The sequence below is a fragment of the Arachis stenosperma genome, chromosome 5, assembly GCF_014773155.1.
Source record: "Arachis stenosperma cultivar V10309 chromosome 5, arast.V10309.gnm1.PFL2, whole genome shotgun sequence".
NCBI lineage: Eukaryota > Viridiplantae > Streptophyta > Magnoliopsida > Fabales > Fabaceae > Arachis > Arachis stenosperma.
The window spans coordinates 4,754,618-4,879,176 of NC_080381.1; the positions used below are offsets into that span (position 1 = coordinate 4,754,618).

The window sequence follows — 124,559 nt, forward strand, 5'->3', positions numbered from 1 at the left end:
AGACCTGCTAACACCCTTGCTAACTTAGGCATCGGAGTGTCTTTGCAGGTACCACCCCCCATTCACTCACGTACACAAGTCGGAAGGAAGCGCCAGCGAGCGAACCTACTCGAAAGCCACCCTCCGCAGACGATTGGGCCACCCAACGCCATCTATTTTATTAATCTCCGGTTACCTACCGTAACATTGGCGCCGTTGCCGGGGACCCGAGAGACCATCCATCGATGGCGGACAGATCCCACGAAGAAGGCCATGTGGAGACAGATTCTGAACAAGAGAATCTGGACACAGGCAATAACGACGTGGACTTCACCCTCCACCAGGAAATTGATAATCAACACAGGGAAGGCACCTCCGAAGTAAAAAACCCGAAGGTAAACTCCTCAGAAGGACGCGAGTCAGAAAAAGAAGGACCACCCCATGTAACTGAACTCATGGGGTTAGTCCACAACCGCCTGGAGCAGTTAGAGCAGGAGCGAGAGCGGCAAAAGGAAACTGAAAAGAGCCTAAAAGAGGAGATGGAACGACGAAAAGAGTTAGAAAGAAAAATCTTAAAGTTGGAATCCTCCCTCAAAAGTCGCAACTCCCGTGACGAACAAGAAGAGTCGCCCTTAGGTGGGGAGGATCCTTTCAGCGAGGATATAATGAGGGCAAAAGTTCTGAGGAACTTCAAAAGCCCTGATATAGACCTCTACGACGGAACCACGGATCCAAAGCATCATCTGAGCAACTTCAAAAGTCGGATGTACCTAGCTGATGCTTCCGACGCTACGCGATGCAAAGCCTTCCCGACCACTCTATCGAAAGCAGCGATGAAGTGGTTCGATAGCCTCCCCCCGAGGTCGGTTACTAGCTTTGAAGACCTCTCAAGGAAGTTTTTGATGAGGTTCTCGATCCAGAAGGACAAAGTGAAACATGCACCGAGCCTCCTGGGAATAAAACAGGAGGTCGGAGAATCTTTACGAGCCTATATGAAAAGGTTCAACAAAGCATGTTTGGAGATTCAAGACCTGCCCACCGAGGCAGTAATAATGGGGTTAGTCAATGGGTTTAGGGAAGGTCCCTTCTCGCAGTCCATATCCAAAAGACACCCCATCTCCTTGAGTGATGTACCATAAAATATATGGTCACTTCACAAACTACTGCTACGACCTTAAAAATGTGATAGAAAAGCTGGCTAGAGAAGGTCGGCTTGATAGATATCTCATAGAAAGGTCGGACGGTCATGGAAAGAGAAAGCGAGATGATATGGATAGAAGAGACCCACCGCCGCAGACTCCAGAGAGACATATCCATATGATCTCGGGAGGGTTCGCGGGAGGGGGACTTACCAAATCCTCTCGCAAAAGACATCTCAAAAGAGTCTATCAGGTCGGGGAAGAGTCATCCGACCTCCCTACCATTTCATTCACAAAAGAAGATGGGCAAGGAATAATCCCTGGACATGATGATCCAGTAGTAATAACCATGATCCTAGCAAATGCCCATCTCCACAGAACCCTAGTAGACCAAGGAAGCTCGGCGGACATTCTTTTTAAGTCCGCTTTCGACAAGCTAGGGTTAGATGAGAAAGAATTAAGAGCCTACCCCGACACCCTATATGGATTAGGGGACACGCCAATAAGACCACTAGGATTTTTGCCTCTTCACACCACCTTTGGAAAAGGGAAAAAATCAAAGACTCTGAGTATAGACTTCATAGTCATTGATGTAAGGTCAGCATATAATGCCTTAATCGGCAGAGCTACCCTTAATCGGCTCGGAGCAGTGGTATCCACTCCACACCTTTGCATGAAATTCCCGACCTCAGCGGGAATAGCGACGGTAAGGGGAGACCAAAAATTGGCGAGGAAATGCTACAATGAAAGCCTAAATCTGAGAGGAAAGGGCAGAGAAGTTAACACAATAGAGTTCGGTGGCGCAAGGGCCAGAGAAGAGCTGCGACCACAACCGGGAGGAAAAATCGAGGAGATACAGGTCGATAAAGAGGAAGGGAAAAACACTCATATAGGAGCCAACCTAGGGGAAACTCTAAAACAAGGGTTGGCTAAGCTCCTAAGAGATAATTCTGACCTCTTCGCCTGGAAGGCCTCTGACATGCCTGGGATTGACCCCGAACTCATGTCCCACAAGCTCTCGGTTTATCCAGGGTCCCGACCTGTACAACAAAGAAGACGCAAGCTCGGCCCAGAACGAGCCCTAATAGTAGAAGAACAAGTGCAGGCGCTTCTGGAAGCTGGCTTCATCAGAGAAGTCAAGTACCCAACATGGATAGCTAACGTAGTGCTAGTCAAAAAACAGAATGGCAAATGGAGAATGTGTGTCGACTATACCGACTTAAATAAGGCATGTCCCAAGGACCTTATCCCCTGTCAAGTATTGATACCCTAGTGGACTCTAGCTCGGGGTACCAATACTTATCATTTATGGACGCTTACTCGGGATATAATCAAATCCCGATGTATGAGCCAGACCAGGAGAAAACATCATTCATCACACCTAGAGCTAACTTCTGCTACGTGGTCATGCCATTCGGATTGAAGAATGCAGGAGCCACATACCAAACGTTGATGAATAAAGTGTTTTCCCCTCACCTGGGGACCCTAATGGAAGTATATGTCGACGACATGCTAGTAAAAACCAAGAAAGAAGTCGACCTCTTGTCAGACCTCTCGCAAGTCTTTGACACCATAAGGCTGCACGGGATGAGACTAAATCCCGCAAAGTGCGCCTTCGCGGTAGAGGCAGGGAAGTTTCTAGGATTTATGCTAACACAAAGAGGGATTGAAGCCAATCCCGATAAGTGTAGAGCCATCCTAGAGATGAAAAGCCCGACTTGTTTGAGAGAAGTCCAGCAACTGAATGGCCGACTTGCAGCCCTCTCCAGATTTTTGGCAGGATCGGCACTGAAATCCCTTCCCCTATTTTCCTTATTAAGAAAGGGATGCCAGTTCGAATGGACTCCTGAATGCGAGGAGGCGTTCCAGGAGTTCAAAAAGTTTTTAAGCCAACCTCCTATTCTAACCCGACCAGTACCTGGGAAAGACCTCGTCCTGTACTTATCCGTAGCGAACAAGGCTGTCTCATCAGCCCTGATAAAAGAAGACGAGGTCGGACAACACCCAGTCTACTTCATCAGTAAAGTTCTACAAGGCCCTGAACTAAGGTACCACAAACTAGAAAAGTTTGCCTACTCCTTAGTAGTAGCCTCACGAAGGCTACGACCTTACTTTCAAGCTCACACAATAAGAGTCCGTACGAACCAACCCATGAAGCAAATCCTCCAAAAGACGGATGTTGCAGGGAGAATGGTTCAATGGGCAATAGAGCTCTCCGAGTTTGATTTAAGATATGAAACTCGGACAGCGATCAAAGCTCAATGCCTCGCCGACTTCGTTGCAGAATACGCAGGAGATCAGGAGGAAAAACCAACTACATGGGAACTCTATGTAGATGGATCCTCCAACAAAACGGGAAGCGGCGCAGGCATAATATTGGTAGATGAAAGAGGAACCCAGATAGAGGTTTTCTTAAAATTTGAATTTCCAGCTTCAAATAATCAAGCAGAATATGAAGCCTTGATTGCTGGATTAAAACTAGTAGAAGAAGTCGGTGCTACAAAAGTGATGATATACAGCGACTCACAAGTGGTGACCTCCCAGATAAGTGGAGAGTATCAGGCAAAGGACCCAAATATGAGGAGGTACTTGGAAAAAACTTTGGAGCACCTCGGGCGCTTTGCAGAAATCGAGGTCAAACATATAACTCGGGATCTAAATAGCAGAGCGGACGCCCTATCCAAGTTAGCAAGTACCAAACCAGGAGGAAGCAACAGAAGCCTGATCCAAGAAACCCTCCAGGAACCCTCAGTAATAAAAATAGAAGACAAACAAGAAGTACTTGAGGTAGTCGGTTTAAACCTCGAATGGATGAACCCTTAGTTGAATACATGAAATTCGACATCCTCCCTAAAGAGGAGAAAGAAGCTAAAAAGATCCGAAGGGAAGCACAACACTACACCTTGGTGAGAAATATCCTCTACAGAAGGGGGATATCAACACCATTGTTAAAGTGCGTACCGACCTCAAGAACCGCCGAGGTACTGGAGGAAGTACATAGTGGGATCTGCGGAAATCATCTCGGAGCAAGGTCGCTAGCCAGAAAAGTAATCCGAGCTGGATTCTATTGGCCGACCTTGCAGAAAGATGCCACAGAATTTGTGAGAAAGTGCCAACCATGTCAGATGCATGCAAATTTCCACATGGCTCCCCCAGAAGAGCTCATCAATATCACTTCTCCATGGCCTTTTGCAAAATGGGGAATGGATTTGTTAGGTCCTTTTCCCCAAGCGCCAGGACAAGTCAAATACCTGATCGTGGGAATAGATTACTTCACAAAGTGGATAGAAGCAGAACCATTGGCCACCATCACCGCTCAAAGAAGTCGCAGGTTCCTCTACAAAAATATCATCACAAGATATGGGATACCTTATTCCATTACTACAGATAATGGGACCCAATTCACCGACACTACCTTCAGAAGCCTAGTAGCCAGTATAAAAATCAAACATCAGTTCACCTCGGTGGAGCACCCACAAGCCAATGGGCAAGCTGAGGCAGCCAACAAAGTCATACTGGCAGGGCTAAAGAAGAGATTGCAGGAAGCAAAAGGGGCTTGGGCTGAAGAGCTCCCTCAAGTGCTATGGGCTTACGGGATAACCCCCCAATTCGCCACGGGAGAAACACCTTTCCGACTAGTTTATGGCATAGAAGCCATGATACCAATAGAAATCAATGAGCAAAGCCCAAGGGTAATTCTCCATGACGAGGTCGGAAACATACGGGGACACAAAGAGGAGCTCGACTTGCTCCCCGAAGTCCGAGAAGATGCCCAGATAAGAGAAGCAGTATTAAAACAAAGGATGACTACAAGGTACAACAAAAAAGTCATTCGAAGAACATTTTCCCCGGATGACTTGGTCTTAATCAGAAACGACATTGGAGTCAACAAATCAGGAGAAGGAAAGCTCGCCGCAAATTGGAAGGGACCATACAAAGTCAATGAAGTTTTAGGAAAAGGTTATTATAAAGTAACCGACCTGAACGGCACTGAGTTCCCGAGGTCGTGGCATGCTTGTAATATGAAAAGGTACTATAGCTAAAAGCGAACTCTACTCCCTGATGTACTCTTTTCCCAACTTCATGATTTTTTTCTAGAATCAAAGGGTTTTTTCTGGAGAAGGGTTTTTAACGAGGCATCATAGTAGAGGCTAAGGGAAAATAGGCTATTAAAACCCTTAGTAGCAAGAAGGTACTTCCCCAATTAATAAAGATCTTTTTTCATCTACAATATCTCTTATAAATTCTTTTCTATTTTTCTAAGTCTTTTCTACGAAACGCGCCGACTTAAGCTCGACAAAACGTGAAAATCCCATGAACCGACCTAGATGGTCGTCAGGATAAAACGACGAGGTACAAGTCGGTGTAAAGAGGTTATATAAGCCGATCGTAAACAACTCGGAAACAACTCGACTCATAAAGTCGAAACAAAACTCCGAGTAGAGAAGCTCGAAAACACTTTGGCTCAAAAGTCGGAGTGAAGAACCGAGCAGAAGAAGAACGCATCGTAAAAATAACCTAAGTCATAAGAACTCAATAAAACATAGTTGAGCATGAGGAATAACAAAAAGAGATTGAAAAACCTAGGAAAAAGTTTAAAGACTGTCCAAAAGTCCTTAAACAAAAAGGCTTAGAAAAACAGACAAGCCAATGGGAAAGGTTTTTCGAAAAAAGATCAAGGGGACTTCGAAAAATTAAAACCAGAAAAGCATATACGCATAAGGTAACTTAAACCCTTATCCAAAAAAGGGCATTTATTTTGCTAAGTTAACCCTTGTTAAAAAAGGGTACTTATAAAATATTTTGTTTACGGCCTTAAAAGGCCAAAAGAAATCGTTCAACCTACCAACAACATATAAAGAGTTTAGAAAAGGGGGGACTCATAGGCCGAGCCCCCATATAGCCATAAAAAGTTATTTTTGCAGAGGAGTAGACGGATCACCACCGCCAGAGTCAGCAAGAGCGCCATCAGGACCAGGAAGAGAGGCATCCACAGGAGATGAAGAGGAAGTCGGAGGAACAACTGAAGAACTCGGAGCGTCCTTAGAACGAGGAGGAGACTCAATGATCCTCTGCCCCCGAGTCTTCAATTCTGACTCGGAAACGATTATGGGGACAGGAGGATCCACGATAGCACCATCAATAACAACTTTATCAGGATGTAAAGGAGAAAGATCCAAGTCAGGAGCAATAACTCTGACTTGCTCCAGGAAAATCCTCCAAGACTCCTCGGCACCATCAGCGATAGAGTCCTCTAACTCGGCGTACGCATTCCAAGAATTCAGCAAATCCTTCTTCACGGACACAAGATCTTGAAATAAACTCTGATAACTCTCCTGTGCTGTCTTCCTCAAGCTCGCCTCCATGTTGTATTGGGCCCGCAGCTTGCTCTCCTTCTCCCGAAGGCTATCTCCCTCCGCCCTCAGCTTAGCTACCTCCTCCTTCAACTCCCTCTCATGGTCCTGGTAAGAAAGAAGCCTCCCCTCCAGCTCTTCAACCTTCGAGGTTACCCCCAAAGAGCTGAGAGGAGTCTTCTCAAAAATGTCCAAAAGCTTGCCACAAACACCCGCCGCCCTAAAACTCTCCCCAGCCAGAGCGGTGAGGTGGTTTCGAATAGAAACATCATCCATACTTATATGAGGATAGATGTTCTTTCGGACGAATGCAAGAGCATCCGCCTTAACCCCACCATCAAAAGAAGAGCCAGACTCTAAAGTCTTGTGCTTCTTCTTCTCTGGCTCAGGAAGAAGTCGGGCGGAAGGGAGTGGCCGAGACAAGGTTGAAGAAGAAATCACAATGGGCTGAGAGGGAGTCCCCACGTTCTGAGGAGGAGGAGGAGGAGGAGGAGGAGAGATGATCGCCCTGGCACCGCCAGCCCTGGCCCGAGATTTTGCTTTAGCCTCCTGAACTCTCTGTCGGCAGATGCAAGCCGGAAATAAGAAATACATATACTACCTAGTTGCGACTGAACAAAGGTCGGCGATCCCTGGAGGAATTTCCTAGTGTCCAAGTATGGGGCCCTCCCCCACACTTCTCGGAAAAACCCCACAATGGCCGCCTCCACCTCGTCCAGGTCGTCTAGACCGTACTTTTCACAAGGAGAAGCCTCCAGCCAGTATAAAGGAAAGCGAGGAGAGGAATTATCGTCCAGAAAAAAGGGGTGGTGACCCCCTACAGCTTGCACTTTGAAAAAGTAATTTTTAAAGTCATGAAAGGACTCGTCAAAAAGGGTAAAAAGTTTCCGACCTTGTATGGCTCGGAAGGAAACCCATTGCTGCTTATTATTTAGCCCACTAAAGGGCTTAGTCATGTGAAAAAGAAAGAAGAAAATCCTCAAAGAGGTCGGAAAGTTCAAGGCGTGACTAATAAATTGATAAATTTTCAGAAAACCCCAAGAATTGGGGTGAAGTTGGGTAGGGGCAACTCGACAGTGGTGCAAAACAGATATTTCAAAATCTGAAAAAGGAAGAAAAACACCCAAACGGGTGATCATACATTCATACATAAAGAAAAAATGAGGGGCCGCCTCATTGGCCCTCCCAAAACAAACCCGGTCTTCCGGACCCGGGATTACCAACTCATATTTTGGCTCGTCCTCCTCCGAAGTACAAATCCTGTGGTGAGTACGAAGATGAGTGATAAACTCAGCGTCGACCAAGGGTTCCTCCCCTAAGACTGTAACGTCAACCCACTGAGAAAGAACATCTACGGAAGCCATTTTCTTTTTTCTTATAAAAGGTGACAGAAACCTACAAAAAGAAAAAAGAAAAGAAAAATAAAAAAACACGGTCTCTAAAGGAAGGAGATACGAAGCCAAAATCTACAAACCAACCTATCTACCCACAAAAGAAAAGCATGCAAACACAAGGCATATCATGAAAAAAAAGCTAACCTTTATCTGAAAAGTGAAGGTTGGAAGAAGCAGAAGTCCCCAAACGCAAGAATGCAGCACGAACGAAGAAATTCGAAAGATTGCAGAAACGGAAAAATGAAAGAGAGGGAAAGTACTTATAAACATGCTAAGGGGCATAATGGTAAAAACGGATCAGTCATTAATGAGAGTGCACCGTTACCAAAGCCATCAATCCCTAAGTGCATCCCTAACGGACACGACGCTTGAATAGACGTAACTGTCAGAAACAAAAGGTCGCGAAAATCACGTCGGTTTAAAAATCCGTGTTTCCTCCAAGAAAGTCGGCTACGAACCCGAGTTAAATACTTGAACCCAAGCCTTAAAGAGATCTTGGGCTCAAGTAGGGGCACTGTTCATACCCTGACCCAATAATAAAGGCACAGGTCCAAAAGAAAGGCTTAGTCCAGAAGATTGAGCCTCACTACGCACCGACTTGGTGTCAAGAAGTCGGTGTTGACTACGATTTGTCTTAAAGAAGTCGGGCACGAGATTAGCTGGCAGGTAAACACTCATTTAAATGAGTAACCGCCCCTAAAATCTCTCTAACCACTTCATCGAGCCATATCTTAACCTCCCTAAGATAAAGGGACGGTTAACACCCTAAAAATATGGCACTACTCCAACGGTGGTTATTGGCTCACCACTATAAATACATTGACACCCCTCAGGTATCTCTAAGCCCAATACTCTCTAGACCTGCTAACACCCTTGCTAACTTAGGCATCGGAGTGTCTTTGCAGGTACCACCCCCCATTCACTCACGTACACAAGTCGGAAGGAGGCGCCAGCGAGCGAACCTACTCGAAAGCCACCCTCCGCAGATGATTGGGCCACCCAACGCCATCTATTTTATTAATCTCCGGTTACCTACCGTAACAGATGGTATGTCTGTTAGCATACGGTCGACTGACGTTGTTAGTGTGCGAGTCCGTTGGACTCTTGTCCTACCTCTCAAAATTCTTTTTGCATCAATATATAAAAGGATTTTTTTTCATTTGATATAAAAATAGAGATAAAAAGGATAAAAAAAATTCTTTTAGAGAAAAAAATGTTTAAATTTTTTTAAAGCAGTGTCATATGACACATTTTGATTATAAAATGTAATATATAATGAATTTGATTAGATCATCATCCCAAAATAAATAAATAAATAAGATTGACTGGATGTTAAGTTCTGCATGAAATTAAGATGGTTCATAATACAAGAAATTGAGGGAGAGGTATTCTTATATACTCAAGAATTTAGTTTATGATTTTGTCCATTAAATTTCAAAAGGAAGAGAGAGAGAGAGAGGGAGAAAAAGAGAAGAATAAAGGTAGATGAATGTTGTAAAAGAATAACTTCATTCTATAAAGTAAATAAAATTTCTCAATTGAGGAACATAATAATGCAATCGAAGATGTATGATGAAATTGTAGGTTAAGACAATAAAAGGAAGGCGATTAGTTTAGCAGTCGACCATTATATGTTTGGTTCCAATGTTCCATGATGGTAATCAAGCCTCTAATAATACGAAAGATACCTCTACACAATACAACAAATGAGTTTGTAATTTGCTCAGTGCACTGCACGTTACGTACTCTTTTTGGTAACATGTCAAGGGCTAGAGGCCCAAGAAGAAAAATATAGGGTAAAGAAACCCCAGCTGCATCACCAATCAAGGTAGGTGTGGTTGCTATTTGGTGCAATTTTCGTTGAACTATTGTCTATTGAACATTGAACATTTGGGCATGGTTTGGATATGATAAGGGTGTTGAGTGCTTTTTATTATCGAAAAAGAAAGGGTGAAATTTCTCATGCAATGCATTGGGTGGAGTTTCAACAACTCCCAAAAGAAGAAAAAAGAAAGAGCTCCATAAGTCTAAGTCTTCCTCGGATGGCAACTGAATTATAGAGGTGGAAATACAAATAATTTAAATATTAATATATATCCAAGCAAACAAGGCGTTATCCTTAGTGGGATATTCCAGTCTTTGAATACATAAAATCAAAAGGTGGGAATCATAAAATGCAAATTTGACTATTAGAGTTGACAATAATTCCAAGAAAGCAAAGCAAGTTATACTCAAGGAGATGTAGAGTATTTGTCGGACGAACACCCACATACTCTTCTTCAACAACAAAAGAAATGATTGATGAAAATGAAGAGGGGCAGGACAATGCAGGTTGGTTGAACATAGGGCTGTTAAATCTTTAAACCTAGCCAATCACAATATCGAACACGCCTTTTGTCCTTTACCCTTCTTTTTCTTCTGCTTTGGTGGTTGAAGCACAACTCTTATGGCTGCATCAAACACTGCTTTCACATTCTGCAAAACACAAGTCAATTTCAAACTCAATTAGCATATTAACCTTAGGAGTGGGAAATAAATGTCAGAAAAAGATTCAAATTATGTACCTCCTGTGTTTTAGAACTGCATTCAATGTAAGCTGGTGCATTGATCAGCTTCCTAAGCTCCTCGCCCTTTAGGGGAATCCACATGTCAGATTCGATTTGTTGTAAAACTAAACAAGATTCAAAAGCACCAAAAGCAATATTTACCTGAGCATTGGTAATGGGCACGGCACCAGGATGGTCTATGCAAAACTGCTTATCATCCCGAAGATCTGCATCATTGCAAAATCACAAAATGAAACTCTCACTTTTTTTGAATTTGTTTGGAGAAAGGGCCAACCTGTCTCTATTTACGCTGTACTAATGAAAGTTATGAAACTAACAACCAACCGGAAACATCAAAGCATTGACCATAACTGGGTTCATTCAGATAATCGAAAGTTCCAAAGAAGTCAACATCTATTGCGTATGCATTATGAGAGGTTTAAGTTCTCATCCGATTTCATCATGTTCATAGCACAAACTGTATACATTTAAAAAGAAATAAACAAATCCTAAACGCTCTGTGATTCATAACATACAAAAACATGCTTGAAGGCAGCATCTAACAAAATCACAACATCATGATAGCAATATCACATTAGATGGTAATAAACTAACCGAGCTTCGTGCCAACCAGAATTATGGGAACACCAGGTGCATAATGCTTCAACTCTGGAATCCACTGGAAATGAAACAAGAACATATTTATCAACAAATATTCATAAACACAACAAACCACAAGGAACACAATATCAGTGCAAGATAAGTACCTTCTTGGAGACGTTCTCATAACTAGCCTTGCTTATGAGAGAGAAAGCCAATATGAACACATCGGCACCACGATAACTCAAAGGTCTCAATCTGTTGTAATCTTCTTGTCCTGTTCCCCAAATAACACAATAAATCTGGAAAGAACTTCCCAAATCACAGATTTCACACATTAAAATAACTTAATTATGCAACATTACCAGCAGTATCCCACAAGCCCAGGTTAACAATGCTTCCGTTGACAACCACATTTGCACTGAAATTGTCGAACACAGTTGGCACATAATCCTGTTCCAAAGCAAATTGCAGTGTAAATAACATTCAAACAAAATATCACCAATCCAAACACTTGAAAGGAATATTTAAACTCATTCAAAAAAATCATCATTTTTTATATATAAAAAAGTAGGCAAGTTCCATGGCTAAATTTCATAATTTCAAAATTTCATCACCACCCTAATACACCCAAAAACTAAATTTTCAACAAACAAAGAAAAATGCTGAAGACATGGAAGAAGAAATCACCGTTGGGAAGGTGTTGCTGGTGTAGGAAATTAGCAAGCATGTTTTTCCCACAGCTCCATCCCCAACAGTTACGCACTTAATGAACTTGGAAGCACTCATCTTTTCACCTTCTCTCTCACCAGAACCCCTCCAAGAAACAAAAAAACGATAGCCTCAGATCTTTCACCTGAGGAACCAATGAATCACACAACCACACACTCTCTCTCCCTCCAATTTCACCTTCTCCTCCTCCACGTACTTTATCTTCTGCTTCAATTACGCATCTGTGCAGAGCAAAACCAAAATGCACTCACAAAAAGACGAAGAGGAAGCAGCTTCCATGAATGAACCGAAAAAACGAAAATTTCAAAAAACAAAGAAAATGCCGAACCCTAATCGTTAGGTAAAATGGGTAAAAAAAAGAAAGGAAAATAGGAGAAATGTGGAAACCCTAACCCTTTTGGAGGAGAAGGAATTAAAAACGGTAATGGGTGTGGTGGAGACAGTGAAGAAAGAGAAAAAGACGAAACCTTTTTTTGGCCGATAAATTTTGCAGTTGAAGCGTTCGTTCGTTCACCCAATTCACCAACAAACTCGTAGCACTTGTGAGTTGTATTATTTATTTATTTATTTACTATTTTTTGGTAATAAAAATTATTTATTTAGTTATTTTGATAATAATATAAAATTTGTCATCTTTTTTACAACTTTAACATGACGTTTTAATCGGAATAAATTTCGGATCCGGCCGGACTCAAATGAATTTGTGGCCAGGGATAGTTCATATTTTTGTTTGTTTTTAATTTTTATTAATTATTACATTTTGAAACTTATTTTATTTCAAATGAAAATGGAGGGAAAAGAATAAGATCGAATTGAAAAAGGGTGATGTGTGTAGGTGGATGATAATAAAGGCCAAACTAAAGAGATCCGTTAACTTCAAATTGTGCTATGCTTTTAGGCTATTAGCTTTATTTTGAATACAAACTTTTTGGTCAACAGAAAAGAATCTTCAACAATATTAGGTCAAAATTTGATGGAGGGAGCTAGGGAGTTGAAAGTTAGGTTCAATCAGTTTAACAAGCATAGTATTGAGCTTCTTCACAATTTTGCTTTATTTACTTTCAACAAATCAAAATTTAAAAAGAGTGAGATATGCAATTTTTATTCATCTTTTTTATTTTTAAGCCTATACTACAATATATTTAACTTAGTGCGAATCTCGAATAAGTTATAGATTATAACATCATTGATTTACTAAAGATGTCATATGAATAAAAAATATTAATCGACAAAATTTTATCTCTACTATATTATCGTAAATTAAGATAAGTGATCATGAAAATTTGTAATTCTAAATATTTATGTATTTTTTTTATATAAGATTTAGATATTATATTTTATATTAAGAAATATTAAAGGGAGTTAATTTGAGGTTTTAGTGTTAAAAAACAAAAGATAGAGAATTGACTTGTGTTAATTCAAATATAACTTAACATTTTTTATATTGACATTTTATCACTTTTAAATTTTTATGTATGATGTATTTTTACACTTTTAATTTTTATTATTAAATATTGCTAAATATTTTATAAATATTTATTTTTAAATGTTTAAATAACATGATTGCAATTTCATGCTTCCTATGCTGCCTTCAAATACAAATAAAATGAAACGAAATGGAACAAAAAGCAATCAAACTGCTTGACTAAAAACTTAATCCAGAAACAACAATATTTCAGGTGGGGATTTAAATTCCACGTGTGATGCAGAGAAGCCTCAACCATTCCAAAATTGTATGTTTTGACCAAGTCAGATTGTCAACAATAGCTAAATGTGAATTGGACAAACAAACTGAAATAATTGTCACACACACACACATTAGAAACACCGAAATATTCTCCTAAGTCACATAATTGAAGGGCTAATCCGTGAGTTTTGATTACAACATAGTAGTGTTAATGGATGATCCTTCACATATACTCAAAAAACATAACATATCCTCTCCTGTTATGCACAAATTCTCTATATTAGAATCTGAATTAAATGAGTTGTGTTTGAAGTTTTGACCATTTTTTTTGGGAGAGCTTTTTTGTTATGATATGATGTTGACTATTACAAGTAGAGGTTTGTTTCTCACAGCACTTGTTACACAGCTTTTTGTCTCAGTTGTTTCAAATGGTCCAGCCAAGGGTGTTACTTATGATGGGAAGTCATTGTTCATCAATGGCAGAAGAATGCTTCTCTTCTCTGGTTCAATTCATTATCCTCGTTGCCCCCCTGAGGTACACATGCATATTTGCCATATTGTCTATGTATATATAATAATGTCACTCCTATTTTTGATTAATAAACGAAAGAAAAAGCATAAGGAGCCAATGAAATATTTGTACAATGTGTACAATTGAGGTTTAGGGAGTATTAGAGATATAACCATTAGTATTACCTTTTCCCATCAGCTGAAGCTTTTGGGATGAGTGGTATTATGACATGGTATTAGAACTCTAGATCCGAAAGGTTAAAAGTTTGATCTTTGGTGAACCCTAAAATCAGTTTAAGCTTTTTGGGATGAGTGGTTTCGTGACCTGAGATGTTTATTATCCCCATTACTCGGATGGTTATTCTGGATAGTATGGGTAATGTTCATTTTATAACTCAATAGCCCATTGTACACATTGTACACTTAGACCATTGTCTCCATAGCAGTACTCTAAACGAAAAGTTGTTATACATATATATTACATAAATTCAAGAAATGCAAGTATAATTTACTTTTTAATTTTGACAAGGACATGGAGACTTACTATATGTTTCATTTGCTATACTTTCATCTATTTTGGTTAGATGTGGCCAAACATTTTCAAGAAAGCCAAAGAAGGAGGGCTAAATGTGATTCAGACTTATGTCTTTTGGAATATTCATGAACCAGTACAAGGCCAAGTAATCATGTCTAAAGTGTTTTAGTACCAAGTTTGTGTAAGATTATTTTGTTAATTATTCTTTTAAGTAGGCTAATTAATGCTAATAGATTAGTGTTTCTTATCCTATTGCAGTTCAATTTTGAAGGAGACTATGATTTAGTGAAATATATAAAGACAATTGGGGAGAATGGTATGTATGCAACACTTAGAGTTGGGCCATTCATAGAGGCTGAATGGAATTATGGGTATGGAATGAAAGTTTAGTTTCTTAATTCTAACTTAATGATTGAAATTACTATATAATACCATTGATGCTCTTCTCAATTTGCATTGTTGGCAACATTTCAGAGGATTGCCAGTATGGTTAAAACATGTTCCCAACATTACATTCAGATCAGACAATGAACCTTTCATGGTAGTTGCTCTAACTTGTTGCTTTAAGTCACAGAATTTCTTCCTGAAATGGCATAAATGAACTTGATTGTATTTGTATATGCAGTATCACATGGAAAAGTTCACCAAAATGATCATAAAAAAGATGATGGATGAGAAGCTTTTTGCCTCTCAAGGAGGTCCAATTATTTTGTCACAGGTTAACAATTGAAGTGAGAATTAAATTGAAATTCAAAAATAATAAGTATGTACCTTTGATCAGAACACAAGCTTTACATTTTCACTGCTGTTTTTTTTTTTCTTTTTCAGATTGAAAATGAATATAACACAGTTCAAAAGGCATACAAAGAACACGGAACGGCGTATGTCCATTGGGCGGGAGACATGGCAGTTGGCCTAAACACTGGAGTTCCATGGATTATGTGCAAGCAATCAGATGCACCAGGTTCAGTGGTAGGTCATGCAGTTCCTCTATGATGGCTTCTTTTTTATCTTCTGAAAGAAAAATTGATTGGAAGAAATCAACAACGATTGCGCAGATAAATACTTGCAATGGAAGAAACTGTGGAGATACTTTTGTTGGCCCCAACAGTCCTAATAAACCAATATTATGGACTGAGAATTGGACAGCACAGTAAGTGTAACACTCAAGTGATGACATTAAAATGGTGCTAGGTACTTTATTCATTTGGAATCACTATCTCATTACAGGTATAGAGCATTTGGAGATCCTCCATCACAAAGAACTGCTGAAGACATTGCATTCTCCATTGCTAGATTCTTCTCTAAGAATGGAACTCTTGCTAACTATTATATGGTGAATAGCTTTTCAGTAATGGATGTAGCAAAGTTTAGCTGTGAAACTTAGAATCCAAAAAGATTTCCATTTCCAATAACACTTTTGTTTATCTTTTGCTTGACAGTATTATGGTGGAACGAATTTTGGACGAACAACGTCGTCTTTCATAACAACTCGGTACTATGATGAAGCTCCTCTTGATGAATATGGTTAGGCATGTTGGACTTGGACCCTCATAAAAATTTTATTTTGGTTGCTTTAGATTGCAGAATGAACCTTTATTTGACACTCCATAATTCAGCTTTCTTCATGTCTGAGGTGCATCTGTTTGTGAATTTAGGACTGCAGAGGGAACCAAAATGGGGGCATCTGCGAAACTTGCACGACGCTTTGAAACTAAGCCAGAAAGCTTTATTGTGGGGAACTCCATCACTGCAAGAGTTCAGTGATGATACAGAGGTAGGCCTGTGAACTATGGAGTAGTTTACATCAGTGTCTTAGGCTGCATTGTTGCTTATTATGGGAATTCTTTGTTTGTAGGCCAGAGTTTATGAGGGGAAAGGAAACACATGCACTGCTTTCTTGTCCAACAACAACACTTTATTGGATGCAACTGTGGAATTTAGAGGAGTCAAATATTACCTGCCGCCGCGTTCTATAAGCATACTCCCCGACTGCAAAATAGTTGTCTACAACTCAAGAATGGTAGTATACACGTTCATGTTCTCATCTTTCTAAGTTGTGAGCTTGATGCCAAGCTAAGCTTTAGTTCAATCTGATTCAATTTTACTTAGATTGTTTCCCAACACAATGAAAGAAGATACAAGGATTCAAATATTGCCAATAATCTCCAATGGACAATGTTCAAAGAGACCATTCCTACCCCAGATACTTCTCCTCTTAAATTTGTAGAGCCTTTGGAGCACTTCAGCACAACCAAGGATGATTCTGATTATCTATGGTTTACAACAAGGTAAGTGGAAATCCTTACCAGAATATCAAGAAATGGTTCTGAACTTCTCACTGGATTGACTTGCCTTTCCTTTCCTTTCAATGAATCTGTTGGTGTTCTTTCTCCATGGCGCAGTTTAAAGTTGGACGCTACTCAGTTAAACTCGGCAACTGGTCGCCTGGTGCTTGAAATAACATCCCTTGGTCACCTTTTGCATGCATTTGTGAATGGTGAATACATAGGTAATATTCTTTCTAAAGAGACTGTCCTCTACTCCAGGGCCTCATCTTCAATGTGGCCTTGACATCTCTCAATTTGCACTGTTATCATAGGATCTGGGCATGGGACCCTTATACGAAAGAATTTCGTCTTCAAAAAACCGATATCCTTGAAGCCAGGAGTAAATTACATATCAATCTTGGGTGCAACTGTTGGGTTCCCTGTAATACTTTCATAACTTCTTGTTGCCTCATTTATTATTCATTCTTGCCTTGAGTGGTCTAGGAACTCAAAATACGTCTTTCTTAATCACTCTAGGATAGCGGATCCTATTTGGAGCACAGGGTCGCTGGTGTGCGCGCTATAACCCTGCTTGGCCTTAAAACTAGTCCTCTTGATCTGTCGAGAAAAGGATGGTCACATAAGGTGTGACAATAAGTACTTCACATGCACACAATTATTCCCTAGTGGATAGTTTTGAGACATAAAGTTACAATTGTGTTGCAGATCAGCTTAGATGGCGAAAAAAACAACATTTTCACAGAGCAGGGTTCTCAGAAGGTTAAGTGGACTAAAGCCGACAAGGGGGCGGCTCTTACATGGTACAAGGTATTCTTGTTTGGTAAAACATGATCATGTAACAAAGGAGAACATGAATTTGAAATCAAAATGATAGGTAAAGAACCAATTTATCTAATGCTTGAAATGTATGTTCCATCAATAACAGGCTAACTTTGATGCTCCTGAGGGAAATGACCCTGTTGCTATTCAAATGGAAACCATGTCCAAAGGCATGGTTTGGGTTAATGGAAAAAGCATTGGGCGTTATTGGCCATCATACCTCTCTCCTCTAGGAAATCCTTCGCAGGGCATGTCAGTAATGTGCTATATAATATTACTTCCGCCCACTTTTAAGTGTCATTTTTTGGATGTATTTGGAAACTGTTTCCAAATGTAGCCGAGAAATGACACTTGAAAGTGGACAGATAGAACATGCAATCCGCAAGATATACAATAACATGAAACTTAAACTCTTATTTCAATATTTTTTGTTCCCAGATATCATATCCCAAGAGCTTTCTTGAAGCCAAAGGAAAATCTAATAGTTGTATTAGAGGAAATGGGAGGGAAAGTAGAGGGTATCAAGATCCAAACCATCAATAGAGATACAATTTGCAGCATAGTAAGGGAAGATTATCCACCAAATGCGAAGACATGGAGGAGAGAGATGGGTGTGGTAAGCACCAAAATGAAGAATCCAAAACCAGCAGCAAACTTGGCGTGTCCTGAGAACAAAATAATTACTCATGTCGAATTTGCAAGTTATGGTGATCCAGTAGGCGAGTGTGGACATTTGTTCCCAGGAAACTGCACTTCACCAAATAGCCAGAAGGTGGTTGAACAGGTAAAACAACTTAACCAACCTTTATTTATTTATTTATTTATTTTTTAACAACTGGCATGCAGGAATGCATTATATTCAGATGAAACATTCTTCATGTCATTGTGCAGTATTGCTTGGGAAAGGCAAAGTGTGCTGTGCCCCTGGACAAGAATATATTTGACAAGCAAGGAAAATTATGTCCAAATAACTTAAAGACTCTTGCTGTTCAAGCACACTGTGGCCACCAGACCTGATGCAGCAAAGTGGATGTGGATCCTCAAAAGTAAGATTCTCATTTTAAAGGGTAAATGAGGAATTTCATCATTGGATCAATAAAGAGAAGATGAGTCTTGCTTCTAAATTCATTGATCCAAAGGTAAGATTTGCTTACTTTATCCTCTAAAATGATATCTTCACTTCAAAAGATCCTTGTCTACAGTGAATAGTCTATGTAAGGTAGGCACCAGGAGGATCAGAAAACAATGTCCAACACTGGTCTGACATTTTTACATGCAATCTTTTTGCAGATTTAGGTAGTCTATATGAATCCTTTTAGCCGTTGTTATGAGGCTATAATGTGATTTGGTTCATCACAGACTAGGTAGAAAGTTGGAAATTTTGGTCATGGCAAACCAGCAAATGTAACCATATTTCTCAAGAATGATAACCAATTATAATATTTATTTACTTGTGTACATCACAGTTCTTTTTCTATATTATCCACTTGAAATGAACACTGCCTATTTCCAAACACCACAAAGAATATGCAGCTGTAAAAGTTAGCTTCTATTAGAAACTTTGCCGAATCTTCATGACATTAGAATTAAAGTAACCATCTTTAGTCTTCAAGTCACCGTGTTCTGGAGCACATTTCAGCAAAGTTGTTAGCAACGAAAAATATGGGAATAATATGAGCTCTGCCCAGATAATAATTATTGACCAAGCCTCGATTTTTTAATGTAATACACTCTTGCTTGTATAATGGTAGTACAAAGTGTGACATAGCGAGAACACAGGAAAAAATACACGAGACTATCATGAGATACAAGCATCATTAAAAAGAATTGCAAATATATCATAACCCAAAATCAGGATTTACAGAATGCATGAAGAGTATCATCTAGTGCCTTTCTATCATAGTCCCCAGTGAAGACACAATTGCCCAGAGGACCCTTCAGAAGGATAAGTCTTAGCAACCCATCTGCTACCTTCTTATCAACCTGTCAAACCAAAACGAATCAACCATTGAACAAAACAAAAGAAAATCAAGCATGGAAAGAGTGGTAAAGTGTCGAGACCCTTACCGCCATCACAGATTTGAACATGTCCACCGTCATGATTTCAGGAGGTGTAGTAGGTAACTTAGCCTGTTTTAAAATGTCTCCAACTCGTTTCACAATCGAATCATCAATCCAACCTAAGCGATATGACATGTCAACAGCCATTACCTGTATACATAGACATACAATTTCCATTCACTATGAGAAAAAGTGGGCAAGAATAAAAACGCAAATGTTCCTATTAAGGGTTCTATTTGAACTTTGAAAAATAAAGAATAAAATACCGTGCCAGCTGCAACAGCCTCTCCATGAAGCCACTGCCCATAGCCAACTCCAGTTTCTATTGCCTTTAGTGCCGCAAGAAAGAGAAAAAAAAGTTAGGAAATTACAGAAGAATATTCTTGACAACCTTCAGTACTAATTTTTTTTCAAACAATCCACGTTTTCCATATTTCTATTTACTCAATTTCAATTCTGATTACATTATCAGTTTTATACTTGCTCGAGAAGAAATATGCATTTATATCCTCAGTTATACAATTTTTCAGGATATCACATAGAATAATACAATACAATACAATAACCAGTAAAAAGAAAATCACTCACATGACCAAATGTATGACCCAGGTTTAATGTTGCTCTCATTCCACTTTCCTTCTCATCTAAGGAGACAACCTCAGCCTTGTTTTCACATGATCGCTTTATAGCATATGCCAGTGCCGCAGGATCTCTGTAAATGCAAGCACTAAATTGTTAGGAATGGAAGAATAGAAAACCACTACAGAAGAAACTGCACAACGTTGTGATGAAAAGTAAAAAGAAGACAAAGCGAAAAGCATGTGAAATGCAATAAGCAATGAGAAATCGTAAAATACAAACTCGAGAGTTGTGACACATTTTTTCCCTTCCCGCAAACAGCACATTTTCATATCACTTCCATGGTTCCACCAATAATATTATGACCCATGAGATGCTTCACCTCTTCTTACAAACTTCATATGCAGGATAGTTAAAGTACAGTACAGTACTTAAAAGTTTACCTTGCCATTAATGCCTGCATATTTTTCTCTTGCCACTCAAAAAATTCTGCATCCCTAATAAGCCCATACTTTATAACCTCTGCAAAACCTGATGCTAGCTCCCTATCTGGCAACGTATTCAATGTGTCTGTGTCAATAAGCACACATTGGGGTTGGTAAAAAGCACCAATTAGATTCTTTCCAAGACGATGATTTATCCCAGTTTTACCACCAACTGATGAATCAACCTGAGAAAAAAAAATACACAATCTAATGAATAGTGAAGAACAGTAACTTAGGAATTGGAAATCAGAACTATTACCATTAGATGGAGCAGCAGCAAAATCAATAGAGAATTAGAGAAAATCAAGAAAGGTGTGAGGGGGACAGAGAGAAGCAAAAGACCTGAGCCATAACAGTGGTAGGAATCTGAATAAAATTAACACCCCGTAGAAAGGAAGCAGCAGCATAGCCACACATGTCTCCAATCACACCTCCTCCAAGGGCAACAAATGTACTGCGTCGGTCCAACCGTGACTCGATGGCCTTGTCAAAGACTTTCATAAGCGTATCCTATCAGTTGAATATGCAATCACCATTTACACAATTTCCCACGGGAGCCAATAAACACAAAAGTCAACTTTAACGAGAAAGACCTACCATGTCCTTGTACTGCTCGCCATCCGGCAAAATTACACTCTCGACTGAAACGTTTGGGTTTCCCTTTGTTAAAGCATCAATGACCTTGTCTAGATACAATGGTGCAACCGTGTTATTAGTGACCACAAGAACCCTCTTTCCATGGACATGCCTATCACACAACAACAAACTAGTAAGAACAGAGCACTTCAGAATAATATAAAATGAAATATAATCCCCCATCTGAATGGCAAGTTTGAGTTCTCAATCATATTTGTAGGTATGGGATAACACACTACACAATTAATTGAGAACGGAGAAACCGGATATCAAATAATAATTAAATATACACTACAACAGTACATCAATCACAGGCATCCAAGTGTCCTATTGTAACACTAGCACAACCCTGATCAATAGAATTATATGATTACACTGAAGCACGGTTGACTGATATAAACTAATAATATGAATATCTTCCTTTTGTGCACAATTTTGGTCCATTGCAGTGGCTTGGAACTTCCAACCAATACCGTCATTTACATCATTTGAGCGATCAAGATTCAAAAACACAAATTTGGCAATAATTAAAGACAAGAAAAAAACTGGGGATGCCATAAATGAAAGAAAAGTTTTAATTTGAGAAATTCACCTCTGGAGAAGCTCGGGTTTGTGGAGCAAGGCGGATCCAATATAAATGGGGTAGCTGCGGTTGCCCAAATCGACGTCAACGATGGTGGGTTCATTCTTTGAAGTGACGGGATCCATAACTTGAGCTGAGCTAGCGCAAATCCTTGATTTCGAAAGAGGGACACTTTGAGTGTGAGAACATCGTAATCCGAAGTGGGCTGGCACCAAGTTGGGTTTTTGAAGCGAGGAGACACGAGTGGGTAGCTTGGAGGGTGTTGTTGGGGCTGCGTGTTTGGCGGAGAGTGAAAGGGAGAATTGGGTGGCGGTGGAAGAAGCCATTGAAGGTCCTCAGGAGGAGTATGAGGTTGTTGATGATTGTGGGTTGGTGGGTGAAGAAGGTGCGAACATGATGAGTGTATGAGATTGAAATAACAGAGCCTTTCTGTTTAAGAGAAGACGAAGATGGGAAGGGTGTGTGGGACTGTATGGGTAGGTGAGGGACCTGAGTTGGTGAGTGCTTCAATTTCCTCACGTGTCACCTTAATTATCAAAGACTGTTTTTTCTTTTATTATTTCTTGCGATAAATAATAAACACCTTATATTCTTCTATCAATTCATTACGAAAAATTTAAGGATGGTAGTTATATGCACAGATAAATATTATAGCATGTCTATTTATAAAAAATTATTACATAGAAAATAATTTTTGGAATAAAATATCACCTATTTTAATAGAATTAATGATAAATAAAAGTTATATAAAAACTCATGTTCATGTGATAATAAATAAGGCTATATTTTTTTTCTAAGAATAAGACAAGAAGGAATAAGACATAAAGGACAAAGATATAAAATTTTATATATTTATATTTTATTTAGTGATAAACTAGAATAAATTGTGAAAATTTAATTTATTTTTATTTTTTATTAAAAAATTTGATATGAAAAATATAATAATAAAAATATAATTATAAAAATCAACAAAAATAAAAATAAAAAATAAGTTGTATCATTTGTTAGTGTTTTTTCTGTCAAACACGATTTTGTGTCTTTGTATCTCTATTTCAGTGTCGTATCTCAGTAAACAAACGCAGTCTAAAGAACACTCATACATGGACAACTCTATTTTATTTCGCACTATCTATTGACAGAATGACATATATGTCCACTATTTACTATCGGAGATAACTTAATTAGTTTTTGACTTTTTTCTTTAATACTAATTAGTTCGAAGTCAAAATTCTTAAGGACACAATTGTCACTTTACTCTAAAAACTAACCCGTCACAAATTTGGGTTTTATTTAAGAGTTTATTATTGACTAATAAGTTACTGTTTGAACAATATGAGATTCGAATTCTAGACAAAAGAGTAACTATTCATGCTATAATAATTTCCTTGTAAAAATAGTTAGACAATTTAACAAAGGTGATTATTTATACAAAAGATATGATTACATGAAAATGATAACCGAAAACTATAGACCAATCGACATATTTGATTAAACTACTTAAATATCGTATTAATATTTTAACGGTTGTTTTAAAAAAAAATTCTAGGAGACTTGTTTTTAGCTATTATTTAACTATCAACTCAATTTTTTTAATATAGTTCTTTTAGTCTAATAATTTAATATATTTTATCTTATACTTTTAATTACTAATGACTAAATAATAATAAAAAATAATAAATTTTGATGACCTCCAACATTCTTCATCTTCAAATACTAACAATTTCATATGAGTAGTACCTTTTAATATACTTGGTTTTTAAGTTTTTACCTTTCACGGTGAAAAAACTAGTAATCAACTTAAACTTGTTTATACTTTTATGTACATAACTCTAAAATCTAAATCATAGAATGTATACATGTATTTCTGCATCAAATTCAAGTCTTCTACATATAGATTAGATAATTCTTGAATGATGAAGTTCTACAATTCTTAATACAAACTAGCAATGCTAGTGGATCAAATTCAATCAAGGTGAGCGACTGTGACTGCGTCGACGGAGATTATATCTCATATCTGAAGATGTGATTGAATACTCTCCAATTTGTTCTGGAATTGTATAGCTAGGATCATCAAGACAATCATCATCATCTGATAAATCAGTGTTTATCCACTGAAGCCAATTTATATCACTGTCTTCATCCAACAACTCTTTTTGCATTTGCATGCCGTTAACCTTTTCAACCAGAGTTAGTAGCAACTCATGGTTCAATTTTTCATAATCCCTACAAAATTTAATCTTCATAGGGTTATTGGATCAAGATTAGTCTTGTATAAATACCCAACATTGTTCTTTGTAAATATTAATCACCTGTATGTGAAAACTGCATATAGAAGTTGTATTACAGCAACTGCCATGAAGAATGATCTAACCATATTCACAATCAAGGTTTGTTGCTCAATGTTATCATAAGCAAATCGAAAAATGGATACTTCAATGAAGAATGTGCCACAAAGTCCTGAAATTAACCAATCACATTCACATTTAGACAAGAACTTAGAATCAATCAATTAAATTTCTAGACTAGAAAAACACATAACTAAGGCTTGATCACTTACCTATGTATAACCGTGGCCTAACATTGTATGTTTGTTTTGTACTAGTTAACATATAGATGACGAAGCTCGACATGGAATAGACGAAGAAAGCCTTGATTCCTCGCGATTCGAGCAACATTGCATTGTGCAGAGCAAAAAGCTTGTCTAAAGCCAGAAACATGCTTGCTTGCTTTGATTCAAAAGATTCCTGCAGAATAAAAATTGAGAATTTTAGATGAAAAAGTAAATATGAACATTGATATAAGGAATGGGAATAAACTACATGGTTTCTGTATTCTAACTCTAAGAATTTTCCAACCTGAGCAGCCAATATTGTTTTAGAATTCTCCATTAAATGATCATGAAGTCCTTGAATCTGCTTCTGCCTCTGAATCAACTCTTCATGTTGCCTATGTCCATATTCAGCAAAGTGCTCTAAGGATTTTCTGCAGTATGATAAACAAAGTAAGTATAGTTTCCAAAAATTTCCTTGAATTCACATTTGAAAACTGATCTACCTGCTCTCTTCCATTGCTTTCAATTGAAACTCTGATAGAGAATTTATACTCTTCAATGCCATGGATTGTCCATCTAGAACTAATTGTTGTTTATCTAAGGATTTTCCAGCCATATTCCCAATATCTTCAGCTTTTTCTTGTAAGATTGTCATCTTTGTTGACATAGCATCTCCAAGTTTTATAACCTCTCTCTCAATTTCAATGGCATCATCCCTTAACTTGTTTATTTCTTGCCCCAAATGAATGTAAGAGTCCTTGATCATTGCCACCCCATCTTCCAAATTCCTCTTCATACCTTCTTGTCCCTCCTTCAATTGTAATTGTGATGCTGAAATTTTCTTGGTTTGCTCATAAACACTTTCTGAATGCCTCAATACAGTATCTACATGATTCTCCAAACTTTTAGCAGTGTGAGCAACTTGTTGAGTATAAACATCAATTGAATTTAGGGAATCATGAATTTGGTTTGAACTTTGTAAAAGACGTTCTGATTTTTCATCCATGCTATCTAACTTATCCTCCACATACTGTGCTGAACTTTTCAGTTCTGTCACGAGCCTTTCAGTTTCATGCTTAAATGCATAAGCCCTAAAGAAACAAGGGGGGTACAAAACATTGGTTAACTATCACTCAATATTTTTCATCAATTCAAAAACTAGAGATATTAGATACAATGATAAAGTCTCAAGCTTTCTATCTTATCACTATTTTATTATATTTGGATTAAGATCACGAGACACTAACAAAAACACTAAAAAGAATATAGGACAAATTGATAATGTAACCAAGATATTGTATGAGAAATTGCACTCAACTGTAACTGATGACAAATGGAATTTGTTTCCAAGTAAAATTCAAGGTAAACCTTATGAGCAAGATCATCCAAGTTTCTTAGACAATTAGCCATTGGAGATTTTGGATGACATTTCTCAAAGGGTGTTCTACCAGAGTCCCTTTGAAAGCAGTCACTAAGATGCCATGCAAGTCTTGACCTTTTCTCATTGTCAGCAAGAATCTCAGAACACCCTGCAAAGAGATGCTGATAAGCATTTAGCCAACATGAGTTAGAGTCAACCATTTTGTTCTTTGCATTCTCTACCAACTTCACTCCTTTGCTGTCATGGAAGCCTTCCATGGAGAACTCAGCAACAGAACCTATAGTAGTGCTGCCTTTGTTGGGAAAAGTTTCTTCTTTACTGAATGATGATGATGATGATGAAAACCAACCCCATGACTCACATCCTAATGAGAAAGAGAGCAAACTAAAGAGTAGAAGATGGTAGCAATTATCCATTAAAGAATTTTATTGGTGTGATCATCATCATCATCATGGTTGATCGTGATATATTATGAATGGAGAGTCACGTTGGTTTGCAAAACAGTGCAAAGGTTTGTGCCTTTTCATGAATCCATGTAACTGGAAAATGGAGGGGAAAAGAAATCACCGCAATATATCAACAAATTAAATTCTCATGAATAAATATATGAATTTCTCGTGAATATTTTCATAGAAAATGTTATTTGCACGCCAAACTGTAATTTAAATTTCATGTTATAAATGTATATATTGTTTAACTCATTTTAATGTATATTTTATATTTTAATATATATTTTATATAAGTAGTTGATTTTGATTTAAATTTTTTTATTAATTATTTTACTTTTTATATTTACAGTAAATATTGAATGTAAAAAAGAAAAAAATAATATTAAATGTTATCTATTTTATTTATTTAGAGTTATAATTAAATTTGATATAATTATAGTAAGTATCTAGAATTAATAATAATATAATAGTATAATTTTAAGTTATATAATATAATAAAAAAATATAACAATTTATGTATGCTTCTTATATAGCAATAATATTATATATATATTTATATATCTCCTCTTTTAGCTCTTTCCTAAAAATATTGACATATAATTAATGTCGATAACATATATATTGAGTAAGTATCTCTATTGAATCAATCATAAAGGTTAATAAAATATAATGGCATAAATTTCACCTAATTATAACAAGTATCTCCATTGAAAATATTTACTAATTATTACCCTGTATAATTATATATATATATATATATATAAGGATTAATAGTGAATTATTACAATTATTTATCATCTAGAAAATTCGTACTCCAGACATAGAACTTCTTCTATTTATTATTTTTCATACCTAAGGGATACAAACTACGATTCTATCAACAGTATTACCTATGGTAGATTATGTAATGAAATAATTTAAAAAATAAAAGCAAGAATTATAAGGTTATGGAAAGTCACATCCAAATTTGACAAAAACAAGACGACTTACATAAAAATGGTTCTCATAGATGATAAGGTAAGTTGATTATTTTCCATGATTTTTTCAAGTGATGCTAGGTCCATTTTATAAATATTTTTTGTTCATATTTTAAGTTTATTTGATAAGTAAACCTTGCACGAATCAAAGACAGTGCGATTTTATAGATTTATAAGTGTGTGCTAATAGTCTTTATATTTAATTTGTTTTATAGTGTGATAATAGCCAATATATTTGTTGGTAGATTTAACTATTACTATATTATTTATGATCACATTCAATATATATGTCGGATTTATTGAAAAAAAGTAAATTATTAAAACCGATTAATAACTATTGTAGAGTTAATCTAATTAACACTAGATTAAAAAAAACAAACAATACATAACATATTACTTTTTTTATTAATCAAATTATTATAATTCAAATTAATTTTAAAAAAATAATTTAAAATTATAATTTCAATCTTATCACGTGTATGGCATGGGTAATTACACTTGTTTAGATGATTTATGAGTTTCAAAATTAATATAAAAATTAAACAAAAATAATTTATGAACATGAAAGATAAATTATTATTATTATATATGGAAGGATATATCTAAATTTTATGAATGAAATACAGATATGGAAATATAATATAGATGAAGTTGTCTATTACCACTTTTCAATTATGGTTTTGATTTTGATATATTGGTTGTTGCATTCATTTTTAGAATTCAGAAATATTATCACTTATTTTAGTTTTAATGTAAAAATTTACGTATAATTCTTTTTAATATGAAGTTAATAATAAAAAATTATTAGATGATTTAATAAATTTAATTAAATTATTATTTAACGATTTTTAATTATAAATTTGATATGAGAATAATTGTAAGTGAATTTTTATCTAATCTTAATTGTATCATCCAAATTTAATTTTAATTAAATTATTTTAATATGATAATTTAATTTCATTTATATGTTTTAAGAAATCATCATTAAAGAAATTTACTTTGCCCAAGTGGCTTGTTTGGAGTTTCCCTTCTTCGCAAACGGGTTTTGTTTTTGTTTTCCATGATTCTCAGCGCGTCCTCCATTGTTGTAATCTCATCGTAATGGGAAGATCGCGGGTTTCTCTCTAAGGTAATTTTACTTTCTTCCCTCTGCTTTAGGGTTTTCAATAGGAAAAAAAGAAACATTTTTTCTTAAATTATTTTATTTGAAATCATGATTCTATCAGAATATAATGCGTGACTCGATATGCATTTGCTACCCTTGCTTCTGAATGGTGTAAAGTTTCTGGCTTTTCCCCCTTTCATGTTGTCTGCTATGCTTGCCTAGTGAATTGGCATGTTTGAATTGTTTGCAACTTTTGGCTGATCAATCACTTTTATGTATTGGAGACTGGAGAGTTCTTGTCTTCATATACAGGAATTATCATCAGTTATAACTAGGTTACTTAAAAAAAAGTGGAGCATTTGGCCTTTTTCATTGATTTCAAGGTGTCAATTAATTATGGCAATGGAATTTAGGTTTTGAAATATTTGTTATTGTCTTGCATTATTTCAGTTAGTAATATACATAGACTTGCATTCTTTCAGTTATTGATAAACATAGATAGTCTTGTTATTGACATTCTCATGCATGTGTGTGACTGTAGATGGCAGGTCATGTTACCAGATCAAGAAGACTGGAGGCTCAGCAGCAGGAACAGTCGAGGGCGAGGTGGACGACGCCACTCACCAAGATACTTGCAGAGCTGATGGTTGATCAAGTACAAAAAGGGAACAAACACAACAACTTATTCAACAAGAAAGCATGGAAATATATTTGTGATGGATTTTACAACAAAACAGGCTTGAAATGGGACAAGGAACAACTCAAGAACAGATATTCAGTGTTGAGGAGGCAGTATTCTACTGTAAAATCCATTCTTGATCAAAGTGATTTTAGTTGGGATGAAGCCACAGGGTCTATAACTGCCAGTGATGAAACTTGGGCTGAATATATCAAGGTGAGTTCCTTACTTATGTTTTCTGTTCTTGATGAAAATATTTGATTCACTGTTTTTGGAATTACAGAAACATGCTGATGCTGAGACACTAAGAACCAGTGGCTGCCCAATCTTCAAAGAACTATGCACAATATTCTCTGAGCCAGCAACTAATGGCAAGCATGAGCTTTTAACTGTATCCGAGGTTGATCATACTCCTAGACCTCTTTGTCCACAGCCCTTGAGGATGCATCAAGAAGAGTCTTCGTCGGGATCACAGGATGAGGATGATGCTAATGATCCTGAAACACCTCAACCTAGCACACCTGCTGCTGCAGCAACTTCCAACCGCAAAAGAGGGCGAAAAGGAATGAACGATGCCATCACAGAAGCGATATTGGAGATGGCTGCAGCTTCAAAGATGAGGGCAACTGCCATAGAGCAATATAATGCTAGATATAGTATGGCTGACTGTATTAAGGACTTGGATTTGATGCAAGGTGTTGATCAACAACTATATTTTGCCGCTTTAGATCTCTTCAGCAAACCTATTTTAAGGGAGATCTTTTTGTCTCTCAAAGACGATAAAAGATTAACATGGTTGCGTAGCAAATGTGCTAATGCATCCAATAGGAAATGACTACTTTGATCACAGCTTAATCCTAGGTGTTACAAAATTATAAACAGTTTGATCACAATATTGCTGATCTTTTAGTGTTAATATATTAAAGTTTGCATGACCAAAATATAGGCAGCCATAGTAAAATTGGAGTTGATAATTTGGTCGTCTAATGCATTAATGACAATGCAAGTGAATTTTTTAACTTTTTCTGATTCCAATTAATGCCTCAGCTTAAGAAGCATGTTACATTCACTCAACATAAGCATATCCTAAAAGGAAAGCAAAACCATGGTTACAAACTTTTCCTCCTAATTTCAACATTTATCAAGTATGTGTTATATAAACAGCACAATGTAAACAAACCAAGTGAAATTCTAAGCCGAAGTTCATTCAGCTCCTTTGCCCAGCAAACTTTGCAGCTTCTGCTTCCACTGCTATGAGGATTCAGCACTAAAATGAGTCATACAAAAATACTGAGTGAAATTACATTGCACTCTTTCATTTGCCTTCCCGATAATATTACTAGGTGTAAGTACAATTTATAGATATGTTTTGCAAGGGGATCATCTATACATCCATGTCAATTCTCCTATGGCAATATTCTTTTCAATTCATGTTCCTGTCCAACAGCTTTGGCCTTGTTGTATACAGACTCAAAAACCTCAGTGCACAAATTTGAAAATCCCACAATTCCCTGAAAAACATGGGGGAATGACATCTGCAAGTTGTTCAATGTCATCGCCCGTGTTACGCTCACTGCCTTTTCATGTTTAGTCTTCTCTTCTTCGGCCTTCGCTCTCAAAGATTCCACCTTAGCACGCTTCTGGCTGACGGGGTCCTTGGTCCGCATGGTACCAGAGGACTCTGGCATGGAGTATGGACCATATTTGCACTCAAGAGATCGAAGCTGAACAACCTTCTTCTCGAGCTCTTTGAATGCAGAATCTGACCTCTTCTTTTGTTTATGCTCCTCTGTCTGTTGAACTACAATTGCATGAATAACAGTCAACAAGCTTTTAATTCCTTCAGATGCAACCTTGTCCGGTATACGATCAACAGCGAGGTTCCATTCTTCACAGAGGGCATATATCTTTGACTCCTCGGTAGTCCTGCTCAGTGGGGTTCGGCCAAACTGGAAAAGGCTAAGCCTTAGCCAGCCTGTGACGGATTGGATATAATCTCTGTGAGCCTTGAAGAGGTTGCAGAAGGATTGGTGCCATTGCTGTACTTCAACCTCAAGCTGAAGAGTTGACTGCCGATGAATCTCGGAAGTTGGGGTAGTCGATGGTATGGTATTGATGTATTCCAGCTGCTGAACTATGTGCTTTTGAACTTGATGGCATTCATACATGCTCCGCCACATGCACATTAATCTGCCAATGTAGGACACACCAGATTCTGAGTGAGAGTAATAACTCCATAATAATCAAAGGAAAAGAGTAAGATCAAGTTTCTTATATCTATATCTATTTTCTCTGATTCTCAAATCAGATAACAACATGCGAGCATTTTTTTTAACATGGGTAACAATCATCTCAAGAGATCTTATTATCTCATTTGAGAACTAGGTGAAATGGATATTAGAAATTCTATTTAAAATTTTTCCTTAATCAAAATGTTCCACTCTGTAATATAATTTACGTCATTGTGAAATGAATCATCAACCTAATAGGAACAGTGGTACAACATTCTTAATCCTCCAACACACAGTTATTGGCATGGTACTTCTTGTCAAAGTAAAACTAATCAAATAAAATACAAAAATAAATAACATCCCATCTTATTCATATACTACATAATGATAAGGGATTTAGAAGCAATATATGCGATGATTTTAAGTTTGATTAAAAAAGAGACAACGGTACACGCAGTACTTATCATGGTCAAGGATGTTGGGAGAAGCACAAAATAAGACTATGTATTATTACTGATACTGATCCTAGCAGTTGACTTTTCAACCCTCTCCCCTGACTCCATGAGAATTGAGATAAAGAATTTCAATGGCAACAACATGCAATCTCTTCTCAGTGCTTGATAGTTCTACAAGGCCACGCTAGACTCTACAGACTCAAAATCTAGGGATAAAATTGAAATGGACTCTCAAATATACTAAATCAGAAAAAATGAGAAGACTAACCCTTTGACAAGATCAATGAGTTGAGGGCAGAGCTCTATTTCTCTTAATTTGATGATTTCGGAGGAGGTGGTTTCAATGGCCTGCGAGGCAACTATCATCTGTGATTCTAATTTCTCGACCTCTTTCTTCGTCTTTTCCGTCTTCACATAGTCAGCCCTCTTCAACTCAAACTTCCTTAGCTGTGCTGCCTTCTTCTCATGCTCCATCTTTATTATCTTAGCATTCTGCACACAACAATGTGAAGTTAAATCAACAACAACAAAGTCTTGTCCCACTTTTTGGGATCGGATACATGAATCAATCCACACCGTTGCGTCCCCCCCCCCCCCCCCCCCCCCGGGATATTAGGCCGAAATCATCACATAATCAATCAATCTAATATGAAATCAGGACTTCCTCTTCAACTGATTTTAGATCTTATTAGAGAGGTTTTTCTGTTATCAATGTTGCCTTTGACACCAAAAAGGGAAATGCACAAAATAGACTAAAGAGAAGTCCTATTGGATGGGCAGACCCACATCAAGTTTATGCTCCAAAAAAGAGAAATCTTCATCATTTTCATCTACTTTTCTTTTTTCCTTTAATTATTTAAACATCTAAAGAAGCTGACTGAAAATCTATTTTCATACCTTAACCTCTTGGTACAATTTCTTCTCCCATGCATATAACCTCTCCACAGTTGAGCAGTGACCACCACTGCCGCCGCCGCCAACAGTATTACCCCCAAAACCACCCACAGAAAGAGGATTTTCCTCAGCCAACTTGCCAAATCCATTCAGCTTCGGACTCGAACTCCATGTCAACAGCGACGGCCATCCATAACCATACACTTTACCTAGGATCAAATAAACAAACAGCAAGCACAACAAAATACACCCTTCAAAATTCAGAAAAGTTCATTTTTTTTTGTTTTAAGAAAAAGATCAACTTGAACAATCAATGCGAATAATAAATAAGAATAAAAGAAGCCCAATTTTTGTTAAATGCTTGTGATTCTTACTTCCTTTGCTCTGATGAGAAAAACCAGAACTTGGAACTTGAAGCAGCGACGAAACTTGTGAACCAGAATCAGCGGCTCTGAGAAAATACTCATCAAGCTCCTTTATAACTTCAACCAGATCTTTCGTGTTTCTTGAAACCACCATTGCAAGCTCGCTCTGTGTTCCCTTCGAGAACCCACTCACCATCGACGGCGGAGCCGTCACGCTTGCCGCCGCACCACCGCCTCCCCCCGCCATAACCACCACCTCCGACCCCGTCGTGGTGGTTGCCGCCTCCCACTCCTCCTCCGTCGCCGACCTCGAAGACGGCGGCGGAGGCGCCTGTTGCTGCTGATGCATGAACGGCTCCCAGAAATCCCAACCGGAAGTCGGCGGCGGCGGCGGAGGAGGCGGCGGCGGAAGAGGGGATGCAGTCATTGACGTCGTCCAAGTGTCGGAGCTCGGACTCATGGGAGGCGGAGGAGGCGGCATCGGAGCCGGAGCCCGCGGCGGAGGAGAGGGGAGAATAGGCTGAGGGTCCGGCGGAAGGTGGTGGTGGAGATGGTGAAAAACAACGGTTTCAGTTTCGGCGTTTGCGAACTGAAGCAAAGCAGAACCAGTGGCACGAAGCGAACGAATGTACATAACATGCGCAGCGGAAAAAGCGTGTCTTGCTTGAACAAATTGTTTCATGTAACGCTTCCTTGATTTGCAACGTGACACTGTCTCTTCTCTTTCTATCCTCGAATGGCAGCACCCCATCTTCTTCTTCCTCTTCCTTCTTCCCTCAAGAGATCAACTTGCTTCCGCACAAGACTAAAGCTCCTTGCTTTTTCTTTTTTTGCTGTTTAATATAAAAAATGGTATGCAGAAAAGTGTGTCTCAGTGAAGGGTGGTTCTCGTTCTGGAAAAAGCAGCCTCGAAGTGTGGCTCAAAGGCACTTTCTTTTTGGGGTCTAAGCCATTCTTCTTTCACAGTTCAGAGGTAGATATTTTTTTTACTCTGGTTGAAACCAGTTGAATCTAAACTAGCATAGTGTGTTTAATGGAGCAGAGACAAGAAGAGAAAGGGGAAGGGGGAAGAGGTAAAAGGAGTGGTTGGGAATGGTACTTTTGTTTTTGAGGAGGAGGAAGGAGTAGTAAGTACTAAGCAGTAATAGTAGCAGACAGGGACAATGGAGCTTTGGGCAGAGAGCCTGCTCCATAAAGAGTTAAAGACACTAATTTTATTTTCACTAAAGCATCAAAATTAATCCTTAAAAAATTTTAAATTGGATATTTTATTTTTTTTTAAATTTACTATTAACTAGTTTTTGTGATAGATTAACTCACTTTTTAAACAAAAATAATTTATTTTATAATAATATTTATTAAAAATTAAGTTGATTTATATTTTAAAAATATAATAATATAAATTCTTTAAAACTTTTGATGTATTAAAAATATAAAAATTGTATTTTAATAATTTTTAATAAAATATTTTTTTATTATATTTTTAATTTATATTTTTAAAACACAAATTAGTAAAATTTAAAATTAAATTATTTTACAATAAAATTTATTATAAATTTATTTGTCTAATATGTATATCAAACATTTTATTATAAGGGATAAAAAATTAAATTATCTCATAAAAGTAATTCTCAATTATTTTTAAAAAAATATATAATTTATTAACGATAAAATTTTCTTATACAAAATTTATTAGAGATTAATTTAGATATATACTGTTTTATTTTGGTTTTAGAGGATAATGTTAACCAAAGTGTTTAGTACTTTAGTGAGAGACGAGTATGGAAAAAAATGGATATATCAGCCATAAATATTTTTGTTGTATTAAATAACAAGAAATATAGTAAATTGAAATATATTGGAGACTAAATATTTAAATTTAGTTTTAAAAATTTTAAATTGGATAAATATTTATTGTTTAGAAGCTTTTGAGATAAGTTAATTTTTTATAAAAGGAAATTATTTATTTTATAATAATATCTTTTAAAAAATTTAATTATTTTGAAATAAAATTTATTGAGAATTTTATTTAATATATTTATTAAAAATAAAAACTATTTTATTTGACAAAAATAATTTTCAAAATAATAAAAAAAATTATTAAAAAGTCTAGTAAAAAAATGCAAGAAATATATATATTTTTCTCCCACTTTGCTATTATAAATGTTAAAATTCAGTGTACATAACATGAAAGAACATGCATGGTGAGTATAATTTCTTAAGTTTTAATTTTTAGGAGCGTCATATATATGCAGTAATAACCATCAAAAAGTGAATTTAAATAGAATTAAGAATTATTCATCAAAAATAGAATCAGAATTAGGTGTTAATTTGCAACAAACGAATACTCGAAGGTTTATGATCATTGATCTAGATAATTTTTCAATATTTTAAAAAATATCCTTTTAAATATTAAATAAAATTAAATGAGCTTAATTATTGTTTTAAGAACAACATCCTCCCTCATAAGTCATAAGGTAGACCATTTTCTTTCCTATTATAATTGATAGCTAGATATTTGACAAGAAGTATTAGAGTAATATATATTTTAATAAATTTAACCTTTCATAATTCATACGATGATTATTAAATTTTTGTACATCTCTCGGTAGTGTCTTTACTGCTATATTTAAAGGAGAGATTAAGATGGAGAGATAAAAACAAAATACAGAAATAAAAAATTAAAATTAAATTAAATTTTATATTATATTTAATATAAATTATATAGAATTAAGTTATATCTTAATATTATATTTGATTTAAAATAAATATAAATATAAAATAAAAATATTTATTAAAATATTTTTAATTATTAAAAAAATATTGTTAAAATTTTAATTTTTATTTTTGGAATTTTCAATTTTTTATATTTTTATATTTTGAAAATATTAAAAAAATTAAAATTTTATATTTAATAATTAAAATTTTATTTTCAATCTCAAATTACTAAATACAATATTAAATTTTAATATCTTCTAATTTTTAAAACAAACATTACCTCCATGCCTCTCATAAATTTAATAACAAGAAGAGTTAAAAACTCATGAAAAGCATCGTGGTCGGATTGAGTCTGGACAGTGAGTCAGTGATACACTTCAATCTAATTGATCTACGGAAGACAGATTTAGTTTAGCTAATTACTTCGGAGTAATATGTGAAGTTTCAATAAAATTTCATTTTCATCTTTCTTAAAATTCAGCCTTTTCGGTCTTTGTAGAGGAAGGAATATATGTATGTATTAATAAAATAATACAAGAAAAACGTCGAGAATCATCGAATTTAATGTCAACGATTACCAGCGAATTTTGTATTGGATACAAAATAGATTACATTTCTTAAAAATGTTTACCGTCAAATTTTATATTCTGATGCTAAATCCAACGGTAATTAATGACGCGAAATATGATATTATTGGCGCCATAATTACCGGTGAAATTTATCGTCGGATTCTGCTGACAGTAAATCGATTTAATAAAACGCTGTGTTTCACCAATTTACTGTCGGATTAAACTAGTTTAAAATTCAAATGCGAACCCTCTCTCTCTCTCTCTCTCTCTCTCTCTCTCTCTCTCTCCTCGTGCTCCGCCATCGGAGGAGGTGCTGCTAGCGTTACCGTCACCTGCCAGAGCCTCTGGTGTTATCGTTGGGGAGGTTGGGAACGCTGCCGCTGTTTTTGGTAGCCACTGTCATCTGTGTCGCCGTCACTACTGGAAACACCATTGCTCCAGCATTCCGCAGCCACCATCAAAGATAAATTTGGCATAGATTTTTAATTTTATTAAGATTTTTATGTGAGTTTAGGGTTTTTGTTAAATAGTTTATGAAATTATTGATTAAATTAGTGTAATGAAATTTGTGATTAAGGTTTAGTATAGTTTTTTTTTTTTACTATTTTTCTTTTTTTTTGTGACTTTAGGGTTAGGTATTATTTCAAATTGTTGACTAAATAATGGTAATAGAGTTTGTGGTTAGGGTTTGGTTTGTGGTGTTTAGTTTTCTCTTTTTTTTAGTATAGGATTTTGTTATGTATTTTATTATCAAATTATTGATTAAAATAGGGTAATATAATTTTTTATTAGAATTTTTTTATCTTAATTTAACGTAAATATAAATTATAATTAAGTTAATGTAGGTTAAGTAGGGTGAGATTAATAGTGTTTGACTTTGTGTAGTTTGTTTAATTAATTAGTTTCACCTTATAAGTTTAATAAGTTTTTTTTTATTAGGACAATGCTATTTCTCTGAAATTAATTGGATTTCGCTTCTTCTGTATTCTGTGCATCCGTGTTTCAAGTAGATTTTCTATCTCTAACTATAATTAATTGTTTAAACTTTATGTTCGACTTACTTTTCCTATGATAGCGTTCTAGGACGAAAGTAGGAGAAGGTCGCGTAGAGGCGCCTTTTCGAAATCCTTGTTTGTTAGAAAATTGTGGAGTTATAAGGGATTGCGCACTAGAACGGTTAGGATTTGATATGTTATTGAATTTGTGTTTGTTCTAATATATGCTTGCAGTTATTTTCTTTGTAAAAATTGTTATATTTATTTGATGGATGTCTCTGAGTTAAGGGAAAGTTCTACTAAAATTTCGTGCGATTTGTTTTAAAACTTGTTTGGTTTGCAGAAGATTTTAATTATAGGGTATGCTCTGCCGGAAGTTGTAAAAACGTTAATAATTTTGTTTTGTTTGTCGAATTCTAGGGTATGTGATTCAAAATGATTCCAAGTTATCGTCTATGAATGTATGATAGAGATAACAATGGACGGGGCGATTAAAACTTGAATATTTTGAGAGGGTTGAGGCATTTGTTGGGCATGTATTCAACATGGAACCGTTTAGGTCTGAAGGGGTATCTAGGTATTCGTGTGAAAAGTGTTGGCTGACTAAGTGGTTAGGACCTATAGATATAACGCTTTACCTTTATCGTAACGGGTTCAAGGATGGGTATTGGATGTGGATGGAACACGGAGAATTGGACGAACAGGGAATTAACAGGTCTGGCTTGAATTTCAATAAGTCTGACTGTCAACTAATGAGGGTTCGGGTGGAAAGAGAACTAAACATGGAAGACATGATTTGGGAGGCTAACCAAGAGAGATATAACAAGATGGTGTTTGATGCAACAATTGTTACAGAGCAGGAAGAGGCTAAACAAGAGCCTAACTCAGAGATAAAGATATTTTATTATCTGTTAGAATTTGCTACGAGATCGTTGTTTAAAGGAAACGTTCATTCAGAGTTGCCTGCATGTGTTAGAATTATGACTATTAAGTTGAAGTCAAATCATACGCAAGAGTTTTTTATAAGTAGGCCACCCTTTGCAACGAACTAGTACCTATCGGAACCTCTGGTATCCCCCGAAACCACTACGAAGCAAAGAAGCTAGTTTCGAAATTGGGTCTTAATTCGTTGAAAATTGATTGTTGTTTGAATAGGTGTACACTATATTACAAGGGGGATGTAGACCTAACTGAATGCAAAATCTGTAAATCATCGAGGTTATAAGTCAATTGAGAACAGATTGGTAAATGCCGGTTAAAGAGAGTTCCAATGAAATAGATGCACTACTTACTCTTAATCTCTAGGCTAAAACGATTGTATATATGCATTGATGAGTTCGGCCCCTCACATGACCTCGCATAGTAACAACAAGAGAGATGATGGAATCATGATACACTCGTCACATGAAGAAGCCTATAAGCATTTCGATCGGGTCCATCCTACATTTGCGAGCGAGTCGAGAAATGTTAGACTAGTTTTATGCTCTGACGGGTTCACACCGAATTTCAATTTCGGTAACACGTACTCTTGTTGGCCTGTAGTCGTAACACCATATAACATGAGTCCCAAAATATGCATGAAGGACCCGTACATGTTCTTAACTTGCATCATACCTGATCTAAGCAATCCAAATGCCAAAATAGATATCTTTTTGCATCCCTTAGTGGATGAGTTAAAGGACTTGTAGATCTAAGGTGTTGAAACATATGATATTTCGACGAAGACAAACTTCCAACTGCATGCTGCGTACGAGATATTGTCAGGTTGGTCCATTTAAGGTCGTTTGGCATGTCCTATTTGTATAGAAGATACAAAGGCATTTTGGTTGACCGGTAGTGGTAAAAATTTACGGTTTGATTGCTATCGAAGATTACTCGACATGGATCATCCTTTTCGATGTAATAAAGATTCGTTCAAAATAAATGCAATTGAACACCAAGAGACATCCGCGTAGATGAGTGATAGACAAGTTTGGCATCGTATCAGTAGAATCCCAAAAAACATTGAAAATAGGACAGGTTTGAGACCTCCGGAATATGGCAGGGAGCATAATTAGACTAAATAGAGTATATTTTGGGAGTCGACTTATTGGAGAAACAACTTGGTTCGACATTGTCTTGATGTGATGCACATTGAGAAAAACATGTTTGATAATATCATGCACACAGTAATGAATGATGAACGAACAAAGAATAACGATAAGACGCGGTTAGACTTGATGGACATTTGCAGGCAACCAGATCTGAACTTAAGGAGACTTGATAACGGGCGATGGGATAAACCAAATGCGATGTTTGCTATAACAAAAGAATAGAGGCAAAATGTTTGTAGGTGGATTAGAGGATTGAGGTTTTCTAATGGTTATGCCTCTAACCTGAGTAGGTATGCAAACGTGTGATAAGGTAGGCTTGCTGGGTTGAAGAGCCATGATTGTTACGTTTTCATGGAGTCTTTGCTTCTAGTCACGTTCAAAGAACTTCCAACTAACGTCTGGAAATCCCTCACAGCAACAAGACGAGTTCGATGATAATTAGAAAATTACATCGGAAGAAGAGGATGACGAACTAGAGGAAGAAGATGATGAATCTGATTAGGGTTAATGTAAACATAGTTCTGTGGTATGTATTTCTTTAAGAAACTTTGCATATTTGTAATATATATTTCATTGAATGTAAACATAGTTTTGTGAATGTAATATAGTTAGCATTGTTTTAAATATTTCAATTACCATCATTCGGTATTTATATTTTAAATTTTTCGTACTTCACATAAGGTTTGAAATACTATTTTAATCGTTAATTATCAAGACACACAAGAAATAGACAGAAAAAGATAATTTAAAAAAAATAAAAACACAACAGTTGAGATTACCGTCGGAATATTTCGATGGTAACATTAATTATTTTTTAATTTTAAATAATATTTCCCGTCGGTTTTACCATTGTATGAATCCAGTGATAATATGGCAGGAAAATGAATGAAGTGGCGCCAAATGTTACCGTCGGAAGACAGTAGCGTCCACCAAGATCTGCTTTTGTATTCACCATATTCCGTCACTAAATTCAATGGTAATTACCGTCGGACGAAAAAAATCTAACGATAATCATTTACCGACGAGTTTATACCGGTTGATGATTTTCGATAGCAAATTGATTACCATTGAATTTATTTGATGAATTCGACGATAAATTTGAGGATACTCAACGTTTTTCTTATATTGAAAAATTAAAAAATTTCCAAAAAAATTAACACAAAAATAATAAATACAACGCAATATAATCTATAACATAATTTAACTTAGATATAAAGATTTGTAATTTATTGATTAAAAAATCACATAAAGCTAAAATATAATATATAAGATTATTCATATATTATCAATAATCATACTTTTATGTTGATATTGTTAAAATCTCATATTAACAAAAGTATAAAACTAATAATTGCTAGAATTCGAATTTGGATCTTTATTGAAATAGAATAAAGAGTTATATTATAATTTTATATGTCATAGAATTTAGTAAGTCTCTATGATAGGTGATACATGTTTTAAATATTTGTGATACGAAGAGATCAAATATTATTAAAAGTTATTAGTTTATTTTAATGTATTTTGATTTATGTTTATTTAGTTACTAGATTGGACTTTATGTTTATGGGCTTCAGGATTTTCTTTGTTTTAACCCAATAAGAGGTTATAAAGACCTCCTTAACTATTATAATCGTAGATTCAGTAATTAAAGGTTTGAAAACTTCTTTTTGGTTTCGTGAAAAAATCATGGTGTGGACAAGTGGGGTTGAGTGAGTCTTCCCTCTCTTGTTGTATCGGAGAATTCGATAGAAGGTTGTGGAGTCTAATTCGATCTAATTCTCAAACTATGATGTGGACAAGTTAGGTTGAGGAATCTATTTCTTGTTGCGTCAAGGAATTGCGTAAAAAATAGAGTGATTCTCTTTGTATTCAATTTCAATTTATCTTTTATTTTCTATTTTAATTTCAATGTATTTTTCGTATTCAGTTTAAATCCTTATCTTTTTGTTTATATTCTTTCTTCTGTATCAATAGGGATGTAAAAATTGATTCAATCCTTGGGGTTAATTTGTTAAATAGACCAATTTTTTTTAAATGAACATGTAAAAATGAGACATTTAACAGATTCAGCAAAAATATATTACATAAATTAAAACAGAATGACTCATGAAATAAATAAATTGATCTGTTTAACATGTTTAAAATTGTTCTCATAATTTTTTCCTTTCTTTTATATCGTCTTTTGTTTGTTAACAATTTTTTTATTAATTCGACTCAAATATCTCAAATTCTAATTCAATAACTTCATAAATTATTTTATTTATGGAAGTTAAAAACGTGATGTGCAACAATATTGTATCATGGTGAGTAATCCACAAATGTAGAACCGGTGAATTTAGTAACCTGCAAAACGCAAGTTACGTTTTGACTGAGGTGATTTTAAAAAGGCTGCATGCACCACAAAACGCAGCTTCGAAATGTGTCTCTGTGTCCCCTGCATGCCAACACCTCGAAGCTCCAAAACGTAAGATGCGTTTGGCAGGTGCACAGTAAAATGCAACCTGCGTTTGACAGTCTCCCCACCTGCATGTGTGACACGTGGAAAAGAGAGTGGTGGAGCTTGGCTATAAAACCAAAACGCAGGCCATCAGAGTTTCAGTTTCCCTTTCATATTACATACTGTGAGTGAGATTTGAGAGTGAAAGGGTTGGGGTTAAGGGTGAAAGGGAGTAAGTTTGTGACGAGGAAGAATCAGTGAAGATTTGGGGCTTTATTTAGTGAAGAAGGAAAAATGATTCGTAATTTTACTTTACTTAAGGAACACATTATTGAATATTTGAATCATCCTCAATTGGTGAGTAATTTTTTTTAAGTTTACGATAAATAAATATATTTATTTTTAAGTTTTTTATTGATATATTTTGACTAATAAATTTATTATTATTATTGTTGTTGTCGTGCCTATGATATGAATAATAGTTGTATTTTATCATACCGGTAGTCATAAATTATTATTATTATTATTATTATTATTATTATTATTATTATTATTATTATGTTGTTACTGTTATTATAATAATAATTTCTTAAGATAATAATAGTAACAATATTGTTTAGTTATCGTAGTAGTAGTATTATTATTATTATTATTATTATTATTATTATTATTATTATATGATGATGATGATGATGATGATGATGATGATGATGATGATGATGATGATGATGATGATGATGATAGAATATTGTATAATAATTATTATTATTTTCTAATAGTAAATAAATATTTATTATTTTTTAATAATTTATTATCATTTTTTAATAATTTATTATTATTATTTAGAATTTAATAATTATCTTTTTACTTATTGCAGGCTATCAGGAATTTGTTTCCCAGAAAACTCGATACGCTAGATACCTTTAACGAGGTAGCGACAGAGGCACTAGCATTGACTGGGTTTGAACATGTTTCGCGAGTAGGTGAAATGAGAGGTCATGCTGCACTACTAAGTGCCTTGGTGGAACGCTGGAGGCCGGAGACGCACACATTTTATCTTCCGGTCGGTGAAGTGACAGTAACGTTGGAAGATGTGAACTATATTCTTGGTCTCCCGATTAACGGGGAGGCTGTTACCGGTAGATTAGACAGTAGTCACCAGTTTTTGGTAGAGAACTACATTGTCTGTTTTGGTCGGGAGTCCGGTCCATAAGATCACGTGTTGAGGAAGGTTAATATTGCATGGGTTGGGAGGTGCAGAGACACTGAGCCTTGTGACACTTAGGAATCTGTTGAGCGGTATGTTCGGGCGCACATTTTCTGCATGCTCAGAATAGTAGTGTTTCCGGATAAGTCAACCACTTTATTGAACTCGAAGTTTTTACTGCTACTTCGAGATTTCCACCGAATTTCAGGATATAGTTGGGGGGCAGCCAGTTTGGCACACTTATACATATCGTTGTGTTGTGCTTCACGATACAACTGTAAAGAGATGGACGGCCCACTGATACTGCTTTTTGTTTGGACATGGGAGCGTATGCCACTCTTGGCACCTATACCCGCGATCAGCTCAGCAACGTCGGTATTCCACTTGCGCGAAGTATTGTTTTTATTGTTGTTGTTGTTGTTGTTGTTGTTATTAATTTGTTATTCTTATTAATATTATTATTCTATTTTTTGTTAGGTGGAGTCATTGGCATCGACATACACGATATATACGGAGGCCTATTGCGCATTTTAGGCGAGGACTCGACGACATGGGAGTTGACGATGTAAGTTATAACCATTAATGTCCAATGTTTTTATTCAGAAGAATAATTTTTCTAATAGGCCTCTTGGTAACTAATGTGCAGTTTATATGGCGGCCGTATATGGGAGTGTGGGTTTCGGATGTCCTCGCTGGCCAGTTGGTTATGCGCTCCACCCAGTCACGGCTAGTGTCCTTCGAGTGCATAGAATGGCACCCAACAGACCGAGTTAGGCGACAGTTCGGGATGCAATAGCTTCCACCATGTCCGGCGTTCGACCTTGGTCGTGATCATTGCACGTGGTTGACAGGAGCACAGAACCATAACTGGAGAGAGATTTACAGTCAATAGGTTAAGTGGTGGAGATCTGACCGCTATAACACATTGCAGTTAGGCGAGGAGATTATTGACTTTCATCCTCTACCAGTGTACTACGAGTGGTACACACAACAGTATGGGATTCACCTGTGACTATCAGATAGAGTTGCAGGTGAAGAGGCTGGCGCCGATGAACCACAGAATGACAGAAGTAGTCTGTTGCAGTTGATCTTGTATTCAGTGTTGTATTCAAATTTGTATTCAGTGTCATATCTTATATTTAGAAACTTCTGTTCGGTATTATTATTCTGACATATTTAACTTTGTTCTCGTATAACTCTGTTTGGCTCGAAATGTTTATTCTCTAAAACATTAAATAACGAGGTTACAAAAAAAGTAACATATAATTGTAAAGTAGATCATAACAAAGTTACATTGAAAAGCTTAACCACTAATGACCTCCAGCGGAGCTTGGACTTGCGCGCTGAGGACATGGCTGCGGCTATGTCCCTCGCGTCCACATATAGTACACCGGCGAGGACCACGCATATTACGCGAATCCATCTCATTCAAGTAGCGGGTTGACTTTGGTCTTCCTTTTGTCGCGCGCCTCAATGTCCAATTGGCGATCACCTTCACTCCTTTGTATTTATCCCACGTAGATGGGTCACCCATCGGAACAAATTTGCCTCTGTACACCTTGCGAATTTCAAACATCTTGTACACATCGTACACGTACACTTGCCAATCAAGACGCTGGTTGGCACAACATGCAAGCGCGTGGCGACATGAAAGTCGCTCGACCTGGAAATGGCCACGGTCGCAGTGTCGTTGTGCAAGGTTAACAGTGTAAATGGTACCATCTTACATTTCGCGAACCTCAAACATCTCGTTGCGCCTGTCGAACCGGTTGACCACAATGTTTCCTTCACGTCGGAAGCTTTTTTCAACTTTCTTCGTTGCAAATTCTGAATATGTGAATCCGTTGCGGAGACATTCATGATCCTCGGTACTCTCCCGAGTGAACAACTCATTCAGCCAATAGAAAGTTGACCGGACAAGGGCAGTCACAGGAAGGTTTCGTGCATCCTTCAGGACAGAATTTATGCACTCTACCAAGTTTGTCGTCATATGTCCCCAACGATGACCACCATCGAATGCCAACACCCATCTCTCAACACCGATCTCATCGCACCATTGAGTATATGCCTCACCCCGCTCTTTAAGCCTTTGGTAGTTTTTGTTGTACTCCTACTCCGTCATAGAATAGCCTGTTGAACAAACCATTTAATCATAAGCAGATGCCACAAATTTAGTACGAATAGAACCATAACAGCGAGTTGAAATACCTGTGTTCACCACGAGTTTATGCAAATATGGAGTCTTGAACCTCCTTAAGAAGTTGGATCCGATATGCCTAATGCAGTACATGTGCCACGCCCTTGGTGGTAACTATGCACCGTTACTGCGAGCTATTGCAGCATCGATGGAGGTATGGAGGTCAGAAATAATACCCACACCATCAATGGTAACAACATATCTTCGCAAATTGGTTAGGAAAAACTCCCATGCATCTGCTGTCTCGCCCTCGACAATCACAAATGCAATAGGCAGAATGTTTTGATTCCCATATTGTTCAACCACTACCAGAAGTGCACCTTTATATTTTCCATACAGGTGCGTGCCATCAACCTGCACTAGTGGCTTGCAGTGTCTGAATGCTACAATACACGGATAGAAGCTCCAAAAAACGTGGTGCAGAACTCTTACACCTTGAACCTCCTCACTCTCACGGTAAACGGGGAGCGTTTTAATTTGAACATGAGACCTTGGCATCTTCACTGTCATTGCTTTCAACTATACTGACAGAGTCTGGTAAGAAACTTCCCAATCACTGAAAACTTTTGCGACAGCTTTCTGCTTTGCCAACCAAGCCTTGCGGTAACTCACAGTGTAGTTGAACATGCCTTAAACTTCTGCAATAACAGACTTCACCTTTATCGAGGGGTCTGCTTCGACCAATAGCCTAATGACATCTGCAATTGTGTCTGAGTCCAACTTGGCATGATCTTGTGAAATCGTGCCCATGGTATACGTGTGCTTGCCATTGTATTTCCTGATCTCCCAACAAGCTTTTTTTTCGAATCAAACTAGCTCAGATAAGCCAGTCGCACCCTGCACCATTCCCCTTGCATTTCGCATAGAATGTCTGCGGCTCAGACTCATACAGTCATACACATTGTAATCAACTCCTCTAGAGATGGTGTAGCTTTTGATTGCAGATATCACCGACTCTCTCGAACCAAATTCCATTCCAACACTAAACTCGCCATCTTCTGCCGCAACGTTGCCTTTACCTACGACATGCGCACCACCATCAGTTAGAAAAGGCAAATAAATTAAGCACTATATGAAACTTGAGTCAATAATCATAACATACCCGTATTCGCATAATCAGGAAATTTCGGGACATGCATGGCTTCGAGATCTAGAGTCCGCATAAAAGACGGAACATCAAACGAATGTTGGCTTACAATGGCATTCACTTCATTTTGCACCGCCGAATTGCCTGCCAAGTCTCTGTCATCGTTTTCATCATCGACTTCATAGTTAGCTTTGAATTCCTCTTCAACATTATTATCTTCTTCCCAATCTATATCCCCGAGCTCATCAACATTGACCTCGTCACCAACCGTGCCCATCCCCGACTGCTGTTCAAACTCAACGTACAGCTCTATCATCGGCACATGAGATCGGGTTTGTTGATAAACATACAACATCTGCTGCATACTGGCATCATCAGTGATGGGCATTATTTGAAACTGTATTAGCCCACCAAATACTTGCACATGACTTCTGTATAAAAGATTGCTTACCCTTTTCAAAATGTGACTTTGATTATTATTACAAAGACCATTTTATAACTCGACAAAACTCATGGTACATGGAATAGCAAATGACAACAGACATTCACAAACAAAAGTCACTCCTTCATGTGTGTTTGTTATAACCTCACCGTTATAATATACTCTCAAATTCGCAACACCTTTCATAACTTCAGCCTCAACCAACTTTATTTTTTTGACACAGTTATTTGCCAAAAAAGCACCCCACTAAGGACTTTATGCAAGAAAGAGTAAGAGGAGAAGTGAAGATGAAGATGAATGAAACTGGACTTCGTATTTATAGGCAAAGATGTGGATTTAAATATTATTTTGTGTACAAAACTCTACCTGCGTTTTGAAACTTCCAAAAATAAGTTTCTGCCACTTACAAAATACAACCTGTGTTTTGCGGGTTTAAAAATTTTTTTGAATTTTCTGACTACAAAAACGCAACCTGCGTTTAGCCTAAAACAAAATTTTAAAAAAATGAAAAACCCAAAAGGTAAGTTATGTTTGGTGTATTTCAAAATTTAAAAAAAAAAAAACAAGTATAAAACGCAACTTACATTTTATATTTGACCCATAGTAATACAATTTTTTAAATTCCTTCCATTTCATAGTGTTTCACGTTGCTTCTTTTCATAAAAAAAAAAAAAAAACAGCCCAATAACTTATTAGAAACTAGAAAGACAGAAAATGGTCAAAAATTTATATTTTTAGCTCAAAAATTATTTATTTTTAATTATTTAAATTAAAAACTATATATTTAAACCAAAAAAAAATTGGTCTATTTATTAGCCCGATAAATTTTTCTTACATGGGCTAAGCCTCTATTTTGAAGATTTGTATATACTTGATATATAAATGATCTAGATAATTAAATCAACAAATTTAAAAGGGAAACTTAAAGGAATCAATCCTTTTGACATTCTTACTTTGTGAGATGAAAACCTTTGTATTACTCTATCTCTATTTATTCGAGGAGGAGGATCTTTATTCCGATATTGATGGATTTTTGTTTCCGTTTGTATAAATTCTAAACTTACAATTCAAATCGATTCTAATAATTCTTCCATAAGAAAGAATCCTTAAATCATAATTTCATATTAGAAGAAAAAATAGTACTATTAGTATACATATCAACCATTAAGTTATAAACTACTTGTTATTTCAAATTTTCAATTATATATTTTCTACGTATATTTAAATAAAAGAATGAATTAATAAATCCCTTAATAGTTATTAATAATTTAATAGAAACATATAGGTAGAAAATGAAAATATTAAACAATGTGAACAATGGATATATCAGATGTTCAATTCAATAAGTGTGTAAATAGTTATTCTAATATTAAAATTTAAGTGAATAATTTGATATATAGTCTGTTTTTACTTGAGCCAATTTTAAAATTCATTGTTTATAAAAATCATTGTTTACCTAACAAAATTCTAATCTAATACAATACACAAAAATAAGACTTGTAAGGATTGTTTGAAGCGAATCACTGTGAAAGACGATAAAGTTTTCCTGTTAATGCAGCAAAGCAAGTAATAATGAAATTAAAGGGAGAATGAAATGCTTTACTTGCAACGAAAACATACATCAGCATCTTCTTCTTCTTCCTCATCACTTTCTGTTGTTATAAAAACCCGAAAGCTGTCTTCATTTCGATCCATATATACATTGAGAATAATGGCGAAAGAGGGAGTAGCAGTTGACTTCGAGTACGCCAAGCAGATAGACAAGGCGCGTCGAGAACTACGCGCTCTTATCTCCTCCAGGAACTGCGCTCCTCTCATGCTCCGATTAGCGTACGTATTTCATATCACACATGTTTTAGAGATTCTTATGCAGTGAATTTCATATACAGTTAATATTTCATAAAAATTTAGCCAAATTAATTAAATTAATTAATTATTTTTAATTATTAATTTTATGTTAAATTAATTATGCTTAAATTTTTATCTTAAAATTATTTTATTTTATATTTATTAATTATTTTTAAATTAAATATATAATATTAAATATAATAAATTTATAATTTTAAATAAGAAAAATATATGAAACCAACTAATAATCAGTTAAGAATGGAACAACATAATTAATTATAATTAATTTTATTAATTTATAATTTAATTTGTTTGTTAAATTATTATTGACCAATTGGTATTTTTTTACGAAAAACAAACATGAGATAATAAATCCAGTCTTTCACTAAGATTTCGAATAGCTCTCCCGAATTCAAGTTGATTATGTTTCGCCTCTTCCTCGGAGAAAGACGATAAAAAATTTTCAATCATGGTCCTTGCGGATCGGATCATCCATATAATATACAAAAGAAACTCCAGATATTTGATATCTTTCTCTTTGAATGAGATCTCAATTCCACATTCAAAACATGAGAGAAAATATGCTAGTGTTAGGAGAGAATCACGATTCTTTGATTATTCATTAATTGATTCCATATAATTAATTATGTTTTATTAATGCGTAACAGATGAAACATAGAAATCATATCCAAAATCATTCAATTTACAAGAAAAAAAAAACATCCGTGTGCCTATCAGTAGCAACATCCGATTAAAGTTACCGGTGCCTCTTGTTTACCAGTTGGCTGATTCTTGGCTTATATAAAATTGGTTTCCTAGCATTGTTGTTTTAAATATTATATACATATAATTATATATATTAAATTAAATAAAATAATTTTAAATTATTTTTTTAATATTATAGAATTCATATATACCATTCTAATTTTTTTCACTAATCAAATCAAAGAAACAAATTTAGGTACATAATTAATTTTATGTAAAGTTGATAACTAAAAATTATTAAATAATTTGATAAATTTAACTAAATTACTATCTAATGACTTTCCACTATTAATTTCACGTAAAATTAACTATATATGAATTTCTACATTCATGACTAAAGAATTAATTAATGTGCGTAGATGGCACGATGCTGGTACCTATGATGCAAAGACGAGAACAGGAGGTGCCAATGGTTCCATTCGGAATCAACAGGAATTGAATCACCAAGCTAACAGGGGCTTGGAAACAGCTGTTCAATTTTGTGGTAATTCAACCATCATCATCCATTCTCAACTTCTAATCTTTTATTTTTCTTTAATGTAATATCTAGTTATTTACACAAAAAATATTTGTATATAAAAATAATAGTTAAAATTTTTTAAATAAATTAATATATTTAACTAAATCATTTAATATAATTAATATAATATTGGACTATATTTTAACTAACATCTTTACATAAAAATATTTATTTTGGGCAGAGGAAGTGAAGGCCAAATGTCCCAGAGTTTCATATGCAGATCTTTACCAGGTTAGATTGCTATATATTGAAGAAATTTGAGGCTTAATTTACATTTTTTGTATATATAAATATAAATTATGTATGTTTCATTATCAGCTAGCTGGTGTTATTGCGGTAGAGGTAACCGGGGGTCCAACAATTCGCTTTGTTCCTGGGAGAAAGGTATATACTATATACTATATACTATATGAGGCTATAATAATTAATGTTTTTTTTTTTGTTGACTAATTAATGGTTTAATACATGATTTGCTTAATTAATGTCATGTTTTATTTTCATTTACTAGGATTCACTGGAATCTCCACCAGAAGGGCGCCTTCCTGATGCTACAAAGGGTAATCAATTAACTAATATATAAAGTCATATTATAGGGTCTGTTGTATGAGTATGTATTTTATATTTTATGCCATAATAGTGCTGTGTTGAATGTTTTTTACCATAACATGCCAATTGAATTTCCCATCTACTACCTCTGTCTTGTTAATTACTTCTCCATTACCTTAAAATACGTTAGTTTGAGACTCTTAGTATAAAATTAATATTTAGTACACATTAAATTATAAGTAATATTAAGAAATACTTAGCATCAACTTGATATTAAAAAGGAATCATTCTTTTTAAAAATATATTATATACATTAAAATTAATTAATATATTTATATATAAATATATGTATAATTTAATTTATTTTTAAAATATATTTTATATTTTAATATATATTCTACACTAATAATTAATTTTAATATGTAATTGATTTAGGTGTTGTTGGATAATATATAACTTAGCATAAATTTACTGTATTAGTTAATAGGAGATGATTTCTTCATAGACTAATCATCCATAATCTTTAACTAATTTAGTTGTATAAGAGCAATATTATTAATTAGTACAGTAAATTTATGTTGAGTTATACTATCCAATAGATGTACACTTAACATAATTATTTTTAACGAAAATATTTAATAATAAAAAATTAATAAAAAACAGTCAAATTTATTTATTTTAAAATTTATTAATTTTAATAATAATTAATAAATATTAAATAAGATAAATTTTGACTATATTTTTTTATCTCTCTAATATTACTGTATTTTTAAAATATTAATATCATTTTATTTGAAGACAAATATTTCGAACCAGAAAAATAATTCCTAAGAAATTGACTTCACTCGCATCTAATCTAATATAATCTTACCTAACCTCACCATTTTATTTTATATTCTTTGGCGAGCCTATCATATAGACTTATGTTGATTGTTGTTTATGTTCAAAGACCAATATACCTAGTACAACTGGCATCAATTTTTTTAATGTTACAGATCTAAACATATATAGACAATGATTTCATCCAATGCATGTCTGCCACGTACGTACTATATTTGGTTATGCTCCGATCTTGCTTTTTTGTTATCGATCTCACTAGGCACTCAATAAGTGCTACACTTCATATTAATTAATAATTATTTATTTTTTTTAAATATAAAATTAATAATTATTAATTATAATTAATTATAATTAATTAAATAAAAATTGTTTATCTATATTTTTTGTTTCGTTATTAACTCTGCTCTTGTTAATTGCTATACAATAATACTCCAGAACTTTTTTAAGGAAAAAAATGAATTCAATTTTACCCTATCGGGTAAAAGATTGTGCGTTTTTTTTCCCCTGGAATGCTAATATGATTTTTATTGGCAAGGCAATATCACAGTATAAAACAAAAATAATTTAGCCATTGAGTAATAATAGGTATCTGTTTCTACTTGACCATGTATGTCCAAATATTTACAACAATAATTATAGAAAAAAATATAATCATTGATATATATACCAAAAAATAAATTTCAGATGCACAGCATTTAAGGGATGTCTTTTATCGCATGGGTCTCACTGATAAAGACATAGTGGCTTTATCCGGAGGCCATACATTGGTAAGATCCAGAGCTATTCATATAGAATATATATTTAAATAAAAACTGTTATTTGTACGTGGAAATTAGTCACTAAAATTAATTATTAATATATTTATGTATAAATATATTTGATTTAATTTATTTTTAATATATATATATATTTTATACTAATAATTGATTTTAATATATACGTAACATAATCATATATAAATAGGACTTTAAGAAATTTTCAAATGTTTTCGTCCGAAAAAAATTTTGTTACATTAAAATTTTTGAATTTTATAAAAATAAAACATAAATTTATATTTTAATCTAACTGATTATTTTTATCTAAACAAATAAATCTAATGTGACAAAAAGGCTTACATGTTATAAAATTTAGAGATTTCAATTTTTTTAGAAAAAAAATGTTAAATGTGAAATTTCTTAAGGACCTATTTCCATATATATATATATATATATATATATATATATATATATATATATATATATATATATTATAGTTGAATAATTAAAGGAGACATTATTTAACCTCAACTTCATTGTGTTATTGATTGATAAGGGTAAAGCGCATAAAGAACGCTCAGGCTTTGAAGGCCAATGGACAGAGAACCATTTGAAGTTTGATAACTCCTATTTTGTGTAATAACTATTTGCCATAATCTTTCATCTTGAATTGTTTAATCAATTAACCATGTATAATTGCTTTACATTGAAATCTCATCATCTCATAGAAATTGTTAAAACTAACAAACAGAGAGCTAATGGATTCAAAAGATTCATTCAAGCTTCCAACAGACAAGGTTCTAGTTGAGGATCCTGAGTTCCGCAAGTATGTAGTGCGCTACAAAAATGTAAGCTCACACAGTTAATTACTCTAATTAATTAGTAGTTGGAAACATTAATTTAAAACAGTTTATACAATTGTAATACTAGTTATTTTTGCTGTCATAGTTGATACGTAATTGAATGCACGTGTAAAATTATTTTATTACAGTTTGATGAGTAATTAATGATTTTAACTAACATTGTTGTTAGGATGAGGATGCTTTTTTCGCAGATTATGCAGAGTCACACAAGAAGCTCTCAGAGCTGGGGTTCAATCCAAATCGTGTTTCAGATAGCCGTATAGTCCATGGAGTTATAGGGTTTCTAGTTGCCTCAACTGTGATCGTGATGGGTTACTTAATTGAAATCAACAGAAAAAGCAAGTGATTATGTTGTCTTATTATTGTCTTTCTTTCCAGAAATATATGCTGATATTATATTAACACTCGTGTCATTTGTGAATTTCGCAATTTCAATTGTATGTGGGGGACCTTGTATTCATAATACAATCATAGTTTATTCTTTCAATCCATATCCATAAGCAACTGGCCTATTAGCTCAGTTGGTTAGAGCGTCGTGCTAATAACGCGAAGGTCGCAGGTTCGAGACCTGCATGGGCCATTTTGTTCTTTTGCTTTTTCATTTGCTCCGTTTTTGACATTTTTGCTCTGTTTTCTTTTTGGACAGTTATTCTCTTTTTGTTCAAATTGCATTTACTATAAAAGGCCCAACAACCTTGTATCTTTTAATTCAGAAGTTAGCCCAATACCGTTTAGACAGAAAAAAAAGCTCATGATAATTCTGTTTTTTTTTTAATCGTAGAAAGATTAACGTTTTCATATGTGGACTCAAAACAAAAAAATATGGGCGAAGACCTAACATGGACTACGAAATACTTTTTAACACTTTGTGCCTTAAAACACCCTTACCAAGTTACCATCACTAATATAATAAGCCTTATATTCCTAATTACTCCTATTGAATAGAAATTAATCTCTATGATTATTACCTACAAGGCTACAAATTTTTGAATATCAAGGATAAGAACTAAAGAACAAGTCATTTTCTCCTTAAATGGTATTGACTATTTGAATTGCCTATTATATCATAGCATCTCATTGTAAATTATGTCTTCATAGATTCAACCATGTATGGTAGAATATAATTGGACGAAATTTGTTATTTTTCTTTCTTTTATTTCAATAATAAATATATCCATCTGAAACTCTATTTGTTGTCTTGAATCTAATGAGGTACAAGAGCAGGAAATAAAACCTTCTCAAAAGTAACATTCTTCCATAATTAAAACTCAAAATATATATGCTTGCATTGCAAAGATTTATTCCAGCGGGCCCCTACTCCTTTTACTTGTGCTCTCTGCAGTAATATGCAATAACAAGAAAAGCATCAAGCTTAAGACAATTACTGTTACTAGTGAAGTGAACTATTATGTCAGGAAAATTGGACTATATATAGTTCTTGAGATCATACATATGACAGCTATGATTTCAACCGTCACAAAAAAAGAAAAAAAAAAGAGCTAACCACTATAAGGTAAAAGCTTCTATACAACTATTTATAGGCTTGTTTTCTAAGGCAACCCTTTGTTATCTTAGGCTCTCTATTTCTGAAGTCATGATGTTTTTCTTTTGGTGAGTGAAAGTATGGTGGACACCATTTGCTTGAAGTCAATTGGCTTTGTTAAGTAAGCATCCATGCCAACTTCAAGGCATTTGGCTTCATCACATGACATTGCATGAGCTGTAAGGGCAACAATTGGAATATGCAATCCTGTTCCCACTTCTGATTTCCTTATTGCTTTTGTTGCTTCATAACCATCCATCTTTGGCATCTTGTTTTTCACAAAGACACAAAGAATCAGAACATTTAGGCTATATAATTCACTATGATATTTAAGCTTGTGAAAAAAACAAAGAAGAAGAAAAAACTACCTAATATGCATGTATGTATGTAAGTATTTATGTATGTTACAATTTCGGTGTACCAGTATTATCAATTGTTCTAAATTAAGATTGGCAATCGCAATCACAACCACAATTGTTGCAGTAATATTTGCAATTACATTGCAAGAAATTAACCATAGCCACAATTTTAAACCATATCCTAAGTTATTAAATATAACAGTATAAACATATTATCTTTTTTTTCCCCTACTTCATACCTGACAATCCATTAGGATCAAGTCATATGGTGAAGTCAAAATCTCTGTTTGGGATCTCATGTTTCTTTCCTTCTGGAGAGAATCCCTTCTGCAGTCATCAACACCTAGCTTGCAATGGAGAGCATCTACTGCTTGTTGTCCATCACCTACAGCAACAACAGAAGCTCCCATTTTCTCAAGCATTATGGTTGCTACCCTTTGAAGCACAGGAGTATCTTCTGCAAGCAATATCCTCAGGCCTTCAAGAGAATTTTTTCCATTGACGGCATTATTATTTGGGCCGGCAGCCCTCTGTGTTTCGCCACATTCAGAATCTCCACCTTGAGATGGTTCTTTAGTGGACAGTGATTTAGGGTCACTTTCTTCAATGGCATGTTTGGAAGAACTGGGGCTACTCTGACATGACTCTTCTTTCCTTGCATTATTAGTATCTTCCAAATTTTCATTGGTTAATCCAACTAAGCAGTTATTGATCTTGTATGTTGATGATGCGGGTGATCTAGTCACCAATTCAATTTGTTTATCTCCATCGACACTAACAGGATTAGAACCAACCGTTTCGGAAGTGTCCGAATCATCAGAGCTACCAGCATCAAAATGAGTAGAATCAATCTCAAGAAATTCATGCAACTCGCCCTCTTTTGTAGTGGTCCTTGGACCAATCATATTATTTCTCTTTTGCAGCTCAAGATTTCTCTCCTTTATGACTGCTTCCAAAATGTGAACCATTTTCGCTTTATAAAGGGGTTTGTTGACCATCAAAACATTCCCTTTCCGACGAATCTCCATCTTTATGTTATTGGATGTGTCATGATTTAGCATCCACACAAACCTTGCTCTCCCAAAGTATCTATGAAGGAAGTTAAGCTGTTCCTTCCATATGTCTGTGCTCAAGTCAAGTAGCCCAATGTCCACAACAATGACGAAAACCGGGTTCTTCATGTCTTGTATGCTGAGTAATTTAGACTTCAATCCCTCAGTTACTGGATAATGTGCATCAAAGTTATTGTTATTATGGACTGGACTTCTTGCATGAAAGAGTTCCCTCAAAACCTGTGTTAGTCCATTCCATTCAGATGCTTCTATAGTGCAAACCCCATTTTTCTGTAACCACTTGGAAGTAATCAAGCGACTCATGTTGCCATGCAGTGCGAGAAGTACCTGCATTGAAACTTCTTACTTAAGAAATGCTTGTTATCCTTAAAGTGATTTTCTATTATATCAGTTCGCATAAGGTTATACTTCCATATAAGACTTAAACTTTATATAAGAGTCATTTTTTTCGCCGAAAATGTTTGTTATATTTTATCTACAACTCAACATAAGGCAGTAAAATATTCTTCCTCATATCTATATCAACATCAATATAATTTTTTATTTTCTCAAATATTGTTTGCCAAGGAAAATAGTGATTCTACTAACCACTAAGCTATTGTCAGTAAAATCCAATGCATAATGTTGCTCTGTGACATCAATAGGTGTACTGAGAACTAAGCATAATCTCATGAGTGTTCCTTGGCCCTCCTTTTTGACAACCTTGATTTCTCCGCCCATCTTATTGACCTGCCACCCCACAGAAGCAATTAGAAATCATATTTCAAACTCACAACATGAGTGGTGATTGTATTGTGTTTGTGTGAAATTTGACACATCAAGGATCATACTCACCAAGTTTCTGACAATGCAGAGACCAAGACCAGTGCCTCCATGCCTGAAATGATCAAAGGCTTCAGAACTCGATAAATCATAGCATTCAAAATGTTATCTAAACTGTTGGAGATAAATTTCATATTAACTTTTTAGTTTCATAACAATCTCATAGGATAATATCATGACCCATGACTAGCTGTTAGCTAAGTAGTAAGTAACTTATAGAAGACTTTATCTTGAATTTCTTGAACATTTAAATACTTACAATCGAGTAGTTGATGGATCAGCTTGCTCAAAGCTTTCAAACACAGAATCCCATTTACTTGGGTCAATGCCTATGAAAATGTAATAGAATTCATATGGATGAATGAGGGATATAACATATAGAAAGAAACCATAGTTGTAGATATAGTATTCCAGACAATAGTTTCAGGTTCATACCACAGCCTGTGTCATCAACTTCAAACCAAAGTATCACTTTGTTATCTCTCTTAGTTGTTCTCTTTTCATTGTTTGCATTTTGCTTCTCTCTAGCCTTTTGTATACACCGTGATTTCTTCTGTTCAAGTGGAAAAATTGGACTACCATTGCAAGAATTTGGGTATTCGCACCATCCTCGCAGAATGATGTGACCAGCTGCAACACATAGTAAGACACACAATACTCAATGTTTAACCTCATTCCATTGTTTAAATGTGATTTGCAACATTCGGGCATGTATTTATTTTTGTTTATTATTAATATTCCAACCAGGTAAACTATTCCAATTATAAAGGTTTGGCTTACATGGAGTAAACTTTATTGAATTGTTGATCAAATTTGTAAAAATTTGAACCACCCTAGCAGAATCACCCCTTACTACCTTTGGCATTTCATCTGCAGGAAAATGGGCATGACTAGATGCATCAAAAGCTTGTCAAAAAGTACTTCTCATGATCTACTTTTAGGGTGTGTTTAGGAATTGAAATCTCTCATGGAATTATGAATACATACCAGACAGATCTAAAACAGTCTCTACATTGTGGTTAATGCACTGGACAGAAAACATATCTACAAGCCCTTCAAGTTCACGACCCAAGTCAAATTCTGCATCTTCTAGGACTAGTTTTCCTGATTCCACCTACATTAATTAACTATTAGGAAGCTTTTGGGAAGTGCAGTTTTGTTAGTGTTGAACAGAAAGCTTAGCGTATATCTCAACCTTGCTAAGATCCAAGATGTTGTTAAGAAGACGGAGTAGTGCGGTTGAGCATTTTCTTATTTGAGTAACTGTTGAGTATTGTTCATTTGTGAGACAGTCATCAGATATAAGAATGTCAAGCAACCCAATTACTGCTGCCATCGGTGTCCTTAATTCATGACTGTAATGAATCCAAATTCAAAACTCACAAACACACCTTAAATTATAAACTTTTGAATAAATCAGCCTCATACTTGAAAAAAACTTACCTCATGTTCGCAAGAAATTGGCTTTTGTAGTTGCTTGAAGCCTCTGCCTTTCTTCTTGCTTCCAGCTGACTTATCAATGCTGCTCTTAGTTTCATTTCCTTCGACACTCCATTCGTCAATATCAAAATGCAAACACATCCAATAACTAGAATGCATAATGATGCAGATATTAGAATAACCAAAGTTTTGAAGGCTCTTTCATCAACCTGCCCCATGATATACTTTCTTGGTATGATGATTACCCCCACCTGCAAAGCATAGGTCATTAATTCATATGATATTCTACAATAGGATAGTAGCTAAATTAATAGGGTGAAAGAGTGATCACTCACTATATTCTACATTTAAAGATGCCTTTGAAATTTTAAAAGTGGTGTTATGAATAGGAGTTAGGATCAAAGATAAGGAAAGGAAAAGTGTCTTAAAACTTTACCAAAGGAAGTCTCTTCAAGTTTAGGAAGAAAGAGTCAATGTAATATTGCTGGTGGCCTAGCTTGGCATTTTCTACATGAACCTCATGACTAGGAGGAGAATGGTTTCCATAAGCTCTCTGCAACCACTCAGCACCAAGTTTGATCACTTCATTTTCGCAATCAACCGCCATCTTAAGCGTTGGATGCTTTGTTGAATTTGTCAGCAGAGGTGCATTTGTGGAAGTTGCAAGTAAGTAACCCTCTTGTGAAGTCAAGTACATGTGACCACTGTGCATCTCAACTAGCTCCTTCATCAGCTGTCCAACGCTATAAAGCGCCGTTGTGACACCCACAACTGCCATAATACTCTTATTAGAAGAATCCCAAACAGGTAATGCTGCTGAAAGCAATGGCGAATCAGTGAACTTGCTCACTGCAACATGCCATGAGGCCACACCATCAGGTACTTGTGAAAGGCCAGCTATGTTGATTAAGTCTTCCGGCGCAATCTGCATAGCTTTCCCAATCTTATCCCCAGTGACAGGATCAAGCGGCTCACGGTACCAAATTGCTGATTTGTTACCATGAATGGCCTTATCATTCCAAGCCTGATGCGCCGAAAAGGAGTTCATCTCACTAGCAACCATAGAGTAATTTGAGAGATCCGAATAGATGTAAGATGTGTTGTTATCCTTAAGATCTCTATGGAAAGCTTGGACAAATCCATTCTTATAATTGATGGTTATGGAGTTCAGAGCTTTCTTACTAGAAAACAATGCCCATGTTATAGCCCTCATTGCTTCATACAGCTGCTAGAGTTGGAACAATCAAGACATTAACAAGTTTATATGGTAAGTGCTGACATTGTATCAAACATGTTAAGTGCTAACAGCATGGTCCCAACTAATATAACATGGAAAGAAAGAGTTTAATTTTGAATGAAATAGTAAGAAACTAATTAAGGCGAACCTCAACTTGCTCTGCTTGATTAACAGGGTTGCTGTAACGCCTGATCACATACTGAGAAAGCTTCACCTGAGCCGTGGTGATCTCGGCCGTAGAATTCAGAATGTTCCACATCCTCAAGATTGGGCGTTGAAGAAGCTCGTAACGCAGATCATATGCCAGGGTTTTGAGTGATTTTGTTGTGTAAATCTTGGTGAAATGCCATGTTAGAATAGTAAGTAGCCCTATCAAGATTGCTAGCATCACCTGCACAAAAACAAAATCAGGTTCTACTTCTACTACTCTTCATATTTCAATTTCAATTATCTATCAACTAGGGTCAAATTGCAATTATCACATACCATGATTGCTAGGCGAACAACAAAGACACTGTAGTAGGATGAGAGGCAATGGCTACTACTTGCATATTGGAATGCTTCTTTTTCAACATCTCTATGGAAGATTCTTCTGCCACTTGGTGGTGGTGCTGGTGTGGTTGTAGTGCTTGTGTTCCAATTCCATGAAGGTGCAAAACCGCATAATCTATCAAACACATGCTTGCACTTATTATTGCTTCCCATTTGAGAACATGCAGAACCTTCAGAACAGGTTTCATATCTGTCTTCTGCCATATATAACTAACTTCTTCAGCTTTTCAGGTAACAACACATTCAAAGTTCATACAATCTTCTAAGCTTTCAGAAAAAGAAGAAAAAAAAGTTCACACTCCTCACTACTCACTACTATGCTTTCAGTTTCTGTATCTTCAATATAAATACAAGCACATGTAATATTATAAAGACGAGTCTAGATTACTAATCCGTTAAGTAAGTGTCGGGTTTTGAATTTCGTCTTATGTACGAAACAATTTATTAGCCAACAACAAATTTTCAAATAGAGTTATGATTCATGACAAATTAGTCCTTGATGCTTTTAATCCGTGGAATACTATGAGAAACTAAAAATAAAGACAAAGAATTCTATATTTTATTATAATAATATGTTACAGACATGAAAAAGCAAGGAAGAATAATATAATGTTGATGGATATTGATGTTGGAATATTGAGGTTTAAATGCATTTAAATATTTAATTGCAAAATGATGTACTATTTTCATGGTCATTGATTGTAGATTACTAATATAGTTATGGAATTTTTTGCCTATAATAAAATTAAACAAATTTTACAGAGTTAACTATTATTTCTTATCCACATGATTTAACATCGAGAACTTATTTAAGAGAAAATGAGTTTTGCAATATTGAAAGGAATCAATGGTTACTAGAATATAAAATGTTTAGTAGTATAAAAACTTATAATTGATGATGACATGAAAAGTAAATTATATATATATATTGACAATATCTAAGATTATGCACTAATTCTTTTTACTATTTAAATTATATGATATACTTAAAATATAAATATGATGTTATCCGTTTCTCAATATAAGTATGACAAGTTGAAGGTAGAAGATAAAATGTCAGTTAACAAATAACCACTTTTAACAAGTTGAACTATTGTGATGTGTCATTTGGCACTTGTTAGTGCAAGAGCAAGAGGCTAATTGGTGGTGTTAATTAAGTGAGTTGTTTAATTTTGTTATGTATCAGCAACCACAATGTTCATGGCTTGACAAGATACTGCATTTCTCAGTGAGTTAAACAAATCTTCCAAAGTTAAAAAAAAAATTAAAAATAAAAAAGTCCAAGTGTTAGTATGTATACTAAAACAAATTGCATTTTCTTATTTGAACCACTTTACCTTTAATTGTGAGATGTTGACAAGGGAGAAGGCTAGAAGGTAGGGATGTTATATGGAGTTAAGAGTATTTTTTTATATTTTATTTAAACCTTAAAAATCCATTGCCTTTTTCTTATTTGAACCACTTTACCTTTAATTGTGAGATGTTGACAAGGGAGAAGGCTAGAAGGTAGGGATGTTATATGGAGTTAAGAGTATTTTTTTATATTTTATTTATAACCTTAAAAATCCACTCAATTCTTGTATTAGTAACTAAGACCTATTTTATTTTGATTTTATTTTGGGAATCTTAAAGGAATTATATTCTCTTTTTTTTTTTTGAATAATTTCCATGCTATTAGTATTGATTCCAAATTAGTCAAGGAATTTAATTTAGTTTAATAATTTAATTCTGTGATGATAAATTAAAGAGAAAATTCAACTCTCCTTTTTTACGAGATGTTAAAATGACACTTCTTTTCTCTCTATTTTATAAATGTACATTCCTCTTCCTCCTAACTTTTAAAAAACCTCATCTTTAATCAAGTTTAAATTTTTTGTGTTAACTAATATTAACTTTATCCATTTTTTAAGAAAAATAAAATTATTTTTTGAAAAAATACTCATTAGTAAAAAATTTATTTTTTATTATTAAATTTTGCTTATCAAAATATCCTTTAATAAATTATTTTTTTATTGATTAAATTATATTTTTACCAAAATCATTTTAAAAATAATAATAATTAAATTATTTTTTTTCTAAGATACCTATCATTCAATAATTTTTTAATTATTAAATTATGATTCTACCAAAATTTTTGTTAACAAGTATTTTTATATTTTACTATTAATTTTTTGATATTAATATATATTATTTTAACATTAAATAAAAAAATCTTACCATTGTATATAACAATTAATATATATTGATATTGAAAAATAATCTTACTAAAATTTTTTATTTAATGTTAAAATAATATATATAGATATCGAAAAATTAATAATAAAATATAAAAAAATTGTTAACAAAAATTTTGATAAAATTATAATTTAATAATTAAAAAATTATTGAAGGATATTTTAGAAAAAATAATATAATTATTAAATTTTTTTAAAAATATAATTTAATCAATAAAAGAATAATTTATTAAAGGGTATTTTAGTAAACAAAATTTAATGATAAAAAATAAAATTTTTGCTAATGGTATTTTTTAAAAATAATTTATTTTTTATTAAAAAATGGATAAGGTTAACATTAATTAACATAAAAAGTTTAAAATAAATTAAAAAAGAGATTTTTTAAAAGTTAGAAAAAAAAGAGAATATACATTTTTAAAATAGAGAGAAGGAGAATGTCATTTTAACATCTTGCAAGAAAAGAGAGGAGAGTGAAATTTTTTCTAAATTAAATTGATCATTTTGTACGTGTGATATAAACAAATCCTATGTTCACTTGTGAGTTGTGTCATTTCGCACTTGTAATGTAAGGGCTTGGTTTTATTAAGTGGCAAGATTTATTCGGTATCCACATTGATAACAAAATGCTTGTGGCTTTTATCAGATGCCACATTTGTCAGCCACCTCCTCCTCTTGATTTGCCCAATCCAACCATTTGAACCACAACAAAAACAAACCTATAACCCAGCAACAAAGAAGCCATGCATGCCCAAAAAGCTTCCTAATGTTTTGTTCGGATGGTATGTTGGTAAATAATTATAGGGAATAAATGAATAATAGTCAACTGATTCGTTCGCTTAAACAAGTGTTGAAAATTCGAATTCTATTTTATACATGTAACAATTCAATGGCCCGCGATAGACCCACGACAAATTAATTTTTAGCCTGCCGGATTGAAAAATATCATAGACAACCAAAAGTCCAAAAAATAAATAACCAAATGAGGCTTGCTACACATACAAGTCTTTTTGACTTACAAGTTTTACAAGTTGCTACACATTAGAGTCTTTTAATGCGTTATTTAATTTCCAAAGCGCTACACTCACCGTAAATTATGAACGACTCCTCTTCCTCTTCCTCTTCCTCGTCCTCTTCTTCACTCACCGTGAATTATGAACAACTCATCTTCATCTTCCTTTCCCTCTCCTCTTCTTTTCTTCTTTCTTCTCTTTACTCACGTGGATTATGAACAACTCATCTTCCTTTCCTCTTCCTCTCCTCTTCTTCTCCTTCTTCTTCTTCTCCTCCTCCATGTATTTCTTCGTTATTCTCTTTGCCTTTTCATTAGTTGTTTTATTTGCGTTTATTACTGGTATTCTTGCTTCGTTTTTTTCGATTTTCATGGTTTCTGAAATCAAGCTTTGAAATCGTTTTGAAGATAATGAAACTTCAGAAATACACCCAAACGATTATAGAAAATACACCCAACGATTATAGAAAAATACACCCAAACGATATTTCTTCGTTATTCCTTTGCCTTTTCATTAGTTGTTTTACTTGCATTTATTACTGGTATTCTTGCTTCTTTTTTTTCGATTTTCATGGTTTCTGAAATCAAACTTTGAAATCGTTTTGAAATAATAGAACTTCAGAAATACACCAAACGATTATAGAAAATACACCCAAACGATTATAGAAAATACACCCAAACGATATTTCTTCGTTTTCTCTTTGCCTTTTCATTAGTTGTTTTACTCGTTTATTACTGGTATTCTTTTTTTTTTTCGATTTTCATGGTTTCTGAAATCAAGCTTTGAAATCGTTTTGAAAATAATGAAACTTCAGAAATACACCCAAACGATTACAGAAAATACACCCAAACGATTATAGAAAATACACCCAAAGGACACTTTATGCATAATTCAGAACTCTTTCTCTTTCTCCTCCTCATATTCTGCTGCTTCTTCTTCTTCAAAAATGATTTCAGAGCTTCATATCAAAAAATAATGGAAATCAAGAATAACGAAAAAAGAAAACAAAGAGAAAAGCACGTAAATAAAGAAGGAGAAAGAGAAGGCAAAAAACGAAAGAAAAGAAGAAGAAGAAGAGGAGGAAGAGGAAGAAGAATGTGCAGCAAGAAGAAGAAGACGATGCAGTGAAATTGTGCAGTAACGGTTGAAGGAGAAGAGAAGAGAAAGTAAGAAACGAAAGAAAAAAAGAAGAAGAGGAAGAGGAAGAAGAACGTACAGTAACGTTCAAGCGCGTTAATATAATAACTTGTAAAGACTTGTATAAAAAAATGCTTGTATATGGAGAATTTCTCTAACCGAAATTATCTCGCTTAATTTAGTCGAATAGTCAGCTCATTTGTCCACTTAAATAAATATGAAAGATTTAAATCATGTCTTGTATATACAGTAATTTATTAAATAATGATAAATATTTAAATAAAATTCAGATTAGTTCTTAATATTGTGAACCGAAAAATATCATGGTAAAAAAAAATGATAACCAAATTAAACCAAGATATTATATGAAGTGGAAGCGTGTATGGTGGCCCACTCTTCCAATTCATAAGTATTGCGAAGAATTTCTCAATGTAGAGTTATATGGTGAGTGAGAATCCGTTGTTTTTGGAAAAAGGTACTTTATAGTTTATAGCACTTGTTTATAACCGAATTTTCTTTCTTGTCTTGGAAGCGAATCTTCGTTGAATTCAATGAACTTATTACTTTCACGAGTAAAAATATTATATATTGAAATTCATTTGAAAAAATAGATTTAACAAAATCTTTTTATACACCGACTTTGAATTTATGAGGTGTGGTCTCTTTTCAAGGGAGCAATCATTATTCATCCCATTTGAGTTTGGAGGCTAAGAGACAATGCATGCCTTTGGCACCACGTCATTGGATCCGAATCTCTTCATGAAACAAAGCAACAATATATAGAATCCATCTTTAAAAAATAAAATAAAATAACTATTCACGTAAAAATATTTTTATCTAATAAAAATAAAGATTTAGTTTATAAGTATTTTTAAGATATATGATAAAGTTATCAATTAAAATTTTTTTACAGAAATAATACAAAATTTAAATTAATATATTTATTATGTATTTATTAAAATAAATTATTTAAAATATTTTATTATTAATAGCTTTAACTTATATTTTTAAAATACAAATTAATTAGACCCTAAAAATAATTTAAAATATTATTTAATTAAATTATTTAATATAATATATATTTGTTCGTACTTGATATAAGATTTTTAAGTTAATAAGTTATTGAGATTCTAATCTGTAATAAATTGAAATTAGATCGAAAATATAATCTGTAGATACATTTCGATGCTTAAATTAGTAATGTTTTAAACAATAATTTTGTTTAAATAGTATATTACATGCTAAGTTTTTTTTTTCATTTATTACACCTTTTCGATAATTATTTTTAGATATTTACCGTCTTTAATATATTACTTTAATGTCATAATTTAACAATGTTTCGAGTTATTGAATTTATATTTTTAAATGATATATTTATTAAACTTCATTAAGCTGCTAGTAACGTAATAAACTTGTTTAATCGATATTATGAAACAATTATCTTATCTAAAATAATATTAATGTTACGGTAGGTAACCGGAGATTAGTCCAATGGATGGCGTTCGGCGGCCCAAGCGTATAATAGAGGAGGACTCCAGGTAGGTTCGCAACTCGGGAGGCTCCGTCCGACTTGTGCTCGCGTGTGAATGGGGGGTGGTACCTGCAAAGACACTCCAATGCCTAAGTTAGCAAAGGTGTAAGCAGGTCTAGAGAGTATTGGACTTAGTGATACCTGAGGGGTGTCAGTGTATTTACAGTGGTGAGCCAATAACCACCGTTGGAGTAGTGCCATATCTTTAGGATGGTAACCGTCCCATTATCTTAGGGAGGTTAAGATACAGCTTTATGAAGTGGTTAGAGAGATTTTAGGGGCGGTTACTCATTTGAATGAGTATTTATCTGCCAGCTAATCTCACAACCGACTTCTTCGTACCAAGTCGGGGTTGACACCGACCTCTTGAGTGGAGGTGGGTGCTTTACTAGGTTTTAATCTATTGGATCAGGCCTTTCGATTGGACCTGGGCCCTTAGCATTGGGCCAGGGTATGAACAGTGCCCCTACTTGAGCCCAAATTTTCTTTAAAGTTTGGGTTCAAGTATTCAACTCGGGTTCGTAGTCGACTTGTTTGAGAGAATACGGATCTTGGAAACTGACGTGATTTTCGCGACCTTTGATTTCTGACAGTTACGTCAATTCAAGCGTCGTGTCCGTTGAGGGATCATTTAGGGATTGGGGGCTTTGGTAACGGTGCAGTCGCATTAATGGCTGCCTCGCTTTTACCATTATGCCCCTTAGCCTTTTTTATAAATACTTTCCCTCTCTTTCCATTTTCCGTTTCTGCAATCTTTCAAACTTCTTCTTATCCTGTTCGTGTTGCATCCTTGCGTTCAAAGATTTCTGTTCTTCTCCAACCTCCATTTTCGGATAAAGGTTAGTTTTGCTTTTTCATGCCATGCTTTATGCTTGCATGTTTTGTTTTGCGAGTAGATAGGTTGACCTGTAGATTTCGAATCTCTCTTCCTTAGTGGCCGTATTTTTTGATTTTCTTTTTTCTTTTTCCTTTTTGTAGGTTTTCTGCCACTTTCTTCTTTATAAAAAATGGCTTTTGTAGACATTCTTTCTCAGTGGGTTGACGATACGGTCCTTGGGGAGGAACCGTTGGTTGACGCTGAGTTCATTACCCACCTTCGTACTCATCATAGGCTCTGTACTTCGGACGAGGACGAGCCCAAATATGAACTGATAATCCCGGGTCCTGAAGACGGGTCTGTTTGGGAGAGCTAATGAGGCCCCTCATTTTTTCTTCATGTATGAATGCATGACCACCCGTTTGGGTGTTTTTCTTCCTTTCTCTGATTTCGAGATATCCGTTTTGCACCATTGTAAGGTTGCCCCTACTCAACTCCACCCCAATTCATGGGGTTTTTTGAAGATTTACCAGTTTATAAGCCACGCTCTGGACTTCCCGACTTCCTTGAGAATCTTCTTTTATCTTTTCCATATGACTAAGCCCTTTAGTGGGCTAAACAACAAGCAACAATGGGTATCCTTCCGAGCCATTCAAGGTCGGAGGATTTTTACCCTTTTTGACGAATCTTTCCACGACTTCAAAAATTTCTTCTTCAAGGTTCAGGCTGTAGAGGGTCACCACCCCTTTTTTCTGGATGAGCATTCCTCCCCTCGCTTTCCCCTTTATTGGCTGCCGGCCACCCCTTGTGAAAAGATTGGTCTAGATGACCTAGACGAGGTGGAGGCGGCCATTGTAGGGTTTTTCCGAGAAGCGTGGGGGAAGTCTCCATATTTGGATACCAGAAAAATTCTTCAGGGAACTCCGACTTTCGTTCAATCTCAAATAGGTAGTGCATGCATTCTTTATTTCCGAGTAGTTTTTGCCGACTTATATTTTACCGACTTGTAACTTTTGTTTTCTTTTGTAGATATGGCAAAAAAGAATGCTCAGGAGGCCTACCAAAGGGTCCGGGAAGCCAAGGCGAAGTCCCGGGCTAGGTCCGGGGCGGTCACCTCTCCTCCTCCTCTACCTCCTCCTCCTAAAAACACTGGCACTCCTACTCAATCTATTGTAATCTCTTCCTCGAGTTTGCCCCGACCACCCCCCTCTGCCCAAATTCTCTCCGAACCCGAGAAGAAGAAGCGCAAGACTTCAGAGTCTGGCTCTTATTCCTTCGATGGTGGGGTTAAGGCGGATGCTATGGCATTCGTCCGAAAGAACATCTATCCTTTTATACATATGGATGATGTTTCTGTTCGAAACCATCTTACCACCATGGCCGAGGAGAGTTTTAGGACGACGGGTGTTTGTGGCAAACTTTTGGACATTTTTTAGAAGGCTCCCCTTAGCTCCTTGGGTGCAACCTCGAGGGTTGAGGAGTTGGAGGGGAGACTTCGCATTTTTGAAAAACATGAGAAGGAGCTAAAGGAGGAGAGAGATAGGTTGAGGAAGGAGAGGGATCACCTGAAGGAGGAGGAGGGTAAGCTACGGGCCCAATGCACTTTGGAGGCTAATCTGAGGAAGACGGCGCAAGATAGCTACCACAGCTTATTTCAAGATATTGTGGCCGTGAGGAAGGACTTGCTGAATTCTCGGAACGCATACGCCGAGTTGGAGGACTCTATCGCCGACGGTGCCGAGGAGTCTTGGAGAATTTTCTTGGAACAAGTCAGAGTTATCGCTCCCGACTTGGACCTTTCTCCTTTACATCCCGACAAGGTAGTTATTGATGGCGCCATTGTTTATCCTCCTGTTCCCGAGGTCGTTTCCGAGTCAGACCTAAAGACTCGGGGACAGAGGATTATTGAGTCTCCTCCTCGACCTACGGATGCCTCGGGTTCTTTAATCCTTCCTCCTTCCGGTCCTGGTGGTGTTCCTCCTGGTGGTGGTGATTCCTCTACTCCGTCCAAGAAATGACTTTTTTATTTTTGTGGCTATATGGGGGCCCGGCCTGTGGGTCCCCCTTTTTTAAACTTTATTTATCTGCTGGTGGTTGTGAACAATTTGCTTCTGGCCTTTCAAGGCCGTAAACAAAATATTCTGTTTGTTGCCCTTTTTTGGATAAGGGTTTTAAACAAAATAAATGCCCTTTTTGGATAAGGGTTTAAGTTACTTTGCGCGTGCACATGCTTTTCTATTTTGAAATATGTTTGATCTTTTCGAAAAACCTTCTGCTAGCTTGCATTATTTTTTCGAGCCTTTTTCGTGGAAAGGCTTGTATGCAAGCTTTAAACTTTTCAGGCTGTCATATCTCTTTTGTTATCCTTTATACTCGACTTCACTTTAGTGAGTTTTTATGACTTAGGTTATTTTTGCGATGCGCTTTTCTTCTACTCGGTGTTATACTCCGATCTGTGGATCAAAGTTTTCCAAGTTTTCCTACTCGGGATCTTTTTCCGACTTATGAGTTGGGTTGGTTCCCGAGCTTTTACGACCGACTTGTATAACCTCTTTACACCGACTTGTACCTCGTCGTTTTATCCTGACGACATCTAGGTCGGTTCATGGGATTTTCACGCTTTGTCGAGCTTAAGTCAGCGCGTTTCGTAGAAAGACTTAGAAAATAAAGGATATATAAGAATATTATGAATGAAAAGATCTTTATTAATTGGGAAGGTACCTTTTTGCTACTAAGGGTTTTTGACAGCATGTTTCCTTAGCCTCTACTATGATGCCTCGTTAAAAACCCCTCTCCAGAAAAAACCCTTTTTTGGGAAAAAAATCATGAAGCTGGGGAAAAGAGTACATCAGGGAGTAGAGTTCGCTTCTAACTGTAGTACCTTTTCATATTACAAGCATGCCACGACCTTGGTAACTCAGTGCCATCCAGGTCGGTTTATTTATAATAACCTTTCCTAACACACTTCCTTGATTTTGTATGGCCCTTTCCAATTTGCGGCGAGCTTTCCATCTCCCGATTTGTTGATCCCAATGTCGTTTCTAATTAGGACCAGGTCATCTACGGCGAATGTTCTTCGAATGACTTTCTTGTTGTATCTGGTAGTCATTGCTTTAATGCCGCTTCTCTTATCTGGGCGTTCTCTCGGACGGGGAGCAAGTCGAGCTCCTCTTTGTGCCCCTGTACATTTCCGACCTCATCATGGATTACCCTTGGGCTTTGCTCACTGATTTCTATAGGAATCTGGCTTCTACGCCGTAGACTAGTCGGAAGGGTGTTTCTCCTGTGGCGGATTGGGGTCGTCCTATAAGCCCATAGCACTTGGGGGAGCTCGTCAGCCCAAGCTCCCTTTGCTTCCTGTAATCTCTTCTTCAGTCCTGCCAGTATGACTTTGTTGGCTGCCTCGGCTTGCCCGTTGGCTTGCGGGTGTTCTACCGAGGTGAATTGATGTTTGATTTCATACTGGCTACAAAACTTCTGAAGGAGGCGTCGGTGAACTGGGTCCCATTATCTGTGGTGATGGAATAAGGTATCCCTACCTTGTTGTTTTTGTAGAGGAACCTGCGACTTCTTTGAGCGGTGATAGTAGCTAGTGGTTCTGCTTCTATCCACTTTGTGAAGTAATCTATTCCCACGATCAAGTATTTGACTTGCCCTGGTGCTTGGGGAAAAGGACCTAACAAATCCATTCCCCATTTTGCGAAAGGCCAAGGGAAGTTATACTGATAAGCTCTTCTGGGGGAGCCACGTGGAAATTTGCATGCATCTGACATGGTTGGCATTTTTTCACAAAGTCGGTTGCATCTTTCTGCAAGGTCGGCCAATAGAATCCTGCTCGGATCACTTTTCTGGCCAGCGACCTTGCTCCGAGGTGATTTCCGCAGATTCCACTATGTACTTCCTCCAACACCTCGGTGGTTCTTGAGGTCGGTACACACTTCAAATGGTGTTGATATCCCTCTTCTGTAAAGGACATTTTCACCAATGTATATGTTGTGCTTCCCTTCGGATCTTTTTAGCCTCTTTCTCCTCTTTGGGGAGGATGTCGAATTTTAGGTATTCGACTAAGGGATTCATCCATCCGATATTAGGCCGACTACCTCAAGTACCTTTTGTTGATCCTCTGTTTTGATACCGAGGGCTCTTGGAGGGTTTCCTGGATCAGGCTTCTATTGTTCCCTCCGGGTTTTGGTACTTGCTAACTTGGATAGGGCGTCAGCTCTGCTATTTAGATCCCGAGTTAAGTGCTTAACCTCCGGTTTCCGCAAAGCACCCGAGGTGTTCCATGGTTTTTTCCAAGTATTCTTCATATTGGGGTCCTTTGCCTGATACTCTCCACTTATTTGGGAAGTCACCACTTGTGAGTCGCTGTAGATCATCACCTTTGTAGCGCCAACTTCTTCTGCTAACTTTAATCCGGCAATCAAGGCTTCATATTCTGCCTGATTGTTTGAAGCCGAAAATTCAAATTTTAAGGAGACCTCTATCTGGGTTCCTTTTCCATCTACCAATATTATACCTGCGCCGCTCCCTGTCTTGTTGGAGGATCCGTCTACATAGAGTTCCCATGTGGTCGGTTTTTCCTCTTGTTCACCTGCGTATTCCGCGATGAAGTCGGCGAGGCATTGGGCTTTAATTGCAGTCCGAGTTTCGTATCTCAAATCGAACTCGGAGAGTTCTATCGCCCATTGAACCATTCTCCCTGCAACATCCGTCTTTTGGAGGATTTGCTTCATGGGTTGGTTTGTACGGACTCTTATTGTATGAGCCTGAAAGTAAGGTCGTAGCCTTCGTGAGGCTATCACTAAGGAGTAAGCAAACTTCTCTAGTTTGTGGTACCTTAGCTCAGGGCCTTGTAGAACCTTACTGGTAAAGTAGACCGGTGTTGACCGACCTCGTCTTCTGTGATCAGGGCTGATGAGACAGCCCTGTTTGCGACGGATAGGTATAGGACGAGGTCTTTTCCCGGTATTGGTCGGGTCAAGATAGGAGGTTGGCTTAAGAAATTTTTGAACTCTTGGAACGCCTCCTCACATTCCGGAGTCCATTCAAACTGGCATCCCTTCCTTAACAGGGAGAATAATGGAAGGGATTTTAGTGCCGATCCTGCCATAAATCTGGAGAGGGCTGCAAGTCGGCCATTGAGCTGTTGAACCTCTCTTAAACAAGTCGGGCTCTTCATTTCTAGGATGGCTCTGCACTTGTCGGGATTGGCCTCAATCCCTCTTTGTGTTAGCATGAAGCCTAGAAATTTCCCTGCTTCTACTGCGAAGGCGCATTTTGCGGGATTTAATCTCATCCCATGCAACCTTATAGTGTCGAAGACTTGTGAGAGGTCGGTTAAGAGGTCGACTTCTTGCTTGGTTTTTACTAACATGTCGTCGACGTATACCTCCATTAGGCTCCCTAGATGGGGGGAAAACACTTTGTTCATCAGCCTTTGGTACGTAGCTCCTGCATTCTTTAATCCGAATGGCATGACCACGTAGCAGTAGTTGGCTTTTGGTGTGATGAACGATGTTTTCTCTTGGTCGGGTTCATGCATCGGGATTTGGTTATATCCCGAGTAGGCGTCCATGAATGATAGGTATTGGTACCCTGAGCTGGAGTCTACCAGGGTATCAATACTTGGTAAGGGATAAGGGTCCTTAGGACAGGCTTTATTTAGGTCGGTATAGTCGACGCACATCCTCCATTTACCATTTTGTTTTTTGACTAGCACTACATTGGCTAGCCATGTTGGGTATTTGACCTCTCTGATGAAGCCGGCTTCCAGGAGCGCCTATACTTGCTCTTCTACTATGGAGGCCCTCTCTGGGCCGAGCTTGCGTCTTCTTTGCTGTACAGGTCGGGACCCTGGGTAAACCGAGAGCCTGTGAGACATGAGCTCGGGATCAATCCCGGGCATGTCGGAAGCCTTCCAGGCGAAGAGGTTGGAACTAGCTCTTAGGAGTTCACCCAACCTTTGTTTCAGGGTTTCCCCTAGGTTGGCTCCTATGTAAGTCACCTCTCCTTCCTCTTTACCGACTTGTATCTCCTCGGTTTTTCCACCCGGTTGGGGTCGTAGCTCTTCTCTTGTCCTTGTGCCGCCCAGCTCTATGGTGTGGACTTCTTTGCCCTTTCCTCTCAGATTTAGGCTTTCGTTATAGCACTTCCTTGCCAATTTTTGATCTCCTCTCACCGTTGCTATTCCTCCTGGAGTCGGGAATTTCATGCAGAGGTGAGGAGTTGACACCACTGCTCCGAGTCGATTAAGGGTAGTCCTGCCAATTAAGGCATTGTAGGCTGACCCTTCATCGATGACTATGAAATCTATGTTCAAAGTCCTCGATTTTTCCCCTTTTCCGAAAGTTGTGTGAAGGGGCAAAAATCCCAGTGGTTTTATTGGCGTATCCCCTAACCCATATAGGGTGTCGGGGTAAGCTCTCTCTTTTTCATCTAACCCCAGCTTGTCGAAGGCGGGCTTGAAAAGGATGTCCGCCGAGCTTCCTTGGTCCACTAGGGTTCTGTGGAGATGGGCGTTGGCCAGGATCATAGTTATCACCACGGGATCATCATGCCCGGGGATTATCCATTGCCCATCTTCTTTCGTGAATGAGATGGTGGGGAAGTCGGGCGTCTCTTCCTCGACTTGGTAGACTCTTTTGAGATGTCTTTTGCGAGAAGATTTGGTGATCCCGCCTCCCGCAAATCCTCCCGAGATCATATGGATATGTCTCTCTGGGGTTTGTGGTGGCGGATCTCTCCTGTCCATATCATCCCGCTTTCTCTTTCCATGGATGTCCGACCTCTCCATGAGATATCTGTCAAGCCGACCTTCTCTAGCCAGCTTTTCTATCACATTTTTGAGGTCGTAACAGTCGTTGGTGGAGTGACCATATTTTATGGTACTCACAATACTCGCTGCGACTTTCCCCTTTTTTGTTTTTAATAGGTCTTGGGGGTGGCAGCCTTTCAGTGTTGCAAATCTCTCTGTATACGTCCACTATAGAGGTCTTTAGAGGAGTATAAGAGTGATATTTCCTGGGCCTCTCGAGACTGGGTTCTTCCTTCTTCCTGACTTCCCTTTCCCTCTCCCTAGAGGAGGAAGTAGGTCCAGGTCGTGAACTCAGGTCTCTTAATCTGGCATTCTCTTCCATGTTGATGTACTTCTCGGCCCTTTCTTGTACATCACTTAGAGAAACGGGGTGTCTTTTGGATATGGACTGTGAGAAGGGACCTTCTCTAAGTCCATTGACTAACCCCATTATTACTGCCTCCGTGGGCAGGTCTTGGATTTCTAAACATGCTTTATTGAACCTTTCCATATAGGCTCGTAGAGACTCTCCGACCTCCTGTTTTATCCCCAGGAGGCTCGGTGCATGTTTTACCTTATCTTTTTGGATTGAGAACCTCATCAAGAATTTTCTTGAGAGGTCTTCAAAACTGGTGATGGATCTTGGGGGAAGGCTGTCGAACCACTTCATCGCTGCTTTCGACAAAGTGGTCGGGAAAGCCTTGCATCTCGTAGCGTCGGAGGCGTCAGCTAGATACATCCGACTTTTGAAGTTGCTAAGATGATGCTTTGAATCCGTAGTTCCATCATAGAGGTCCATATCAGGGCTTTTGAAGTTCGTTGGAACTTTTGCCCTCATTATGTCCTCGCTGAAAGGATCTTCTCCGCCTGGGAGTTGATCTTCTCCTTCGTCGCGGGAGTTCTTGAGAGAGGATTCTAGCTGCAAGAGTTTTCTTTCTAACTCTTTTCGCCGTTCCATCTCTTCCTTAAGGTACCTTTCGGTTTCCTTTTGCCTCTCCCGCTCTTGTTCCAATTGCTCCAGGCGGCTATGAACCAATCCTATTAGTTCAGCTACGTGAGCTGGTCTGCCTTTTTCTGATTCACGCCCATCTGAGGAATTTACCTTCGGATTCTTTACTCCGGAGGTACCCTCTCTGTGTTGATCATTGTCTTGATGTTGGGCTGTGTCTTCATTGTCATTGCCCATGTCTAGATTCTCTTGCTCAGAATCTGTTTCGACACGGCCTTCTTCATGGGATCTTTCTGCCATCGAGGGATGATCTCTCGGGTCCCCGACAACGGCGCCAATGTTACGGTAGGTAACCGGAGATTAGTCCAATGGATGGCGTTCGGCGGCCCAAGCGTATAATAGAGGAGGACTCCAGGTAGGTTCGCAACTCGGGAGGCTCCGTCCGACTTGTGCTCGCGTGTGAATGGGGGGTGGTACCTGCAAAGACACTCCAATGCCTAAGTTAGCAAAGGTGTAAGCAGGTCTAGAGAGTATTGGACTTAGTGATACCTGAGGGGTGTCAGTGTATTTATAGTGGTGAGCCAATAACCACCGTTGGAGTAGTGCCGTATCTTTAGGATGTTAACCGTCCCATTATCTTAGGGAGGTTAAGATACAGCTTTATGAAGTGGTTAGAGAGATTTTAGGGGCGGTTACTCATTTGAATGAGTATTTATCTGCCAGCTAATCTCACAACCGACTTCTTCGTACCAAGTCGGGGTTGACACCGACCTCTTGAGTGGAGGTGGGTGCTTTACTAGGTTTTAATCTATTGGATCAGGCCTTTCGATTGGACCTGGGCCCTTAGCATTGGGTCAGGGTATGAACAATTAATATTTTAATTATTATTTTCATAGATTTTTAATAGCTATATATGAAAAGAAAATCTTGTTTGGTACATGTATATATTAGTCTTCTTAAGTGTATGCTAGATTGGTAGTTGACCCACGCCACAATGATGTGCCATCATTTATGTGAAGCGATATCGATGCACATTTCAATATACATAATACCTTTTTGGCAATCCATGTTCAGACTTCAGATATATGGAACTTATGGAATGAAATATCAACCAACACGGATGCTTTACAACTTCAATAATTAATTTCTGACTTCTATATATGCTATGATTTTTTTTTTCGTCATACTTGTGATACCCCATAATATTACCTCATTCTAAGCCAAAAGTCCACCAAAGGATAACCCTCGAGCAAATGTAAAAGTATTCAATAATTAACACAACTTATAGCTTGTGTTTTAGTTGTAATTTTTATTTTCAACATATACATTTAATAATCATGCACAAAATGTGTCATATTAGTCAACATATTTAACTTCATTTATCACATTGATTCAAATTTTTCATAAATACAAATATTTAATTAGATCATAACATACAATTCTTTTATATAGTAGTGTGGATAGTAACTAAACTCAATACACACACGCAATATACTAAAAATAATCAACCATTACATATTTTTATATAAAAACATACGTTATATATATATATATATATATATATGGCAATTTATTATAATAAATAAAATGAAAATCAATTTTATCAGAATGCACAAAATGAAAAATAAATATCAAAATACATTTTTTTCATAATCTATGTAAACTGCGGTAGGAATTTCGCGATTTATAGAATACATGTAATCCGCTATAGGGGTGTTGCGGTTTACGTGTGGGCGTGAATTGTGCATAAACCGTGAGATGGGTGTAGTGATTTATGCATTACTATAAATACGCTAAAGGGGTCTCGTGGATTACATTTGTGCTGGAAGAAAAAGTATTCTAGAGAGAGAAGAAGTGATTTTCTAGAGAAAGGAAAAGAAAGAAAAGTGTGGTTGAGTTGAGTTGAGATCGGAGTCGGGACCATGGCGAAGGCACGCAATCTATACAGACTCAACGGCGTTGCACACGTGGCTGGGAACATAAAGGAAGAGGTTAGCATTATAATTTTTAGTTAATGTATTTTATATAATATTGTTCGTATTTTTCGTTGTTTTGGTTATTTTTAGTTTTGTTATTGTTAGTTAATGTATTTAAATTTAGATTTAAATTATTATTTTAATAAAAAATGGGGTATTTAAATTATTATTTTAATGGTTTATGTCTTTCATTGAATTTGGTGATTAGAAAATAGGAAGTGTTTATTACCAGTTTAAACTTTAAAATTGTAGTTATGTGGTAGATGATTATAAATTACTGTTGAATTTTTTATATGTTTGGTTTATTCTGTGACATGCTCCAACTGACTAGGTGTATATATAGTGTTCGGAGGTAGCAGAACATGCCTCTGCATGACAAGATTGTACCATATTTGGAGAGGGCGGTTTTGTACCACCTGGCGAGGCTCAACGCCAGGTGGTTCTGGTTGGACGAGCCCTTAGTCAGTGCTTTCATTGAGATGTGGCGTCCTGAGACACATACCTTTCATATGCCCTTTGGAGAGTGCACTATCACGTTGCAGGATGTAGCATACCAGTTGAAGCTGCCCGTGGATGGTTTACCTATATTCGGGTGCCTTACTGATTTTCACCGAGGAGCACAGTCGGTTATGGCATGCATGTACTTGCTTGATATACTTCGCCGTCATTGAGTGGCACCAGGTGGATAGGGTGCTGCCACAGCTAGGTGGCGTTCAGCACGAGCCTGAGTCAGCCTCGAACATTGATTGACTCCATGCCAAGGATGGGAGAGGTGGGGACAGATGGTTCCCGAGCTACTACCAGCTATGGCACCTTAGTTGGCAGAACAGGGTCGATGCTGTCCTGAGTATCCCCCGGGTGCTTGATCCCGGGCCGTCCGCAGACTTTCTGCAATGGTGGTACAGAGTTGCACTTAGGTTTCTGTCGCCAAATTCCTTGATTGCTAATCCTAGGGCCGAGAAAATCTCACAGGATGTTGTTCAGAGGGGGTCGTCATAGGCTCCTTCGAGGGTGCCCATGCCAGACGTGCCAGATAACAGGTGTGTCGAGCGGCGACGATGCGTTGGTACCCGAGCTACAGACTGGGAGTGGCGATGGCTGGATGACATGATCCAGGATGACAGATCCAGCGGCGATGGAGTCGGACATGCCGATCACCGTGTCCGGCGTGGCCGTCCTCAGGGTCGGGGTGGTTCATTAGGGGGGACATCTGCTGGTCCTGGTGATAGACTCGCTGAGGGCGGAAACCCAGGAGGTTCCTCTTACACATGTTTCTAGCACCTCCCAGATATACCATGACATCCATGGCCAGATGTATGATGACCTGGTGGGTCCGACTTTCACGATGGATATAGACCACGAGGTTGGGAGTTCACAGTTCTATTCCGACTTTGCAGATCTCATTCGGGATGATCCTCCACATTTTCAGCAGTAGACCCCACAAGATTAGGTGCCTGAGACCCAGCCCCAGATGGACGTTGCGCAGGGGTACCACCCAGATATGGATGATATGTAGTGGTACTAGCCGCAGATATCTGACTCTCATGGATTCCAGCCCCAACTACATGTAGACCTGAATGAGCCTGTTGGGAGTTCGTATGACAGTTGGTTGGGCATGGGAGGGACGCCTGCATCTGCATATGGCGTGGGCATGCCGGTCGATCCTCCAGCACAGCAGCGTCAGAGGCCCGCCAGAGTGAGACGGGCCGTTCGATGTGGTACAGGGTCGCATCTCCTGGGCGCATTTGGACATGACTCTGACGACCAAGATGAGGACAGGCAGGAGCCGTAGCTTACTATTTTATGTTTCCATTGATGATACCTATGTATGTCGGATTTACCATGTACTTTTGTATTATATGTGTTTGTACTTAGTTTATTTCCATTAAATTAGGTGTATGTAATGTATGTTTTTTGTTAACCACACACTTTGTTTTATGTTTATACAAATTGTATACTAATGCATAAACCACTACACCCCTCTCGCGATTTATGCACAATTCACGCCCACACGTAAACTGTGACATCCTGTTGTGGTTTATGCTCGCTTCTCTTTGCACGTAATCCACGATACCCCTATAGCGAATTACGCATATTCTGTAAACCGCGGGACCCCTGACGCAATTTACATAAATTATGAAAAAATACATTTTGGTATTCATTTTTCATTTTGTGCATTCTAGTAAAATTGGTTTCTATTTTATTTATTATAGTAAATTGTCCACATATATATATATATACAAAAAATTAAATACCAAACTAGCTTACTACTCGTATAAATGTATGTTAAAAATTAGTTAAATAACGTATATATTTATATAAAAAAAATATGTAGTGGTGTATATATATAAAAAATTCTATCACCAAATTAATTATTCATATAAATACACATTAAAAATATGTTAAATAATGTATATATGTGTGTGCGTGCGTATGTTTTGGCTTATTTTTGGTGTCAACTTAACTTAATTTGTATAAATTTCACTAAATTTTTATCTAACAACTCCCAAGTATCAACTTCATGTAAAATTGATTGTACTTGAGTTTCCACCAATAGTATTTTATGATGGGTGGTGGTAGCTAGTAATGAATACGTGATCTTTGATCACAAATATTTAGAAGCATGCGAATGTGGGTACATTAAAGAAAACCATAGTTGGTAAAATGTGGGCCTATTAGGAGTGCACTTGGTGTGTCGTCTAAGATGAAATGAAACAATATAATCTCTAGAATTACAACAAACCTTTGTGCTCCAACTCACCAATCCACACAGGAACCTCTTTCATGGTGTATCTCTAAATTTTAGTAGAAGATAGAGAATTTAAGCACTAGGGTTAAACCCTTTTTAATGGTGTGTGTTGTGGAAAAGAAAAGAAAAGAAAAGGTTTGAATTGCTTTGTGACACACATTTTCTATTGTATTCTATTCCATTCTGTCGCTATAAAACATGACCTAATATGTAACGGAAAAATAAAATGCATGCAATATAATAATAATGACCTAATTATGATAAACAATATCATATATATATAAAATAAAAATTATATAATTTTCGTCGTTAGTACAAACAAGTTGAGAACTTTAATTTCCTTTGCCTACTAAACTCCTCTTTCTCTTGTTTCTTTTTCTTAAAAAGAGAACTTCTATTAATCTTTTCTCAACTTGTTTTATTTATATTTCTTTTCTTCAAGATAGATAAGGCAATAATAATCAAGTAAATTATTAGTTTATAAGAAAAGATTAACGTTGAATCTGTATATAATATTAATTCATTTTTCCAATTTGAAATCCATGAAAGGTAACCACTTAAAATAGTCTTTGAATTACTATATTAATGACAAGCATATTAGCAACAACCCAGCAAAACAAATAGCTATATAGATATGCAAAATCTTAGGGCACCATCAAAATAGTGGATGGATAAAGGGACCAAATTTAGTGACACATACATAGCCCACTTATAATCAAATCAAGTTTTGATAAGTTCTATTCCAAGGATGAAGATACCAATTTTTTTGGGGGTCAAAGAAGGAATTAAATTCCCGAGGACCGTAAGCTCTAACAAGTGGCAACACTAGCCTTTGAGTGTTCCATTCATTCTTGATTATACTAACCGAAGAATTTTAAGTGTACCAAAAACACCAATGTTTCATTTGTTTTAATCGTTGATTTGAATTATAAAAAATATATATAATATACATTAATTAAAATCAATGGTTAAAAGAACTAAAATACTGATGTTCTCTGATATACTTAAAATTTTTTCTATATTATATAGTTTTTTCATGACCGAAAAAAATACTATATAATTTTTGTTGAAAGGATTTTTTAGGCATTTTCAATGGCAATTACAAAAGTCATCTTGATTTATTTATGGATACAAGCATGTCTATGTTTTTTAAAAAAAAGTTTGACTCTTGTCCTACACTAGGAATAAGAAAATACCTCACTCCGGTGTTCTTAATATTTTTAAATAAGTCAAGCTATCCAACACCACAATTATATGTAGAAACCACTAACCTACTTGCTAGTAAAAATTAAAAAAAAAACCTCATTCTATTATTATTATTTTGAAAAAGTCATTTTAAAATTTTTCATAATTTTTTAGTGTTTTAATAATTTTGACTACTAAATCCATTTTTTAAAATATAATATCAATTTTTTCTTAATTAATTTATGAGTGTTTCAGAATATTCATAGATAAAAAGAATAATTACCTTTATTTTCTAAAAAAGTTCAAGCAATCCAAGGTCACAATCATATTTACCAGTAACAAACTTGCTAGTAAAAATTTAGCATACTGCGTTTTAGGCTTAGCATAATAGTATGAAATTAACATGGGTCTAGTTAGGTACCAGATATGAATATGATACATGTTACAATATAAATAATAATAAAGGGGACATAGTTTCCACACAAAAGTAAGATTTGATTCGCTGCAAAGACTTTAGAATATTATCTTACATTGAAAAATTGATGAGAGGCTGTGTGGTACACATTCAAAAGGGATTAGATAAGTTGGTTCTCCAATAATGCTTTACCCTTCCCAAACCCCTTAAAAAGATTATTATTAAGCATATCTAACAGCAAATTATATTATTCCATAGGCCATAGGGCACTAACTATGCCCATACCCTAATTCCCCAAATGTGAATCACGTATAGGTGAAGTCCAAGAGTTGCTTGGTCCACCACTGATATGATCCTCTCTCCAATGTCAATTTTCGTTTCAGATTGTGACATGTGGAGATGCTTGCTTAAATTATAGATGCACTAATGATACATATGATTACAATTTATATCTTCTAGAAAATTCATTTTGCTCTTACGTAATATGATAAAGATGTCACACAATTAAAAAACAAAAGTAGAGCTTATCTTCAGAAAATGTGAACCATTTGGAACCCTTGTTACTTACGGTGGAAAAGTAAGTTTAAGTAAAGGAAAATACAATTTAGTATTTGTTTTGCAAACCTAAATGTCACATAATCTTATTATTTATGTCATTGTCTCAACTGACATAGAAGGAAGGAACCAGTAAGGATCAAATGAGTATTTAAATCATCATCAATATCACACTGCAAAATATCACATCAGAAAATGTTGAATAAATAAGATTAGGTGAAAAAAGAGTAGTTAAAGATAGTTAACAATAAAGTTAAAGATCAAAGTGCAAAAATATCGCACTAGAAAAAGCAATGTATTAAGATTAGGTGACAATAAATCTCATATTTATATCAATCTGAGTAGATCCAAATACTGAAAATAACATGAGAAAATGATGTGTAACTACCTTAAGTGATAATGAAAGTACAAACTAATTAGGGCTGATTTTCCAGCACTCAGCTGTGCAATATCTTCCAATGTTCTAAGCACATATTGAAATTGGAGTAGAAACTAGAGGTAGCATAATATTCCTCGTTCCACAGAAAGTGAAAGTGGTATGATACTATAAAAGCACTTTAGAAACAACTTATGCCAACAAAGGACACATGCAGCTCAGAATCAAATGTAAAATTCTTAAAATTTCTAACATTCATCCCTAAACATTAGTGAATTTTTTTCATGCCATAAGAGAAATAAATACAACAGCCACACTTTACACATGTACATGAATACACTAAAAACAACAAATGATATGTTTATGTTCTCAACTTCTCATGTTCTCTTGGAGAAAAAAGTCGGTAATGGAAAGCTGATATAAGCTTTACATAAAATTAAATTGAACTAATCTTCGCATAATTACTTGGAACTTTTGGCCTTAAATTCCTCAGCTGCAGCTTTAAGACCAGTTTTGGCCAGGGAGGTAGGTTTAAGAGCACTCTTAGGGTTAAGAGCCTTCCTAATCTTAACAGCAGCCCACGCAGCACTCAAAGCATGACCAGCAGCACCAAGCCCTTCCTTTGTCGCCTCAGCAGCCTGATCTCCATATCTGCAGTATAAAAATGTCCAATATCACTTCTGAACTGTTAGAGAACGAATGGAAATTCAACCACACATCTAATGTCAACGAAAATAAAACACCGAAAAAGATTTCCTAGAGTAGATGTCGTTCTCTAAGTTGTAAAAGAAATTTCATCTGGACTCACATCAGCAAGGAAATCAAGGAAAGAATTTTGCCTACTTCTATAACAAATTAACAATACCACCAAAATGCAATCCTTATATATTTTTAAAGCTTTGCTGGTTTCTTTTGTTGGTAATTTTCTTATAAAATTACACCAAATTCAATGCAATCCTTGAGCTCTGGGTATTTGATGCAGGATTTTACATGCCACAGTGAAATTACTGGTGTACTATATGCCTCCATAATATCATAACAGTAGAATAGCCAGAGAGCATGAGCTTTTAAGTTTAGGAAATACAGATGATACAATCAACATATTAAAATCCTAATAATATACCTATTTTATGATCTAGATTATACATCAAAGGAGCTTTACCTATGATTGACAAGCTCAGTTGTTACATCGGATGATGTTGACATTACATTTCTTCCAGCTACTTCAACAGCATCACACACTTTATCTGTTTACAAGAAAACAAGAACACAAAACAGTATGTAAATTTGGAAATTCAAACTTTTCCAGGATAGATCTGTCACAGGAAAAATTAGCAGTGTAATAGTAGTTAGGTTGGTAAAATATGAAGTACCAACAGAATCATCACCAGTTGATCTTAAAATTACTAATATAAAATTGTGCAGCCAGATAAATATAAATGATTACACAGACAGACAGATTTATGACCATGCCGGAAAGCCCTAACAATACCTACATGCAGATCAAGGAGATTAGATGAAAAGCAAATGATTACGTGAATAAAAAAAAGGGCAGCCCCGTGCAAAACATCCCGCATTACACAAGGTCCACGAAAGGACCACACCAAAATGGGGGAATGTAAAACATCTAACCCAATGCAGACATCAGCGGTTGATTGACTTGAACCTGTGACCTTCATATCACATGCGGGCATCTCAACAATTTCTCTAATGTTCTCTTTCAAATGATTAAATGATGAAGTCTGACAAAATCAAAACTAAAAAATGGCACATAATCTAACTGACTCTGATCTAACAATTCAGCATCATAGACAAAACACCAGCATTCTCAAACTCCAAACAATTAATGTAGTTTACACTTCTCTGTAATTTAAATTATAGATTCTGATTGCAAAATAACCCAATGATAAGGGATTGACAAAGTAAACATGAAACAATCATTATGATAATCCAACGGCATCATCCTCTGTTGTAAGCACATATATGAGTGACTAACTCGGTGTACACTAAAATACTTTTCAATCTCATGCTAAACTTCACAACTATTTGAAAACAAATTTAGAACATAAAAAACAAATAAGAGAACTCTACATCTAAAATATCCTTTAGATGATGCAATATAATTACAAGGGTAAAATAAATATAATATGCAGCCAACAACGTTACACCTAAACAGATTGTAACATTTACCAAAACAACTCCTATATAGGCAAACATCCCATTTCCACCTCATTCAGTTTCTGTTATATTCCTATAAATGTATAACAAATAGAAAGCATGAACTTTAAAGCCCACAAAAAGAAAATTCTTAAGAAGCTAACAGTTATATCTTATTTTCTTTTATTTGTCCAGAGAAGATAGAGGGTCATCTACTTATTCCCTTCGTCCCATATAGTAACTAGGAAGATATTTCGTGTTTAGCTATAGGATAGTGTGCAACTCCAAGCAGCAAGCAATATTTTGCTGATTTTGGTGGTGCATATTGATTAACAATATCAAATACAAGCAACATTGTAACTTTGACTTACTGAATCCATCCAATGATGCAAGCACAACTTCCCCTGGGAGCATGCTGAAGAACTTCTTTCCTGCTTTTGAGTTTGCCAATGAACTGGCGAAAAATCCAGAGACTTTCAGGACACCGGAGAGGAACCCATTTGCCACCTTCTCTGTCATTTTACTCACTCTCTTAACCCTTAAAAGAAAAACAGAAAAGAAAAAGTGTGTCAAGTATATAAATAGCTTAAAACTGATAAACAAGAAGAAAAGACAACTATAACAACTCTAACTTCTTTGGCTAGAAAACAACAATCACAAAAGATTGAGACACTTTAAAATACTACTTTAAATAGCAAGAGATTTAAAAAATGCAACTTTGAGCAAAGAAAAAAACAACATTATTACAACAAGATCATATAACACCAAACAAACCTTCTAATCCGCTTCATGGTTTCAGGGCTAACTTGAGCCTGCGAGCGAGGGCTCATCCTCTTCTTCATAACCTCGTTCCCCCATTTCAACCTCTCCACAGTCACATCCCCACACCAAAGAATCCCCTTGATCACGTGCCCGGAACCCGCCGCAATCATCCTCGCCGCGGTTCCACTATAATCCTCCACATTTGGGGCCAGCGTGGTCCAATACGCAGCGCTCCGCTCCTCCAACATCTCCTTCTTCTTCGCCGAATCTAAATCCTTTGGCGAAGTCTCCTTCGCCAATGAACCATCTAGAACCTCCCCTTTTTTCTTCGAACTCTCAGAAACCTTCTGCACCGAGAAATTGCTACAGCTCTGCAAAACCGCGTCCAGCTCCCTCAACAATCCCTCTTGCCCCTTCGACGCAATCGTCAACCCATAGCTCAGCAGATCGGAACCGCTCTTATCTTTCCCGCGGCTACGCTGATCTTCTTCGTCGGAATCGGAATCGGATTCGGAGCCCTTGGGGGGTCGGAAGGAGAAAAAGTAGTGAGAGTCGTCGACCTTGACGGCGGTTTCGTCCTTGGCGAGGGGCCATTGGATCTCGTCGGCAACGCGGGCGTAAACGGCGACGGCGCTGTCACCCTGCCGGAGGCGGATGATGGAGAAGTCGCCGGAAGCGAGCTCGACGCTGTAGTGGGTGTCGATGAGGTTGAGGATGGCGCCGGAGATCCTGATGAGGACCTCCTCGGTAGCGGCCGGTGGAGCAGACGGCGAATGAACACTGCCGTCGCTGCTTCCGGTGTCATTTCGGGGAAATAGGGTTTGGACAAGGTCGCTGAGGTCATCAACGTCAAGGGAAGGGTAGAGAGAACTCTGCTGTTGATAATTAGGTTTTTGGAAGGACGAATAGGCTTCGGGGTTGGAATCGATTACTTCTGGGTAGAGAGAGTTTCTGGGTTTAGGTTTTTGGGAGAGGGAATCCATTGATGAACGAGATCGAAATTCGGAAACTTGTCACTTCAGTAACACTCTCACCCAGGTGTGGATATTCATATTGTTGTTCTTTTTGCGAGGGAAGCAAGCTGGACCAATCGGAAACTGACGCGTGGCGCCAACTCATTTTCTGAAGCTTCCCGCCCGAATACCGGTATGAACTTTATCTTATTTTATTTCTGGTTACAGTTATGTTACGCGCTTCGGAAACAGAAACACGTTCCTTTTTTATTTTATTTTTTTTATCTTAAGTGTTAAGAAAAAAAAAACATCCTAAATAAAATGGTGATATGATATTGTTGGACCGACATTAAAAATCTCAATTTGGCTTTTGTATTATTATTATTCATAAGATGCTGATTTTTGTTTTAACGAAGATCCTTGTACTAATTAATGTTATGTACATTGTTTTCAAAATTTCAAGAGGAATGTACGTATTTCCATAGGGCCAAGCTCAACAAGAAGATGGAAACTGTTAACAGGTCCACCTTTAAGTGGTGGTGGTTGTTGCCCCTTGTCGCCCTCAACCTTCCATGTCTTCTTCTTCATGTTTGACTTCTCCTGGTTTGCTGATAAACTAACCTCCTTTAATTCCTTTATCTACAAAATGTTTGAGGAAAAAGCACTAATTACCAATCAAACATTTAACCAAAATTGTTCTTCACTTGGACGGCAAAAACTTCACATTGTACTCATCTATGGGAGAGTGTTAAGTTACCTTTTTTGAGGCAAACATTCTCTTCAATTTAACTTTGGCCAAACTTGAATAGTGAGCATCTTCACCTTGCTGGTTTAGCATTGAAAAAACATGAGACAAACTTTGAGTAATTCGGTAGCAGAAAGAAAGTTAGCATCAAGTGATTCCTGCTAATTAGTTATAATACCTCATATAGATGTGCCAAACGGAGGAGCACACTGCCATCATCCAATTCCTGCAAAATGCATTGAGTAAGAGATCGTGCATACGAATTGCGCGCGCACGGCTGCAATGCAAGAGCAGAAAGCTATTGTAGCTAAGTGTAGCTAAGTGTACCTCAAGAGTTATCAAAGCAACATTGGGAGGCAAGCTGTAATTTGGGTCCATCACAGTTCCTTTGCTCAAATATGAGGACTTCCAATTTCCTATGTTCTGATCAATTATTCAACATCGAATATATGTTATATGGCAAATTGGCAATGAAATGTAGCATAACATATCAAGTAAATCATGTCATAGTATGAAGGCATACCTCATGTGTAAAAGCCAATAAGAGCGGGGAGTAAACTTCCTGACCAGTTGAACGGCGCCAGCGCGAACCATCTCCTAGTTTGTGGATGCTCATGTAATAGTTTCCTCTTACCTAATACAAAGAATGTTTTTACTTCAGAGTGATTTAAAATTATCTGCATTTCAGTCAAACATATATATGCCTTAACATGAACATTCTTTTTTCATTGAATCAATTAGCTAGGAGGTTGTGTAAAAATATAAACTAATCGGTGATGTTGGCATACTGTTAGCCCTTGGCATTTATCATCTATGCAAACTTGTTCATCAAGTGATTCGCCTACTCCTCTGCCATCCTCGGTGAGCATTCGCCTTGTGTGGTAAGAAAAATAAGCTATGAGTGTTCTGCATACAATGAAATCTTACTGAAATAATATGCAATTTCATGTTGTTTGGTATTGTACCTATGAAGCATTAGTTCCACCTCACCATCTCTAATGCTCGCGCCACCAGTGGCACGATCAACTAGGACTGAGAATTCAGACTTCTTATCCTTAATATAAATTCCTAAATTAAGCTGCAAAGGGAGACACAGGTAAAGATAAAACATTTTTAGAAAAACCAAATACCAATCATTAGCAACATGAAAAATAAATTGAGTGAAGGCCTTACTGGATAATAGTTTCCTGCTACAGGTTGATTAACTTCAAGGGGCCAATCTTCCCTATAACCTCGAACCTGCATAACCATTTTTTTCGGTTTACATCACCGGATTCTTCTTTGTCAATGGAAGAAAAGTTGTGTAATTAAGAGTTTACCCGTTTGAGAAAATCTCTTCCATTAGAATCAGTATAAAATTCCTTGTTTGTAACCATATTTGATGTCATTTCTGTGATCACCTCTTTCCCAACTTCATCATCTGTGGGAATTGGACCAATCTGCACAAATGAATTTGTCTTAACTCATTACCTTATCTGTTCATAATCCAAACAAAGGCATAGTGCTAAAGTGACTTACAGTGTATTCAACTTCAGCATGCTCTTTATCTCTGTAGAGCCTAGTGACCTATCATAAACAAATAATAAGCCAATCATGCAACTTATCTTAAGAACAAAACTCTAACATAAATTGATATATAATAAGATTTTCTAACCTGGTAAATCCAAGAACTAATATTCTGATGTACCTCATGAACTAGTGGTCCTTGAACTACCTTGTAGGACACCTGTATTATATCATATTAATCCACAATATCTTGCATAAAAATGTAAAGCCTTATAACATTTAAGTTTTGGTACACTAGCCGGAACTTACTGATCTTGAAACAATACTTGGAGAGGATCCATTAGGCCGGAATATATATGCACCAGAAGCCTAGAGAAAAAACACACACTGATATTGAAGAAACACTCTTTTAGTTTAATTGTCATTGGAATGAGTACTCTCTGAATCAAATTCAAATACCTGATCCGACTCATCGCTAGAGCCATACCAGAGATAGCTTTGCTGAATTGGTATATCAACCTGGAAAATTTGGTTTGTCAACCAGAACCTTTTCTTTGGTGCATGAATTTGTTGAAGGCCAATTTTCATTAACAAATAAATATTGTAGAGGTTTTTTGGTTGTGAAATTTATCATGAATGACACCTCAATAATTAAAAAAAAAATGGAAATTCTTGTTTGCCTTATAAACATGCAAATTTACTTACTCCAGTTCTGGAATTATACATCCTTTCAAGTTTTCCAGACTCGGAAGAAAAGGACATCTTCAAATTTCCGGGTCCTAATTCAATGGTCTTGTTTTTCTGAATGATTGAATGTGATGAGACAAATCCATTTCTACCTTTGCCTACTCAAATTTCAAGACAATATACAAAGGCATATCAGAAGCAGAAAATATAGATGAGAAACAGAACTGGGAATTTTTTTTTTTTTTTTACAAACATTGAATTATGTAACTCAACATTAACGAAAGTAACAACCTTTTAGCCTTACTGCTTATATGATCATCCAAAAGAATCAATTCGATTAAATACAGTTCATGAATCAAAATTAAACTCGCACGATACCTTTTCCCAGTGCTCTAGAAATGAAGTATGTAGTCCATCCAAGAGGAGGCACTGACACCTGAAACAGAAGCCAGTATTTTGGGGCTTGCTTTGGTGAGAATCCTAAATAGGCCTTGACATATAATTCTCTTAAATTTCTTGTAACATTATCCACTTCCACATATTGTGTTTCGACCTTATTCCCGAACGAATCTTCGACAACAAGATTAGCATCATTAACCTAAAAGCAGAGAATAGTTCTAGTCACATTGTGCAAAAATGTACAAAGTAACCACAATAATATAAGCAAACATATACTCACTGGTATTCTGATAATATCAGAACGATTCCATCCAAGTGGATTATATACCACTAACACCTGGAATCAAGCATTAAGATATGATAATAAAATTACAAAAATTTAACCAACATTCATAAACAAAAATGTAATAACATTACCAAACTTTTTCCTTGAAGATTATTGTCTGATGTTGGTGGGCAGTAACTGATATTGAGTAGTTGACACTGATAAAATCAAATGACAGATTAGAAAGCAAAATATGAGGATCAACTTCATAATCTTCAAAGACACATCTTACATAAGTTGGATAATCAAGTACTAAAAATGAATGTCATTCAACATGTTTTTATATATATGATTTTGCAGGGTACATAGACAAGACAGCTGACTGCTTAAATCATTCAGTTAAGATGAACGTTTGTTCCATAACCGTAGTATGATTTGGAATTAGTTACCTGGGAAAATACCGATGCAGGTGTTGAGCGATGAACTCCAGGATTCTTGCTAGCAAGATTAGCCAAAGAAGAACTAATGACAGCTTCAGCCTATAAGAAACCAATGTGGAGAATTATATTACTGGAAAACAAATTCTAATGTAGGACACAAAAATAGATTATGATCATTTTTCAAAATTTGATGCTGCTGACCTTAGATGCTCCAATAGCGAGCCTTTTCATGTAGTCATTAGTTGTATGCTGCTTGGCAGTACCAGAAACAGCATCATGATGCTGTGCAATTGCTAGAGCATCTCCAAGGTCATAAGTGTGGCTTACTGTGGTTTTCTTTCCAGCCAAGAATTCAAGTTGACGCGCTGTCTACATCGAAAATTGAAATATTGGCAATGATCATTTGTTCAGGATTGTTGTATGTTGAGGACCAAATCTTCTATAAGATTGAAAGTGCTAAAAGCTGCTGTTAGTTTCGCTTCTTTTACATATTCTGTTGCAATTCTTCTTAATATTTTAAGAAATATATACAATACATAAAGACTGATTTTATTTTCTCCGAGTAAGATAAGAATCAAAGAAGTGTGAAATCATTAAACCAATGTGAATCATACCAAATAGTATCCACTCAGCATCCTAACATATCTCTTAAATGCAGGGCGACTGCTGAAATATCCTGTCCAATAAGCATTTACTCTATCTGCATACCTAAAAAATAAAATCATCATCAATAATAAGAGCATGAGCTGCTTCATTAACAAAAGAACCTTAAACAGATCCTTACGGAAAGTAGTCATCAGTTTTCAGAGGCCATGATTGGTTTGCTGCATTTTTAGCATCAGTGTAAAGTGATGGTGTAGAATACAAAGCATTCACTCTGCCATCCTTATTAACATGGTGAATTAGTTTATCCATTTGCTTGAACCAAGTTTCTGCATATTGGTATTGGAAATCATCGCCCATTGTCCACATAACATGGTTTGTTCTAGTCACATTTGCCTATTATATGTACAAGCAAACTTTAAACTTTAAACACACCTCCTTTTATATTTATTCAATTTTGAATGGCAGGAATGAACATTAAGAAAATTGCACTATGCATTAGCATAAGATCTTGTAGATAATGGGATTACTTGTGCAACAGCAGCAGCAATGAAGTCCTCAACTCGATCTTTAACATAGTAATCAAATAGATGAGGATCATCCTGAAAATTGCATGCAGATTGTAACATAGCATGAATGAGCCTCTTGGTTTAACAAAATATCTGCAATAATCCAAAAGGTTTCAACTTTCAAGTAGTAGCTAGAATGTTAGAACCTGGATGGGATCATAGGTATCGTCGATTTCAAAATGAAAACCTGCTGGTGGACTATAATGAACCGGAAAAGCATTGGCAAAAATCTGCAGAAAACAATCAACAGAATTAGTCATTTTTAAGCTAAAGAAATGATTGAGAGTACACAAGTTCCAATCAAGACCTGTGCTGAAGATCCAAATGTTTTGGATCCACGCCACACAACTTCGAGAGATTTATCAACTTTTCGCTTATCTCTATCCTGATAATCAATCCTAGCAAAGTGTAGAGATTCAAACCCAAGCTGCAAGAACAGTATCAAATCAAAGTTTTCATTTTTGTTCAGAACAACCACTCTCACAATTAGGATTTAATACACTTAACATTCCAATTTAAGACAACACACCTCAGCACCAAGGAGATAAGCTTGAACAGCAGAATGCCCAAATGGATCAATCTGCCACCCGGCTCGAGGGACCTTGTTGAAGTGTTTCTTGATGAAGAGATGACCAAATGTAGTTTGATCAATCATGTCTATGTAATGGGTGGTTGCTTCATCATGCATGCACCAACCACCGTTTCTGCCATCATCACAATCACATTCATTCCTCATTGACATCAAAGATAACTAACTAACTAACTAACTAAATAATTGCATACATGAATTCTAGCTGCCCTGCATCCACAAGCTTTCTCACTATTGCTTGTGTCTCTTGATTTTGTTCTACCCACCATCTATTGAAAAATGCCTGCCATAGTATACCATTCATGTTAATAGAGCCGTTAGATGACACTTTAGTCAAGTTTGTCAAATCATTTAATCAACTTTACACGAAGTTAACTGCAGATAAGTTTTCAACATATACTATATATATATTACCATTTCAGCAAACACAAATTTCCTATTTGGGTCCTTCTGCAGTGACATAACCACAGAGTCCAGCACATTCTCAACACATGCCACCTGAAAAACATTCAAACACAATACACCAATGAGGCTAGAAACTAAAAAGACAATGCAAGTAACTGTATGAGACTAAGAGGAACCTGAATAGTTCTGTTTGATCCAACATAGTATTGGTCAACAGTTTTGAGCCAACCAACATCATCATGGGAATGTGGAACAAGATGAACATTGATTTTGCCTGGGACTACACCTGCTTCAGTGTTGTGCTTTGCAGAAATCACTACTCTGACATATAAACAAAACAAAGAGAGAGCATTTAGATACTCTGAAACTGGTTTCGTTCTCTTTCCCATTTCCAAACCCAGAAAACTTGATAGTGAATACAAAAAGCCAAAGCCTTTTATGGGGAAGTTTTATTAGCATTTAATGTGTATTTTGTATTTATTTTTAATGTATATTTTATATTATAATGTATATTCTACTAATGAATAATTTTAGTATACACCTAATATGATTGTTTAGTTTAATATATCTGTGTGATATGCAAAATTAATTATGCTATATAGTGTAGATTTAACATGCTCTATTGTTTAGAAATGAATTAGATAATATGTAAAAATATTATACAAAACATTCGACTAGCAATTTGTATATGATTTATATAATTATTCAAAAAATACAAAAAAATACAATTTTAATGTACATAATAATTATATTTAACCATTATTTTTTAACTTAATTGAGTAACAGTATGTACTAAATTTAATTAATGAAGAAATTTAAAAATTTTTTTAATAGTATATTAAAATTTATTTAAAGTTTATAACAGTTGATAGTATATGAGTATATGACACATTAATATTCTATAGAAATTTAATTATTTTTTATATTATAAAATTGCAAAATTATTATGTATGTAAAATTATTGAAGTGATACAAATACAAAGAGTAATATATATGACAAAAATTTATTTTTTATTATATATTTAGATCAATTTTTATATGATATAAATAAATATATAGATGCAATTTTACCAATTTAAATAGTTTGATGATATATCTTCTTATTAACTGTAGAGAATAGTTGTGATAATAATCTAATTGGATAAGAATAAATTTATTTATTGTTGAAATAGTTAAATCACTTAATATAAAAATGTTATAATAAAATAATATCATAGTATATTACTATATTATATATGTGATTGCTTTTGATTTTATTTAGTTTGATATTAAATTGGTTTAGGTTCATCTTTATCAGATTGATTTTGCAATTATATTTAGATTTTATCCTTTAACCTTATAAGTAGGTTGTTCTTATCATATACAAAACACACATTTCACCCAACTAAATAATATAAAATTTATCTCAAATCTTTATTTTTTCTTTTACAACCATATTTTATTATTTTCTCTGTATCAACTTCATATATTCTTATGTCAAAATAAAAGAAAATTATCATATATTCTATTATGTGAGTGAGGTTGTTTGTTTTCTTTATACAAAAAGAGAGAAGGATGGAATTTTCAAGAAGAAGTAAGTTTAGAATTGCATTTATTGTAAATAATTACTATGTCTGTTAAGAAATGTACTTTACTTCTATAACTGTTATGTTAATTGAAAAGGTTGTCCCAGTCCTACTCAAAATAATGACTACATCATCTTTGACACCTTCTAACTATGACTAGTGGCCAACCCCCTTGTTGTCTTTAATTTTTTTTTTTGCGTTTGTTTATAGAGACCAAAGAGTAAGAGAGATATAAAATTATATTTGTTTGATGAAATATAAATAAAAATATAGAGATATTAATAAAAAAATATTTTTTTATAATTATATTTTAGATTTAATTAATTTGTTTTTTAAAGATTTGTTTTATGATATACTTAATTTATATTTTTAAACCACAAGTTAGCAAAATTTTATATTTTTATTATTATATATTTTTTAAATTTTTAAATAAAAAAATTAAATTTTTATAATTTATTTTAATTATTATTAAATAAAATATAAAAATATTAATTTTTATATTTTTATTTTTATTTTTAGTGTTTTATTATATTTTCAGAATCAAATGCAACTCTACTTTCTTTTGTGTACAGTTTATGATGCATGGATTAAGTTATTGAAGCTCACGATTTACGAGGCCAAAAAGTGGTATATAGGAGTCACATGAATATGCATAGACGGTGATTGAGGAATTATATGAAGCAGTTACGTGTAATTTATATTATTGTAGTGAGCAACTTAACTAACATGTGAAAGGAATTGTCGTGTCTTGTGTGTCCTTACTAAACTTTGATTAATGTGCATGGCTTTCATTGCCACGCTACATGTTCACGGATTCCTCTAATTTCTAACTTGAATAAAGGAAAATGCACACATGTCGTAGCGTTTGTTTTACGATACTGAGACAGAGATTAAGAGACTGAGATACAGTATCATGTTTATTGGTTCAAAGATTGATACTAAAATTTGTCTCTGTTTTCAAAATTTCAGTATTTCAGTGCCTCTAAAATGTAGGGACACAGGAGACTGATATTTTTAGAAACAGAAACTGAAACTTTAATAATATTTTATACTTAAAATACTTTCATTTTAATTAATTAATTCTAATTTTATTCTTTGTGTAAATTAAATTAGAGTTTTATTTTTATTTCAATTTTTGTCTCTCACTTGGCACCAAACATAATACTAAAACTTATTTCAATTTTTGTCTCTTAGTCTCTATCTCTCAGTCTCGATCTTTCAGTATCTGTCTCTTCACCGAACGCTACCTAAGAGTTTTGGAAAATCTCACTTATTTACTTTATATTTTGTAGGCGCGTATGTTTCACAGTTTGTGTATAAATCAATCACTTTGCACTACCTCACATTAAAAATGGCTAATCATAAGTTTTCTTTTTTTTTTTTGGAATTATAATGAGAACTAGTTTCAGTTTGCTATTAAAAAAAATATATTTTGGGATTTACTTGGATATTATTGTTAAATTTTGATTAAGGGAAGTAAAAATAGCTTTAATTTATATTATAAAACCATATATTTTTATAGTTTAATTTTAATACGTGTAAAACGTTTTAATTATAATCACATCCATTCTTTTGGACGTAATAATGCTAAGTTCTCCAAATCAATTCATCACAATTATCACAATGTTAACAAAGTAATCTCAAGAAAGTGGAAGAGGATATGAATCATCATCATCATCATCATGACTAAGAAATGGTTCATTTCTTTGTCTTCTGGAAGAGACATAATCAAAATGATGATGAGAGTAACAATAATCATGTTTAGTTCCAGAGGAGGTTCCTTCCCCACTGATTAACTTGTCCTTTGCATTGTTGATACCAGAATCCGATGATGGAGATGTTTCAGAAACCAGTGCTTGAGGGGAACTCTGTTTGTGCTTCACTCTTCTCTGCCATTTAGACAGTGATTCTCTCACATTCTCTGACACCACTGACTTCTTGAACCTTGACCCCATCTGCATTCACATAACCAACCATTTTGAGAACAACTTCTAATAATGTAGAACAACAACAACAACAAGAATCTCCTTAACCTGTGTGATGATAACATATAGAGGAAATGTTATGAAGCTGCACCATACTTGTGAGACTACCCTGTAGAATAGTTATCAAAAGAAACAAAATTTGTTATATGGTAGAAACTCACGTGTAGTTATCTTCATATGAAGTTGCTAGTTGAGAAATAAATTGTTATCTAACGTCTGTCAACTATCAACTTCACATGAAGAAAACTGTATTGAGAAACAAGTTCAACAACAAATGTATATGTACCCGAATGATAAGCGGATTGCAATAAAGGTTTTGTTTTTCATGAAACAAGAAGGTTCTTTGATTTCCCACTGCAACTCAAAAGATTATGCAATGAAATGTTATGGTTAGTAGTTAGTAGTTTGCGCGCAAAGTTTTATACAGTCGTCTAATCATATAACGTTATCTTACCAAGGACCATAAGAAAGATGCCATCTCAAACGCATTCTGCAAGATTACAAGAAGAGGAAAACATGAACAGATTAAGAGAATTTTGTGTATAAGCAATAATGGAAGGTAGAAAATGGAAGCAGAATTTATGATAATACATACTGACCAAGAAGGATATCAAGTGTATTAAGCGCAACAAAAACCTTGGCTTTCCAAACCAAAAGAGTTCATCTCTCAAATTAAACTGATGAGGCTTAACATAAGGGCAACGATCTACTATTTCAGTAGCCAACTTTACCACCACTCGGTGCAATTTAGTACCAATTATGAGTATCAACTGAATAAACAAGTTAGTTGGTAGAGTGTAAAAGATAGATTGTAAGTGAATAAGTCACAACATACATCATGTTAGGACTTACAATTGCTGGAACAAAGGAAAGCCAAAAGTAAAAGTTGCTTCCTGAATGAGAGTAGAAAAATTTAGACCATGATTTTCTCAACAAGAAGCTTTTGATCCAAGTTTTATACTCCCAGCAACTTACCATGAAAATTTAGAAATATGCAGCATATGGCATATATCCAGAGAAGCACACTGTCAAAAGTCCAAATGAAAGCTATCAATTTCTTACTTCCAAAAACAATAAAACAAAGAAATTCAATATAAAGGTAGCCTTCAATGTGCTAGCTTTGATAATCATATGCATATTTGCATATATACTTGATCATATCTCTATTCAATTATAATTAAGCTAAGTCCAACTATACAGTTACTAAATTTGTTAACTAATTAAAGAAAGGCTCTACATGCATCTTAGAGCAATTACCTAACACCAACAATGTCACGAAATTCATCATCCATGCTTCGAAGCATATAGTTGTGGAAATCATATGTCAGGGGAAGTTCATGATTCTACAGAACACCAGAAGAAAAGTATATACATATAGGAATAAGAAAATGCAGAAACATTAGCTTCTTCATATGTTTTCAAGAACAAAAGAATACTGACAGTAATGAAGCCTAAGCGCAACGCCATGTAATCAGCACAGTTGATAGAACTCCAGAATTGGCGGCTGAAGCATAGCTGCAAGCAATGTAGGATCATCAATGTCAGTATATGAGATGCTATTTTCCTTTGATTGTGTTGACCCTTTCACAATGAATTGCTAATACCATGTTTTAGTCCTTTTCACAGATCTAAACAAACACTACATTAAAAGATAAAACAAGAAAAGAAAGAAAGGCTATGTAGAATACCAGCCAAACAAGAACTTTGTGATTACTCCAGGGATGGGATGTTTGGTGAAAGACGAACGTTGTAAGCCGATTCAATCTTATGCTTGATGTAGTTTGTGGAGTACCTAAACTAACACAATTTGATTGGAGTTATTTAAACAAAAAAGAAAGAACAGAAGTAACAAACTAAACTAATTATCAGCTCAATGAAAAGTTATATAATGTGAAAGTAGTAACCTTGCAAGCTTTGTTGTAAAGCCATAGTCTTTGCTTCATTTTCCCATGTTCTCCAGCTATATATCTGAATGAAACTAAAAGACATAAATATTAGTATCTAATAACCACAAAATAGGAAAAGCAAGAAGAAAGTTTTGATCAATGACTGCTGAATCAACCTTGATCATGGCCAAGGCAACAGCAACAAAGCTATATGTAACATGTGTGATTGCAAGAACAAACATAAAGCGATGAAGCTGCTCAAGGCTCTCATAAGAAGCCAATGATTCATGTCCCTACAAGAAGAAGCAAGTCACAAACTTTTAGAATTGAAAGAAACTAGATTGCTTGCATTAGCTGATTAAGAATTGAAAGTAGTACCTCAGGACAATAATTTCGGAGGCCAATGTGGAGTTTCTCTTTGGAATCACTGTTATTATAGTGTGAAGTATGCCAGAAAATATTGTGTTGCACTGCTGTTCCAGAAATGTCTTTGACTGCACAAGGGAAGAACATGCTGCTTAATGCTGATGATTTGACACAAATCTTCGCCACAAAGATAATCCAATGACCCATGATCAATGACAGCAGCCCAAACAGCATTAATTCTGCTTCAAATGGACATCAAAATTTGATAGTAAGTTTTACATATTTTGAAATGTTTATGGGAATAGTACTATGTATATTACCTTCTTGGATCTTTTCCAGAGCAGAAAGCAGAGATTTTCTCTTGGTTCTGGCCATCCACTACATGAAAAACTCATGAGAAATTCTTGGATCACACACACAGTGACAATGGAAAAAAAGGGAAGATCTTGATTCACCTTAAGAAACTTCTTTAATGTGCCATGAAACAAGAAACTAAGAGAAACAAGGATAGTGACAACAGTTGCCACAGCCCAAGTTGGTGTTTCAGACAAGGATCTTTCTTCTCCGATTGGTTCCATCATAATCCCAATAAGATTTTGTCACGAAACTTGAAAGTAGTAATCACAATAACAATAACAATTGATGGTATGGAGTATGGTGTCTTGAATGCAATGAAGAACATGCATTAATTAATGTGGATGTGTAGTTGGTGACACAAAATTGTGTCCCCAGAAAGATTAAAAATGGAGCATATGCATGTGATGTTGTTTTCACGTAGCAGTTAAAGTTGCAGTTGGGCAGCATTATGGTCCCATTAACTGATCTTCCTACCCTTCTCAGTCACTATCAACTTGGATCTGTAACCATCATTCAATATTATTATGATTACTTTTTGACCAATATGGCAATACCCCATGCTATAGATCCAACATGCATGGACCAATTTTGTGAATATGTTATGTGTATAGCCAACCCAATAATTTTATAATTATTAATTAATTGTTATTTTTATCATATTTCTTTTATTGTTATTATTATTTGATCTTTTATAAGAAAAATTTTTTTGTCGGTTATTATTATTTGCCTTTTTCATGCTGCCTATTAACAAAGTTATCTTTCTAAAAGTGATGCAAAAATCACAATTACCAGAACAAATGTAACTATTAACTATCCTATTTAAGAGACAACAAAGATTAAATTCTACACATTTTTTTAATCATAAAAAATATCATATCATAAAACTATTTCTTTCAAACAACTTAAGCTAATAAAAAGAGTATATAGATAGTTAAATTTTATTACCCTCTCTCACTCAATATTCTCTTTTGGGTTTACATGAAAACTATCTTACTGGGAAATGCTTAGTTCCAAATTAATCTGATTCTCATCCTTGTACTAATTAGTCCAATGAATCCCATTTGAAAAGTTCAAACAATTCCAAGTCTATACAGAGTTTGATCCATGAGCTACATGATGTTATTCTGATATTCTTCAAGATTGCTGGTCTTCTTTCTTAAAGGTCTATATTTACTATAGAAACAAAAAAGTTACAACCTTCAAAGTAACAGTACTATTCAACATAAATGTTGTAAGCAGAACTGTTACAAAAAGTTATAACCCTGATTCAGATGACTTCCACAAGTAATTAATGAGTATTGTGTATGCCAAACACTTTGGATACAAATAATTAATAAAAAAAACTACATATTTCAATTGTACAAGTCAAAGATGAAGAACATGTTCCTATCATCAACTACACTTTAGAGATCCTCTTTCCCTAATGATGATTTCACTGGAAATTTGTTTTTGACCCACTCCATATAACCCCCTCCCATGTCCTTCACATCCTTGTAGCCCTACAAATTCACATCAAACACAAAGTTATTAGTCTTCTCATCCATAAAAGTCACATACACAACATGATAATACAACCCTATAATACACAAATAAGCATAGCCTCTGCTATATATTTGAGGCAGAGTGATAATGGCTTCTACATTATCTAATATGAGGGATGAACTACACTTACATCAGCAACAAGATCGGTAGTTGCATACAAAGATCTCACTCCACTTTGACAACCCTAAAATACAGACCAGAAAATGTTAGAGAAAAAAAAAAAAAAACTGAAAATCCAAGATAAGGAAGAAGATAAGAGTTACCACAATAAGATGATCTTCTTTGTTGCAAACAGATGAAACCTCTTTTAGAAAGTCTGGATTCTTCACCTTACCTGCACCCCAAAATCAAAACTTGAGAAATCTCAATTCACTGAAGTCCTACCATTGTTATGATGATGAAAAAAAATTGTTACCCTTAGGTGTATCCAACATGTATGGAATGTTAACGACCTTAGCAGCATCTACATGCCCTTTTCTAAACTCCTCCTCAGTTCTATTATACCAAAAAACATTGAGTTTCCTTATTAGTTACTTATTTGATTAGAAAGAATAAACACGAATGTGTCATAAAATTTCTTATCCAAAAAGTTTAAGCCGAAAAGAAAAGACATGTAAATAGTTTGACCTGACATCGAGATAAAGGTAGCCGGTGTTGATAAGGCCCTTGGCAGCAGCAACATTAACGGTGACAACATTTGCTCCTAAGCAACACAACAGAAAGTGAAGGAGAAGAACAAGGGACAGCAACCAACGAGGTACAATTAGAAGAGCCATATGGAAGCGTAAACAATAGTGGATATTAATATAGCTAGAGAGAATGATGAAGTTGGAGCATAGATGAAGATATGGATGCTGAATATCTAGGGGCTGTGTTGCTTGGTTAGAAGCAGTTAAGTTTCTATATCCATCACAGGGTACCGCACACTACACCAGCAGCTGTTTGCCAAAAAAACAACATGCTTTACCTTTAGGTTGACCCCTCTCTCAATTGGATCATTTCATTTCTGTATTTCAAAATTTTTAATTTTTTTTTTATCACAAATCGAAAGAAATCGAATAGTCTAATTTTTATTTTTTTAGTTAAAAAACTAATAACACCTCAATAATTTATATTTTAATAAAACACTACTACCACTCTAATATTAAAAATTAAAAGTTCGACAAAATCCTTTTTTTTACTGTTAAAAAGATAATTATTTATCTGTTAGAATGAATAGTATTTAACTATTTATTGATACAATTGTTTTATCAATAAATTGAAAATTATATTATGTTTTAGCATTAAAAAACTAATAATGATCTAAATGGCTTTTCTTTTCAGGTTCTGTAAATTAATTGGAATAAATTACTCACAAAAATAAACCAAAAAATAAAACGACGAATTTGATAAAGTAACGACAAGAATAAGATATTAAATATATTTAAAAAAATTTAAACGCTTAATTCTATTTTTTGTATATATAATAAAAAAATAAAATATTTTTATTGTTAAAATTTGTTTATTTTTATGTCAAGTGATTTTTTTTATATTTTTTGTAAATAATCGAAATATTTTTAAAGAATGAAAAAAATAATTTCTGTTTTAAATTTTTGGTCCATGAATAAAATGAACATCACCATACTATCTAGAATAACCATCCGATACCAAGGAATTAAACTGATTTTGGGGTTCACTAAGGATCGAACTCTTGACCTTTCGAATCTAGAATTCTAATACCATATCTGAAACCACTCATCCCAAAAGCGTAACCTGATAGGACAATGTAACACTAATGGTGATATCTCTAATGCTTCTTAAACCTCCATTGTACACATTGTACGCTTAGGCCATTGACTCCCTATACTTTCTCTTAAAATAATTATCTAAATATTATATATATATATATGCTAGATGCACAGCAGTAAAATGATGGACAAGCGAAGAACGCGTATCCTAAGACGCGCCGAGGAATAGACACAGCTTGTACCAAAAAATTATTTAATTTGGAAACTTGGCATTGGTCAAAACCACCCACTCACACTCACTACTCATGGAAATGCAAAACCATGCTCCTTTTTATCAAAATCCAGGTTCTAATTTGTAGCAATCAAACACGTGTCATATATTAATATGTAATCCTATCCTATTAAAAAATAATAATAAATAAGTGTTAGAGCTAACAATTTTTATAATTTATAATCATCAAATAGCTATCAACGATGATTTTAATTATGTGAGATTTTATCTAATATTTTACTTGATTACATATTGGTTAGAATTTAATGAAATTACTGGCCTCCTAGATTTTTTCAAAATTAATAAATTAATAATATGAGACATACTCCTATACTTGACAAGAATAGTCATAGTCTCATAGTCATGGTATTGATGCATGAAGATAAATAACACTCTGTCACGTAATCATAATAATAAATTGATGATCCCACAATTTGGTATTCAGCGACTTAACGAGTGAATGGGGACATATAAATAAATGAGTAGCACCGTTAAAGAGCCATCAGAACCAAATTAAAGAAAGAGATTATAATGTCGTTATTTGCCAGGGTTGTAGGTGGAGAAGAAGGTGGAAAATGGATAGGACTAGTAACCGCCATATGGGTTCAAGCAATATGTGGAAACAACTACACTTTCGCCAACTACTCCGATGTTTTGAAGTCCCTAATGTCTCTAACACAGATGCAACTCAACAATCTCTCTGTTGCTAAGGATGTTGGCAAGGCCTTTGGTCTTCTCTCTGGTCTTGCTTCTCATCACTTCTCTACTTCACTTATTCTCATTATTGGAGCCACCATGGGATTCATTGGTTATGGTCTTCAATACCTTGTTGTCAGCCAAACAATTACTCCACTCCCTTATTGGCTGGTAAGTAATAAATACTTACTGTAATTAACACCTGTCAGATTAAGCTTTTGAAATAAGTAGTTTATTAAGATTGTCATGGAATCAGTCATCTCAAAAATTTAAGCTGATAAGAAAAGATAACATAAATAATTATAAATCTTTTGAACATAGAGTTCTAATATTATATCATGAAACTATTCATCCTAAAAATTTAAAATGCTTTGCAGATGTGTTTATTCTTGTGTATGGGGGGAAACAGCACAACATGGATGAACACAGCAGTTCTTGTTACTTGTATGAGGAACTTCCCGAAGAACAGAGGACCAATTTCTGGGATTCTAAAGGGTTATGTTGGACTCAGCACTGCAATCTTCACTGACATATGTTCTGCGTTGTTCTCCTCAGACCCTTCCAAGTTTCTGCTAATGCTTACCATTGTTCCTGCCGTCATTTGCTGCATTGCTGCTGTTTTCCTTCGCGAAACGCCGCCGGCTTCCACTTGTGCTCAAGAGAAGAAAGAAGCTCAGTTCCTCAACACATTCAACTTCATTGCTGTTACGGTAGCTGTTTATCTTTTAGCCTTTGATGTTAGCGGAATTCGTGGCCATGTTTTTTCCTTGATATTCACAGCTGGGCTTCTTATCCTATTGGTCATGCCGCTTCTTGTGCCTTTGTATGTGATCATCTTCAATAGTACTGATCTAGACGAAGAACAACAGATTCATGAAGCATTGCTTGATGGGGACAAGAAGGTGGAGGAAGTTGAAATTATAAAACAAAAGCCTGTTATAGGGGAGGAACATAGCATAGTTGAAATGATGAGAACCATTGAATTTTGGATCATGTTTGTGTCTTTCCTTTGTGGAGTAGGAACAGGAATGTGTGTGATGAACAACATGGGGCAGATGGGAGAAGCACTTGGTTATTCCGATGTTTCAATCTTCATTTCCTTCATTAGCATATGGGGTTTCTTGGGACGCATTGTTTCTGGCTCGCTCTCAGAATACTACATCAGGCAAGTTCTTTTCTGTCTTCATATGAAGTTGTTAGTTGATAACAGTTAGATAATTTGATATATTTGATTAAATTATTATCTAACAGTTCTTAACTAGCAACTTCACATCTGCAAATGAGTTTCCATCTTCTAGGATACAGAACAAATATTGAGATTAAGTTTAATATTGCAGAAAATCAGGGATGCCAAGGCTAGTATGGAATGCAGGTGCACAAATCCTTATGAGTATAGGGTACATTGCATTGGCTATGGCATTGCCAGGGTCACTATACATAGGTTCAATGGTAGTGGGAATATGCTATGGAGTTTACTTTACAATAACACCAGCAGCAGCTTCAGAGTTATTTGGGCTTAAATACTATGGCATAGTATACAACATTCTAATTCTGAACCTTCCTATTGGCTCATTCATCTTCTCTGGCCTCATTGCTGGCTACCTATATGATGTTGAAGCCACAAGTGTGCCTGGTGGGGGCAACACTTGCATTGGTGCACATTGTTATAGGCTTGTTTATCTCATTATGGCTTTTGCTTCTCTATTTGGCTGTGTCTTGGATGTGCTGCTTGCTGTTAGAACAAATAAGGTTTATTACAACATCTATCAAGACACAAGAAGCCTTGCCAATTCAATCCAATAGCGCACGACATGCTCAATGCTTTAGGGTTTTATGTTAAAACACTTGCAAAATTGTCGATATATGTATCATTTGATAATATTCATAAATGTTATTTTTAACTCCAAACTCACATGATTTGCTAATATTGGTAAATATTAATAACTATTTATGTAACAAGCGATTTAATGTTTATTTCAGAGTTTTTACAGTATTTTCCAATACAATCAGAACTTCATTTAATGATTTATTGTTAACCAATGAATTATTGTATGTCGAAAGTAGAATATTTTGTTTATTTTGGTCCTCAAAAAATTTTGGATCAGACACTTTAGTCTCTAACTAAAATTAATTACTCGATTGGTTTCTAACAATTAACTCCGTCAGTCACTTAGGTCCTTTGCTCTGTCAACTCTAACGGATGACAAAATAGTCCCTAGCAACTCTAACAGGGAAAAAATGGTCCCTGACCTCCTCTGTTCGAAAACGACAGTGTTCTCCCCCAATTTTCATCATATCTTGCATAACACTAACAATTTAACACTGTAACTTCAAGCTACACAATGCACACTCTGCAACTTCAATGTTCACAAGAAGAAAAATCTTCAACTTGTTCTCAACCAATTAATACTCAAGAAACTAATGACTATATCTCTCGTACTTGTTGTCTTCGATCGATGGATCCTATGAATCTAGACAGCAAGTCTGATTTGTTAAAACACATCGTTGTCGTCGCCATCTCCCTCCTCCTCTGTTCTGCCATCTCCCTCCTCCTCTGTTCTACCATCTCCATGACCACATTGTCCACTACTCCGATCGCTTCCTTCAATTTCTTCTCCGAATCAATGTTCAGTAATCGCTTCAGTTTTCATATAAGCAACAACTACGATATTGCTCGTTGTACTGATAGCTTGGATGCGAAGTCGATGCTGTCCGCCAACTTAGATTTCGAGAAAGAAGGAATGAAGCACTCGGAGTCTATTCCAAATAAGAATTTGCATATGATGTCGAAGGAGAATCTTCTCATGATCTCCTAATGTCCAATAATCTATATTGCTTGCCGGAGAGTGGAGAAATGTGTGTCTTTGGAGCAGTTATGGAATTTGGTCTTGAGGATGTGGTGGACGTTGTCGGGGTTGGAGGTGATGCTGTTATCAAGAATATGGAGGTAGATGCTTCTGGTGGGTGAAGTGCGGAGGAGGTGGGTGTACCAGTCACAGAAATTTAGAAAGTGTGTGATGCATGACATGTTGAGATAGGCGCGCACGCGTGACAGTTACATCATGGCTTGATCTTGGAGTTGAAGAGGAAGAAAGAAAAGATGAAAAAAAAAGATTGTGAAGGTGAAGAAGGAGAGTATGAATGTTAGGATTATGCGAGATATAATGAAAATTTGGGAAGAACAGTGTCGTTTTCGAACAAAAGGATCAGGGACCATTTTGTCCCCTGTCAGAATTGTCAGGGACCATTTTGTCTTCCATTAAAATTGACGGAGCCAAGAACTTAAAGTAATTAATTTTAGTTAAGGTTTAAAATATCTGATCCGAAATTTTTTTTAGAATCAAAATGGGTAAATACTCGTGGAAAGCATAAGTCAAAAGCTATTAAGAATTTAATGATTCTGGGCTAAATTTTTGGTTTACTTCGTTGTGCTTTATTGCGATTATATGTTTTTGTACAAACTTCCTTTAAGTTTTGGGTTTTTGGCATTCAGTTCTTTTTTTCTGGGCTGACAGCCTATGATTAAAAGCCCATGCAGATTGAAATAGAAAGGTATGGGCTAAGGGGATATATCGGACCTGAGCAAGTATTTGGGTTAGGTCCCTTCATTAATTGTTTATCTTCTTAAGCATGTTTTCCACTCCTTTCCAAAAAAAAAAAGCATGTTTTCCACTTTTATGATATCGAGAAAGAATAAAAAACCTTTAAATTTTCAATTTCATAGCTGAATTTATAATGATTATATATATATATATGTATATATGGGTCATGTTTATGTTTGGTTGTGTTTATTTACTGTCTCAGAATAATAAAAATATTGATATAAAGACTTACGCTGACAATATTTAGTAACAAAAAAAATATTAACCAAAATTCATTATTTTTTATTTTATTTAATGCATCCTACATTAAATAAATGCTAAATAAAATAATTTTGAGTTAATTACTTTTTGTCTCCATAGCTTTATCGGATACACATACACAAATACAGATATAATCATATATAAATAAATACATATAGTTTGTTTAGTTATTAAGATACTAATAAAGAGCCATAGACATATTTCTCATTAAAAATCATTTTTACCCTTATTGTTATTGGTAATAAAAGGGGGAAAATCAAATTTAAAAGTTTTGAAGGGACAAAATTGCAATGAAAATCTATATCTTATGTATAATATGTGATCTACCTTTTTGGCATGATACTAAATATATATATTTTATATGTTGTTGCATATCAACATGTTTTTTTTTTAAATTGTATTTTATTAAGAAAATAGTATAGAATGTGTTACTATATCCGTATCTTTAATAGACATGAATAACAACAACACATAAAAGAGAACACAAGTATTTGTAAGTAAAAATAGCATTGTTAATTGATTACTATTAAAAGAAATAGAAAATTTTGAAATATAAACTTTAAAATGTTATTTATGACATTATCTTTAATATATAGAGAGTTTGAGGGGTGGGGGAGGGAGTAAATATAAAATTTTTCAACAATTATACTATTTGTACAACAAAATTTAGTTACTCATATAGAATATATAGTGGAATATGAAATATATATTGATTAAAAAATATAGGTTTCACTATTAAAAGCTAGAGATGAATTGTAATTTTTATTTGGAAAAGTACAGATAGACAATGAAAATACTAAACAATGTGAACAATAGATATATCGAATGTTCATTTCACTAAGTGTACGGATGGTTATTCTAATATTAAGATCTAAGTGGATAATTTAGAGATATAGTATATTTTTATTTGATTGGTAATTATTCGTGTTGTTAAAAAAAATCATTGATTACCTAACATAACATTGTCACTTAAATTGTTACCTTGAATTGGATTCTTCTTCCTTGATTATGAAATGAATATTCATGCACACATTAACTTTATTGTTCCTCTGGAATCAAGAGGATACTTGTAAGCAGTAGACACTTTTGACCTTATCGTTATATTGCATTGCAAATAAATAAATGATACGTAAGGTGGTTGTCTTGAGTCTTGTTTGAATTATTAACTCTTTTTTTTTTCTTATGCATGATCTTTTTGACCCTTTTCCATCTCAAAATGAACATGTCCTATACAAATGGTAGTGGTATAACTGTTGCTGCTTTGTTAATGGGGAAAAATGTTGTGTCATAGTGATAGCAATGTCACTTTTTTGTTATATAGATAAAAATGAGAGCTATAGATAGAAAAGAGTTCCACGTGAGATAGGAGTCATATATAAGACTTCAAATTCAAATAATATCTATGTTTATAATATGGATGCTAAGATATTTCATATATGACCAAAAGCAATTTTTTGCATTCAGTCATGGTTGCAATATTAATGTTGAATATTCTCCTAAGATCCAAATTTATTCTTCTCCAATTGGATGGACACAAAGGAATCGCAATACCTAGTACGTCGTATATATAATGCACTCCCATTATTCATTTACCTTAGCCTGGCTTGCTTTTTTGTGTGGTCAAAGATTGTGTTTGTAGTGCATTTTGGGAAAAGGAAAAGAGAAAAATTTATCACAAAACACTTTTATGACAAGTAACATTTATGTTCCTCATACATTCATTATTGGTGTATGAATGTATGACGAAAAAAAGGTCATTATTATTGTTATTGTTCATTTCTTAATAAAAGAGTTGCATCTTAATTAGTTTTCCTATTAATTTTAAGTTTATTTATTATATCGGTCTCTATAATTTTATTTAACTTTCAATTAGATTTCTATATTTTTTTTATAATTAGATTCCTATATCATATCAGATTTTATAATTAAGTCTTTACCGTGACAAAAACGTTAGAATTAACAAAATATTCTGTTAAATTATACAAAATATTCAATCAAGTGTTAAATATATTTATTTTATTTAATGAAATATTTCGTTAATTCCAATATTTTCATTACAACAGATATTTAATTACAAAATCTAATATGATATATGGACTTAATTGAAAAAAATATATAAAGACCTAATTAAAAATTTAATAAAATTACAGGATTGAGAGAATAATTAAACCTAATTTTATTGCATTGAATATGGTTATGTTGGACAAATAGATCATAAGAATTTATTATTTTTTCATTGTAAATTAATCATCAATATTTAAAAGTATGGATTAAAAATATGTTATTAAATTATTATACTAAAAAAATCAAGTTAATAGCTAAGAGTGATAACTAAAAATAATAAATCTTAATCGTCTTTGAGCATTTTTGATCTTGTAGTTACGTCATATAAAGCTCAAATGAAGATAAAAATTTCAGCCGCAAAGGTATTATTGTATGGTGTTATCATACATATATAAGCTTTTCTTTTAACGACAATTGTTCATATATATCATCCAACAAAAGCAAAAAGAAAGAAAAAAAAAAAGCTTTCAATTTTAATTTGTTTGAAAACATTATAGCTAGTACGATGATTGTGATTAAACGTGACTGTGTGTATGCTTCTTGTCGTTTCCTCTAGCTAGCTAGCTAGTATATATGATAGGAAGATGTTCACGTATGCCGATGTCCTTTTTGAAATATGATATTCCAACAACGTTAACCATTTAGATATAATAATAATAAAAATACAAGGTTCAGATTTAGCGAGTGAAACACAGATGAACATGAAGGTTGGGTGGTGCATGTAGACATGTAACCGTTTTTTCTTTTAACAAGTTTTGTATGATTGAAGTTATCAGCTTGTCCTTATAGACCAATTTTAAAAGTCATTTTTTTCCAGCTGCCATATGTGATATGTCTTGACTGAGCTGCACTACATGGCGTTATTTTTCTTCTTTTTTTTTTGAAAAGAGTGTCACAACAATAATCATGCAATGTACATCAAAAAAAAGTTTAGTTATTGTGTATAAAGATATTTTGATTTTCATAAAATTTTTATTATAGTACTATAAAATAGTTAAATTATTTATTTATTATTTTATTATTATATTAAGTTTAATTATTTTAATAGTTAATTATTTAATTAAAAATATATAAATTAATATGTATAAACAAAAACAAAATTTTGTGTAAAGGAAGAGAGGCAATGCTCCCTCTTAATTTTTTTTAACAAATTATGTATAAATTTTTATTTAACTATTTTTTTATAAAATTAATTTTTAGTTTTTTTTTTTAAATATAACATAACTCCGTTCCTATGTTATCTTAATATATAGTAATTATTTTAATATTTAATTTTTTGTACGCACATAATATTTTTTTAACTTGCAAATATGTTTAATTTGTAATGAGCTTAAAAATTTATTTAAATATTGATAGAAAATAATGGTAAGTTCTTAATTTTGTTTGTAATCAAAATTATATATGTTATATTTTGTAAAACCTAAAAATTTATTTTAGTAGGAATTTTGAATATTAATAAAAAATAGAGTAAGACTTTATAAGAAATAAAATACTTTAAATTAAGTACAATGGGAGTTCTTCTTTTGATAATTAATGAGTATATTTAAAAATTTAATTTGATATCATCAATATGATTACATAATCAATCATATTTTTTAATTTTTAGGTTTATGAATTGTATTTTTCTAATTAATTTATGATTTAAAAAGTTCAAATTTGATTAAATACAGTTAGTTTAGTCAATGATGTATGTAGTATTTATTATCACAAAATTACTGATTTTTTATTTACCAAAATTATTATATAAATTATTCATGGTTACATAGATAGGATAGAATATAACTATCATGAAAAAAAAAATGAATAGAACAAGTCATGAATTATGCAATAATAGTTAGGATTTAAATATTATACTATCAATTCATTTGTATTATCGTATAAATTTCATGACTATCATATTTCATTAAAAAAAAAAAGAGTAAGTACCCATTATATGAGATTATGAGTAATATATATATATATATATTAAAAGCATAATAATAATTAAAAGCATCTTTTTCTTCTTTTAACTTTGTATTTGTTTGCTTTGTATTACTCTTAATAAGAATCATACGACTAATTTTATAAAAATTATTGATTGTTGATTTTTAGTTGATTAATAACTAATAGTTATGCTAATTTGTCACTTACATATAGCAGTACTAAACTCAAGTATTTCTAATAGTTCAATTTGTCATGTTATATGGTATTAATATTTTGAGAGATATAATTAAATAACTGTCAAAGATAAAACTAAAATATATTTAAAATATCAGAGATACTATTTGTTACGATGGGTAACCGGAGATTAATGGGTTAGACTTGTGAGGTTAGCCCAAACGTCTGGAGGAGGTAGTTTCCGACTTGGTTTACGTCCGGGCCGTCCGACTTAAATGTGTGAAGGAATGGGAGGTGGTACCTGCAAAGACACTTCAATGCCTAAGTCAGCAAAGGGTTTGAACAGGTTTAGAGAGTATTGGAACTTAAAGATACCTGAGGGGTGTCAATATATTTATAGTGGTGAACCAATAACCACCGTTGGAGTAGTTCCACCTTTTAAGGAGGATAACCGTTCATTTATCTTAGGGAAGTTGAGATATGCCTCCTGGAAGTGGGTTGAGAGATTTTATGGACAGTTACTTATTTGAATAAGTGTTATCTGTCAGCTAACCTTCGATCCCGACTTCCTCAGAGTGAAATCTGTGTTGAATCCGACCTCTTTGGAGGAGGTCGGTTACGCGGGGAGGCCAATCTATGGATTAGGCCTTTTTATTTTATTTGGACATGGGTCTTAGTGTTAGGTCAGGACATAAAGACTATTATAAAACTAAACTAAATATAAGTGTTAGAAATATGTTGTGACTATAATACAAAAAGACAACAAAAAAAATGTTTTTACTAGTCTTAAAGAACACACAATAAAAATATTTGAAAGTAAAAAATTTTACTACTAATTCTTTTTTACAGAAAAATAAGAAAAAAATTTTAATTTACAAAAAAAAAATGTTTGATAGAGTTTATATTTAAAAGTCTAATTATATATAAAAAAGAGTTGAAATTTAATTCAACTATATTCTTAAGATTTAATTATTTTATTAGTCTTTGTAATTTTATCAAATTTATAATTAGGTTACTAAGTTTTTTTTCTTTTAATTAAATCTTTATATTATTTTAAATTTTGTAATTCAATCTTTTTTAGTATAAGAATGCTAGAGTTAATGAAATATTTTATTTTTATACAAATTAAATGTACCCACAATTAAAAACTTAATTAGAACTTTGACTAGAAATTTTTTTAGAGGAAATATTTCGTTGATTTTAATATTTTTGACACAAAAAGACTTAATTATAAAATTAAAAGTAGTGTAAGAACGTGATTAGAAAAAAATATAAAAACTTAATTACAAATTTGATAAAACTACAAAGGCCAACAGAATAATTAAACATATTCTTAATACATACATTTATTATAAGATGATTACCTAAAAAAATTATGGAAATAATTATAATTTAAATAATATATTTTTTTTCAAATTTAATAAAGACTGCATTTATAAAAGAATTAAAAAAAATTGTTCACAATTATTATTATTATTGATTAATTAATTAATTAAATAGAATTTGTTCACGATTAACTAATAATAATAACAATAATGACGACCACAACAACAATTATAATAACAATTGTAATAGCAATAGATAATGGCAATGATAGAATAATAGTGATAATGATGAAAAATTATAAATAAATAATTTGAGAAAAAGTTTATAAAAAAAATTTCAGTTCGACAAATGTATGTGTTTTTATATTTTTAAATTTAACAAATAAATCAAAATTAATATAATTTTTTGATAGGATATTGTATTAAGAAAGATAAAAATTAAAGAGAATTTAATAAAAAATTTTAAAATTAGAGTTTAAGAAAAAATTAAAGTTTTTAATTATATTAAATATATTTATATTATTATATCATATTTTTATTTATAATATAATTTTATAGGTAAAATTTATGTACAATTAACTTTACGTAAAGTTAATAACTAAAAATTATTAAATAATTTAATTAATTTAACTAAATTTTTAACTAATAATTTTTAGTTATCAATTTTATGTAAAATTAATTACATCTGATTTCTATCAAATTTTTAATTAAACTATAGACTCAACATTAATTTTAATATTTTTTAAAAAATAAAAATATTAAGTATTAGTCGTTTACATGTGTTTTTTTTAATTGGATTTTTTTTTTCCTACTAGGTATGTTAACCTTCTCATATATGCTTTTAACTTAGACCCAAAATAAATAAATAAATAAAGAAAGAAGATCAGAGAGTAGCAGCCTTTAAAGCCAAAACATTTGGCCTCTTATTTTTGTCGTTTTCATCAATAAGATAGACATTTTAAAAATTTAACTCCTCACTAAACACCAAAAGTAACCTCGGCAACTTATTCGTACATGACATACCGTATTCCATTATAATAGTGTGGAATACTGGATAACTTTTTTATATTATTTTTTAGGGTTATAATGTGTAAAAGAAAATTAAAATTTGTCAAAAAAAAAAAAAATAAATTTTGACACTATTTTAACTATGAAAATATGTTAATAAAAATTTTGTCAAAAATAGTATTTTTAACATATAAGTGATTGTGAAAAAAATTTAAATCTTATTTTAATAAATATTGGCTGTCAAAAATAATTTGTTAGAAAATTTTGAGAACATATTTTCTGTGATACTTATTAATTGTCAAAAATACTATTTATTTTGACACTTATTGACTATAAAATATTTTCAACAAAAAATTTTAACAAAGAATGAAATGAGATCTTGAAACTAAAGAATAAATTGAGATTTTGAAGATAAAGAATGAGTAGTATAATCCTAAACTGAGAGCAGTGTGATGTCAAAATTAACAGAGCCCAAAGAAGAAGAAAAATAGTGGAGTAAATTGAAAACAAATGAGTATCAAAATTGAGGAGTAATTTTCTACGGTCAAATTATTCATCAAGAAAACATAGAAAATTTGACATTTGTGATATTTGTCAAAAATATATATTAAATTTGACATTTAATTATGGTGTTAAAAAATAAAATGTTAAAATAACTCTATTTTCTTGTAGTGCGTGGCTGTCAGTAGCGGTTTATGTTCTCCCCTAATCCGCTACTTTTAGTAGCGCTTTCTATAGATTCATGAAAAAATGCATTTGTGTCTTCGTTTTAAAAAATGTGTAATCAGGTAAAATTGATCTCCATTTATTTATTTAAGAAAATTACCCTTAAAATAATATATATTGATATCAAAAAATTAATAGTAAAATATAAAAATAATTGCTAACAAAAATTTTGGTAAAATCACAATTTAATAATTAAAAAATTATTGAAGGATAGGTATCTTAAAAAAAATTTAATTATTAATTTTTCAAAAGTATTTTGGTAAAAATATAATTTAATTAATAAAAAAATAATTTATTAAAGGGTATTTGGTAAGTAAAATTTAATGATAAAAAATAACATTTTTGTTAATGGGTATTTTTCAAAAAATAATTTATTTTTTTTAAAAATGGATAAAGTTAATATTAGTTAATACAAAAAATTTAAAATGGATTAAAGAGAAGGATTTTTAAAAGTTAGAAAGGAGGAGAATGTATATTTATAAAATAAAGAGAAATAGAGTGTCATTTTAACATCTCACAAAAAAAAAAAAAAGAAAGGTAGAATTTCCTTAATATTTAAAAGTTGCTTTTGCTTTTATGTACTTCAGAAACCAATTAACTAGCCATCGATCCTTGTTCTCAAGCTGGTCATTTGTGTCAATTCATTATCAAACTCAAGGATTTCTTTGACATTTCCTACTTCACTACACGACAACAATAAACTCGGCAACTTGTTCGTACCTACCATACCATATTCCTCTCTTTTCAACTGGTATATGGGATAATTTTCCTATATGATATAAAAGTATAAAATGTTTTACATTCATGTAATTTTAGTTATATATAGTGAAGTGCATCATTAATTAATTAATAAAGTTCTAACTTGTTAAGAACGTAATCAAATTATTATATTTTACTTTATAATTAAATGGGGTGTATATATATAGGCATGAAATTTTATATCTGGACGACTGTTTAATTAGCTTTTGTTAAGGTGATGCTACTTCTTGATTATTCATTATCTTGATTATTCATCAAAGTTTTTCAAGTAATTTGATTTATCTGTCCTCCACCAAAGGGATGAAGGTGATTTGAGTCAAAAGCAAAGCTAGTTAGTAGGGGAGAGTATGAGTCAGTTTGGTTTGAATTTATGGTAAAATTAGAATTGAATCGATCAAAATGTAATTGATTCGGTTTGGTTTGGATTTATATTTTTTTGTACATATATTTAAACCAAATCAAACCGATTAAGAACGGATTGATTCGGTTTGGATAATTGGGTACCCGATGACTTTGAAATTTATAAAAAAAAAAAATTATCTTAAAAATTCAATAAGTACAATAAATATGTAACATCAAAAGAAATAATCCAAATATGTTAAACACCAAATACATTAAAAACTAAACTCATTAAAATCCAAACATATTAATAATGAATAATCATTGTCTAATGGAAAAACTATGTATATTTTTTTATTTTTTATTTAATTAATATATGATCGGTTTCGCACCCTCAAAACCAATAGCCGAATCAATCACTGACAAAAGTCATCGGTTTGGTTCGAATTGGACCTGATTACCCGTTGATTTTAAAACCAATTTAATTAGTTCGGTTCGGATTCGGACTAGTAATCGAGTACCGCTACCCATGCTCACCCCTACTAGCTAGCAAGTATTATTCTAGGTGGGAACTCAGATGCAGTCGACTTCACGTGAAGTTGATAACTGAGAACCGTTAGATAATTTAATTGATTTGACTAAATTTTCATCTAACGGCTCTCAACTATCAACTTCACGTGAATTCGACTGCAACTAAGTTTTCGCCATTATTCTATGGGTTCAAATAATCTTGAGTTCAATCCTAGTGGCAGATTTATCATGCTGTTGCTTTTCTATTGTATGTATAAAACACCAATATCTATCTTATTGTAATTTAGATTATGCATGGACTTGACTTGGCATTCTTAGCTGTTACGGAAGCCGCTATATATTAATTTGGAAATAAAGATTTTTAGAATTAATTTTTTTAGTTTATAATTAGTTCATTTTTTAATTTTTCTTTTCCTATTTTAATATTTATCATCCACTATATATTTTATTGGCTGATCATTGATTATAAAAAAGTTGGTTAAGAAAAGTTGATCATCTAATAAAATTGATATCAGTTTACATTATTTTGCTTTTGCTAATTAATAAATATGTAATAATATCGTATATGCTAAAAATTAAGGAAGATGCTAAATATAAAGCAAACCAAAGACAATTAACACGTTTGGTGTTTTTTTTTTTTTTTTTTTTGAGAAAGAGCAAACCTGAATTTCAAGATGGGATATGAGGGATTTCTAATTGAGGATGATTCAATAAATCGATAATAGAGGTATCTGAAAGAGATTATTTGATACCTAAATCGATAATAGTTTAAGAGATATAAAAATTATGATTAAATAGCATATTATAGACGTATATTTAAACTATTTATTTATAGTATTTGCGTGAGAGATTTTACAAAGATCTGAATAGGATTTTTTTAAATTTAGCGCTTGATTTAGTATACAGATGCGAGTTAGGACTATAATAGTTAGAATTGATTCTGATCGATTTTGTTAAATTTTGATTGTTTTTTTTTAAATGATCAAAATATTAAACTGAATCGATTTAAGATACGAATCACTAATTTTTCAGTAGAATTATTAAATTTAGCAACTATAATTAGGATGTTTCGTGTGGACTAACATGGCCCTAAATATGCCATGCATGTTAGGTTGGGCTACTTAATATAATAGAACAATGCTAGGGGGCAGTAATTTTTGTGATTGTTAGCTATCAACTAGCCATCAATGATGATTTGATGGTGTGAGATTAGTGTGAGATTTCATCCAATGGTTTACCTTCTTCTGCTGGTTACATGCTGGCCAAAATTCAATAAAACTGCTGCCCCCTAGACTTTTCCAATATAATATATTCACTGATAATTGAAGAACTTGATCAAATATAATTAAATGTAAGATTTTGTTTTAACATGAGAGTGGTGTTATTTGAAAATTAAATGAAAAGCTTTATAAAACGTGTTACTACAAAATGGGGACAGAAAAGTAGAGAATCATGAATTGCAATTTTGGCAAGCTGAGCTGGAGATTCTGCAGTTGAGTGAACCTAGTTGAACTCTTTCCTCAATTATCATCTCCTCATTACTTGGCAAAATCAATTATAATTCAAAACTTTAGTCATATTATTGCATTATATAGCCTTGCTTCTTGCTTTTGAGGTAATAACTTATTGGTGCCATATCTAGCAAATAATCTCTTCCCATTTTATATCTTTTTGGTTATTGCTTTCTTCTCAATTTTAATTTGTTCTCCAAAGCTTTTTATTTTGTTATTTATTAGTAGTAAAAGTACATCAAACCTAGACCTAGTAACATAATGCTTAATAAACTAACCTAAGATATCTTGACTAACAAAAACTAATTAATACAAAGCAAAATATATGAAATAAAAAAAAAACTAAAATCTATATAATTGGAATATCATAAAGACCAACACATTTTTATGAAACTAGATTTGTTTGCAAATTGCAATTGCTGCCTTTGGCATGAAGAAACATTGAAAAGGGGAGTAGCTTCTTTCATATGACTACTGCTCACATGGTTTTGTACTTTTGTTATCCCAAAAGGTCTCCATTTTCGTGAAAGAATCTCACTAGGACTTCCATCGCTTTCTATTTCTATGCAACTGCAAAATGGAATCTTATTTAATTAGCTCACTATTCACGTAAATAAGTTTTTATTATAAGATGTTTATATATTTGATTAAATTATCTGATACAATACACATATTTACACTTCAGATTTTATTTTGATATGATTGGATAATACAATAACTAGGGTACAGGAAATGTAATTTCGAATTGAAAAAATCTCAAGAGTCAACAATTTTATTTTATATATTGGTAAACATACACCTTTATTCACCAGTTCAAAACTTTTAGTCAAACAGTCTTTTTTATATTTTTAGTATACATTTTAAATTTATTGATTAAAAAAATAATAAATTATAATTTGGCAATTATATATGCTATTCATCAAATGCATTTACTCGATCTGTTCAGAGTTTTCATGATTCTTTTGGTCCCCTTACTCCCCTTCACCTGTTGAACAAGGAAACTAAATTTCATTATAAATAATGATCTATATATACGGGAGGGTCCTTTAATTTATTTGCAGTTCTCATTTTAGATTATTAGAAGTTAAACCTCTTTTTAGCACATATATAGGAGTAAGTTATATATGAATCTTGAATCTATAATATAACGTAACATCATGCAAACTACCTACTCTTTGATTTTAGTTTAGGAACGTTCACCTTTTTTTTTTTCTCTCTTTACTAAACTTGTATCTATATCTATATCTGTATGCATGATTACATATTTATATTTATTATATAATGTGGATTAATTTTTGTAATCACTTTTTGTAAAATCAATACAATTTTAAAAAATTTATATTTCTGTAATAATATTATTATGGATAAAAACACTAATTAAAACTATTTTGACCTGATATAGCCTAAACAATTTTGATTAACATACGGTGATTTCATCAGTTTTGTTAACTTTGAATTGGTTCATCACTTGTTGAAACTTATTAGAAAATAATTCTGTCATCTAAAATTCTTATTAAAATTCAGTGAACCAGCCAAATTTATTAATCCAAACTAAGCATGACAACACCACTTAAATTCGCAGATATCTGACCCATCGTTATCCGGTTGGAACTAATAATTATATCCGACTTGGTACAGGGTAAAATTTTGGTCGGACAAGATCTTGGACGAAGACGGAAACGAAGTAGACTTAGAAAAAATTCGTCTCGGCACTTATAAATTATAATATATATAATATATGTAGTATATAATAAAATAATTAATAATATTGTTTGATATTGTATTATTTTTTATTTTTTGTTAAATTTTGCCAGTTTGCCACCCATAATCCGGACTGATTCATTTACTTGAAACTTGTATTAGAAAATAATTCCAAATGTTGCAGTTCAAACTTGTGACCTCAATGTGACAAACCTTACATGCCTTACGTCAAGCAAGGCAGCCGTTGATCAAAGTTTTGAGTTATTATCTCACACGTTTTACATATATTATATAGTTAAATAAGATAAAGTAGTTTAATTTATATAATATTTTATTAAATTTAAAATTGATAATTTGATCAATAATTTATTCATTAAATTAAATCTATCACTTCAATATTTTTTACCAACGGCAAGAGATATGTAATTTAAGGTGAATGCTACCCTATCCTCTCTAAAGTAACATGTAAGTTACCCTCTCTCATATGTCATATTTTAATTGGGTGTTTATTTTAATCTTAGTTACTTTAATCTCATGAGAGTTAATAATATCTTGAAAGACGATGAGACAGAAGAAGAAAATGAAACACCCAATAAAACAGTGATACTTAGGAGACACAATGACGACGACAAATGAGTGGGGAGGAGTAAACGCAATTAGAGAGAGTTGGAATACCTTTTCTGAAAGAATTATTTGGAAAGAGAAAATAAGACACCCAATGAGACGGTGATACTTGGAAGGCGTAGCGTCGACGATGAAGGAGTACAATGGGAAGGAGTAAACACAATTAGAGAGAGTTGGAGTACCTTTTCTAAAAGAATGATTTGGGACGATAAAATAAGATACCAACGAGACTGTGATGCTTGGGAGGCGTAATGAGAACGACGAAGGAGTGGAAAGGAGTAAAGCAATTAGAGAGAGTTGGAGTACTTTTTCTAGAAGAATAATTTGGGAAGAGAAAACGAAACACTAATGAAATGGTGATGCTTAGGAGGCGCAACGCTGATGAAAGAGCAGAGAAGATAACTCAGGTTAAAATAAACCCCCAATTAAAATGTAACACATCAGAGAGGGTAACTTACATGTTAATTTAGAGAGGGTAGGATAGCATTCACCGTAATTTAATATTACAATACAATATAACTGTGCAACCGAATTATAATAATTACACGAGGTAATTTAATTATTTGTTATTATTGTCATAATTATTTTTCTAAGTTTATTTTACGCCTTGAATCGTGAATTTTAATTATAATTAAGCTAGCTCTTAGTTAACTCGATGTCACACTTCACCTTTTTCGTGGACATTCTTGCTTTATAATATTTGGTTGGTCCCTAAAGAATTCTCGGTGTGGTTGTTTCTTTCTTTCTTTCTTCATCATCATATATCATGATGACATTTCATGAAAAGGCCTTCGAAAAATACGTATAATAAATAAATTAAAGAAATGCTTCTATGTAGCTGTTTGTATGCAATTGTCCATTTATGATGATATCATATCCTTCTCAACCAATTAAATGATAACTTTTTTTGTGGATGATGGAACCAATCTTGATATATATCCCATATCACCATTTAATTTGATCCCCAGAAATATCTACCATCTCCATAAATATCTTCTACATTTCTGCCAGCTTCATATAATTGAGTTTAACAGTTCTTATTATGTCTTCTTGTTAGTAATTACATTACACCGTTCATTCTTGATTTAACTTTAAGATTTTTAATTCCTGCACCACTAATTGAAATGGAACTAATATTTTTTTGATAATCAGGACTAGAAATTCAAAAATTTATTACTAGTTATTTTTTTTTTATTATAGAATCAATTAACGTAACTGTCTATTCACCAAAAAATTAACGTAACTGTCAATCAAATTAACTAAAAAAGAATAGATACTTCATAATTAATAATACCACACATATTAATTTCTATGTTAATAAATTAGATCACATATATAGAATTCTGTCACAATTTTCTACTCATGACGATGCTGCCATATTTTATTTACAGAGATTCATTTTTTAAATTAGTTTTCAAATAATTTTTTTAGTCATATTAGTTTTTGAAAGATAAAATGTAAGTCAAATTATATCTTCCGTCAGTTGGATGATAACATATCATGCTACGTGGCAGGTCAGTGTACACTTGACATTTAAAGAGTTTTTTATAATTAAAATAATCCTTGAAAGTCCAAACGTAAATTATTTTCATCCCTAAAATTTTAAAAATTAATTAAACTAGTCTTTATATAATTTTTTTATTTTTTCTTCGTAATATTAAATTTAAAATATTTTTTGATACTATTAATTTTAATAAAATGTAATTGACAAACAAAACATTAGTAATTGTATCTTTTTTTCTTAAATTTTTTTTCAATAAAATTATCTCTCTCTTTTAATTCTTCTCAAAATCTCTCTTATTCTTTTCTATTCTAAAATCTTTTTTTTACATTATTACATTTTGGTGGAATATATATACTCAAAATTGAAATGTATGTATTTATTAACCTAAACGAAGTTATATGCTCAAAATAAAATTTATGTATGTTAACCTAAACAAAGTTATACCACTATTTTTTTTTCTACTACATCTTTTTTTTTTTCTATTAAGGTATTACTTACATATAGGATGTAATCGTAGTAATACTTAGAGCTAAAATTCAAGAAGATCCACAAATTTTACTTCAATTCTAAACTTTACAAAATATTGAAAATTTGTTGCTTTATTATTATTATTATTATTATTATTATTATTATTATTATTATTATTATGCTAAACGAATTGCTTCTTAAGTATAATACATGCAAATATCATAATAAATTTGTGTGTGTTTCATATGTTTGAGATAGATTATATAATTTTTCTTTTAATTTCATAAATCAATGAGATAAAATAAAATAGGAAATATTATACCTATGCATAACACAGGCTACTCCACACTAGTACATTATATAAATAGATATGCTTCGTATTGAAATAAAATTCCTTGTGTTTTAAATGAAATATTTAAAAAATTATATTAGAATATTAAGATTCAAAAAGTGATTCCATAAATTAATTTTTCAATTATTGAGTTTTACTATATAAATTAAACAATAATAAAAATTATAATTTTAAAAAATTTAAAAGATTTAAATTTTAAAATAATTATTACTATATTATTTAGTAAATTTTAAAATATTAAAATTTTAAATATATAATCAACAATAATTTGATAAACTTATTTAAATGAAAAAATTACAATTTGAAAATGTAAAATTTTAAAATATAAATGACAAAATAATTTTATAAAAATTTAATTATTTTTATTATTTTATGTAAAGAGAATTTTGTTTATTAAGGTTTAAAAAACAATATTAAAATTAGTAGTATCAAAAATATTATAAATTTAATATTATAAAAAAATTATATAAGGACTAGTTTGATTAATTTTTAAAATTTTAGAAATGAAAATGACTTACGTCTGGACTTTCAAGAACTATTTTTATTATAAAAACCTTTTTTACATATCAAGTGACACGTGTCACTGATCTGCCACGTATCGTGCCACGTCATTGTGCCACGTGGCACTTAACGTGACACGTCATCATTCAACTGACGGAAGGATTAATTTGACTTACATTTTATCTTTCAAGGACTAATATGACTAAAAAAATTATTTAATGACTAATTTAAAGAATGAATAATCTTTTAGGTAGCGTTTGTTTTCGGAGACAGGACACGGAGACATGGACAGCACATTCTTAAAAAGCGTTTGGAAGCAAAGACATGGATACTGAACATATTGTCTCCATGACAGTTTTTTATACTTTTGTGTCCACTCTTTTACGAAGGACAATGATGGACACGGGATTTGGAAGAGGGACACGGACTGTTTTTATGAATTTTTTTTCTTTTTTGTCCATGGTGCTATTTTTTATTATTCCACTGTTATCCCTTCTTATTTTTCCTATTTTGTGTTGTTCTCAGAAAGTACTTTTTTACTCCATACTCTTTTTCTATCTATACGTTCTTTTTCTTTCTCTTTTTTTCTCAGGTACTCTCTTCTTTTTATAAAAATTTTTATTGGACTGGATAATTTCTTTTTTCTTATCATTCTTACTTCAACATCATTTTAACTTTATATTATATTATTTAATTTGTAATAAAAATAATAACAAAAATAATTAGTCTGGAGACTTTTAAAAGATAAATATTATAAAGGTAAAATTGATATTTTAAAATGCTAAAAAATAATTTATAAATTGTAATTGATTTTATATAATTTAAAAAAATTAATTTTTTGAAAAGAAAAATAAAATTTTAGATAAAAAAATTAATTTTTTAAATAAAAATAGATTTTTATGTGCAAAAATTAATTTTTTTCCATTTAAAAATGGATTTTTTTTAAAACTGATCTTGTATTTAAAATTAATTTGGCTTATTAACCTAAATGAAATTTTTTATTAATCAAACTCAGATTTTTTTGTTAATATTAACCATATGTATTCCTACATATTAATAATAAATTTAAAAAAAATTATATTTATAAATTTTATTTTAATGTAAATACTATTATATAATTTTTTATTAAAATTTTTGACTGCTTCAAATATTTTTTTCAAGTTTCCACTGTCTGTACTCCTACGTACTCTCATTATTTATTAAATTAGTTTATACTAAAAAATTTGGAATCACATGGCTATTTTAGTCATTTTATATAATATTTTAGTCTTGTCCATGTGTATCCAAACATAATACTGGACATTACATTAGTGTCCTATCCATCGTATCCAAACACGATACACAAAATATAATTTTTAATGTCTCTGTCCTATTGTCTTTGTCTCAGTGTCCTATTCTATCGTGTCTCTACAAACAAACGCTATCTTAGAGATGAATTTGAGTATTAACCCTTTACTTAACTCTTAAATTAATTATTACTATATATATATCCCTTTGATGTAAGAATATAATTATATTTTTCATTATTATATTCTTTTATAAGTAAGTATTAAACAGCCATAGTTACATCTAATAACCAAATAAACAACTCTCGTTATCTTATAGACTGTGTTTGGTTACGATGACATAATAAAATAAGATATTAAAAATAAGGCACAAAAATAAAAATATAAAAAATTAATATTTTTATATTTTATTTGATGATAAATTAAATATAAAAAACAAATTATAAAAGTTCATTCAATTTGCTATTATATTTTATACAAAAACTTTAGAAAAAAAATATAATGATAAAATATATAATTATAAAAAAGTAATAAAAAATAAAAAATAAATTGTATCTTTTGTTAATATTTTTTTGTTTTTTTTAATAGAAAAGACACAAAATAATATGTTAATTTAGTATCTTTGAACACAATATGTGTGTTTATGTTTTATCTGTCAAACATAATTTTATGTCTTTTAGGCTAACGTTTGTTTACAAAGATATAACACTGAGACAAGGACATAGAGATACAAAATTGTGTTTGACAGATGAGACATGAACAGGGATATTATGTCCAAAGACATTGAATTAGTATATTTTATGTCCATCCAGGAAGGACATAACTTTTTTTTTTGGTTATTTTTGTTAATTTTTTACAATTATATTTTTTTACTATTATATTTTTCTTTTAAAATTTTTTGGATGAAGAAAATGAGAATAAATGATATTTTCATAATTTGTTCTAATTTATAACCAAACAGAATACAAAAATACAAAATTTTGTATCTTTATCTTTTGTGTCTTGTTTTAAGCATCTTGTCTTATCTTGTTCTCAAAAACAAATGTAACCTTACAGATACTCTCACCACTGACAGACCAGCACCAACGTCGCCATCTCTAACCTCTTTTTCAAACCCAAATCACAAAAACTTGCTTTAGGTACCTCTAAAAAACACATTATATTCTTGCAATTTTTTAGACAAATTTTTTTACATAAAAACATACATGGTATACTATGTAAAAATTACTAAACTTCAACTTTACAACATTAAATTGTGTTTCTCTTAAAATTTAGAACATTGCTAAAGAGCTTGTTTAGAATGCTAGGAATTAGAATTCACTCCAGAGTTGAATTTTGGTTCTTGCTTTGGAACAACTAAAAATGAATGATTTGAATTTCTTTGAGAATTTCAATTTCCATTTTTCCTTCATTTGTAAATCAGATCAAAAAGGGTCCAATTTTCAAATCACCTCTCACACTCTTTAAACGTGAATTCTATTCCATTAATATATTATAATTATTCTAAATCATGAAATTGAATTTTAAATAAAAATGAATTCTTTTCTTAAAGAAAATAAAATTCTTTTCTCATATTAAATGGTTTCCAAACAAGCTAAAAGGTAATAGTTAAAAGCATTATAAAAAAATCATTAAAAAATATTTTTCAGAAACCTTTTATATTTCTAACACATTGAATAAAAAATTTTCAATAACTCCACACCCTTAAAACCTGTTCTAATTAAATCCCTTAATTTAGTGCGTTAATCAAGGTTTTGAAAATCGGTTCAA

At 33.9% G+C, this 124,559-nt stretch overlaps 13 protein-coding genes and 1 non-coding gene across 14 annotated transcripts; 5 read left to right on the forward strand and 9 right to left on the reverse strand.

Moving 5' to 3' along the window:
• Positions 1-9,941: 9,941 nt before the first annotated feature.
• LOC130980245 (rac-like GTP-binding protein RHO1) lies at positions 9,942-12,358 on the reverse strand. The gene is made up of 8 exons (XM_057903913.1): positions 12,212-12,358; positions 11,703-11,965; positions 11,378-11,465; positions 11,180-11,289; positions 11,028-11,091; positions 10,575-10,639; positions 10,431-10,496; positions 9,942-10,341 (listed from the first exon to the last, which is right to left on the reverse strand). Exons 2-8 carry the CDS (start codon positions 11,799-11,801, stop codon positions 10,240-10,242), a joined length of 594 nt encoding a protein of 197 aa, XP_057759896.1. The 5' UTR covers positions 11,802-11,965; positions 12,212-12,358; the 3' UTR covers positions 9,942-10,239.
• A 1,545-nt stretch (positions 12,359-13,903) lies between these two features.
• LOC130980242 (beta-galactosidase 13-like) lies at positions 13,904-18,953 on the forward strand. Its single transcript, XM_057903910.1, has 19 exons — positions 13,904-13,966; positions 14,526-14,621; positions 14,735-14,847; positions 14,951-15,017; positions 15,102-15,194; positions 15,305-15,448; positions 15,535-15,629; positions 15,707-15,812; positions 15,919-16,003; positions 16,135-16,253; positions 16,335-16,499; positions 16,589-16,767; positions 16,882-16,988; positions 17,079-17,188; positions 17,284-17,391; positions 17,473-17,574; positions 17,693-17,838; positions 18,025-18,370; positions 18,478-18,953. The coding sequence occupies exons 1-19, from the start codon at positions 13,919-13,921 to the stop codon at positions 18,601-18,603; spliced, it is 2,355 nt and encodes a 784-aa protein (XP_057759893.1). The 5' UTR covers positions 13,904-13,918; the 3' UTR covers positions 18,604-18,953.
• Positions 18,954-18,999: 46 nt separating this feature from the next.
• On the reverse strand, positions 19,000-22,403 carry LOC130980243 (3-dehydroquinate synthase, chloroplastic). Its single transcript, XM_057903911.1, has 8 exons — positions 21,940-22,403; positions 21,309-21,459; positions 21,054-21,221; positions 20,670-20,896; positions 20,236-20,359; positions 19,914-19,976; positions 19,654-19,797; positions 19,000-19,569 (listed from the first exon to the last, which is right to left on the reverse strand). Exons 1-8 carry the CDS (start codon positions 22,254-22,256, stop codon positions 19,438-19,440), a joined length of 1,326 nt encoding a protein of 441 aa, XP_057759894.1. The 5' UTR covers positions 22,257-22,403; the 3' UTR covers positions 19,000-19,437.
• A 1,494-nt stretch (positions 22,404-23,897) lies between these two features.
• Positions 23,898-26,278, reverse strand: LOC130980308 (protein GAMETE EXPRESSED 1-like). The gene is made up of 6 exons (XM_057903998.1): positions 25,800-26,278; positions 24,985-25,572; positions 24,786-24,912; positions 24,488-24,674; positions 24,240-24,387; positions 23,898-24,153 (listed from the first exon to the last, which is right to left on the reverse strand). The coding sequence occupies exons 1-6, from the start codon at positions 26,276-26,278 to the stop codon at positions 23,898-23,900; spliced, it is 1,785 nt and encodes a 594-aa protein (XP_057759981.1).
• A 1,986-nt stretch (positions 26,279-28,264) lies between these two features.
• On the forward strand, positions 28,265-30,021 carry LOC130980244 (L10-interacting MYB domain-containing protein-like). Its single transcript, XM_057903912.1, has 3 exons — positions 28,265-28,417; positions 28,935-29,288; positions 29,356-30,021. The coding sequence occupies exons 2-3, from the start codon at positions 28,935-28,937 to the stop codon at positions 29,905-29,907; spliced, it is 906 nt and encodes a 301-aa protein (XP_057759895.1). The 5' UTR covers positions 28,265-28,417; the 3' UTR covers positions 29,908-30,021.
• Positions 30,022-30,055: 34 nt separating this feature from the next.
• LOC130980241 (protein ALTERED PHOSPHATE STARVATION RESPONSE 1) lies at positions 30,056-34,163 on the reverse strand. The gene is made up of 4 exons (XM_057903909.1): positions 33,027-34,163; positions 32,656-32,861; positions 32,027-32,250; positions 30,056-31,262 (listed from the first exon to the last, which is right to left on the reverse strand). Exons 1-4 carry the CDS (start codon positions 33,766-33,768, stop codon positions 30,479-30,481), a joined length of 1,956 nt encoding a protein of 651 aa, XP_057759892.1. The 5' UTR covers positions 33,769-34,163; the 3' UTR covers positions 30,056-30,478.
• A 14,310-nt stretch (positions 34,164-48,473) lies between these two features.
• Positions 48,474-53,398, forward strand: LOC130982155 (L-ascorbate peroxidase 3-like). The gene is made up of 9 exons (XM_057906030.1): positions 48,474-48,592; positions 49,735-49,859; positions 50,077-50,126; positions 50,214-50,279; positions 50,404-50,452; positions 51,966-52,048; positions 52,593-52,672; positions 52,788-52,884; positions 53,069-53,398. The coding sequence occupies exons 1-9, from the start codon at positions 48,474-48,476 to the stop codon at positions 53,243-53,245; spliced, it is 846 nt and encodes a 281-aa protein (XP_057762013.1). The 3' UTR covers positions 53,246-53,398.
• Positions 53,399-53,405: 7 nt separating this feature from the next.
• On the forward strand, positions 53,406-53,479 carry TRNAI-AAU (transfer RNA isoleucine (anticodon AAU)). Its single transcript has one exon. It is a non-coding gene; the product is annotated as a tRNA-Ile (tRNA).
• Positions 53,480-54,127: 648 nt separating this feature from the next.
• On the reverse strand, positions 54,128-60,253 carry LOC130981931 (histidine kinase 1-like). Its single transcript, XM_057905699.1, has 13 exons — positions 59,860-60,253; positions 59,522-59,764; positions 58,573-59,361; positions 58,140-58,387; positions 57,892-58,051; positions 57,684-57,810; positions 57,477-57,566; positions 57,132-57,326; positions 56,956-57,025; positions 56,709-56,751; positions 56,463-56,603; positions 55,041-56,201; positions 54,128-54,710 (listed from the first exon to the last, which is right to left on the reverse strand). Exons 1-13 carry the CDS (start codon positions 60,127-60,129, stop codon positions 54,492-54,494), a joined length of 3,756 nt encoding a protein of 1,251 aa, XP_057761682.1. The 5' UTR covers positions 60,130-60,253; the 3' UTR covers positions 54,128-54,491.
• A 21,342-nt stretch (positions 60,254-81,595) lies between these two features.
• On the reverse strand, positions 81,596-85,604 carry LOC130982466 (protein EARLY-RESPONSIVE TO DEHYDRATION 7, chloroplastic-like). Its single transcript, XM_057906481.1, has 4 exons — positions 84,587-85,604; positions 84,184-84,350; positions 82,818-82,902; positions 81,596-82,306 (listed from the first exon to the last, which is right to left on the reverse strand). Exons 1-4 carry the CDS (start codon positions 85,555-85,557, stop codon positions 82,117-82,119), a joined length of 1,413 nt encoding a protein of 470 aa, XP_057762464.1. The 5' UTR covers positions 85,558-85,604; the 3' UTR covers positions 81,596-82,116.
• Positions 85,605-85,898: 294 nt separating this feature from the next.
• LOC130980309 (alpha-mannosidase-like) lies at positions 85,899-92,124 on the reverse strand. Its single transcript, XM_057903999.1, has 28 exons — positions 91,912-92,124; positions 91,745-91,828; positions 91,525-91,613; positions 91,271-91,445; positions 91,049-91,168; positions 90,888-90,971; positions 90,703-90,774; positions 90,354-90,568; positions 90,184-90,277; positions 89,771-89,938; positions 89,579-89,668; positions 89,282-89,347; positions 89,145-89,201; positions 88,844-89,063; positions 88,484-88,623; positions 88,238-88,297; positions 88,088-88,147; positions 87,927-87,998; positions 87,791-87,838; positions 87,592-87,711; positions 87,446-87,511; positions 87,238-87,350; positions 87,061-87,145; positions 86,796-86,906; positions 86,600-86,695; positions 86,451-86,498; positions 86,285-86,353; positions 85,899-86,166 (listed from the first exon to the last, which is right to left on the reverse strand). Exons 1-28 carry the CDS (start codon positions 92,122-92,124, stop codon positions 85,978-85,980), a joined length of 3,024 nt encoding a protein of 1,007 aa, XP_057759982.1. The 3' UTR covers positions 85,899-85,977.
• Positions 92,125-94,925: 2,801 nt separating this feature from the next.
• LOC130983173 (MLO-like protein 4) lies at positions 94,926-98,118 on the reverse strand. Its single transcript, XM_057907360.1, has 15 exons — positions 97,993-98,118; positions 97,858-97,915; positions 97,550-97,776; positions 97,348-97,464; positions 97,190-97,253; positions 96,974-97,077; positions 96,726-96,800; positions 96,543-96,628; positions 96,261-96,310; positions 96,138-96,178; positions 95,885-96,055; positions 95,740-95,775; positions 95,572-95,639; positions 95,334-95,394; positions 94,926-95,255 (listed from the first exon to the last, which is right to left on the reverse strand). Exons 1-15 carry the CDS (start codon positions 98,116-98,118, stop codon positions 94,941-94,943), a joined length of 1,599 nt encoding a protein of 532 aa, XP_057763343.1. The 3' UTR covers positions 94,926-94,940.
• Positions 98,119-98,845: 727 nt separating this feature from the next.
• Positions 98,846-100,404, reverse strand: LOC130982640 (thiosulfate sulfurtransferase 18-like). Its single transcript, XM_057906684.1, has 5 exons — positions 100,064-100,404; positions 99,852-99,931; positions 99,700-99,770; positions 99,567-99,620; positions 98,846-99,393 (listed from the first exon to the last, which is right to left on the reverse strand). Exons 1-5 carry the CDS (start codon positions 100,210-100,212, stop codon positions 99,298-99,300), a joined length of 450 nt encoding a protein of 149 aa, XP_057762667.1. The 5' UTR covers positions 100,213-100,404; the 3' UTR covers positions 98,846-99,297.
• A 1,547-nt stretch (positions 100,405-101,951) lies between these two features.
• On the forward strand, positions 101,952-104,086 carry LOC130982757 (protein NUCLEAR FUSION DEFECTIVE 4-like). Its single transcript, XM_057906838.1, has 3 exons — positions 101,952-102,301; positions 102,508-103,295; positions 103,468-104,086. Exons 1-3 carry the CDS (start codon positions 101,966-101,968, stop codon positions 103,931-103,933), a joined length of 1,590 nt encoding a protein of 529 aa, XP_057762821.1. The 5' UTR covers positions 101,952-101,965; the 3' UTR covers positions 103,934-104,086.
• The last annotated feature ends 20,473 nt before the right edge of the window (positions 104,087-124,559 follow it).

Bases quoted from the DNA above. Each gene is read 5' to 3' on its own strand.
- LOC130980245 (XM_057903913.1), bottom strand. From the start codon at position 11,801: ATGAGTGCTTCCAAGTTCATTAAGTGCGTAACTGTTGGGGATGGAGCT. The intron at 11,290-11,377 runs GTAATGTTGCAT...TTTGGGGAACAG, and splicing joins GGGCTTGTGGGATACTGCTG to GACAAGAAGATTACAACAGA. The intron at 11,092-11,179 runs GTACTTATCTTG...TTTCATTTCCAG, and splicing joins ATGAGAACGTCTCCAAGAAG to TGGATTCCAGAGTTGAAGCA.
- LOC130980242 (XM_057903910.1), top strand. From the start codon at position 13,919: ATGCTTCTCTTCTCTGGTTCAATTCATTATCCTCGTTGCCCCCCTGAG. The intron at 13,967-14,525 runs GTACACATGCAT...TATTTTGGTTAG, and splicing joins ATCCTCGTTGCCCCCCTGAG to ATGTGGCCAAACATTTTCAA. The intron at 15,449-15,534 runs GTAGGTCATGCA...ACGATTGCGCAG, and splicing joins CAGATGCACCAGGTTCAGTG to ATAAATACTTGCAATGGAAG.
- LOC130980243 (XM_057903911.1), bottom strand. From the start codon at position 22,256: ATGGCTTCTTCCACCGCCACCCAATTCTCCCTTTCACTCTCCGCCAAA. The intron at 20,897-21,053 runs GTCTTTTGCTTC...TTTTTTTCTCAG, and splicing joins CTACCACTGTTATGGCTCAG to GTTGATTCATCAGTTGGTGG. The intron at 19,977-20,235 runs GTGAGTGATTTT...GCGGCACTAAAG, and splicing joins TGGGTCATACATTTGGTCAT to GCAATAGAAACTGGAGTTGG.
- LOC130980308 (XM_057903998.1), bottom strand. From the start codon at position 26,278: ATGGATAATTGCTACCATCTTCTACTCTTTAGTTTGCTCTCTTTCTCA. The intron at 24,675-24,785 runs GTTGGAAAATTC...TTTATTCTGCAG, and splicing joins AAACAATATTGGCTGCTCAG to GAATCTTTTGAATCAAAGCA. The intron at 24,388-24,487 runs GTAAGTGATCAA...GGTTAATTTCAG, and splicing joins TAGGCCACGGTTATACATAG to GACTTTGTGGCACATTCTTC.
- LOC130980244 (XM_057903912.1), top strand. From the start codon at position 28,935: ATGGCAGGTCATGTTACCAGATCAAGAAGACTGGAGGCTCAGCAGCAG. The intron at 29,289-29,355 runs GTGAGTTCCTTA...TTGGAATTACAG, and splicing joins CTTGGGCTGAATATATCAAG to AAACATGCTGATGCTGAGAC.
- LOC130980241 (XM_057903909.1), bottom strand. From the start codon at position 33,768: ATGGGGTGCTGCCATTCGAGGATAGAAAGAGAAGAGACAGTGTCACGT. The intron at 32,862-33,026 runs GTAAGAATCACA...ATTTGATCCTAG, and splicing joins TTCTCATCAGAGCAAAGGAA to GTAAAGTGTATGGTTATGGA. The intron at 31,263-32,026 runs GTTAGTCTTCTC...CTACATTGGCAG, and splicing joins CTCATTGATCTTGTCAAAGG to ATTAATGTGCATGTGGCGGA.
- LOC130982155 (XM_057906030.1), top strand. From the start codon at position 48,474: ATGGCGAAAGAGGGAGTAGCAGTTGACTTCGAGTACGCCAAGCAGATA. The intron at 49,860-50,076 runs GTAATTCAACCA...TATTTTGGGCAG, and splicing joins AACAGCTGTTCAATTTTGTG to AGGAAGTGAAGGCCAAATGT. The intron at 52,049-52,592 runs GTAAGATCCAGA...TTGATTGATAAG, and splicing joins TATCCGGAGGCCATACATTG to GGTAAAGCGCATAAAGAACG.
- LOC130981931 (XM_057905699.1), bottom strand. From the start codon at position 60,129: ATGGCAGAAGACAGATATGAAACCTGTTCTGAAGGTTCTGCATGTTCT. The intron at 59,362-59,521 runs GTTCGCCTTAAT...CAACTCTAGCAG, and splicing joins ATCAAGCAGAGCAAGTTGAG to CTGTATGAAGCAATGAGGGC. The intron at 57,327-57,476 runs GTAAGCCAAACC...TATGTGTTGCAG, and splicing joins TTCAATAAAGTTTACTCCAT to CTGGTCACATCATTCTGCGA.
- LOC130982466 (XM_057906481.1), bottom strand. From the start codon at position 85,557: ATGGATTCCCTCTCCCAAAAACCTAAACCCAGAAACTCTCTCTACCCA. The intron at 84,351-84,586 runs GTTTGTTTGGTG...TTTTCTTTTAAG, and splicing joins ACCATGAAGCGGATTAGAAG to GGTTAAGAGAGTGAGTAAAA. The intron at 82,307-82,817 runs GTAAAGCTCCTT...TTTATACTGCAG, and splicing joins ACTGAGCTTGTCAATCATAG to ATATGGAGATCAGGCTGCTG.
- LOC130980309 (XM_057903999.1), bottom strand. From the start codon at position 92,124: ATGGGAAAGAGAACGAAACCAGTTTCAGAGTATCTAAATGCTCTCTCT. The intron at 90,972-91,048 runs GTCTTGATTGGA...TGTTTTCTGCAG, and splicing joins CATTTGGATCTTCAGCACAG to ATTTTTGCCAATGCTTTTCC. The intron at 88,148-88,237 runs GTATTTGAATTT...TTTTTTCTCTAG, and splicing joins CTAGCGATGAGTCGGATCAG to GCTTCTGGTGCATATATATT.
- LOC130983173 (XM_057907360.1), bottom strand. From the start codon at position 98,118: ATGATGGAACCAATCGGAGAAGAAAGATCCTTGTCTGAAACACCAACT. The intron at 97,465-97,549 runs GTACTACTTTCA...TTCTTCTTGTAG, and splicing joins TCCGAAATTATTGTCCTGAG to GGACATGAATCATTGGCTTC. The intron at 97,078-97,189 runs GTTACTACTTTC...GTGTTAGTTTAG, and splicing joins TTTACAACAAAGCTTGCAAG to GTACTCCACAAACTACATCA.
- LOC130982640 (XM_057906684.1), bottom strand. From the start codon at position 100,212: ATGGCTCTTCTAATTGTACCTCGTTGGTTGCTGTCCCTTGTTCTTCTC. The intron at 99,771-99,851 runs GTAACAATTTTT...TTTGGGGTGCAG, and splicing joins CATGTTGGATACACCTAAGG to GTAAGGTGAAGAATCCAGAC. The intron at 99,621-99,699 runs GTAACTCTTATC...TCTGTATTTTAG, and splicing joins AAGAAGATCATCTTATTGTG to GGTTGTCAAAGTGGAGTGAG.
- LOC130982757 (XM_057906838.1), top strand. From the start codon at position 101,966: ATGTCGTTATTTGCCAGGGTTGTAGGTGGAGAAGAAGGTGGAAAATGG. The intron at 102,302-102,507 runs GTAAGTAATAAA...AATGCTTTGCAG, and splicing joins CTCCACTCCCTTATTGGCTG to ATGTGTTTATTCTTGTGTAT. The intron at 103,296-103,467 runs GCAAGTTCTTTT...TTAATATTGCAG, and splicing joins CTCTCAGAATACTACATCAG to AAAATCAGGGATGCCAAGGC.